The sequence below is a fragment of the Nansenia antarctica genome (genome assembly GCF_963989245.1).
Source record: "Nansenia antarctica genome assembly, chromosome: 10".
NCBI classification, from domain to species: domain Eukaryota; kingdom Metazoa; phylum Chordata; class Actinopteri; order Argentiniformes; family Microstomatidae; genus Nansenia; species Nansenia antarctica.
This window is the reverse complement of record NC_137680.1, coordinates 13,185,376-13,309,238: the sequence shown is the minus strand read 5'-3', so window position 1 is coordinate 13,309,238 and position 123,863 is coordinate 13,185,376. Positions and strand designations below refer to the sequence as shown.

At 43.5% G+C, this 123,863-nt stretch overlaps 6 protein-coding genes across 6 annotated transcripts; 3 read left to right on the top strand and 3 right to left on the bottom strand.

The window, feature by feature from the left end:
* Positions 1-2,479: 2,479 nt before the first annotated feature.
* gdf6a (growth differentiation factor 6a) lies at positions 2,480-8,155 on the bottom strand (the record flags this gene model as incomplete). Its single annotated transcript, XM_080540874.1, has 2 exons — positions 2,480-3,372; positions 7,810-8,155. 2 exons carry the CDS (start codon positions 8,153-8,155, stop codon positions 2,480-2,482), a joined length of 1,239 nt encoding a protein of 412 aa, XP_080397000.1.
* A 7,205-nt stretch (positions 8,156-15,360) lies between these two features.
* Positions 15,361-23,719, top strand: sybu (syntabulin (syntaxin-interacting); the record flags this gene model as incomplete). Its single annotated transcript, XM_080540994.1, has 8 exons — positions 15,361-15,384; positions 15,715-15,901; positions 16,926-17,117; positions 19,352-19,448; positions 19,755-19,907; positions 22,007-22,162; positions 22,359-22,527; positions 22,712-23,719. 8 exons carry the CDS (start codon positions 15,361-15,363, stop codon positions 23,717-23,719), a joined length of 1,986 nt encoding a protein of 661 aa, XP_080397120.1.
* Positions 23,720-32,056: 8,337 nt separating this feature from the next.
* ebag9 (estrogen receptor binding site associated antigen 9) lies at positions 32,057-37,583 on the bottom strand. Its single transcript, XM_080540878.1, has 7 exons — positions 37,301-37,583; positions 36,529-36,623; positions 36,316-36,394; positions 35,923-36,081; positions 35,570-35,683; positions 34,491-34,585; positions 32,057-34,221 (listed from the first exon to the last, which is right to left on the bottom strand). The coding sequence occupies exons 2-7, from the start codon at positions 36,609-36,611 to the stop codon at positions 34,104-34,106; spliced, it is 648 nt and encodes a 215-aa protein (XP_080397004.1). The 5' UTR covers positions 36,612-36,623; positions 37,301-37,583; the 3' UTR covers positions 32,057-34,103.
* A 3,001-nt stretch (positions 37,584-40,584) lies between these two features.
* On the bottom strand, positions 40,585-42,867 carry LOC308166668 (uncharacterized protein; the record flags this gene model as incomplete). The annotated part of the gene is made up of 5 exons (XM_080540993.1): positions 42,745-42,867; positions 42,154-42,301; positions 41,802-42,050; positions 41,284-41,554; positions 40,585-40,791 (listed from the first exon to the last, which is right to left on the bottom strand). Exons 1-5 carry the CDS (start codon positions 42,809-42,811, stop codon positions 40,585-40,587), a joined length of 942 nt encoding a protein of 313 aa, XP_080397119.1. The 5' UTR covers positions 42,812-42,867.
* Positions 42,868-45,319: 2,452 nt separating this feature from the next.
* Positions 45,320-61,855, top strand: ttk (ttk protein kinase; the record flags this gene model as incomplete). The annotated part of the gene is given in 22 exon segments (XM_080540992.1): positions 45,320-45,401; positions 45,723-45,815; positions 46,819-47,035; positions 47,190-47,296; positions 47,490-47,644; positions 47,804-47,828; positions 47,831-47,906; positions 54,684-54,875; positions 55,088-55,194; positions 55,287-55,430; positions 55,804-55,988; positions 56,201-56,334; positions 56,720-56,849; positions 56,993-57,085; positions 59,693-59,850; positions 60,184-60,335; positions 60,552-60,676; positions 60,777-60,842; positions 61,027-61,203; positions 61,325-61,421; positions 61,573-61,670; positions 61,769-61,855. Coding segments are annotated over 21 exon segments (2,616 nt in total). The 5' UTR covers positions 45,320-45,401; positions 45,723-45,724.
* Positions 61,856-63,244: 1,389 nt separating this feature from the next.
* bckdhb (branched chain keto acid dehydrogenase E1 subunit beta) lies at positions 63,245-108,947 on the top strand. The gene is made up of 11 exons (XM_080540876.1): positions 63,245-63,454; positions 64,044-64,121; positions 64,332-64,400; positions 67,615-67,748; positions 69,121-69,276; positions 69,977-70,085; positions 72,307-72,404; positions 73,778-73,888; positions 94,815-94,901; positions 107,100-107,248; positions 107,924-108,947. The coding sequence occupies exons 1-10, from the start codon at positions 63,253-63,255 to the stop codon at positions 107,238-107,240; spliced, it is 1,185 nt and encodes a 394-aa protein (XP_080397002.1). The 5' UTR covers positions 63,245-63,252; the 3' UTR covers positions 107,241-107,248; positions 107,924-108,947.
* Positions 108,948-123,863: the final 14,916 nt, after the last annotated feature.

The following is a 123,863-nucleotide window of genomic DNA, read 5'->3' as shown; positions in this document are numbered from 1 at the left end:
GCTTTTTGCAATAAAAATGCATTTAATGGTTAAGATTTGGAACTATATCATGAATTCATTGTGGTCTGTTAAGACTGGTATTACATATGCATAGATACTGTGAGACTGAGAAACAGAACAATATACAAACAGGATCTCTTATGTCAGTTATGTACAGGCTTTGAGAAAAATGGAAAACAACAAGTGATTGTTTTCCATATAATCCAAAGGTCAAAGGGAACATTCTTAACTTCTTATTTCACTGCATTATGAAAGACAATGCACAAAGACTGAATTGAATTGTGATTTTCCCCCAATAAATAATCTCTATGTAGCCAACTTGCTTGTTGTTTATCATGATGATACTTTTCATTACCATCAATTTGTATGTGGCCCATACTCTATCTGTACCTTCATTGAAAACGTGCACATGTTTAAATCACACAGTAATATGTTGCTCTTCAGTGACAGAGGCTTGAACTCACAAATATCTGGGGAATTATGGGTGGTTGAGTAATTGAAAGTACAAGAGAAGTGGATTTGTTTGCATTTTATTAGTACAGTAATGGAGTGGAATATTATCCATTAATATATATGTATATAAACGTATAATTTTATATATCATTGAAAAAGAACTTAACACTCTAGTTGAATGCACCTCAGAACTCGGAACCTATATGGAATTATGAGGTAGACATCAATAATGGTATTTCCACCCTCAGCAAAAAAAAAAAATTTGAATACAGCTTAAATTACTCTTATCAATGTAAGAAATATATGATTATCATGAAACTCTGTACATCACAAATAATAAAATAATTATAGAATAGAAATTATAACGATTTGAGTGCATTTAAGGTATGTACATTTACAAAGAAATGTTTTTTTTCTCATTTCTCCATTCTGTTGCACTTGTAAAGTTTTAACTATACAAATATTTACAGCTCAAAATAATGAACAGCAGTGCATTCAAAGCTAATGTGCATTTAAATATCATCTCGTTTGCGAGTCTTTCCTTGTCAGTCGTTTATTTATCGTGGAACAAAAACAACTGTCTCTTCCTGACTACATGACATTGGCGCAGTCAGCTGTGGAAGTGCATTTCGTAAAGATGTGTAGACGTTGAGCAAAAAGTGTCTCTTCGTTATTTAACGTGATGGCCTCCCCGTGTCCCCGCGTGCTCTGCGTGTGCAACAGTGTGCCTTCCTTCCGCACGTGCACCAAAGAGACAGTCAGCTTTCAAGGGCATGCAGGCACAACACGGCCTGTGTCCATAGATTCCATGTTTTAGTCGTCTGTGCATGGGCCTACAGTCCACCGCACGCGACACGTCTTGCGTTCGTTTCCCCCCGCTGTGGTGACGCGGGTGCGCATGCACTCGCCATCCCGAGGAAACAGGTCGCGCGGGGGAAATCTCTTGTAGGCATTTACCACACCACGCTATCTCTTTTCCTCAGACCCCATTGTGTGTTTGGTAGATTACATTCATCAGAGAGAGAGAGAGAGAGAGAGAGAGAGAGAGAGAGAGAGAGAGAGAGAGAGAGAGAGAGAGAGAGAGAGAGAGAGAGAGAGAGAGAGAGAGAGAGAGAGAGAGAGAGAGGGGGGAGAGAGGGAGAGGGGGAGAGAGGGAGAGAGAGAGAGAGAGGAGAGAGGGAGAGAGAGAGAGAGAGGGAGGGAGAGATAGAGAGGGAGAGAGGGAGAGAGGGAGAGAGGGAGGGAGAGAGGGAGAGAGAGAGAGAGAGAGAGAGAGAGAGAGAGAGGGAGAGAGAGAGAGGGAGAGAGAGGAGGGGGGCCTAGGGCCTATTGATAACGCATCAGAAGAACGCAATAGTCCAGCTGGACACTGGCAACTCGCCTGGATAAATGAGTCCTCGAGTTGGAACAATGCAGCAACCCCCCGTTTCCACGGCCTTCAACAGGTGCATCCCTGTTGCCCACTCTCTATATCTAATGGTGGATTAATAGGCTATAGCCATAATGTCCTCTTTACGAGCAGTCCTATCGACAAGAAGATGTAGGCCTGTATGTATGTATGTGCCATATAACATGTTGTTGGTATCAACTCCATGTGGACTGATGGTTTAAACTGTATGGCTATACCTCGGGGCCAGGCAAAATAATAGCCTGTTGATCAGTAACTTGTTAGGTGGTTGAAATTGACGTTTAATTTAACACCAATAAGTAGACAGTTTAATGTCAAGATTATGTGAGATTGTACTGAGTTTAAATCGCTAGAAAATAAATATGTTCGCATATATTGCAAATAATGCCTCTCGATCTCGATCCCTTTTGAGTGAAGAAATAGGCGCACCATGGATATGGCAAATACGCATGGGTTGTTGTGTTATGTTATGCTTCAGACGAGCTATACAGTTGTAGCCATACTTGTTATATTTCCTCCTGGACCGACTGACTGACTGTCTTTGTCTTTGATTTTACAGGGTTTTTATTTTTAAAAAAATACTTTCAAGTGTCGAAGTAGATGATTACAGCCAGGACGCTACCTGCAGCCACACTGTTCTACCACCATGTCCTCGTATTGTTTGTACACCACGTTATTGCCCGAGTCAATGTACAGTATGCTGATGGGACTGAGTTTGGTGGGCACACAGCAGCTAGGCGGTGTGCTGTTGGGGTCCATGGAATTCATGAGAGTCTGAATGATGGCGTGGTTCGTTGGCTCCAAGTGCGACCTCAGGGGGAAGTCACACACGCCCTCGCAGTGGTACGCCTCGTAATCCAACGGCGCGATGATCCAGTCGTCCCACCCTAGCTCCTTGAAATTAACGTGCAGGGCCTTTTTGCTGCATCTGGATTTGGACTTTTTGCCATGTCTCTTCCCGTGTCTGTTGGTCAGTGTTGTCCTCCGTCTGCGCCGGGCTTTGAACTGAAGCCCCCTCTCCTCCTCCGACCTCCCCGACCCCCTCGACTTGATCTTCTCTTTCATTTCGTTGAACAGGTTCTCCCTTCTCTTTGACCTCGTATAGACCACTAAGATGGCCTTCTCTTGCTGGGTTCGGCCGTTTCTGTCAAATCCCAACTGTTTCAGGTCGATTTCCGTTTCTGATTTACCAAGAGTGACCTTGAGCTGGAGACAAAGCTGGCTCCCCTCATGGGCAGAGTGATGCTGGGTTTTAAACATTTCCCACACGTCCATAACCTCCCATCCTGCCTTTCTGGAATCCACAGGATCAAGGGATCTGGAATCCAGTAGCCTGTCTGATCGACAGGAGAGTAATTGAATGTCATAGAGACCTGTCGGGGACGTTTGGAAATCCCCGGGCACTTTTCTAAATATCCTTAATTCAGCTCCGACCAGCTCCTCTTTGTCTGAAAGGGTTGAGACATCAAACAGATACTTTTGTCTTCGCAAAGGAGAGTGCAAGAGATCGTCTGCAAGATAAAAAGAAATAATTGCAGTCAGATTCACTTAGGGTGTACAGTGTTCAGGAGAGAGAGGGAGGAGGGGCGGTTCACATTCTCACACAGAGGCCAGAGCTGCTGGCCTTCTCTCTTGTTTTTCAGTGCCTACTCCAAACTTGAGCTGAGCCAAACTGCGACTGACACGTCGTCAAATTAGATGCAGAAATATCTCATGATTAACAACATGCTTGATGTCATATTAACAACATGGTTGATATCATGGGTGGGAATGTAATGACGGTGTTCTATGCATCTTCATGCTTAATGTTGATAATCCATTAATACAACCATTATCATAACAATTAAAAGCTTAAGGAATCTACTTCATGATTTATTAGATGTTCCCATTTGGTCTCAAATAAGTTGATGTGTCGTCTGTATTACTCCATCTAATTCATGACGTAGCATATAAGATAAGTATCTGAGATAAATGTTGATAGATATAGCCCGAAAACATGATCTTCGAGACAACCTTTGGCAGTCGGTTACAGCTCTCGCTTGGGATTTATCTTTGGTTCTTGTAAAGGATAAATAATTTTAATGGGCAAATATGTGTCTATTCCACAGCTCGTTTTGATTCCTTAACACTAAGTGATATTTTGTAACGTTTTATAGACTACTTACAACAGGCTCGCAATATCTAATAGGAAGAAAACGTTCAACAGTTGCCTAATGGCCGTGAGCCATATCTATCATATTCCCACAAAAGGATACTGACGTTTTGAATTGCCAGTTTAAGCACATTATTATTATCAACTTAACATTTGAATGTTTTAGTTTGGTTTCATAAGACCACATTTAAGCAATTTCCAGTCATGTTGCAACCTGGATATAATTAATTTGACTCGTTCAGCCAATTTTAGATTATGAGAAATCGATTATTAATGTCCATCTTTATGTCATTATACGCAATCATAGACAAAGAAACAGTTGCGTTCCTTGTTTTTTTCTCATAATCAACTGGGAAGTCGGCCTAGAGAAAACGAGAGGATATTTTACCTTCCAGAAATGACATGTGTTTTTTTTTGGTTTGAAAAAATATTTTCTGAAACCATGATCAAAGTTGTGAATCCCAGAAACAAGGGGCCTAGTGTGAAAACGGCTTGAATGATGCCAGACACAACGGACCGAAGGCGACTAGTGTACACTCAACTGAACAATGCACAATTAATGCATTATTCCCTGCTCGAGACCCAGGAGGCCGACAAATATTTCATCACTCCGAATCAATATACTCTCATATGAGTTGGAAGATTGAATATTTCTGATATGTAATGAATGGGTTATTAACTGTATACGAATGACATGTCTATTTTACCTCTAATACACGGTTTCATTAATATATATATTTTAGCCTTTTCGACGATTTATGTTTGATTTGATTTTCAGATATTCGTATGACATTCGTCTTCCCCTGATTGTCTCAATAGGCCTACATAATCGTGGAAAAAAGTGAGACGATTAAAAACGAAAAACGTTTGCAGTTATCAGATAGGCCTTCACATCCAGGAAAAACAAATGAGATTCGATTTTTTCTAATTGCGTCATTCCATTTCGGGTAATAGATTGTATCGCATGCCATTCACTAATATCCAAATATTGCTCTGTATTATATCCAACAAATGCAATTTGCCATTAGTCAGTCAAATTAGATTTACTCAACATATTTAATTACACAAATAATGACAGGTTTGTTGGAACCAACGATTGGCCAATTGAACCCCTACATCTATTATGATTTCTAATATCATTGGAAATAGATATTTGAATCTGGTTGCCAGTTATTTTCCCCCTCTGTGAACCCTGCAGAGTTTAATAGTAAAAGTAGATTGAAACCTTGTGTTTGTTTCAGTAACTTTGCACGTATGGTCTGCATTAGGGTTTTTTATAAGACCTCAAACAAATCGAATACAAGGTCACCAAATAATTAACAGTTCTGAATTCCCCTCTTCCTCATTAAAATACTCCCCCGCTTATATTTCATCCCTTCTTGCCAACGACAACATTCCCGGTTCAAAAGTGCTCGGTCTGATTACGCTGACTTGAAGTTATAGCGGGAATCTCTTTCATAAAACGTAAGCATTGCATGTTGGCTCGTTTTGAAATATATGATTAAACTAATAACATTAGAGAATAAAGGGTTTGATTCGCATATGTGCTTGCATGTGGATATCTGAAACATGTGCGTAATTGAAATGTTAATCTCTGACCACAATAACGCGCCATCCACTTTTATTGGGCCTCCTGGTAGTAGCCTACATCTAAAGTTATGGACAACTGCAAAACATTGGCCTTCCACTGTATTACAACTAGAAAGAAACAGAGGGAGAGAAAGAGATAGCGAGGGAGAGAGAGAGAGAGAGAGAGAGAGAGAGAGAGAGAGAGAGAGAGAGAGAGAGAGAGAGAGAGAGAGAGAGACTTCTGCTGTTGCTTCCGAGGCCAGCGAGCACCATCTGCGTTTTAATGAGTTACTTCAAGTGCCAAAAGTAATTTTCATACATTCGGTTTGTTCTTGTCTGATCTTGCGACCGGCCATAACGAACCTAGGAAGTTTCCTAATCTGTTTTGCATAACATGTTTTCATTTGACAAGCATGCGGGGAAAGCCTAGACATCATATCATATTCTGGGCAGATAACATTACATTTTAAAACGTAAGTGCCATGTAAGTGCATCCAAAGAGTGATGCGCGATTATACTGACTCCAATAAGAACCATGCGTAAAAGTAAAATAAAATAAAATAATACTTTCATACTTTGCGCATGGAAGCTGTCTCCTGATTCTTTCTTTTTGGACTTGCTAAGGTGAAAAAACCTATGTTGTATTAATATATTCTACCATGCAACTCAACACTGAGGGTCTTGCTATGGCACCTTAACAGAAAGGACCACTGAGCAGAGAGAAACGGAAGAAAAATAATTTTCCGCAATTAAAGCGGCAGTCGCACAGGGAGGTAAGCAGTAAAATAGTAACCACTTCTTAGCGAAGGAAGTGCTCTTTCATTTTTTTTCCTCGTCTTTTTTGGTGATGTGCCATTGGCTGAGCATGGGTCATTATGTGAGAATAGACAGTGTTTGATATGTTATGACACGAACACTCAATTAGATCACCGAGTTCAAATACTCCAATCAGCGGTTCGATGCTAAGCAACCCTCAGAGAGTCCAGCGAGGGGTCAGGGCCAGTGACACATCAAATCAAAATCAAAGCGGGGGAAAGTGAGGCGTTTTTACATCAAATCAGTTTACAAGCTATCCCTTAAAGCTGAAGCTCTTCGTTACAGACACAGGGGACAATGCCAACGAGGCCATGCATTTCTCCTTTCAGGAATAAACTCGACTCGCAAGCGCTTTTTTGTCTGGGTGTTCGGTTTGTTTGTGTTTATCATGCCTTTGTTTGTCCACTCAAATCACTTGGTTACACAGTTATAACTGATCCCAACAACCTGCAGATCACCCTAACACATTTATGTGCCTCCGTTTAGTAACTGCAGAGTTGCCCATGCATACATATTGCACTGATGGCATGATCCTCTCTATAAACAACACTACAACACAACAACCAACCATCTATCTATCTATGTTGTCAACTCATTTGTTATTAGATGTCTTTCACAGATAATCCTTCTGATTTCATTTGGAGCTAAATGCACAAATATTAAATATAAACTTTTGCCACTGAGCATCTAAACTGACAATGTATTGTGATCATCTGCAGACACGGCGAGGCTGGGAGCAGGATGGATGTGGTGGGAGACCCAGGGGAATGATTTACTACCTTCATTTAGAGAGCGCCTCAATTAGTGTTTTATTGTCGTGTTACCTGGGGGTCAATGCAAGTCTAATATAACTTTATACTTCGCAAAACTGACGCACTCCTATGGCTCTTTAAAATGTGTCCCAAGGGTTCAAAGGGATTTGAATGCGACAACAAAAGTTAATGCGTCCCTCATAAAGAACGATAAAGTTCCAGCGCAACTAAATATACACCATTTGGAGCCGACGAGATAATTACATATTTGCTTGTGACATGTGTAGCTTGTATTATGATATGCATTAATTATTCCATATTATCATAACGCATATTCCTTCCTATGAATTTAGGCTCAACTCAAAGCGTGCGCAATAGGCCACTACACTCTTTGATTCTTTATTTTTTTATTTTTTGGTCACTCAGATTTAGGATGATGGGATGCTACGAAAACAAAAAACATAATTTCCTCAAGTTCATTTTGGAACCTCAGTATTTACCTCATAAGTGACCCATAAATAATAATAGCCTCTACTTTTATGAAATGAGCTATTTTTATTTACAAAATGCATGTCATCCATGTGTGCAAATCTATTAGAAATGTACTATGATGATTATCATGTATTATTAGATAACTAATTTTTATTGCTGAAACCCACCTTTTCCTCTGTCCACAAAACTTGTGATGGTGTTGGCAGATTTGGAAGAGCGGAAAAAACTGGCGTTTAGTCCAAGCCTCTCGGCAGCAGAGTACGTCCTGTAAATAGACAGCATGTAATCGTGGGGCACCACAGCGTCCTTCACATCTTCTCGGTGGTGGTGGCTTGAGACGGGAGAAGATGCGAAGATCTCTTTGAGATATTTGGTTGACCTTTGTCCGTCATGAGAGACCCTGCCTCCCTTGTTCCTCCTGGGCACGGAGGGAGATATGATAGCAGCTGACTGAAAACATGGTATATTCCAAAGAAAGATGAGTAGAAAAGTTAGTGCCCGAAATGCGTCCATGGTGGTGGTAGTGTCCCAAAGATGTCTCGAAGCCCTCTCCACAATGAAGCCGATTTTTGGACCGCTAATAGCCAAAGATAGACTAGACAGCGCGTCAGAGATAGACTTCTGCGTTCCCCGTCCCACCAGAAAAGTGCGTTCGCGCTCTCGACTTCACACAAGGAGCGGAGACTGTTGAGTCAACGGGACGAACACGCCCACACTCCCAGACGCTCATGTAGCCTACTTACTTATTGGAGAACTTTTCCCCAGTGCTTTTCTATAGACGTTGGGACGGAGGAGGCATTACTGACGGGCGAAGGGGTCGTTTCTCAGCGCCATAAGTAACGCCACAGGATGCCAAGTTTAAAGGTACAATAACATGTTGACAAAGGTCAATAGGTCGACTTAAGATTTCAACAGAGTGCACAGCTCATGAAACCATTCCGATGAGAACGTTCCTAACAGGCCCGGATATTCATGAATGTAGCCCTATCAAATTATTTAGGAGGTCATACATTCGATAAACAGCCACATAAATTAAACACACACATATATAGGTGACCTTATTGGATGTGTCTATTTAATTCAAAATGTTACACATAAAAATGCTTATCACGTTTCACTTTATTGTATGGAAATTTAAGAAATCTATGATTCTGACCGCTAAAAAAATAATAAATAAACATATATGATAGTCAACAACTTTTCAGGCTAGATGTTTTTTTTGTTTTTGTTTTTATATATAATTTAAAGGCAGGTACTTTTAAGACTCATGCTACCTAAAGCATTATGAAGGACCTCAATATTATAGCTATTGCTTATTTGTTCATGTTTTATTAATTTGACCATAAATCAACATCAGAGCCATGTAAGAGTTTTGTTTCATCCAAGAAAATAAACGGTAAAGACACTTTTACGCATGGCGACTACAGACTTTCTTTATGCTGGACTCTACCGTCCTCCAGTGGTATTATCGTGAACTGCACGTCAGGCTTCTAATTATTGTTCCTACGCCTCTCAACTACTCCATAGGCTTACTAGTAGTAAGAGATAACCGTACATCAACCTAATATACAAAATACATAAAACTATTTTCTCCTTCGATTGTGTTATTAATTTAGCCATATCGCTTCAAAATATAACACAACATGAAAATATGCCTTATGAACATCTCTACTCTTGATAGATTTGGTCATAGATAAGATGTGTGCGTAGGCCATGGCTGTAACATATTAACTAACTGTTGTGTTTACAGGTCAAAACACCGACAAGGTTTTTCACAGTGATAAGAATGAACATTGTTTGAGACAGGAAACAGACTTAGCAGTGACGTGTGATGCATGCAGGTGTTGAACTGTCATAGATCTGTGGCTATACTGTAGTGTATGTAGCTCAGCGTGGGTGCCGTTTTTATATCTATCTGCACGGGTAGCAGAACGTTATATGTTTAAGACACTAGATAGATATTTCTATAATATGTATTTATTATTATTATTAGTAGTAGTAGTAGTATTATTATAAAAGTGGTATTCCGGTTAGAATTCTCAAACAGAATGTCTTAGACACTTTATTATAGGCCCCTACTGTTCCACTGAATCAAAAAAATATTTTGTTGATTATATCTATTAATATCTACTGTCGGTGTAACATGTAGGTGTTCGGCGGGTAACATCAGGTCGCAGTCCATAATTAGAATAGGCCTATATTATTTACAGTTCCCATTGTGTTTGTTTCCAGCAGAGGGCGGTAGTTAGCCATCAGTTTATTACCTCGGCAGTGGGGAGCATTAGATCTTGCTATTCTATAGGCCTCTACCCGGAAGGTTTCCCAAAGGCCAGCGCACTTTCAGAATCTCTACTAGAATTTACTGCACACTAAATATCTAACCTCGACTATACATAGAGCAGTATTTGATGCATGAGCTGCACGACAGGGGCCATTTCATCATTAAAACAGATTTATTTTACGGCTCCTCCAAGATAATAAGCTCCAGGTCATATAGGGTGACAGGTAGTGTAGTCTGTACCCCGGCCCTGTCTCTAGAGAACGTCAGAAGGGAACTCCGGGATGTTTATACCTGTGCGTAATGCGCTCCATAGGCCTGTCGGTCGACCTTTACGTCAATGGCTTCTAACACGATAGATGCAATGGCAAACATCATCTAATAACATAGTCGAATATGTGCTCAACAATAATAGGCCTATACGACTGGAATGTATATATTTATACTGACAATTAAATAAAGGAATGTATAGCCATGCGAATACGATTGCACCCTATTCCTGACCTCGCTAACTTCAGGACCATGGAGAGCCGACGCCCTCGTACCCTGCTGACATCGCCTGCGCGGTAGATTTCTTTTGACAGCCTGTCAGATCAGATGTCATTGCTTGCGTTTGTTGGCACACCTCCAGGACCGAGGTAGCCTATAGCCTATCGGTGCAATTGTGTGGAGCAAGTGATTTGTGCAATTCGGGGGACAAGTTAACACAGGTCTACTCCAAGTCTCATTTTATTTTACACTATGCACGGAGGTAACATACAGTACATTGCGCATTCTCAGGCCAAAATGACGTGCATTGGTTAACAGTAAATTGTATGAGTCAATTCCAAGAAGGGCCATTAACGGTTAAACATGGCTGCGTTACGTAACCCACTTGGAACATCAGTAATTTGGAGCCTAGTCATATTCTACGTCGGCCGCGCACCGTCATTGGTGTGGCAGCAGCATCCTTGTCCAATCGAGTGTGCATGACATGTCCTCATAAAAGCGACATCAACACACCGAGAGGGGTGGCTCGGGGATCACAATCGTCAGGAAGGAAGGAAGGTTGGAGACACGCGTGTGGAGCTATACCCTTTGTGTCTCTGTGATTTACACGCGCATCCTTATTTGCGATCGAAGGAATCAACACCGTACATCCAGGCAAAGGCAAGCATGTTTAGTTTTATGAAAATGACTTGATGATTACGAATTGCTGTACAAGGATGCGATTTATTAAGTCCGTTTTGTTGTGTTCTTGTATGTAATGTGTTTACTTTCGCAAAACGTCACGTCTAGTTTGTAGGCTATGTTTCAATATAAACCCACTTATTGTCACAATTTTGTTATATCCTGCATAGTATCATAAACATGTCGTGAGCTTAGAATGATAAGGTTCTATCTCCGTTTAGGGCAGTTCAGAGATATTGAGCGTCAAAGTTCTTACATTCCATTATGTTTTGTGAGATGGAACCTTTGTATTTTATGAATTACTAACTCAAAAATGTCAACATTTTAGAAATAACACCACACAGGCATTAATAAACACCTAATGGATCAGATTATGTAAAAAACTCAATTTGGACAAAAATGGAGATAGAACCTTATAATTCTAACGTCACGATGTGTGTTGTCAATGAATTCCTGTAAAGATATTTCGTTTGGTTGAGATGCTGCGCATGGTTGAGGTGGGGCTGGTTGAATAACGGGTCAGGTGAAGTTTAGACACGGTATCAGCACCAGGAGTCATTGGACAGCACCCTACTGATCTCAGCTGCGTAGCCAAAAACAACAACAACAATTCCCCCTCCACCATCCCCACTATGTCCTCTCATCTCTCACGGTTCCATTGTATTTGAGCCAGAGTTGTTGTTGTGGATTCTAACGTCTTTTCGAGTCTAACACATGCCAAAAAATATCATTAAAAAAAAAACACGTGTCGAGAAAATGGAAAGCTTTCATTCTGAAATGTTTATACAAATTATGTCAAAAGGAAGCTGAGCTGACCACAAAGCTCAATAATGATGATAGAGTCAATCCTAATGTATTTTACTGTATTTCAACAGATAACCTTTTCAGAATCAATGACAGAGGGAATTAAAGGGGAACATTTAGCCTTTATAGACAGTTTCCATATGGCTGATGTGAGCCTGCAACAGCATGTCTCTCACACATTGATTAGTCGACTTAGAGTGCACCGAAAGAGACACTTAACGACCTGCAACAATGCAGAGAGCATTTGCTTGTATCATCTTGCAACTGTATTAAGTCCTACACACTCCATACATTGCCTTCAGGTTCATAAATGTAGCTGACATGATGGATATGAGGAAAATGCAGTGTGTCATAAAAGCTTATGGCATTGAGATTGACTTGTGAACTGAAATGACTGTGAATAAAGAATTGTGTCACCTCAGTAGCTATACTTGTCGGTCTGTAATAGATGATGAACATCTGTTTCCATCACAAAAATAGCTAGAAAACACAACACAGTAAACACGCACATGCACACACACACACAAACACACACACACACACACACACACTTGTTCTCCATAAAAATACAGTATATGGCTTTCAATGAATTATGATGTGCCCACCATCCATCTTAGAGGAAGCATGGAGTTATGCAGCTAGCCATACCATTCAGTTCACTACCCTTAAGTCAAGCATGCAAACTAAAAACAGATTGAACAGACAACAGGATGCAATAGCATGAGGTAATGCCCTGCTTACAGCAATCAACAGCTTTAGGTGACTTGATAATCATCACAGAACAAAATCACATTAAAAACCACATACATACATACTCCATACTCTACTATATCCAGTAGACATGGCAGCTCATGTTACTGTCCAGCAATGGAGTTTAACCAGGAGTGTACCAGAAGTGTTAGTGGATTTGATTAAATACAGTATTTGTTCATAACTTCAAAACTGTTCTTTTTAGCTCCCAGCCTCAGAGTTGACACCTATGGCTTTAGTTTGGTGGGCTAACATAGTCTTGTGTGCGCAGATAAGACACGGGTTTGATACTCGGTGGATTGCGTAAGCTAACGTTGTAGGGCCTGTTCAGGCTAGAATAATGTGAACAATGCTCAAGCGATAGACAGCTCCCTCTGGAGTTTGTCATGTCGAGCATCTTATCTACTTAGAGCAGGCAGACACTATACTCAGGCTGGCTATAGATCACACGTGTTTGACTACTACAGGGGAGGCTGTTTGGAGGCAGAAATCAGAGAGAACGGCTCATTGTTTGATACCCATCCGTCATTCCTTTCCATGCATTACAAGGAGCCCATTCTTTGTTATATTGCAGGAAGCGTACCCCCCCTCTCCACAGCAGTGCACTCTTGCAGAATGCAAACCCTGCAATACAAACTGCCTGCAAAATTAATTGGTCCCATCTAGCCAATGTTGTTCATGCACTTCTCCTGCACTCTCCGTTGCTAAGTTTGTTGCTAGGGCATGGTTTGGATGCTCTGCTGTGTGTCTGCTGTGCCTACTGCTTAATCTGATTCCACTTTGAAGCTGTGTGCCAGTCTACCAGCTACTGTACCATGGGAGGCAGAAAGAGGCAAAATTGAGAGCTTATAATGCTGGAGTACTGATGTTTTATTGTGATGACAGACAAACAGACAGACAGACATGCAGACAGACAGGCAGGCAGGCAGGCAGACAGACAGACAGACAGACAGACAGACAGACAATCTTCTCAGGTGCTCTGATATCAGGTTAACTTTGGAGTATTGTCAAATATACCGTGTCATGGCTGGGTGTCATGGAATATAGGACATCCACAGATTACATTTTGGTTTAAAGCTTTAAATACACTGTTTTGTTATTTCAAGGGTGGTTTGACCTTACCCTTTCCGGCTGAAATATACTGGTTGTGAAAAACAAGATAGAGAATGTGGTAATACATGACGTGATTGCTTACAGCAGCCTGCTGGGGATGTTCTGAGCTGGGTCTATATTTACCAACATCAAGAGTGCCCGTCACAATTTGAGAAAAAAAATATCATCTGGGCCGAGGAGGGGGAAAAAAAAGAAATCCGGATTCACTGGAGCGATGACAAGACAGACCTTAGGGGTCAGTTACGTAATTCTGGAATAAAAAAAAGAGAAACCCAAACACGTACGCACTTACACAACCATAACCAGGGAGACTAAGAGGCTCAAACATTCAACAGGAGTCAGGGGAGAGGCGATGGGAACACGAGATGCAGTCAAGCATGATGTGAATCTGTGAATTATTCACACATCACACATAAATAAAACATACCACTTCTGCACATGTATGTACATGTCAACCTGGGGGGGGGGGGGGGGGGGTTGAACCAAGTAGAACTAAGTATGTGATCCACAATGTCCATTTATGCTTTGTCTACTCATATGTTTGCCATATGTCATCATAGTTATGTTAAGTATTTTGGATCTGAGAAAAGCGCATGCAATGCAACATCCTTACACTGTTATGATAGTGGACTAGTGGAGGCTGCTGGAGGTATGAAATCAGAGAACGCGCTCATTGTAATGCATGGAATGGAATGAGGAACAGTATCAAACAATGAGCTCGTTCTCTGATTTCTGCCTCCAAACAACCCCGCCTGTAGTGGACCACCAATTAGAAAACTATTTGCTGGGGTTCATTTTCTCTTCCATTGGCAGCAACATATAGGGCCCTTTGGCACAGTATGGCATATGGCATCTGTGGGGTATTTCTTGGCACAGTGACACATGGCCATGGCACAAACTCCTCTCTCTTCCCTTGACATGTTTTAGGAGATATGTCTGTTGTGGATAATCCTTCTAAAAAAAAAAAAGACAAGGGCCGACCCAGGGTCTGAATCTTGTCCATAACGCGATTCATATTGGATATTCACTACAATATGTTTCCACTCATCTCAAGCAAGTCGAAGTATCATTAGGGAATATATTTCATGATGCAATTATAAACGTGAAAGCTTTTGAGCTAAACGAATTGGTTGATATAGGTTAATAGGTATTTTCACTTTGTCAACACTTATTTTATTAGCCATTATTCTGTATCCTGTATTCTGTCATAATTCTACCCTTATTATTTCTGCTGTTATGATTGTGATATTATGTTAGGACCCTCTCTAAAACGAGATGATACATCTCAAGGGGTTTATCCATAATAAAGAAATGTACAACAACACAATACAATACACAAATATGTTTTTCACTATGGAGCCGAACATTCGGTGTGCACCCGATTAAAGCAAGGTTTCGTGACGACGGTCCGTTCCTGTGCCATCTGTGCCAGTCGGGTGCGGGGGCGGGCGGGTATCATCAGTGGCGTAACGGACTTAGGACAGAGTCGCCCTTGTTCCTGACGGGTTTGGGCGCCACGTCGTCAGGATGCTGCACACAGGAATCCGTCTCACCTAGTTTCTCTCTTCACAGATCCACAGAGGAGGACGCTACGTGCAACATCATGGGACCATTCCAAGAATATGAGGTGCGTATCATTTCAAGGATCATTTAAGATTATATTAGTCGTTTATTCTTGCCATGTATTGTTTTTAATCTCGGCAATTTGTGTCTAAATATTACATTTTAATTGTCTGTTGTACTTATTGTACCGTCGACTACAATGGCTTGGTTTGATTTCATCAGCACCTCTGTTATTATGGCTTTAGCAGTGACGCGCTGTTCACCACGCAGCCAGGAGAGCGCGCCAATTGCAATTGAGGAACAAAGTTTTTCGTACGCACTTACTACTCTACTCGTTTAAATGCGTTACCACGAACATTGATCATTTGGTGAGAATGGTTTTAATGGTTTTCAGGAAAAGAAGTCACCGGAGAAGGGGAGTCCCCGCAGCCGCATCCCACGCTTGGTACTCCATCCATTCCTCCCCAAGGAGAAGGGGTCCGCGCTGTCCGAATCCCCGTTCTCAGAAGAGGAGGGGAAAGACTGCGGCGAAAGCTCCGACCACTCCAAACGGACCATCAGCACTAACAGCTTTTGCTCAGGTAGGTAGTTTCCATTTGTTTCCAATAGAGTACATCCCAAAAGTCTAGAGTGGCTTCCTCTACTTGTTTAATTTCCTCGTCTCCTTTCTTTCAAATACTGATCTGAAAACCCAGATCAGGAATTTGCCAAAGCCTGTCACCATACGATCTATCTATAGGTATCTAATGCACATCTTCCCACATGGCATGAAACAGGCAGGCTGATTATATAATACAATAATAATACACTTGGGGGAGTTGCGAGTGGTCTAGCCAAGTAAACATTATGTAAACATAAGTCCTTATGTTGCAACAATTGGAAGCATTTAGATCATCTTTGTTTCATAAAACCCACCAGATGGCTACTTTTAGTGTGTGATGTCATACAATAATGGGTTAGGCAAGGTTGCTACCTCATGCAATTAACAAACACAGAAATGACATGTGACACAGTCTGGTCAATTGGGAATGTGTCATTGATTGTTGAAAATCAATGACACACTCGCTAATCAACAAACACAGCTTGTTTTGTGAGCCTGCTAACAATGTAAAGTAGTGTTATAGTTAACTAGGTAGCAGTGGGGATTACTCACAGAATCCATTGCATTTCAGTATTTTGGCTTGAGTAGTGAGTTTGTGTTGTGATTTTCAAAAACGTTGAAATGGTTGAAATCCGTGTTTCAAAATAAAAGTCAGAACATTTTGATTGGTTGCCAACTTGCGGGCCAAATAACCAGACCGTGTCACACATTAGCCTTTATTTCGATAAGAATAACCTTATTCTTACAGTAGATTGATGATCCAATATCAGATCAGACAAAAAGGTCACAAAATAACAGGGTATATTGAAGAACATTAAAATCATTACGATGGGTCAGCTCCAATAACAAACTGCTGCCGTGATTACAATGACAAAGCTGTTGGTTGGTTGACGTAGGATGGCAGATAAGAGCCCCCCTGAAGTGAACCTTGAGCTGTGATTGACTGCTGTGTCTCCCACCCGCCTGCATATTCTTGGCTACTGTCTGTGTACCTGTCTACATAGATGACACCGGCTGTCCCAGTAGTCAGTCTGTGTCCCCCTCCAAAACCCCGTCAGGCTCAGACAACACTCCTCACGGGTCCCCCGCACCCCCCGAGCGCAAGGCCAAGGTGAAGAGGGTGAGGGTGATGGCGGAATGGCATGCCCCCCCGCCAAGGCACAAGAGGGAGCAGCGCTCTACCACGCTGCCCAGAGGTAAGGACCTAGGAAATGGCGTCTTCATGGGGGGGGGGGGGGGCACATACCATATTTTTGCACATTTGTACATACAGTCATGGCTAAAAATATTGGCACACCCGCACTTCTGTCAGATAATGCACCACTTCTCTCAGAAAATTCAATTGTTGCAATTACAAATGCTTTGGTATTCACATGTTTATCTGTTTTGTTTGCATTGGAACAACACAAAAAAGCAGAGATTTAAAAAAAAATATATGTACCTCTTTTTTGATAGCCTTTAATGTATACATCTGTATACACCACACTGTACATAGCTTCCTTAACTGTACATAGCTTACTGCTGTCCATCTCCTGTATATGCCTCTAACTACCAACCTGTAACTACGTAGGCTACTTGCCATACTGTACCTTATCACTATCATGTTTTATGTCACTAATTGCACTTCTGGTTAGATGCTTAACTGCATTTCGTTGTACTTGTATTACAATGACAATAAAGTTGAATCTAATCTAATCTAATCTAAAACAACCAGGACAAATAAAATGTCCTTTTGTTTTATTATAATTAGATACATTTATTTGCCATTTAAGATTGTTCAATTTAAAAGCTTTTGTTATTAACATGCAGGCAGCATGGTTCCTTGTGTATTTGCATGCTCTGAGCTGGTATGTACACACACACACACACACACACACACACACACACACACACACACACATGCACACGCACGCGCACACACACACTGGTATATTACGCATGTCAATGTGTCCCAGTAGAGCAAAGTACAATAACCTTTGTATTTGTGAGATGTCAGCCACACAGATTCCCAGACAGACACTCCCAGTTAAAGAGCCTCTAGTTTGGTAAACAAGCAGCTAGTTGAATGAGAGAGTAATAACTTTGCTGAGATGAATTGCCTGTGCATCTGTTCTGTGTTAACAACATGGCAAAACCCTAATCTCTTCTGAAACAACTTCAGATGCACATTCATCTCCACATGGCTCTGTTATTGTCTCTTAACTGTGTACATTCAACTCAAATGGATTCTGTAAATGAGGGGAATGTTTGATCAAGATTCAAACACTGAGATGCTGTATCCTGATTGGTTGATGATGAAAGGGAGCCACTGGTTTACCAATTAGACTGATTGGCAGTACTTGACTTCCTTCATTGGTACAATGAACAGACCACCAGTTGACTCACTTGCCTAGTGTTAAAGGATCAGTTAGTTTCACACTACACTGTTGTGTATTGTTATCACATTCACAATAATAATCACAAAGTGAGCACGTTACGATGGTTTTATCTAATGGAAAGAGATGCTATTCAGGTATGCCTTTTCTCTGAAACATACAGCAGTAGAGTGCTCAATGTCTTCCCTCAAAGGTAATTAGACTGAAAGGTAATTAGATGTTATATCCTCATTGTAAGGACCATGCTGGCTTATTCTCAAAGACAAACATAGTCCTGTAGAATTAGATTCAATGTTGAGAGTGGTATTTGATCATTTGATAAATATTTTTAGGGGATTACAGGTAACAACATTTTGACCTGATTTAGTGCTAAATAATATTATAAAGAGTTCCATGAAGGTAAACTTGTTTGCTAGTTTTTCTGGAATTTCAGGGTTGGGTTTGGCAATTTGTGCAAATGATCAAATTATCTGTATCAGATCTTCCTGTATGCATGCTAGGAGTAGTAGCGTTTGAATGTTATGACTGTAGTAGTGTGTGTGTGGAGGGAGAACAGGAGACAGTGAAACAGACACCCCAGTGGCCCTGCTGCTGTCAAAGAGGTGTCGAGTGAGCGATGTCCCACTGTTGCCCTACCGGCTAAAGGTTCTGCATTCTCCAGGTTGTCTCCCACTAAGTGTGAGGCTGGAGAGGTCCTCCCTATGGAGACATCTGTCATCTGATAGCCTCCACTTTGATCTGGCTACTGTTGCTATGCTAACCACACTCACAGGCGCTGGAGTGTGACTTAACCAGATGGGGCTCGGCAGCAGGACCAAGCTTGTCACAGTTTGCTCACTCAAGTGGTTTGCGTAGTGTTGTGGAAGTTCGCTCAGGTTTTTGACTTGACAATGTGGAGAAGTTGGGATGATATGTGATGACTGGAGATGGAGACATGCATCACTACTGTCTGATGTGTAGTTATGGAGATCCAGCATGTGTGTGTGTGTGTGTGTGTGTGTGTGCGTGTGTGTGTGTTTTTCCTGTCCACTGATCAATCACTGGTGTATCTGCAGGTAGCGAGGCAGACTTCAGCTCCTCCAGTAGCACAGGCAGCCTGAAGACCAGAGAGAGCCTGGCTGCCATCTCCACAGGGAAGAAGACACCACGCAGGCAAGTCTGTAGCATCTGTGCTGTCTTCCTACTGCTGTGTACACACCGCTGGGGATCAAACTAGAGTCTCCTGCTCTCCAAACAAAGCATCTACCGATAGTATTTGCGTATGTTATTGTAATATGCCATTTAGCTGACGCTTTTATCCAAAGTGACTTACATTGCAATGAGTGCATACATTTCAGTATATATGGTCCCAGCAGGAATCAAACCCTCTAAGCGTTGTTAACGTCATGCTCTACCAACTGAGCCACAGAGGACCACTGCTGTGATGCTTTAACGATACAGTTCTCTGTCCCCTCATAGTCGAGGTGCCCCCCACATCAGGAGCCTGCCTGTGTTCAAGCCAGCGGGGAGCCCCACAACCCATGATGCGGACCTCTACGCCCCCTACAGAACACCACCCCTCAAAGCCCCCTCCTCCACCAACAGCAGCAGCAACTCCAGCCCCACCACCAGGTACAGAATGACACACACAGAGATACAGATGTATACACAGATACGCACACATTATGTTCTATGTTTAGTTGCACAGAACAGAAAGGCATAGTGGAAGGAAAAACAGAAAAATAGCCCCTCCTGTTTGAAGAGGTTTTATCCAGTTTCATATCTACTGAACACAGAGCAGACGAGGGGGGGGGGCGGGCACTGGAGGGCAGGGACATGAGACAAGGCCGCAGTGGCACCCAAGGGAATTACATCCGGTGTGGGTCGACGGATTAGGCTTGGAGCCTTGATCTGTTTTTATAATTTCCCCTACTTTTCTGAGAGACTGGGATTATGTTATGATTGGGCTATGCTGAGATTACGGAGAGAGGATTTGAAAAACAAATGTCTAGGTTTTGTTACCCAGAAAAGGTCCTTTGTTACTGCAACTCAGTCAAAATGTTTTCATATGCAGCGCCTGTGTGTGCCTTTCAGACCCTTGGTTTGAAGGAGAGGGATCATGAATATTTCATCATATCTCTGTCGATAGCCTGCCTAGCTCGCCTGCCTCAGCCTTTTTTCTTACCGTGTCGTATTTCTGTGGTGAGGCTGGGTCCTCGTGTTGCTATGTGGCAAGAGTGTTAGCCCTCTGGATGTTTGGCCCCTCTGGAGCAGTGGAGGCAGGTAATCTGAGGATGAGCTTGTGTGCTTGATACCATTCCTCATTGTGTTTATGCATTTACAATGAGCCCATCCTCCGATTTCTGCCTCCGCTGCTCCAGAGGGCTAACATGCAGCTAATGCAGTTCCGCATGAGCAAACACTCAAACTCAACCTTGGTTGTTTTATAGTCGGGAGCGAAAAGCAGACTAAACTCCTTAACACAGCCCACGGCTTATTATGAGTCATTCTCTATGCAGCACATGTATTCTTTATGCATTTAAAGCATAACAATGTCCTTAGTTGCATTCTATTATCATCATTTCTAAGGACATTGCTACAGGATGTTTCCCCTCTCTCCTTGTCTGCTCCGCCTGGCGGGGGTGTCATGTGATGCCCTTGTTCACTCGTCGCTACCTTCTGCCAGCCTGTTCTATTCCTGGCAGCCCTCACTTCAAAGTCCCTGGTTGCTAGGATTTTTTTGTGCTAGCTGACTGTGAAGCTGCCTTGATAGGAGCCTCTCTGCATCTGATTAGCTACAAATCTACCCTCCCATCCTCGGACGCAGAGAAACACGCGTTTTGTCAACCCTCTTAGAACATGATCATAAATGAGCTCACGGGGCTTTCTGGAGAAGCTAAAGAACAACCGAAGGTTAATGCAGTAGTTGTGATAATGTGTTAATGAACGTGGATGTCAATTAAAGGTGTCCCTGGGAATACTGAGCAGAGAACTCTGTTCCCTCTTTGGGGCCAACTAAATGTAATTTGGGCTTTCCCTCCAAGTGAATTGTTTTCCTATCCAACTCTGCCAGCGTTTGAACAACCTAGCATTTTAGCTTTTTTGCATTTAGTCTGCAAGCTGGTAATCCTCAGTCAGACAGTAATTCCAGGCTTCGCTGAGCCTCTGCCCAGACAGCACTATCCCAGTTAGACTGCATTGACAAAGCAATAACCTTACCCAGCGGTAGTTTTCCTCACTTAAAAAAAACTATTTTGAGGTTTGCATTGTTAACGAAACCTCGTTTTCATGGCCTAGTTCTTTCACTAAAGAAGAATCACACTGATGAGGGGGTGACATTGTGCAGCACAGGATATTGTATAGATGGGGGGTCCTCCTCAATATCCATGTTCAGGATGTGATGAATATCTCACTGCTGGAACCCTGGGGTGAAAATGGCTCCCCCGCCCCCCACCAGGATAACAGGAACTCATACTTAGAGAGGTGGAACGTTGCAGAACGTTCAGGAAGTAATGTATTGTGTAGAACAGGCGTTCTTCCTTGTCATGTTGTCGTGGAGGTGGTGGGTCATCCATGTGAGAATTGCCCTGTTGAAATCCCACCGGTTTCACATGGACAATATCCCTGTTGGCTCTATAGGCTACCTGCATTTTTACTAGCAGCAACAATCTGGTGCTTAGTCCATCTGACTCACACTCGTTAATATTTAATCGCCTGCTTCCACCTTCCAGAAGGGTGAGCTTAGGGCGATACCACTCCTGCACTGACAACCATGGCATCAGACCCCCCAACCCTGAGCAGTACCTCACCCCCCTGCAGCAGAAGGAGGTGTCCATCCGCCATCTGAGGAGCAAGCTGAGGGAGTCTGAGAACATCGTCCATGACAGGTGGGATCTGCTTTCACAATCTCATAGTTTCGTTTTTAAATGTTGTATTATGTTATACAAGGGATGTTCTACAAGTCAGTTAAATCAACATAGCCATCCACTTGTATCATATATTCATTTTTAAAATGTTCTCGTATGAAGTCTTCATTGTAACTATACATCCAGTTGTCTCTAACCCTGTGGTTTGGTTCCCCAGGGAGTCTGAGGTCGAGGAGCTGAAGTCCCAGCTGGGGAGGATGAGGGAGGACTGGATCGAGGAGGAGTGCCACCGTGTGGAGGCACAGCTGTCCCTGAAGGAGGCGCGCAAGGAGATCAAACAGCTGCGACAGGTGGTGGAGACCATGAAGAGCAGCCTGATGGAGAAGGTTAGCGTTTAGTTTCTTTGGTCTAGATGCAAGTTGTATGTTTTTTTTATTGTTTATTTTGTTAAAAAAAATATATGTAAAGTGTGTTTTTCCACTGTGATGTGAAGTGTGTTATGCACTGTTTAGATGCATTTCAAATATCTATAGATAGATGTATTTTATTTATTTATATTTTTACTTGAAGGACAAGGGAATCCAGAAGTACTTTATCGACATCAACATCCAGAACAGGAAGCTGGAGTCCCTCCTCCACAGCATGGAGCTGGCCCAGAGTGGCTCCACCCACCAGGATGAACCTACGCTGGACTTCCTCTGTGACGACTCCCCCAGCACCGAGGAGGCCTCCCTGGGGAAGATGGAGGGTGAGGAGGGCCAGGGGGCCGAGGAGATGGCGGACAGTGGGCTGCTGAGCAATGACGAGATGTCCACCCAGCTCCTGGAGCACGTTCTGATGTCCACGGTGGTTGACTCCAGCCAGGACTCCAGTGGGAATCTGAGGCTAGAGGCCTACCCTGGCCCTGGGGTGTCCACCCTGCTCCACAGTGAGTTGGAGGAGGACAAAACTACCACACTACCCAAGGCCCCGAACAACACCGCCTGCTCCTCCGTCACCTTCATCACACCCTCTCTTACCGAGCAGCTCATCCCAGAGGAGAAGGCAGTCCAGACAGACATGATGTCCTTCCCTCCTGACATCCAGGCTCTCCTGCTCCAGCTGCTCAAGCTCCATGGAGCTGGGTCTACAGTCGGAGACCCCCCCCTCCCATCCTCCAGCGGCCTCCTCCAACTCCCAGCCCTGTGCGGTCCTGATCCTGTTGCCCAGGTGGCTGACCCCAGCCTCAGCCTGTCCTCCCCTCTCCCAGTCCACACGTCCATTGATTCTGAGATGTGTTGCCTGGAGCCCACGGTGGTCCCTAGGTGCATGGAAGAGTTGGACTTCGATGTGAGCGCGGGGGAGCCGTGCGGGGCGCCACCCACGATGGCCGTGGTCGGTAAACGCTACTGGAGCAGCAGCTTCCTGGTTGATCTGGTTGCCGTGGCGGCGCCAGTTTTACCAACGGTGGCCTGGCTCTATTCCCGGCACGGTGTGGATGGCGGAGCACCGGTGTACAACATCGCATCGCTGATCCGCGGCTGTTGCGTCATGGGACTGCACTCTCTCCGCCACGTCAGTCACGGGCCAGATGTGTAAGGCCTCCATCCGCATGCTAAGCGTTCAACTAAAAGCACTTCAACATTGTTTTCAAGAAGTGCAATGTTTGTGAAATTTATTGGGTTTTTCTACACTTCCATTATACTTTTTTGTTCCCACACTGTTACTTTGCACTGTGTACAGTTGCCACGATGAGTTTAGGCAAAAAGAAAAGGTGAAATGAAAGGGATTTATTTATTAGTTTTCCTTGGTTTACTTATCACAATTGTGTGTATATACTGTCATCTGGGTAGGTGGCTATATCGTATCATTGTCCTGTGCTGGCATTAGTAACCCCTACTTAAAGAAAAAAAGCTATCATGTGTCTGAAAGTATTATGATGTTTGAGAGTTGGGAATGAGATTGAATGTTAGTTTGAACAAGAGTTTGTACTAGTTTGATAAGTTTGATATGTTCCAGGAAAAGAACCGTTATCCTTCAGCCAAAGCTTTAATGTCCGTTCACTGTTAACGTTTAGTGAAGATGTATTTTTCTCCCTGAGAATAGAGCTTTTTACATGTATACGTGCGTGTTGTTCATAAGAGTACAATAGTGATGCTTCAAAACAACTGACACTTGTTATGGTTATGTGCCTGAGCTATGTGCAATACTGTTTGTTTACATCAAATGTCCTAATATATTTATTATTAAAGCATGATAATCCCATCCATGTCTTTGACTCTCCTTGGTGCATTTTTGGTTGGGACTTGTTTTGAAATGCATAAACTGCAGCAATTCAGAGGAGACTGTTTAAATGTGTGAAATGGGCAGATTATAATTTTAGTACAGCTATCACAGTGATCGATTGTTTACATGTTGTTTACATGTTGTCTCCATGGATTCAAGGTTATTTCAGCCAGTTAAGTTTTTCTGAAGGATATTTGAGTGAACAAATCCAACTAAAAAGACGGTGTAATCAACGACAGCGTAATCTCAGAGTTTACATTAATCTCAGATAAGAGGTGATCCTGAGATCAGACTCTCACATGGGAAATACCAACAGGACACAACTGATGTTGAATTTCCAAATTGGTTAACATTTGGTCGAGTGTCCCCTTACCTTTCACATAGGGACCAGGGCCCTATTCCACGAAGCTCGATAAAGTTCTAAGCCTCGATAAAGTTCTAAGCCTCGAAAATGTTAGCTTGCGTTCGGTGCCATCAATGTGGCTCAAATAATTCGCTGCTTGGTTGAGCTCCTTCTGAGTCAGATATAATTAGCCTGCTCCCGACCAGGCAAAAACACAGGCTATAGTCATCCGTGCGTCAAAAAAGGCTCACAGGCGGAAACTAAACCCCGAACGACAGTTCCTCATGTGTCTTTTAGGAAATATTAGTTCCCACTTCACACGAGATAGATAGATTAGATAGTTTGACTGTGTGATAGATAGATAATTTGATATTTTGAAAGTGTGATCGATCGATAGATAACTTGATATTTTGAAAGTGTGATAGATAGATCGATAGATCAATAAAGAAAAGAGTGTAAAAAAAAAAGAAGTAATTGTCTCAACTTGCATTGCTGTCATCACAGGGGTCTGGTTGGCGTAGTGGTTAAGGCAGCCGACTTGAGTTCCAAAGGTTGCGAGTTCGAGACTTGACTAAGTCCTTTTTTTTTTTTACATTTAACCGAAGATTTCATGCAAAGGTTTCAAACACCATTGTAATCGTGTCAGTTCTTGTAAATTAGCCTGCACCATAATTTTATAGCCTACATACTTTTTTAGATGAGATTTTAGATTAGATTCAGACAACGAAATGCAGTAAAAAGTGTGTCTGAAGAGGGATTCGAACCACCGATATAAAATGACGAGTAAATCCTATGGCAGCGGTCGATACCACTAGGCCATTGTGGCGATATGACGGTTTGTAGCCTGCTGCGGATATCACCACAGTAGTAATATTCATTTATTAAAATATGAACATATAACAATAACTGGGGCTAGTATGACCTACGCATTTAATCGGTCAGCAATTTCTTGCCAAACCATTTCCCTCGCCTTGTTAATTGCGGCAGTATTGCACTATTTTACATCTTATTTTTCCGTCTTCATAAAAATCAATAATTCGGAATGCTGCGCAAATGTAGTACCCCTGCAGAGTGGAGTATCTTCATTTCGACAGATCGACTCTTCGGGGCTGCGTATGTCTGCGTGCACGCGCCCATATCGAAGATTTGTAAGCCTGTCTTCTGTGAACACTGATGACACAAGGCTGATCCTCGTTCGAGGAATCACCTGAGGCTTGAATTCCAATCTCGAGTTGCCTGAGCGCCGCATTTATTTATATCGCAGCTATACTGATCCACCTTTAGTGGAATGGCCCCCAGACCAGCTGCATCTGAAATGGTAGGGAACCTCTGGTTCACTGTTTACACACACAAACAAATGCAGTGTTGTCTTCGTCATATAACATAATTATTGAGTGTGAAGATTAGAGGCAATCTGTCAGAAGACTAGACATGCTAAAGATCACATACACGCACTGCTGCCATCTGGGGATTTGCTGTTGCATAACCATAACCATGATCTCTCTCTCTCTCCTTCATTCTCTTGTTCTCTATCTGTCTCTGTTCATTAAAGTGGAAGCAGAATGATGAATCACTACAGCTTCTGTAATCTCTACCATCTGGCCTGGTATCAAACCCGAGGTAACAGAAGAGGAGGGGGTTCTGATGAGCTTACAGTAGCTTAAGAGGAGCTTGGTTAGCTGATAGCACAGCAACATGACATACATACATACATACATGCATATACTGTATATATGTTACGGTACATGTGGGAATACGGTACATGTGGGAAAACTAGGGTTAGGTGCTAGGGTTAGGGTTAGGGTTAGACATGCCAGAATGTACCAAGTCAACGTTTTATGCTGCCATGTCCCCGGAAATGCCAACATAAACCGTTTTCCCATATGTACTTTGAGAGAGGCACAAGCAGTGGCCCCTGATTTGGGAGTGGAGTGGGTCAGTAGGTAAAAGTTCCTCTGTGTACACGTCACAGAGGACCTAACATGGACCCATCACATCAGCACTGTCATCAAGAAGGCGCACCAGCACCTGTTCTTCCTCGAGCGGTGGTTGTAGCACTACAGGAAATCTACACCAGGTGGTGTCTGAGTAAGACCTGGAAGATCACCAAGGACCTCAGCCACCCCAGTCACAGCCTGTTCTCTCTGCTACCCTCAGCATCCTGTCTCAGACCAACACGTTCAAAGACAGCTTCTACCTCCAGGCCATACAACTGTTGTTGTACAGCTCACCCTAGCTGACATATGCACAAACCTGCTGTTCACCTGTACCAATTTGCACTAATTCTCTACACCCACTCACATTACTCAGCTATTTCTTGTACTGCTTATTTGTCTCCACACCTTTGCCATATTACACTTCCTTATTGTGTTGTTATTTTATTGTATATTATTGTATTGTATTATAGTACTTTAAGTTTGCACTGTTGAGAGGTAGCTTGTAATTTCATTGCACTGTTTACAACCCACTGTAACCTGTGTATATGATGAATAAACTTAGATGTGTTTAGATTTTCAAGATTTTCTTTTGCCGTTTTGGTGACTGATATATCCATAAAGCTGTTCAAGTTGTTAAAGATTAAAGTGTAGATTTGGACATACTGTATGCATAAAATAACGTCAATACAATACCTTTATCTGTGTTTCTCTGTCGTTATTGAATAGTTACAGCATTAATGTTGTAACAGTACAGAAACTACACTGCTCAAAGAAATTAAGGGAACACTTCAAGGATATGCCTCCCCTGTCCATCACTGACACGCCAAACTGGTCATGCTGGATGATGTTGCAGGCAGCATAATGTTCGCCACGGCGTCTCCAGACTCTTTCACCTCTGTCACATGTGCTCAGTGTGGACCTGCTCTCATCTGTGAAGAGCACGGGGCGCCAATGGCGAACCTGCCAATTCTGGTGTTCTCTGGCAAATGCCAATCGAGCTGCACGATGCTGGGCTGTGAGCCCCACTAGAGGACGTCAGGCCCTCATGCCACCCTCATGGAGACTGTTTCTGACAGTTTGGTCAGAAACATGCACACGAGTAGCCCGCTGGAGGTCATTTTGTAGGGCTCTGGCAGTGCTCCTCCTGTTCCTCCTCACACTAATGGCGCTTTTCCACTGCCGTGCCGTACCGTGCCGGGCCGCGTCCTAACTATTCCCACCGTAGTTGGGTCAGACCACGCCAACTTCTTGAATATGTAGTTTTTTTCCCGTTTTTTTTCTTTCTCAAACACAAACACAATCACTGACACTAAGAATAGGCGCGCGTTCCAGGGCCCACAGGGCAATGAGAGCCGCGCCCGGCCGCTGGCGGCCGTGCCCGCGGCGAACATTGACCGTTGGCCCGCTGCACACTCAGCGCCGCCGAGTTGCATACATAGATGGGTAACCTATATCTAATCGTGCACCCCGTGTTACGTGAAGAACAAGATACAGAGAACACCCCTACATATTCCAGAAGTTGGCGTGGCGTGGGCGTGGTGTGGGCGTGGTCTGACCCAACTACGGTGGGAATCGTTAGGACGCTGCCGGGCGGTGTGATCCCGGTTTGCTTTGCGTTGTTTGGCCCTTGACTTTACAGATAGATATATACGTAGCACCTAACCCTAACCCTAGTTTTCCCACATGTACCGTATTCCCACATGTACCGTACCATACATGTACCATATATATAACAATTGTTTCCATACATTGTTCTGCTCGCCACCTAGTGGTTGATTGTCATTGATGGCTGACTGCATAGTTGGTTGATTCTGCTGTTTCGTAGTAGATAACTTCTTCCATTGAAACAAATCCTGAACATCCATCGAAATAGATTTTTGTGAAAGCTGACAAACATCACAAATATATGACATATAACAACACCACATCTGTAACATTTGATTAAAACTATTTTAATAATGAATTAAAAGATAGGGGAAGTGAAAAGTGGAAGTGTATGTGGAAGTGATTAGCTTATGTGTGTAGATCTGGATGACCTAGATGGATGTATGATCCACATGCATGGCTTAGCATAGCATTCTGCAGACTGATGACGCAATCTAATTTTGAATACAAATTTGAAAAGGGCACTGCCGCTGGATTTCTATTAGCTAAAGAGAGGCTAAATTATATATGCATATATTACATAATATATGTGTATGCTTTCATAGCTTGTATTCCTCACATAGAGTAGATAGAGAGATGAGACACATCTCATTTTGAAATACAAAAATACTGATTCTACAGGAAGAGAGCATTTTATCCCTTAGAGATATCTAGTCCTGCTCACTGTTCCCAAAACAACTGATGAGCGAGACAATTCCGCTCTGAAACTGGGTCAAACACTATCAGCCTCTGAGTGCTTCTGTAGAGTGTGGGTGGTTTTCAGACAGATGGGGATGATGATGGTGTGTTACATGTTCAGGCTGGAATTATAGAGACTATCAGGACAGTCTGACCTCGGGTTTGAATGACGTGACACACATGCATAGACCAAAAAGCAAACCGCATTATATTCTGTTCTCTCCCATACTGTACACACGTTTTTAGTATTATTACAATACGATTCAGAATAAGATTCAGGGACAGCCAGGTTGTCGGACTATGTATCAAATGTACCATATGTGAGTGTATATGAACTAATATGGCAGTCATTCTCAAAACCACTAGTCTAGCCGTACACTAATTCTTTGATGCTGTTTGTGTGCTTGTCCTCTTCAATTATTGGTTTTGAATCATGTGTTATATTAGTCAACATCACACTCATTCATATGTTATATTAGTCAACATCACACTCATTCATATGTCATATTAGTCAACATCACACTCATTCATATGTTATATTAGTCAACAACACACTCATTCATATGTTATATTAGTCAACATCACACTCATTCATATGTTATATTAGTCAACATCATCACACTCATTCACATGTCATATTAGTCAACATCACACTCGTTCATATGTTATATTAGTCAACATCATCACACTCATTCACATGTCATATTAGTCAACATCACACTCGTTCATATGTTATATTAGTCAACATCACACTCATTCACATGTTATATTAGTCAACAACATCACATTCATTCATATGTTATATTAGTCAACATCACACTCGTTCATATGTTATATTAGTCAACAACACACTCATTCATATGTTATATTAGTCAACAACACACTCATTCATATGTTATATTAGTCAACAACATCACACTCATTCATATGTTATATTAGTCAACATCACACTCATTCATATGTTATATTAGTCAACATCTCACTCATTCATGTGTTATATTAGTCAACATCACACTCATTCATATGTTATATTAGTCAACATCACTCATTCATATGTTATATTAGTCAACATCACACTCATTCATATGTTATATTAGTCAACATCACTCATTCATATGTTATATTAGTCAACATCACACTCATTCATATGTTATATTAGTCAACATCATCACACTCATTCACATGTCATATTAGTCAACATCACACTCGTTCATATGTTATATTAGTCAACATCATCACACTCATTCACATGTCATATTAGTCAACATCACACTCGTTCATATGTTATATTAGTCAACATCACACTCATTCACATGTTATATTAGTCAACAACATCACACTCATTCATATGTTATATTAGTCAACATCACACTCGTTCATATGTTATATTAGTCAACAACACACTCATTCATATGTTATATTAGTCAACAACACACTCATTCATATGTTATATTAGTCAACAACATCACACTCATTCATATGTTATATTAGTCAACATCACACTCATTCATATGTTATATTAGTCAACATCTCACTCATTCATGTGTTATATTAGTCAACATCACACTCATTCATATGTTATATTAGTCAACATCACTCATTCATATGTTATATTAGTCAACATCACACTCATTCATATGTTATATTAGTCAACATCACTCATTCATATGTTATATTAGTCAACAACATCACACTCATTCACATGTTATATTAGTCACCATCACACTCATTCATATGTTATATTAGTCAACATCACACTCATTCATATGTTATATTAGTCAACATCACTCATTCATATGTTATATTAGTCAACATCACACTCATTCATGTTATATTAGTCAACATCACTCATTCATATGTTATATTAGTCAACATCACACTCATTTATATGTTATATTAGTCAACATCACACTCATTCATCTGTTATATTAGTCAACATCACACTCATTCATATGTTATATTAGTCAACATCACTCATTCATATGTTATATTAGTCAACATCACACTCATTCATATGTTATATTAGTCAACATCTCACTCATTCATATGTTATATTAGTCCACATCACTCATTCATATGTTATATTAGTCAACATCACACTCATTCATATGTTATATTAGTCAACATCACTCATTCATGTGTTATATTAGTCAACATCACACTCATTCATATGTTATATCAGTCAACATCACACTCATTCATATGTTATATTAGTCAACATCACACTCATTCACATGTTATATTAGTCAACATCTCACTCATTCATATGTTATATTAGTCATCATCACACTCATTCATATGTTATATTAGTCAACATCACTCATTCATATGTTATATTAGTCAACATCACTCATTCATATGTTATATTAGTCAACATCACACTCATTCATGTTATATTAGTCAACATCACACTCATTCATGTGTTATATTAGTCAACATCACACTCATTCATATGTTATATTAGTCAACATCACACTCATTCATATGTTATATTAGTCAACATCACACTCATATGTTATATTAGTCAACATCACACTCATTCATATGTTATGTTAGTCAACATCACACTCATTCATATGTTATATTAGTCAACATCACACTCATTCATGTGTTATATTAGTCAACATCTCACTCATTCATATGTTATATTAGTCAACATCTCACTCATTCATGTGTTATATTAGTCAACATCACACTCATTCATGTGTTATATTAGTCAACATCACTCATTCATATGTTATATTAGTCAACATCACTCATTCATATGTTATATTAGTCAACATCACTCATTCATATGTTATATTAGTCAACATCACACTCATTCATGTGTTATATTAGTCAACATCTCACTCATTCATATGTTATATTAGTCAACATCTCACTCATTCATATGTTATATTAGTCAACATCACTCATTCATATGTTATATTAGTCAACATCACACTCATTCATCTGTTATATTAGTCAACATCACACTCATTCATATGTTATATTAGTCAACATCACACTCATTCAGACACATAAGAAAAAGGATCCATGGATTTATTATTGAAAATGAAGGAATGTGCAAAAATAAAACAGCCTTCAGTGACAAAACAAACAAAAATGATCATGCAATTTTCCTCATCATCATCATCCTCCTAACTGTGATAATAATTGCCCGTTGAGTATTTGCAAAGAAAAACAAATAGGACAGAAACTCGAGGGACATTAATTCTATAATTCCATGTAGCTAACAACCTCTTCCTTGGTGTAACAGTAAGTTCTTGTACCAATCATGCAATGGGCAAAAACAAAACCTTTGCCCCTGAAATCTCTGTAACCTGAAATTAATTCCTTATACTGTACCAAAAGGCCCTAATATCACCATGAAAACACCCCATTTCTCCAAAAGGCTTCCCCAGTTGTAACATTAAATAAAATATTTGCCCTCACCAGTATCCACATTACCGTACTATGTCTCAGTTATGGTACAAGGCCAATACCTAAAGGTGGTGGGAAGGACCATACAATGGTATCATTTCTATTCAAAAGGTTTGTTTAATTGCATATGCTTATACATGTCAGGGGTTACAACTCCTTTTCTGCACAAGCACAAAATGCTCAATGTTTCCATGACAACTGGACATTGCCGCTTGACAATCCAGACTCCTAATCATTCCCCTCCCTGTCTGGACACACTCCCTCATCCCTCCTCCCTTCACAAGATCCTCCATTTCATTCAATACTGTCCAACACAGTATAATCTCATTGATGCATAGTAGGCTGCTGGTCTAGGCCATTGTAATCCACTTAATGCAAAACAATATCTGTAATTGAATGTATTGACCATTTCAGTTAGAATTTCCACATAGGATGGAGGAGGCAAGCTTGATGCTTCAGTCTTCTAAATTTGCTATGTACACGTATCAAGACCATGGCCATCTAAATCTGATCGTCAAGCAGTCACTGAGATAGCCATTGAAAAAGCTCTTGGGAACACATAAGAATGTGTGTGTGAAGTATATGCTACATTGAATTGAGAAAAAAAAACAACAAAACAAAAAAATCCCCGCATTGGACAAAATAACAATGACATAAGACATGGGGAGGTGGCGCTAGCATTTTGGTGTATTAAAAAGCAGGGACAAGCTCAGGTAGGATCATTTGATTAAAGAGGGTGTCAAAGATGGAGCCAGGCAGCTCAGTAGCCATAGGATTACCATAGGAATCCATGGATAACTCTTAGCTCAGGCTCGGTTCAATTGTTCCAATCCCTTTCACTGTTCATCCACTATCATTTGGAAAATCTTCGTCAGCATTCCCCTCCATCCAGAATTCCAGTGTATAAAGGGCTTTACAGTCATGTATGTGCATGGACTATCAAGCAACATCAAGATGGACATTTGTTTTTAAACAATGAGGAACATTTATATTAAAAAGCACAATTATCAACCCATCAAAGAGATACGATGTCACTGATATACAGTGAGACTTACACTCCTTTGTCCATAATGTTATAAATAAGACAATGAGTAACACGATCTGAGCTCTTTTGAGATTCCACTTGTACCTATTTAGGCTCCAGTATATTAACACTGATTCCTGGGATAACAAAATGAAAGTATTTTGATATTGTAATATCTCCTTTATCTAATTACTGAAACTGGAACCATACCTAGCCAATGAGACGTATAGTATGATGCTATGTCTCTGACTTTCACATTCAACGTCCCCTGGGCACTGTAAGAATAGTATACTCGTCAGAGCCAAGATTGAACAAGGTATCGTCTAAAGGACAGCATGTACACACACAAGTTCAATCACAGAGCGGCTAGGTCAGCTGTGTAATGCTTGATATTGTTATGAGGTGAGCATCCTCCCCTCTGTATGCCAAAGTCAGAGATAAAGCACCAAACACTGGTCTGGCTGAGCATCCCCTAAAATGGTCGCTGGTGGAGAAAGACATTTTCAAAATGACCGTTGTGTGTGGAAAGATGATCCTGGGGTGATGGCTAGAGGAGGATGATGTGATGTTTGATTCAGTGTTTCTTTTTCTTCTCCTCTCGGGCTCAAAGTGAGCGCTCCTAAAATATTACGAGAGCTTGACGGCAATCTTCTGCTCCTTCTTCAACACCCTCTGAGCATCCTTCTCCATCTTCTTCCTCTGTTGCTCAATGGAGCGCTTTTCTCTCTCCACCATCTTCTGTTGTCTGTAAGAAAAATAGATACAACTAATTAGGCGGTACCGTTTTAAGTGGGGCTGAAATAAACATCATTTGTAGGTACTAAGCTCCTTGACAGAGGCTTGGCCAGAATTTTCAAATCCTTTGTTTTATATTTCGATGAAATGGGGAAAAATGGACTATTACTGCCACCTGCTGGACAAAAACTGAAAAAGCAAATCCATCACCCAGACAAATGCCGACTGCCATATTCGTAGGTGAAAACCATAGTTTGAGAGTAAGGGCCGGTTGAGTACCTGAGGACTGCATCAGCTGCCCAGGCAGCTTCAGACGATTCATCTTCCCAAGCGTTGGGATCCTCTTGCCAGGCATCCATGTCTCCAAGCTCAGACTGTGAGACACAAAGAGTAGGGGAGGGGACAGTGCTTAGCTGGGTTAGGACACTGAGACAGTAAAAGGTGGCAAAGCGATCTCGGTAATGCTTTATTTTACAGTACGTATTGAGTAATAATTAAACTTGTAAACTGGTATTTGTCCAAGACAATCTCAGTCTGTGGATCTTGTAACCTCTGATAATGATACCTTTATTTGGAAAGTTATTTCCATAGATAGTGTTCAAAGCTGGATGGACCAAGTACATAATGAAAGTAAGGCCCAGTCCCATTTCACCCCTTGCCCCTACCACTTAGCCCTACCCCTCCGTTTCGCACGTTCGCATGTAGGGGTAGGGTGAAGGGTTAGAGCTATATGGCCCTCCAAACAGAGATTTTTCAGAGGCACACTCTAAATGGAGCGTTATGCAAAATCTCCCGGAATGCTTTACGAATCATCGGCAAGATAGTGGCAAACGCACAAACAACAAAAGAAAACCACAAATGTAATTATTTTCTTTGTTAATAAAGACTTCTTTAGATTTGTTTTCTTTATAATAAACACAACAAAACAATCGCTAGTATGGTAATGTCTCTAGCTAGCTAGCTAACGTTACAAAACTGCTTTAAGGCTGATTTGTGCATGACAGTCACACATTTGAACATATTTCCGTTTAGCCTTTGATGGCATATGACCCCCAAAATGTTGCTTAAGTCTAGCAGCGAAGTTGTTGCACTTGTTACCACTTCTCTAGTATCAGTACAGACTGGCAGGATAGGAGCGTTCATGCTTTTCTATGACACTACTGATCGTATCAGGGTCTTGAAGGGTCGTCCCATTTCATAGAGGAAGATTTCAACCACTACCCCTTGTAACTCTGTTCCAAGGGTCCAGCCGAAAAGCGAGTGGCACTCGGAAATGAGGGGTAGGGGTAAAAATAAGAAATGGGATTGGGCCTAATCCTGGTTCACTGTCTGAGTCTGGGTGTTGCACAGTAACTCACAGATGGCTGGATAAAGGCCACATCCTGAGTGGCTGCTAGTCTGCTGGAGAACCCTGCCGAACCATCAGGAACCAGGTAGTTGAGTGGCTCCCGCTCCCTCTTCTTCAGCACAATCTAAGGGGGGGATAGAGGGAAAGGAAAAGGTAGAGGTAGTTGGTCACTGAAATTGGAGTTAAAAAAAAAGTTGGTCAAATTACTCAAGCTAATGAATGAATCAAGCCACGGGCGTTTGATCGAAAAGTTGACCAAACATGTTGGAAAGTAGAGCGCTTTACTTTGGATGTGGGGTTTTCTCACGCTTTAGCTAATTACTGTTGAAGTTGAGAGACGCGGTTAAGTGAAGGCAAACATACTTTCTGTGATTTCCTGATGGTGGGCGCCATGTCTTTGAAGTAGTCTGGCTCCTCCTCCTCTTCGTCGTCTGGCGGTGGTGGCACATTACCGTTACCGCCCTCGATCTTGATACTGGTGGGTCCGTCTTCGTCCCACGAGCTCCATTCTTCAATTTCCGGCTGCAGATTGAGACAACGTTGAATTACAATTCAGGACTCAAGTGTCTAACAAAATAAATATTAAGCATTGCATGTTTTTCTTTCAGTTTCCATGGATTTATTTATACATTGTTTGATAATGTCTTAGTAAATAATGGGTGAAGCAGGGTTGCAAGGGAAATAAAAAAACATGCCATTTAAAAAGTCGATATTGGACCAAAAGAGTTGACTGTTGTAAAGAGTCACGTCACTGACCTGTTTGGGCACTGACGAAAAGTCTACTGTTGTTGGAAGAGTTATCTGATCGCCGCTGAGCTTCCGCAACCTTCCGGATCTATAGCAAATGAATAAGCAAGCAAGAAAACAAGTAAATAAACAAAACACAATGATCAATATGGGAAAGAGTATGGACAAATATCAAGCATCATACAATCTGAGCCAGTATTAACTCTGGCAGCTGTCTCTTACCTGCATATCAACCTTTTGAAGAATGAAAGCAAGGTTGCCAGGCATGTGCAAATCTTGAAAAGGCGAAACTGGGAGATGGCCATGGTGGATTTGAGCTGATGAATAAAATGTTTAGTAAAATAGCATGACATGCATGCACATAATCATCATTTACAAGATTGTTACCTTCCATGCAGTACTGACCATCCATTAGCCAATATTAAATGGTGTAAAAAATAAAAAATAAAGTACCGTGACAATTGAGTATTGACTACCCTCCGTCAAGTGTTTCATCATGTTTCTTTCTGCATATTGTCCACGCATTATCTAGCCAGTCATGCTTCTATTAAAAGTCGTGCTTTCCCACAAGATAATCCACAAATTCACTAGTTACAAAATGAGGAAACTGATGATTGTGAGAATGACACCTATCCCGAATTCTGTAACTCAAGTAGCCTAAGTGCTTGCAACATGATGTAGGAAATAATCAGCGGTCTGCTATGCCTTTACAATCGCCCTACTCATTTATACAACAATAATAACCCAAGCGTTTACCAGATAACCTGCATTACCATTAGCAGCCCTACTAGTCTGTGCTTGGGCCATGTCTGTCTATGGGCCACGTCTGTCAGCGAGCAAGCAGGCCATGCCATGTTCTTCCTGGTTCAACATTAACACGTCTGGCGCTTCAAGTAACACACCATTGCAAAATCAATAAATGACAAAAGCGTCTTTTTAGTCCCAAATGTTATGGCAAGCTAGACTTCTCTGTGCTGATGTGACAGATACTCACCTCCAGATCGGTAACGCTGAACAGCTGTCTCCTCCAGCTAGCCGCCTAGCTAGAAGCTATGAGTCAGATGCGGTGGTCCAGAATTCATGTATGGATAGATCGCTGCGAGCTTAGTTGCAGGGCGCATATGAAACGTACATTCCCTTTTATATTTCACTATCAAACATCACTCTTGCAATAACTGTATAGATCATATCGCAAAGCGTTTCACTAACAACCGCTACCTAGTAAAGCGTATCATGATTAACCCGTAGAACTGTCGCTGCTTTTTTCATTGACTCAGGTTGCCATCTTTGCGTTGGGCGGATGTCGGGCCAAAGATCGTGCATAACCCCAACAAGATGGCCGGATGTTGAACCAAAGAATGTGCATAACCCCAACAAGATGGGCGGATGTTGAACCAAAGAGTGTGCATAACCCCAACAAGATGGCCGGATATATGGAGGGTGTATCATGCCGTATTTAAATACAATACAAACATCGGAATGCAATACACACATCGGAATGGAATACACGTGTAACACCAAATACAATGCAAAAATACGGAATGTTTGTGCCAAAATAAAAGCAATGTGTATTACATTTGAGCGCAGCGTATTCCATTCTAGCATGTGTATTGTATTTGGTCACGAGTGTATTGTATTTGGTCACGAGTGTATTCCATTCTGCATGTGTATTACATTTGAGCGCTGTAGGTATTATGGCACTCGCAAATACAATGCAAATTAGTATCCGCCCATATGCAAATTAGTATCCGCCCATAGGTTCTGCCCTTTCCGGCCATAGGATTCGCGATGCCAACGATGACGACAGTTTCTGTAATAGCTTATTAATAAAGATTCGAAAAATTATGCTGACCATCGTATTATCTTAGTTTAATGTCATTTCAATGAATCATATAACTTTTATTTACAACAAGCACAACACAAAAATCGCTATTATGCACCGTCTTTGTCCGCGAATAACACCGGCTGTGGAGGTGGTACACACTTTGCTAACTTCACCATCTGTCTACGGTCATTTTGAGCCCTTAACCACCGCGCTGACACCCCGAGAAGTTATGCTTTTAACCGTAAACTCGATGAACCGGGAGTTAGCCCCAGACAGCGCTGCACTCGTATCTATCAGCCTGTCTGTATAATGATGTCGTTGAATGCCGATGCTGTGGTACTGTGCTGAATGAACCATTCGCTGACTGTCTTAATAAATCAAGTACAGAGATTCCAACCCGTGTTGAACATTCTATTTCCTTGTCAAATCGTGTATGCTGTCATTGCTGTGCACCATGAGATGACAAAGCATTTAAGATCACAATCCTCAATAGATTGATTCCATATTTCCGTAGAAATACATCGCTCCCTGTATAACGATATATATCTAACGTTACATGTTTTAATAGTAAGGGCATTTTACCAGATATTTGACCAATCTGCGAAGTAAATCGTTACCAAGAAATGTCTTCACCAATGTGTTTCTAAAGGTGTGTAATAACATGTCCTAAAAGGTTGAAATTCAACTCCTGTGGGAAACCTCATAAAAAACTGCTCAAAGTTGGGGTACCGATAACCGATTTTCGAAAATTCGAAAATGCTTAAATTGGACTTGAGTAACTTTTGAGGGGTCAAACTAGGCATTTTTCATGATTCTGAGTTGATTGCAAGCATTTATTTGTCACCAAGAGCACTTCCTGGTGCAACCCCCAAACCCCCCCCACCCCCATTGGTGGTTGGCATTCAAAGTGAGGAAGTTTGGAGGTAACAGGTAACATTAGACAACATTAGACAGCACCAGCAGAGAGGCACTATCATGGGCATGGACTCTTAGTCATAGGCCTCACTACATGTGGAACAATAGAACCAGGCTGCTTGAGCTACTCACACAGCCCAGCAGAGAGGCACTATCATGGGCATGGAAACAGAGTCATAGGCCTCACTACATGTGGAACAATAGAACCAGGCTGCTTCATTTACTCACACAGCCCAGCAGAGAGACACTATCATGGGCATGGAAACAGAGTCATAGGCCTCACTACATGTGGAACAATAGAACCAGGCTGCTTCAGCTACTCACTCAGCCCAACAGAGAGACACTCTGCTGGGCAGTAACTTACCTGTTATGGAGGCCTAAAAAAAGGGAGATGAAAGTGAAGCTGAATAGCTTCACTCTCACCTCCCATTGTGGAAGAGATGTACCAACATGAGATGTACCAAGGACTACCAGAGGTGTTCAGCTAGACACACAGCCCAGAGACAACACACCTTCCATGGGTGCTGTGACTAGGCCTGTGGCCCTATGCTGGAGGTCACATGAGCTCCAGGGCCTAACTGCTACTCTGTCAGTCCGATTAGTCGGACTGACAGAGTAGCAGTTAGGCCCTGGAGGTCAGAGCTCCAGATGAGGGGTGAATGGTAGACAGCTAGGCCCAGTGAGAGCACTCCTAATCGGACTGACAGAGTAGCAGTTAGGCCCTGGAGCTCATGTGACCTCCAGCATAGGGCCACAGGCCTAGTCACAGGCCTAGTCAGTGAATGCTGACTAGTCTGTTTTTTTGTTGTACAGTTAAGTTGCCAAACCACACAATTATTCCATATCTGATTACACTTTCAACAATGGACTGATAGAAAATTCTCATGATCTGCTTTCTCACCCCATAAAGTCTGAGTCGCCTCAGGTGATAAAGCCTCTGCTGTAGTTTGTTACATAAGCTGTCTAAGTGTGTATTCCAGCAGAGATGGTTGACTAATTGAATACCTAAGTACTTATAAGAGGGCACCTGGATGATTGTTTGGTCTTTAACGACCACAGGCTCATGGTCAGTTACCTGCCTTGGGTCTAACACAACCTCCTGAGTTTTGGTGGGGTTTAAGATGAGATGGTTGCTGTCGCACCATTTGGAGGTCTGATATGGAGGTCTGATAGAGTTGATATGGAGGTCAGATCCTGGTGGACGTAACAGTTAGTCACTGGGTCAGATAGCTATAGCTAACACTATTACCTAGCAAGGTATTACCTAAGCTAATTAGCCAGCTTATCATTATGGAGGCTTTATGGTTGTTGTAACTAGTATTCTTTTAATGATACAAAAAAGTCTTGAATCAGAAACAGAATTTATTTTAATAACATGCTGTGCAAACACAAGTAAACAAGTAATGATAAGTAATAACGTTTTGCCAGTCGTAGCATTGAACAAGCACGGTGCCATTCTCCAGGCCTACAAGCTGGGGGATGTTGCCGTGTTTCACTGGAGAGCTGTCCCTCACGACTCTAGCAATGTCATCCAAAGTCTAGCTCAACAGGGTAGTCAAGACTTCCAGTGTTTGCAAATACAAGTGCACCCCATAATCTTTCACTGTGTTATCAGGATGAGGGAGCTGGTCTAGCTCTGCCTGAGAAAGTTGCCGTGACAGTTGAATCTCAGGCACTTGAATTCCAGCAGCGTCTTCTCCAGGGTCACTGGGTCCAATCCAGTCAATGCCGTAGTTAATGTCCACCTAAACATCAGGTTAAACAGAATGGATAGGGTTATTGGTTTTGAGAGGTATCTGTATGACAGATGACGTCACAATCTCATGCTACAACCGGACACACACAGACGGACACATGTCATGTATAGAAGTGGCTGCACCACTTAAAAAGACGGTTACATTTTTAACAGCAATGTAATATGAGAATGTCAGCCTATTTCAGCATGAGTTGAAGGATCTTCCATTAGTGATCTACTGTTTCCAATAAACTCCAATGACAACAACTGTCTATTTTGGTATGATTTTAAAGGTATATAAAAACAGTGTATCCGCTCACTGTTTCTGTTGCTTGTTGGTTGTTATTTTATGTTGTATGTTTTTATAGTATAAATAAATAATAACAACATCTTTTTTTAATTAAGTGCTGCTTTTCTTGGCCAGGGCTCATTTGAAAAAGAGGCTACTGTCTCGATATGACTACCCTGGTTAAATAAAGGATTAATAAAAAAGTATAGAAACCTGCTGTAGATCTGGAGCGCCTGGGCTGTTTCGGAACCTGTGCCATAGCTGCATGGGTGACTGATTTCGGGCAGTGCGGATTCCATGGTGGTTCCACCCCTGGACAAAGAAGTCCAGGTGCATCTGAATCCTGGGCAGGAACACCCATTGAAGAGCAAAGAGGTGTGTCTCATCGTCTGGACACAAGAGTCCTTCACACTCCAAGTGCCAAAAGAGTGAGTGGAAGAGCTCTGTCACACCGATGAAGACATCCCTCCAGAGTCTCTCTATTCTGTTGGGGGATAAAATATACACCATATGTATGGTGTAAACCACAAAGAGGGATGCATATATCAAAATATACTGCATGGGTAGGCTGCTCATTAACCCTACCCATGAAATATATACAAACGCCTCAGAGTGCTTCATACCATGGTCACCATTACAATAATATGGGTAATAGGTGTTGAACAATTGTAATTGGTGTAAGGTGTTACAGAGTATTGTTACAGAAATATGACTACTTGTGAAAGAAATACCTCTGGTTATGCACACTTCTCCCAGCAATGTGGGAGTGTCTGTCGATACCTCTGTTGGCCACCATGTAGCTTGCTACATCCCAGTTCTCGCCCCCTTTATCGCTGCGAACCCTGGATGGCAAGCCGTGTGCATGGACAGCCTCAAGAAAATGGGAACAGACTGTCTCGGCACGGTTGTTGTTGGATGCTTTCAGAAACACAACCATTCTGCTGAAACCATCTATCCCTCCATGGATAATGATGCGCCACCTTCAGAAAACATAAGAAATGAGACACATTTATGATGAATATGATTTTGTTTTTCTCAATTACTTGTTATTCATCACTTCTGACCAATATTATCTATGGATACCTGATAAGCTTATGATTCCCATCAATGTGCCACAAGCAGTTTGGTGCGGGGACACTGTACACCCTTCTTCTTATTGTGTTCAGACGTAATGTACGCTCCAATACTCCCTCTGGGTCAATGCGTCTCATTGCTTGTTGGACTCGGAGACCTATGATCATAATATCCAATAACAGTGATCATTAATACAATTTAAAAGGACTATATGGTTACAAAATACATCACATAACCTTGTTTTGTGGGATTTGGAGCTTTGTATACTGTTCTGCACTAACAACACAAGCTACTTTCCAAATCCCCCTCCCTCAATACACTGTATACAGTCATGCTTGAAAGTCGTCATCAGACTATGGGACTCATATGAAGATCAAATAAAAGCATAAAATGTGTGGAAATTCCAACAGGGTTCACAAGCGTTCAAGCATGATATACGGATCCTGCTGTGGACTCATTTTCACCATCGACCTTTTTCAATTATTGTCCATTGGATGTAAACATGATTTAAACTTTCTTGATGGCAAATGTATTCATGTGATAAAACCTTTGGTGCCAAGATAGCTGTAGGTTTGCCAAACTCTGAATCAGACTACATACTCTGAACCCTGATGCCTCTCCCTTGAAGATGTCCTCGCACCATCTTGTACCCACAGTTGGGAAACATATGCTGGATATCAGAAATAATGGTGTCCAGGTGCTCATCTTCCACATCAGAATAGAAATCTGATACCCTATTGTGAAAAAAAGATATATTGTAATATTTATGACATACTTATATGACGTTACATACAGTTTACAGTGATGTCTGTGTGTGTCCGTTCGTAGGATTGATTGGACAAGAGGCATTCCATGACTGCTGATCAGATTTCCAGAGCGAATTTACGAACGCAGCCGAGTACCCAAGTACCCACTCGATATAATAAACAGCAGTTTAACGATCACAAAATACTCATACTTTGTGGATACGTTCGTTTGGGGCTGTGTGATCATCTAATTATGTGTAGTTATGTGTTTCTAGCATGTCGATGTTCTATCAGAATGTTGTGATGTTATCAAAATTAAGAAGATGAATGGCTAAAATGGTGCAAAGCGGGGAAAAACAGATACGACATCTAAAGTCTGGATGGAACGATTATATTTCAAAACAAACTTTAACTCCCCGAGGGCTCCGACTACTGCCAAGTCTATCTGGGTTTATTTGCAAGGACCTTCGCCTGTAGGCCTACAGTGTTATGGAAAACGAAGGTTTCTGCCGAATGCTGCAACACTGGAACCACGATATTACATACCAGTTAACACAGATATCTGCAAAATCATGCAATGCCTACCAAATACTGACATGTCAATCCGGACGGTAATATAATTATCAGAGTTTGGTTTTAGTTTTAGTATTCAGTTCAATGTGTGACTGACCTCATGTCGTTTTGCTCCATTCTTCTTCTGATCGTCCTCAGCGAAACATTGAGTATACCGGCAACATCTGTCGCTGATATGCCCAAGCTGACGTAGAACTCAATTAAACTGAACGGGACGTCCAATTTTTGGCATCGTTAATGTCAACAAATGTTCCTGTTGAATGGTCATCAAGGCGGTTACCGTTACTTGAGGAAATTCTACACCCATAGCAGCAGAGATTTGCCCCATTCTATCCAACAGCCACTCTACGCGGTAGAACACAAAATCGTTAGACACTGTGTTTTGCTCCGTCTGAAGTTGGAGGCCACGGATTTCTCGTCGTACAATCTCAAATGCGTCGATGTTGTTAACCTTATGATATGATAAAGGCTAGGCTAATACTATAAGGCTATTATAAGGAAAAGGCTCGTGGAAAGGCTGGAGACACACAACAGGCAACACGTTTTATACTCTCTTGAAGCTCCCATAGCGAATCACAGCGCCACTTATGGCCGGAAAGGGCAGAACCTATGGCTGGAACCGGAAGGTTGTATTCCATTCCGATGTAGGTGCCATAATACCTACATCGGAATGGAATACAATGCAAATTAGATCGGATTTACATAGGATATCGAAAAGCAATGCAAATGAGTAACCGGATATCGAAAAGCAATGCAAATGAGTACCCAGAACCTATGGGCGGATACTAATTTGCATATGGGCGGATACTAATTTGCATTGTATTTGCAAGTGCCTATTTGCAAGTGCCATAATACCTACAGCGCTCAAATGTAATACACATGCAGAATGGAATACACTCGTGACCAAATACAATACACATGCTAGAATGGAATACGCTGCGCTCAAATGTAATACACATTGCTTTTATTTTGGCACAAACATTCCGTATTTTTGCATTGTATTTGGTGTTACACGTGTATTCCATTCCGATGTGTGTATTGCATTCCGATGTTTGTATTGTATTTAAATCAGGCATGATACACCCTCCATACGGATAATGAACCAAAGAGTGTGCAGAACAGAATAATAAGGCCGCCACCAACCCTCCCCCCAATGTTCACAGTTGTGTTTTAGTATTGCACTTGATTACAATCTAGTAGCTGCCATCTGCAACTGTCAGAAAGCCCAGTAACCTATACATATTCATGCTCCTGGAACAAACTCCCAGAATAAATCGAACAGGCCCAAACCCTACAAATATTTAAATCTAAGCTAAAAAAAAAAAAACGTCATGTTTTGCAGCAGTTATGATTAAATACAAAAACTTCTATCAATGTATTTTATCCATTAACTATTGTCTTATTGAATGTTTGATCTATTTACTTATTGTATTTGCTTTTATTAATTGTAATTTGAATTTTCTTACTATGCACTTTGAATTGCCCCTGTTGTATGAAATATGCTATACAAATGAACTTGCCTTGCCTGGCCTTATAATAACTGTGAATGCTTTGTTGTATGATTTTCATCCATGAATGCATCATCGTCTTGTCTGGAGTGCTTAGAATCACTGCATTGTACGGTGAAAGAATGGAAATGTTTTTGGTCTTTGCAGTGCGTTTGCCCTTGTCGGCCACCGTAGCATTGTACCACCCGCACAGTGGACTCTGACCAATGAGCGTAGTTAACAATGGACTCTGACCAATGAGCGTAGGTAACAGTGGATTCTGACCAATGAGCGTAGGTAAAAGTGGATTCTGACCAATGAGCTCACGAAGTACATGGAGGTGGTATTTTTGAAATTGCGATCAACAGACAGACGGTCGGTAATAGTTTCGCTTCTGCTAAGCAACAATACTTTAGTATGTTGGCAAGCGATTATACTTTACTACGAAACGGTATGAAACCTCGTACACTATATTAACATCAACGAGCACTATGGATTGTACATTTGACAGCTCCGACCCAAGTATACTTGATCGTCTTGTCTTCTAGTTTGTCCAGGCTATAGCTAGCTGTTGATGGCTAGCTAGCTATCTGACCATCCTAGTACATGATGTAGCTAGTCCAGCCAGATATATAATCATGTTTGTCTCATGTCTAATAATGACAGTAAATGGCGAACACGTATCTAATGTTAGTGCTAGATGATTCTGTCCGAGTATTTGCTCTGTCTAACTGCAAGCTAAATGGAGCTAAATGAACTGTTTTCATTGTAGAGATGGAGGAGGAGGAGGAGCATACTGCTCGGAAGCAGCAGCTTGCCATGCTATGTCAGAGGCTCAACAAGATCACAAGAGATCTCAACGAAGGTAATGGCATCATTAGCTTAATTTTGTCCAGGGGCCTGTTCCTCGGAACTAGTCCAAATTTCGTTGTTTGGTACCTGTACTATATCAATGACAATAAAAACCATTCATTCATTCATTCATTCATTCAAACACAATTGTAGCCTAATTGTGTTAGTTCTCGTAAATTAGCCCACACCATCATTTTAAACATACATTTTTAGATTAGATTCAACTTTATTGTTATTGCAGAGTAAGCATCAGACAGCGAAATGCAGTAAAAAAGTGTATGTCAAAAGCGGGATTTGAACCCCGGTTTTAAAACGCTTGATATCAAAACGCTTTGATATCATGGCAGCAGGTAATACCACTATGCCATCCTGATGATCTGACAGTGTGTAGCCTGCTGCTAATATCACCACAGTAGTGAATATGTATTTATTAAAATCTGAATAATAAGTAGGGGCTAGTATGACCTACGCATTTAATCAGTCAGCAATTTGTTGCCCAAACATTTCCCTCGCCTTATTAATTGCGGCAGTATTGCACTTTTTTACATCTTATTTTTCGTCTTCATAAAGATCAATAAGTAGGAGCGCTGCGCTGTCACTTTCCAGTCTAGTATCTTCTTTTCGACAATTGGCTCTTCTGGGCTCCTCACTGCAGGCATGCGCCCAAATCGAGAATTTCCAAACCGGACCTGTGTGAACATTGATAAGACAAGCCTGATTCTCATTCGAGGAGTCACTTGAGGCTTGAATCCCAATCGAGAGTTGCCTGAACGAGGCTTTCCTTTTAATCGCGAATATACTAATCAACGTACGTGGTACAGCCCCCAGGGCAAGATACAAATCGCTATCGATACGCTATTCTTTGAAATCGCTAATCACAAATTCTATGCATAACATAAGATATCTACATTACAATATTAAATAAACTGCCTCCAAACTTAACTGTGATTAATTTGACTACTGTCTCATTTGTAACATAATGTCAGTTCTGACTTTTCCATACCATTTTCACACAGATGAACATATCAACCAGATCATTGGTTCAAAATGCCCTGAAACATGTCTCACATATCTGATGGACTTGGAGAAGAAAGGTGACCCTCACTTGGATCATATTCATCTCACAAAGCTCATGGACTCCTACACCAGAGTGTTCTCTAATATGCCACTGGAGAAACAATGTAAAAATGAGAGCTACGCTAGGATGATGGTCAGATTTGCAGAGCTGAGAGGGTGAGTGAAAATAACCATGATTGGCCTTGGTTGTCTGTCCAGTTCTCTCTTACTTCCCATTATCTGTAGGTTGGGTTAAATTGGATGAAAATGTACAAGAAATTTTTAAGACATGGTAGACTCAGTGGAGTAAATCCTCCCTTTCTGTCCTCAGAATCCAAGATCCCAATAAAGCAGAGGGTGACTTCAACGCGGCAAGATCTCTCTACGTGGATTTCGCTTTTGTCCACATCGCACATGCTCAGTTTGAACTGTCTCAAGGTAGAGAGGCGCAATCATCTTCTGGTTGCAAGAATTAGCTATTTCTACAATATTGATACACATGCCCTCATATTGTGCAGTCTTATTGTATGTTCCACATTGTGCAGTCTTATTGTATGTTCCACATTGTGCAGTCTTGTTGTATGTTCCACATTGGGGTTGTTGAGTTCTCTCTGCTATCCTGTCTTCACAGGCAACACCAAGAAAAGCACTTCCATCCTGCAGAGGGCTATTGAGCTGAATGCTAAGCCCAAGGAGTTACTTGAGGCTGCCATGCAGAAGCTTCAGTCTGGCAAGGTACGGCTCCTCTCCCCTGAGGAGGATAAGGAAAATATCCAAGGTCAGTTTGTATATATTTCATACTTTGGGAACAACAAACATTATTGCTCTGGATTTTCCCTCTCTGTAATGGTTTGAATGAGATTAAGAAACTGCTATTCTGTTTATGGGCTTGTTTTTGTAAAATGTTTACTTTTAACATATTTATATATTTGTTTTGCGTTGTCTGAAAATACGGAATATTCTGCGAAAAATGTACAGTCTTTCGCAAAGGCTCTCAAGATTCAGACGGGACAGGCGACTTGCCGCTCTCCAGTGTTTTTCGTTCAGGGTAAGAGACAAGTTATCTTTCATAGTAGTGCTCTGACTGATTCTATATCAATTCCAATTCAGCTTTCCTATTTGCTTTTTGTTCTCCCAGAGATTGTTGCTAACTCTGCCATATCGCTCTCAGGACAGACCCACGGAATGCACCAGCAGAGGACCATGTCCCAGCCAGGAGGACATGGCCTCAGCGAGTTAGAGCCGTTGGCATGATGGTATTTGATATGATCCTTAATGAGAAACACTTTTCCTTTTCTGTCTTTGTTTCACAGTGCTCTGCGCTTAAAGTGCATTTGGTTAAAGTGAACAATTAATGTGGTGAAAACTGACCATTTCCCTGTTATTCTTTCTCCTGCCCTCTAGCCAGGTAGAGTGCCCCTAGTCCCCATCTCTATCTCAGAGATGGAGGATGATGATGATGGGAGGAGCATGCAGCATACATATAGCAGCATGTCGAGGTAAGCATTGTTTACCTTTCAGAGGCACACTCACACATTGAATGCATTTATGATTCTAATCATGAAAGTTGCAATTGTATCTTTGCTAATACTGTTTGTACAAGGATGACCTCAATTAGGCCTGTAACAATTATGTAATAATCGTCTAATCGAGATTATTTTACGTAATCGCGGTTGTTTCTCTTAATCGTGCATGTAGCGAGATAGAACAGTAGCTATCCTATCAGAGGACACCTAGTCAATGCCTCTAGCCTACACTAGGGAGAGAGATGGAGCTTGTTGAAAAAAGGAACATGACTGAAGCAACACCTAAAAAGTCACCATCCCACCCAATTTGCAGTCATCAACAAATCGCTCAGTGGCTCGTCCCTCCCGACAACTGGGTCTTGCTGAGTCGTTAAGCAGACGCACAAAGTATAAGCGGGACAGTTCCAAATGGTGCGCGTGTGACGCGTTACATCGCGAAAGAGATGCGGCCATTCAATAATAATAATAATAACTTTTATTTGTATAGCAAACTTTTCAGCTCAAAGTGCTTAATACATTATTATTAAATTATTTTTCAATACACTTGAGAAGCCAGCATTTAATGGCATGCTGTACTCTTTTGATGGCCAATACGAGTTGCCTAGTAGACTTACATCTCCAAAGCTGCCATTCCAAATTTGTATGAGAAAGTGAAGGGTGACAAAATACGTTTTATGATAATAAAGAGGCATGGTTTGCTTCATAGGTTGCTGTGTTATTACATTATCTGGGTCACATAACAGTGAAACGGTGAATAGATTACACTCTATAGCGCCTTATTCCAAAGAGCTTTACAATGGCTTCTCATTCACCCATTCACACACACACATTCACACACCAATGGCAGCAAGCTACCATGCATTGGCCTGCTCATTGGAAGCAATTTGGGGGGTCAGTGACAATTATAATTGTCAATGACAATTATTTCTGAGACAATTAATTGTCCAGACAAATTTGGAATTGTTACAGGCCTAACCTCAATATGAAAATGGATTTTGTTTTAGGCAAACATCTGGTGCCTTGTTTTCCTTATACTCTGCCAAGAAAACGTTCGGCGATGGAGACGTCTTCAATCTAAAGGTGAGTGTGATAACCAGTGATGCCGGTAACGCGATACTAAGTATCGCGATACTCTAATCTGATTACTTTTCCCAGTAACGAGTATTCTATCGCGATACTATTTCCAAATCAGTAATCTGATTAAAGTTACTTATTCGAGTGACTGTGCGTTACTATTGCGTTACTACCTCATAACTTAGGCTAAATGCAGTATTTCTTTGTAATGTTCGATAGTAAACAAACATTTATTGCTTTTCTCGCGTCTTGGGGAGTGACGTCAGTGATCACGTTTTCAACACGAGGTGCAGCAGAATCGCTCACGTGTATCACCACGCTGATTGCACAGTGTAAACAGAAGCGTATAATGGAGCGAGAACAGAGATATGCGTTAAATAGCTGGAAATATAGGGATTATTTTGAGTTTGTGTCAGCAAAGGATGACAAGAACATAAATGTTCGTTGTACACTCTGTGCTGGAAAGAAAATATTGTCCTGTGGTAAAACCACAACATCAAATTTAAAGAAACATTTGGAATCTCTGCACAGCACAGTCAAGCTCGCGGAGAAAGTCCCAGAGACCGCGGCCTCGACTTCTGCGGGAGGTCCCACACCGCTCAAGCAACAAAAGCTGGACTTCAGTAGGCCTACAAAATCACAACCTGTAAGTGTGGGAGAGTTGAATAAATTGGTCGGGCGGTATGTTGTAGAGGAAATGCTGCCCATAAACACAGTTGACTCGCCCTCTTTCCGTGCCATCATTAACAAGATCCCCACTACTACCAATGCCGAGCTACCTCACAGAACATCTTTTTCTTCGTACTTGGAGAAGGAGTATGCAGAGATGGAAAAACATCTGAAGGCTGCGCTGAACGAGGTCGACTATGTGTCAACTACAGCGGACATTTGGACAGCTAACAATAGGAGCTATATGGGAGTAACGCTCCACTGGATTAGTAGATCCACATTAGACCGCAACAAGGCTGCATTGGCGTGTAGGAGAATCCGCGGTAGACACACGTATGATGTTATTGGTGCAGAAATCGAAAACATTCACTCTTCATATGGACTAATCAACAAAGTAGTAGCAACAGTGACAGATAATGGATCTAACTTTGTCAAGGCATTTCAAGTCTATCAGCCTGCTGTCACAGAGTCCGATGATGAGACGGTGGAGGAGGCCACGGATGATGTCACTTTTTTAGATGTGTCAGAAATCCTATCAGCTGAGGATGATAGTGATGGCCAGCTGATTCTTCCCCCGCACCAAAGGTGTGCTTCACATACCCTCAACCTTATTTCTACAAGTGATGTGGAGAAGTACATCACTTCCAAACCAGAGAGCAAGGCTGTGTATAGGAGCAGCACAGCAAAATGCACAGCTCTCTGGACGAAAGCAAGCCGATCTACCGTTGCGTCAGAAACGGTGGAGGAGGTTAACAAAAGAAAGCTCCTGGTACCGACATCCACAAGGTGGAATTCCTTTTACGAAGCCATAAAGAGAATCGCAGAAATCCCCATGAATGAGCTGACTACTCTGTGCAACAAGCTGGGAGTGAAGTGCTTCAAAGACCAGGAGTACCAGTACCTGCATGAGTACTGTACCGTCATGAAGCCTCTAACTATAGCACTGGATATCCTACAAGGTGACTGTCCGTATGGGACTTTACTGCCCACACTTGAAGTCCTGATGCAGAAGACCCTTGCTGTGAAAGACACCCTATCCAAGATGACTGCAGGCCTTCCAGATGCCATAGTGCAGGTATGCTATGTTGTTCCATCTTAAAGATAAATAAATACATTTTCATTGCACTATTCATGAACATGGAGCAGAGTCACACCATACTGCAGTATGTAGGTTGTCAGTTGCACAAACTAATTGCATACATAATTAGTAAATAAAGGTATAAATAATAGACCTTATAGGCTACAACTAGATAATAATAAACATATCAAATTATATCTTTCAGGCTATCCAGACTCGTTTTGCCAGTGTGCTGGACAACAAAGATGCCCTTCTCGCAGCTGCTAGTTGTCCAAAATTCAAACTCCGATGGCTGAGAGATGAAGGTAGGAGGGAGCAAGTAAAGGAGCTTCTCACAGCAGAATGTCGCAAAACTGCTCCTGCAGCACAGAGCCCTGCCAGTGTACCCACCACGACTGCCAACCAAGGCGAGATGGACTTTTTTGCTTTTGAGGCGGAGCCAGAGGAGACCTACTCGGCAGAAAAGGAAGTCATGGACTACTTGAGGTCAGGGCATGAGCTTCAGATTCTGAATCAGTATCCAAACATTAAGAACATTTTCTTGAAGTATAACACTCCAACCCCATCTAGCGCTCCTGTAGAGCGGCTCTTTAGTCTGGGAGGTTTGGTGCTCACGCCTAGAAGGAACAGACTTTCTGACAAGAGGTTTGAGAAGCTTCTGTTAATGAGATACAACCACTGGTTTACTCGCCCCTTTCCACTGTTTCACTCATAGTGTGTTCATGGCCTCCATAGCGTGTTCATGGCCTCCATAGCGTGTTCATGGCCTCCATAGCGTGTTCATGGCCTCCTTCCAGTCTTGACAGCTGAGTTCACTCTTCATTGATAAACTCAGACTCACCCAGTTTAGGATTAGGATTATATTAGGATCATATCTGAATGGTCAGGGTAGGTTTTAGGTTTTGTGAAACCACTCCTTGCTAGTTACTGTGTTAAATAAAGATTATATTTATTTTATTGTTTAAAAACAAGTATTTATGTTGGGTGAGGCAAAGAAAGACTCTTTATTTTGTTGTTTTAAGTTATTGTTTAAAGTTTAATTATGTAATTTAAGTTACTGTTAAAATAAAGTGAGTTTTGGCAAAACCAGTTTTCATTTTTATGTTGCGGGGGGGGGGGGGGGGTCGGGTGCCTAGGCAGCTGCCAATAGTAACTAAAAAAGTAACTAGTAATCTAACTTAGTTACTTTTTAAATCAAGTAATCAGTAAAGTAACTAGATTACTTTTTAAAGGAGTAATCAGTAATCAGTAATCAGAATACTTTTTCAAAGTAACTGTGGCAACACTGGTGATAACCAAATTGCAGTTTACATATAAAAAATTAAATAGATTTAGATCCTAGGGAATAATATTTATTACAATGGGATTTCTGAAGTAATTTAATTGCAAAGATCGGAGAATGATCTGATCATTGTCAAAAAGGTTAGTTAACTCCACTGATCTGATAATTGTCATATAGGTTAGTTAACTCCACTGATCTGATCATTGTCTAGTTTAGTTTATTAGTTTATTATATCGAGGACAATCCAAATACATGAACCATATAAAATACAGTAAAAAAGGCAGCGTTAGCCTAGTCGGCTAATTTTCAGCTGAAGTCCCCGGCCAGTTGCAACATGGCATCCTGAAAAGTAACGTCATTAGTTAAAATAAAACATTTCAATATTCTAAGGCTGAGACAAGGTACCCCAACATCACACTTGACAAAAAAAAAAGTAAGCAAGCTGAGGTGATTGCAAGCGGCTACAACAAACACCACACACACACTTATGGGGGCAGCGACATTTCAAGCACATAGAAGCCACAGGACAATTACAGGCCACACAACATTAAGCACTTACAAACAGCAATACATTAAATAAAACAAAACATACAAAAAAGGCATTATGGAGAGGCAGCACAGAGAGGGATTAATGAGGACAAGTATAGTTCTGTGTCAGCCAGGCTTTCATGTGTGTTGTGAAGGTGGAGTAAGTATGTATGTCTTTGAGTTGGTTGGGTAGTGAGTTCCAGTTTTCTATTGCTATCACTGAGAAGGATTGTTTACTGAAGGTGCTTTTCCTGAATGGAACTATAAGGTCGCCACGAGAGGTGCTTCTGGTGGGCCGTAAACTGTGGTCACGCTGGTTTATGAAAGAGTTAAGCGGGGGAGGAGCTTTGTGAGCTTTGTCATATAGGTTAGTTAACTCCACTGATCTGATCATTGTCAAAAAAGGTTAGTTAACTCCACTGATCTGATCATTGTCAAATAGGTTAGTTAACTCCACTACTAGAAGTTAGGGGACTTTCTCTGCTGGTAGTCATGCCGTTGGTTGATGTCCTTGGTCATTGATTTGCTCTCTCAGCCGCCCGTCATCAGTCCTGAACCCCGCCCATGGGAAAACTCGATGGCAACAGTGGATTCCACCACTACTCTCCTGCACAGCCAAGACAAGAGGGACCCCATTAGGAGGGAAGGTACTGTCTCCCTCACACACACAGGCAGTGGTTGGCACCAATAATGTTGCCAGTAACATAGCAGGTTGGAGTGATTCCATGTTGCCTGTAGGGGTGTAAATCACCAGCTTCATCACGATACGATATTATATCGATTTGTTTGTATGACGATACAATGTTTGACGATATCACAATGTCAGTCACGATACGATTTCGATTCGATTCGATTCAAGATCGATATGACGATATGATCGATATAACGCGATATCATATGCCAATCTAACACAATTATCAATTGTAATAAGTGGTAATTAACATACAGCTCATTAACACACACACACACACACACACACACACACACACAGGTTCAGAGAGACATCCAGTCACACACGCACACACACACACACACAAACACACACGTCCACACACGTGTCACACACGTCCAGCAGGTCTGATATTGGTCTGACTGGATTCGCCTCGAAGAGTAGATGTTAAAAAATATCTTTGGTGTCCAAAACGGTCAATGTATTCGCCCATTAGACTCCCGTTAGACGCACTCTCATTAGACGCACTCACACAAGCCGAACATTTCCGAAGATCACCGGAGATTGCCGAACGCGAGAGGAGGAGGAGCCGAGAAGTGGAGCCGAGCCAGTCGACAGTCACACACGGTGAATGCGAGTCACACATTGCGAACGCGAGTATGTTAACGTCCCTGGTTCAGAGAGATGTTCCAAAATATATATTAAAAGGGATAGACTTACTGTCTCTCATCAAAAATGAAAAACATTCGTATCTTTTTCAAGTCTCTCTCTCTCTCTGCGCGCATAAGATGACGATATAGATCGATATTTTTACATTGCATCGATGTAATCAGATCGTTAGTCAATGAATCGATGCATCGATGTGAATCGATGTATCGTTACACCCCTAGTTGCCTGTAGTCTAGTCAGTGTTCGTGATGGGTTGCAAAGAGCTTGTTCATGGATATGTCATTGTCTTCCTTCCTAGACATCACTGACACCCTCAACAAGATTATCAGTTGGAACTCGGCTGAGAAGTGCCGTGCATATCTGATGGACCTAGAGAAGAGGGGGGACCCTCACACAAGCCCCAACCTCCTCATTAGTCTGAAGAACTGCTACACCAAAGTCTTCACCGGACTCCCACTGGGTCAGCACGGCAAACACGAGAGCTACGCCCGGATGCTGGTCCGATTTGCTGAACTAATGGGGTGAGTGTGTAAGACGATGGAAACCAAAACATTCCCTAGATTAAACGTCCCTGGTATCCTGTCTGATCCAAATGGGGATGTGTGTGTTATTTAGAATGTTTCTCTTTTTACCGGTGTGCCAAAGAAAATGTTACATTTGTAACAGTTTTCTTTATCTTATACTATCCTATGTTCTATTATTTTATACATAGTTATTTTTTTCTATTCTAAAGGATTGAGGACCCGGAAGAAGGTCGGGACCAATTCATCACTGCCAGATCCTACAGCAGAGCCTTTGCCTTTGTCCATATAGCATTTGCTCAGTTTGAGGTTTCTCAAGGTAGGATTCCCAATATATAAAATCAAATATTAAATTAATTGGAGGTTTCATTCAGAGTACTAACAGATGGTGTCTCCCTATTCTCCCGCCAGGTAATGTGAAGAAAGCCTCTTCTATCCTCCAGAAAGCCTTTGGCTTAGGCGCCAGGCCCACGGAGCACCTGGAAGCCGCCATGAGGAACCTGAAGGCTGGGAGAAGACAGCTCCTCCCCACAGAGGACAGAGAGACTCTACCAGGTGGCTGTTAGTTTACTAGTGCCTGATCAGGGTCATGTTCTATTAGTTTACTAGTGCCTGATCAGGGTCATGTTCTATTAGTTTACTAGTGCCTGATCAGGGTCTATTAGTTTACTAGTGCCTGATCAGGGTCATGTTCAGTAGGCACAACACTGGAAAGAAAACAAGTTTTTAGTCTGAGGGAAACAGGTAGGATATGACCTTGAATTGTCCAGATTTGTTCATTCATTTATTTAACATTTCCGTGGGCAAAGATTCCTCTATGTTGTTGTGTGGAAGACGATCCTGTATATCCTGTCTTAAGTGGCGATAACCTCAAAACTGGTGGAAGTTTAGTTGTTTGAATACAAACAATTTATTTGTCTATTTTTAGAGCCCCAGTCCCATGGCCCAGTGAGTTGTTCCAGCCACAGAGGAGAGAGAGAGCAGGAACCTCCGTTTCGGTTGTCTGTGACCCTGAGCCAGGCGCAACCTAAACCCCCCAGCCGGGAGCCAAATTTATCTTTGAAGTTGCCTGGCCGCATCAACCGACTTGCTACAACCTCTACACCTCCAGAGGTGTGTTGTTATGATGATTATTTGGGTTAATAATGCAATATTATATTGGTTTACATTTTACCAAATTGTTAATTATTGAAGTAATTGGTAGTTATTGAATTATTCCTAATAATTTATTTGATCTTATGGCTGTTTCTAATGGTCTATATGGAGTCTGGATCTCTTTCCCTTTCAACCTGGAGTTTTAATCATCCATGTTTGGTCCTCACCAGGAGAGGTTCACCCCTCCTGACCCCAGGCCCACTCCTCGTCTGCTGGACTCGCTGCCCACCCCGTCCCTCCCTTTCCCGTCCAGATTCAACCCCCCCATCCAGACACCCAACTACAAAGACCCCTGCGCTAATAGGTGAGGCCTGGGGTGGGCTTGTACTAATACGGCTGACAAGTTGCTCAGACTGTATGTTTCATATTTGGATTGTATTGGTTTGTGTGTGCTGTGACTCTGGTGCACTTTAGATGAAGCCTGACTTGACTACTTCACCTGGGGGGTATTCCAAAAACTTGCTAAAGAAAAATCCAGGCTTAATTTTGATAAGTCCTGAGAGATTTATCAAAAATAAACCTGGATTTATTTAATTGTTTAAGTCTCGCGAGACTTATCAGAATAAGCCTGGATTTTCCTTTAGCGATGTTGATGGAATCCCCCCCATGTATGTGATGACTCTTTCAGTTGTTGAGATGCAGTCAGGTCCATATTGACATCTCCCTGTTTCTCCTCCTCCTCCTCCCAGTTTCATCACCCCCGTGGAGAAGAGGAACCCCATATTGGCAGCTCCTCCATCGGCAGGTCACAAGCCTGTCCCTGCCCAGCAGCCCTGTACCCCCCGCAGCCAGGCGTCCCATGTCCAGCAGACGCACCAGGTACACAGACACCAACACACGCTCATGTGTGCTGCTCATCACATTATTATGCTCTATATGTAGATTTGCTGTCAAAGTTGTGTCAGATGAAATGCAGACATTTAAGATGGTTAAATGTATATGTCTCCACTGTCTTTCCTCAGAGCTCCATGACTGCTCTCTCAAATGACTCCATCACCATCAACGGGAAACAGTTCTTCGTCTTGAAGATGATTGGCCGAGGAGGATCGAGCAAGGTAGGAACCTTGTCATGTCATGTGACTTCATGTTATGTTATGTGTGTTTTTTAATCGGTGGGCACTGGGCACACTGGGCTCAACGTCATAAAGGGACCAAGTAATTTGATTGGACAAGAGGCATTCTATGACTGTTGATCAGATTTCCAGAGCAAATTTACGAACGCAGCCTAGGGCTAAACCACTCGCAGACTCATTATTTTTCATAACACGAAACTTGAAGTTTTAAAGTACCCACTCGATATAATAAACAACAGTTTAGCGATCACTAAGTACTTATAATTTGTGGATTGGATTCACTATTCTCGTTTGCCATAGGCTACTGATAAGGGACACTTTTGTAAATACTTTCGTTTTGGGACGTGTTCATGTTTGGGGCTGTGTGATCATCTAATTATGCGTAGTTATTAGTAGGGGTGTAACGGATCACCTAACTCACGGATCGGATCGTGTCACGGATTTTGAGTCACGGATCGGATCATTTTTCGGATCAACACAAAACATATATTTTTTTTAATAAAAACAACATTTTCCTTGAATTCTGTAAAAACAACACTTTTAATGTGTGAAACAAAAAAACAACATTCAAGATGTCAAAACTGATATATATATCACATATATATATATAACATCTATATATAACAACATATATATGCCTACACACCGTAACTTTCTTATCGACCTCCCTCCTTCCATCATTATTATAAGTGACAGGGAAGCCAAAGTGCTCCCATACATGTGATTTCAATGACGAGGGAGGCCTTTCCAGTTCGCCAACGTAGCACTCGCCATGATACGTGTTGCTGTGGATTCCCAGCTTCACGTGGAGTGAGTACGTAACAGAGTACTTTTTTTGTGTGTTTACACAATCACCCAGGCTGCTTAGCGGGTGATATGACGTGATATAAGTGGGACAGAGATGAGTGAATGAATGTTGTTGTCAACTCAGTATGCATGCAGAGAGTGAGAATAAAGCGCACATGATTGTTTTTCTACCGGTTACATTTGAATGAATGAATGGTCTTTATTGTCATTGCTACAGTACAGGTACCAAACAACGACATTTAGGAGGGGTGGCTCCCCTGGTGTTAGAAAAAAAAAAAAAAAAAAAAAAAAAAAAAAACGATTTTGCTATTGATCCGCGGTACACATGCGTTCCGAACCGTGGAGGGCGATCCGAACGGATCACGTCACATTATCCGTGATCCGTTACACCCCTAGTTATTAGGGGTGTAACGATACATCGATTCACATCGATGCATCGATTCATTGACTAACGATCTGATTACATCGATGCAATGTAAAAATATCGATCTATATCGTCATCTTAAAGATACACCTTTATTTTGAAATGGCACATTCTGCGTGACTGTCACCATTTCCGTGCAGCGCGCGACTAGCAGCGGCAAATTACAAAGTCAAAGAGCGCTGCACACTGTGTGTTCTGCATTTTGTGACTGCGGCAGAGAACAGCGAAGCGGTTTAAGCTGCGACTGCCAAGCCCGCCCACGGCCGACTGTGATTGGTCAATGCTCTAGTCTAGCCGACTGTGATTGGTCAATGCTCTGGTCTGTAACAAAGCATCTGTCTTATGAATGGGCAAAGGCTGCAGGTTGGACCTTACTTACTTTACTCCGGTTTGCTTGTCCAATTTCATTGGATAAACCTGAACAAAATTTCTATTGATAAAATCTACAGGTAAATCATTACTCCCGTAATCAGTGATCTAACATGACTGTCCAAGCATAGCCTTACCTTTCACCAATCAACACATCATATCAGATCAGTGCTTCCTAGAGGAAGTGTGATGGATGGCCCTATATTAAAAATTATCCTGACCTGCGTTCAGAGCGTAGTGTTTGTCCTGAACATGTTGATCAGTTAGTTTTTTTGCAGAAAAACCTCCCAAAGAAGAACACTGGAGGATATACCGTACTTATTATATAACACTGGAGGATATACTTAACTTATTTTGGTTAAGAAGAATGTATATAAGATGTACTGCACTGTACTGCATTTGCACTTATTATTTATTATTATTTTATTATTATTTATTATTATTGCACAAATATACTGTAGGTTTGTGAGACTAGTGAATGGGTCTATTTTTCTTTTTGTAACAGAAGAATACTGTATAATACAATATGATTTAAATGCTGGATACCTGGAAGAGCTCACAAATAAAATGGTCAAATAATATTCTAGTTGTTTTTGTGAGTGGATAATTGTGTTAGATTGGCATATGATATCGCGTCATATCGATCATATCGTCATATCGATCTTGAATCGAATCGAATCGAAATCGTATCGTGACTGACATTGTGATATCGTCAAACATTGTATCGTCATATAAACAAATCGATATAATATCGTATCGTGATGAAGCTGGTGATTTACACCCCTAGTAGTTATGTGTTAGGAGTTTTATTTTAATTCATTTTAATTTGAGTGTATATTTAACTGTAATATATATTGTCCCTCGGCAATAAAAAAATATTGATTTTGGTACCGGTACCGTTTTAAAAGTATCGGTTTGGCACCGGTATCGGATAAAACCCAAACCTAGTCATGGGACCACAATTCTGGTTCCTTCTGTTGTTTTATCAGGTGTACCAGGTCCTGGACCACCGGAAGCAGCTGTTTGCCGTGAAGCACGTTAACCTGGAGGAGGCCGACACCCAGACGGTGGAGAGCTACAAGAACGAGATTGAGCACCTGAACCGTCTGCAGCTGTGTAGCGACCAGATCATCAAGCTGTTTGACTAGTAAGGGTTCACTTCTGTTTCCCCGCCGTAGGCTTATTCAGCTGCTAGGGGGATAACTGTTACCATATCCTGTCCCATTCCCTTAAAATAAGACATTTGGAAAATGTAAATATAAAAATATGGAGATTTTAAAAATATATATGTATATTTAACTTTATTCGAAAATAAGTAGTTATGTTACATGAGCAGACATCGAAGAATCACGAGACATAGACCCAAGGCATATGAAGACGTTCCTTTTCTGGCGTGGCATCATTTTTTGAAAGGGAGGACGTCATTTAATGAAGTAAGTGTGTACTACTCAAGTGTCATGTTTTTTTTGGTGGGTTCCAGTGAGATCACCCACAGCTCCATCTTCATGCTGATGGAATGTGGGAGCCTGGACCTTAATACCTGGCTGAGGAACCGCAAGTCGGTCAACCCACTGGAGAGGAAGTTCTACTGGAAGAACATGCTGGAAGCAGTCCACACCATCCACAAACATGGTTAGAGTCTCTGTGTGTCTGTGTGTGTGCGTGTGTGTGTGTGTGTGTGTGTGTGTGTGTGTGTCTGTGTCTGTGTCTGTGTCTATCTCTCTCTCTCTCTCTTTATCTGTCTGTTTGTCTCAACCACTGATCTGTATTATTTATCCAGGTGATGACAAACCAGTGCAGCATCTAACCCCATAGCATGTCTTTCCTCTGTTATTGTTGTGTGTGCAGGAATCGTCCACAGCGACTTGAAGCCTGCCAATTTTGTGATAGTGAACGCCTCCCTGAAACTGATCGACTTCGGCATCGCTAACCACATCCAGCCGGATGTGACGAGCGTCATGAAAGATTCCCAGGTACAGCAAGAACCCAGCCATCTTCCCCCAATTCTGCCTAAATGCCTTTAAATATAGACAGAGACTTGCAAATGTAAATACTTCTGTTCCCTTAACACAGGTGGGGACCTTGAACTACATGCCCCCCGAAGCCATCAAAAACACAGCAGGGAAAGCCAGCTCCAAGGTCCATCTTTATCCAACAACATTCTAATTTATTCATGACACCCCTGCTTTTGATGTCCAATTGACTTGTAGTACATTACAGTCATAGTCCTTATTGATGGTGACACACTCAATGTGTCAGTGTGATAGAAAGTCTGAGCACGCTGATGTTTGATTGGTGTGGTTTGTGTTTGTTTCGTCCCTAGATCAGTCCCAAAGGAGATGTATGGTCCCTGGGGTGTATTCTCTACTGCATGACTTACGGCAAGACCCCGTTCCAGACCATCACCAACCAGATCGCGAAGCTGCACGCTATCACCGACACGTCCCACGCCATTGAGTTCCCTGACATCACAGAGAAGGATCTGATGGATGTGTTGAAGGTGAGCAAGCGAGCGGGTTCATTTCTGCTTTCCATTGGCTCACTGTGGCTGAGTGTTGATTTTAGTGGGAATGACAGATGGGGAGCTATCTGATCGGTTGTTCTACTCTCTCTACCCACAGAGATGCCTAGTACGAGACCCCAAAGACCGCATCTCCATCGCCGAGCTTCTGGAGCATTCATACCTCCAAATGCAGCATCAACCAACACCTGAGCCAGGTACACACACAAACACACACACACACACACACACACACACTTGCAAGAGATGCACATTTGGTATCTCTCCCACATGCCATGTTTAACAACAGTTTGAAAAGAATTGTTTAGTAACCGTTTAGTTTGTCCTGCTCTATTCTCAGAACCTTAGTTTGTCCTGCTCTATTCTCAGAAAATAATGATCTGAGGAGAATCCTCAACGAGCTCGTTGCCCTGCAGTCTCCCAACAGCATCGTCAGAGCTGCCAATGTGAGCATAAATGTGATATTATTTTCCACTTCTGTCAAACATTAGGAATTGTGTTTATCCTAAGTTTCATCTGTTTTCACCCTCTCTCTGCTTTACAGAACTTGGCAAAAATGGCCAACAGTGGTAGGAAACTGGATGCCGTAGATTGTGTGAAGTCATCCAGCAAGCCCTCCTGGAAGATGTGAGGAGATTGTCTGGTTAAAGCAGATGCTCTGCTAATACCCTGAAGCCCCATGACAGTCAGCTAAATAGGCACAAACCAAGCACCAAGAGGAGACTCTCTGCCCAGGTTTTGCACACCGCTCAAACCCATAATGGCACAAAGTGTGTCATTCCACTGACTACCCCATAGCTCTACAGTCTTCCGCCATGTCATCGTGATATTTGTAGTTTAACTCCTGGAGTATAAGACACTTTTTATTTTATTTTTTTAAGAAACTATTTTTGTTACTAACCACTTGGCAGCAGTAACTGTACCTCAGGTGATTTCTTCCTGCCTAACAGCATTTTTGTATACTATTTTCCTGTTACCTTATTGTGTCACCTTCTATACTCTTGTTTACTTTTCTGTCAACAAAAAATAAATAAATATATAATTTCTCTCAACTTTTACATGTTCATCTCTTCCACTCTCCAGAACAGTTAGGGGGTTCGTTATCTATACAGTTAGTATAGATATATACACTCACCTAACATGAGTATAGGAATGCTATACTGGTACTGGGTAGGATTTTTCAGGTGCACTTTCAAGCTGTGAATTTCCCGTTCTACCACATCACACCACACCATCACACCACACATTCTATTGGATTCAGATCCGGTGACTGGGAAGGCCAGTGAAGAGCACTGAACTCATGTTCATGAAACCAGTTTGAGATGACTTTTGCTTAGTAACATGGTGCATTATCATGCTGTTAGAAGATGGGTACATTGTGGCCATGAGAGGATGCACATGGTCAGCAATAATACTCAAATTGAACACTGACCTAATTTTTTGTTATTTTAGCTGTTTACCAAAACATTCAAGTTAAAGTTATATAATTAATAGGGGTTTAAAGTGCACTCCGCTTTAATTTGAGGGTATTCACTTCCAAATTGGAGGAAGGGTTTATGAATTACAAGTAGCCCCCTCTTTTCCAAGCGACCAAAAGTAATTGACTCAAAAGCTGTTTCATGGTCAGGTATGGGCTATTCCTTTGTTATTTCTTTATCAATTAAGCAGGTAAAAGTTCTGAGTCCAAATGTGGCATTTGCATTTGTATTCTTGAGGAATAACGTTAAAGTCAACTTCATAGTAATAGGATATGAGGTTGATTTGAGTTGGTAGAGGGCGGTTGAACACGCTGACACCACCCACTGTTTCAGCCAATACAAACCCAGCACAGTAGTATCGACATGGGATATTGGGGCTGCGTTCGTAAACTTGCTGTGGACATTTGATCAACACTCGTGGAATGCCTCTCGTCCAATCGAATTACTTGATCCTTAATGACGTTGAACCCAGTGTGCGCTCCGGCGCTCTCAGAGCGAATTTACGAACGCACCCATTGTCTTTCTGCTTCCTGTCGGAATCACAACAGCAATGGCGGCCGCTGCACGGTTCCTGCTCCGGGGTTCAGGCTCTAAAGTCGCGGGGGTCACCCATGTCAACAGCGGGGCTCAGAGCTCTCTGGGGGGGGTCGGTCTGCTGAAACTGTCCCCGGGGTGCACCTCCCTGGTCAAAACACAACGAAGGCATGCGGCACACTTCACCTTCCAGCCTGACCCTGTCCCAACACAGTATGGTAAGCTACTAGGCTAGGCTAGCGGTGAGATCAATGCCCTTGCTTTTGTGCGCTGGAAAAGTTCATTTTTTTTAACGTCAGCTTCTTGCAAGATCTCAAGCCTTAACTTTCCTATCGATTATTCCTTAGATAATGTATTGTGGTGGCAAGTGTGTGTGTGAACTTTCCGAATGAGCAACCCAATGGCTAGCATTAGTTTTCTTAGTAACCATTCATTGGAGTTTCAGCATCTGACAGACGTACTAGTGTCGTTAGTAAGATTGTTTTGATGCCCTGACCGTTGTTTTGCGGTGTTTGACAGCTGTGACATGTTGTTGTTATAAGGGAAAGATTTGATGTCTGCCGGTGAAACTTTTAATCCTAGAATGCATAATGCCACAATAACCGGTTTGGACAGTACCTACCAAACCATCTGAAGTAGTTTCGCAACCAGTTACTTTTCACCACTAGAGTGTATGCTTTCACCGCTGTTTTAAATGACCCAGCATATCTGATGTAACCAAATATCATGATATTATTGTCCCTTATTTGATATAGACCGATTGAAACCATTCTCTCCAAGTGTCAAAATTCTCCAAACTTCTTGTAGGGCCGACTCAGAAGATGAACCTATTCCAGTCTGTGACCAGTGCCTTGGACAACACCCTTGCTAATGACCCCACAGCAGGTAATGGACATTATTTAGCTTGCTTTTCTATGTTTATATTTATTAAAGATAAAATCTTGTCCAACCATACATGTAATAAGAATGAAGAAATGGCTGTAGTGACACGTCATACCATGTGTGTGTGTGTGTGTGTGTGTGTGTGTGTGTGTGTGTGTGAGTGTGAGTGTGTGAGAGAGAGAGAGAGATCACTGACTTGTGTGTTTCCCTCAGTCATCTTCGGAGAGGACGTAGCCTTTGGTGGAGTGTTTCGCTGCACAGTGGGCCTGAGAGACAAGTATGGTAAGAGTTTGATTCCTCTGCACAAATGACTTTTCAGATGAAAACTACAGAAGTTGTCAACGTAGTCCCGGGACCGTTACAGTATACACTTTGTTGTAATGAGAATAGAGTAGGGCTGTAAAAAAAAAAAGCCCTGCTGCTGTAGATCATTTGGACCAACCTGTCTGATTGATGTCCTGACTGCTGACACCTTAGTACCTCTAGGTGGCAGCAGAGCAGAGAGAGAGATGATTTTAGCAATGGGTTTGGAGTTCATGCTCTCCACAAAGTCCGGCAGGGTCCTGTTTGTTCTATAGACCTTAGATTATGGTAACTCATGAAATGGTAATGTGCAACATGTGCATTTAAAGGGGCAATCTGGTATTCAAACAATAACAAAGCAGTCACCCAATCACATTTGATGGTAAACATCTGAAGGGTGGGACTGGAGAAAGGTAACCACTCTCAAATTCATAGATAGAGGTATGGAAGCAAGGACTGACCTTCAATGAGATCGAAATGATAATTGTAGTCATGTTTGAAGCTAAGCAGTGTTTGTGTTTACAATTACATTGTTTACAAACAATGTAGTAAACCAAGGATATATATTGGGTTCTAATGGGTTATTTTCTTCAAGAATTATATTATATTTATAGTATATCTTAGTTATATTGTTCAAGAATCAATACTGTATCTTTAATTTTAAAAGTAAAACAGTGGGCGTACCAATCCCAGATTGCGCCTTTCACCCAATTGGCACCAATTGACAATGTTGTTTGAATTCAGTGTTGACCTGTTTGCTGTAGTTTGACAGTTCAATATTGGCCTACTAACTTTCTGTCTTTGTGCTCATCAATTAAACATTTCAAGTTTCCACATCAATGTAAATGACCCAGTCAGCTAGATAATAGCTAATAGCTGTGTGCTGATACTTCTTGCATGCAAGGTTTAAGGGGGGAGTTGCATCTGTATTCAGATATCTGATAATTGGACACAGATCTTTTTTAAAGAGCTGTTAACCTAATTGCGATCTTGTGAATGTTTATAGGCTACATGTAGTTGATTATGGCAGGCATGTTAGGCTTATATCTTTTGATATCGCTCTGCTTGTAAGGTCATTTTAAGAGGTTATTTAAATTGTTTATAATGTGATTCATCAAAGGTCTAGTATGTAACATTCAAGCTGTCTAAATGCTTCCTAATGGTGGTAATAGCTATGTTTAATCGGCAGAGATCAGGCAATGAGATCCCTTGATAATATTACTTAATTTATGAATTGCCTTTCTGTCTCTGGTGGCTGCCTCTTGGAATCGTGCTTGCACATAGAAACACAACAGCTAAACAAAACTGCAGGTCTATTTAGGGGCTTTATATTATTAGAAGGGAGGATGATGGAGGATGATTTGGAAGAGGTGTCAAATTTCCACCAAACTTACTCACTGTTCTTTTAACGTTATCCAGTCTTTGGCATTTATTTTAAATGGATGCCAGTAGTGTCTATTGTGTGCTCCGGCCGAGGCTACTCATCCCCTCCGTGTTCGTCACCGTCGACAGAGCTCAGCCCCGGTCATGATTCATTCACCCCCACCCAGCCCCAGCCTGCTGGAGGAGATATGTGATTAGGTTTTTGAGAAGGCCATACAAATCTCCCCCTTTTTGGTGCTGCCTTTTGTTTTCATTGACGTCAGAGGTGTTGACCTTCTGGAAGGCATCATTATTTTCCATGTCAGATGCAGACGCGCGAGAGGGGGGGCCGTACGTTTTTTTTTTTTTTTTTTTAATCTCTCGCTTTCTCTCTCGGTTCGTTAAAAGGAGCGATGTAACCCTCTGTCACCAGGCGCTATTATACGACACGCAGGTTAGGCTTAATGTTGTTGGACTGCATGCAAATCAAAAAATTCTGTGGCTGGCTGACGCATTCACTCTGAGGATATTCTCTCCATAGAGCAATAGACTCTCTAATCTCTACCGTTGAGAGTTGGTTCACCTGAAGGTGGGGCTCCCTGCTCTCACTCCTTCTCCCATCCCATCCATTTAAGGAGAGTGGGCCATCATTCCACCACACTGCCACCGTCCCATAATTTATCTGGGATTAAATGGAATTCCAAAGTCAGTGACAACCAACGCATTGTCCTACATATAGTTTACTGAAGGTCACAACATAAAAGGAGAAAAGCTCTCCTCTGTGTTTGTGAAATCCACAGGAATTTCAAAATAGCCCTTAAATGGCATGGAAATACCTTCAGTGGCCACTCCAGAGAAGCAGTAAAGATGTACAAACTGTCCCCACAAATTGCTAATTGACCACTCGCCTACATTTTGCTTAGTTATTTTTTATTTAAATTTTTAAAAAGTGCTGATTTAGGGCCGAGGCCTAATTGGCAACTGTCCATTTCTCGGAAGGCCTGTGGTGATTCTACAGTCAGGTCTTTGTGGTCAGAGAGAAAGAGAGGGCACTTGAGGCCAGGGCTCGTTGGACAGAAACAAGGTTGAGATCAAAGCCGGGAAAAGACTTGCTTGGCAATTACACAAAGCAACACAGAGAGAAAGAGAGAGCGAGAACCAAAATAACATTCCCCACCAAATTTAGAGCCGTCGTCCTGCGGCCTCGTTGTCAGATTATAGGGTTGGAGGACGGAAAAATAGTTTTTCTGTTATTATTCCGAGGGGTTTTTGGTGCGTCACAGGCAGCTTAAAGCTTGGTAGTTTGAGGAGGAGGAGGACTTGCTTTTTTGTCACTTCACTGATTCGGGAGTGTGGTATTTTAAGACTAGCCATCAAGCAAGTTGTTTTGAATGTCCTGTCATTCCTCATGTGCCCTGCCTCTGACATTTTATATCAGATGAGTGGAAGTGTTTCAATTCCGGCCCTGGTAAATGTGGGTCTTATCTGCTATGTTCAGCTCCCTGGTTATGGAACAATTGAGTGACTGGCCTATCACTGTTATTTTTTTCTCCCCCCTCTTCTTCTCTCCTCTCCTTGCCGGTCCTCTTCTCTCCTGTCTTATTCTGTCCTTCTTTCCTTTCCTCTCCTCTTTTCTTCTTCTCCTCTTGTCTCCTCTCCTTGCATGTCCTCTTCTCTTCTTTCCTCTATTCCTCTCCTTCTCCCTTCTTCTCTTCTCTCCTCTCTTCTTCTCGTCTCTCCTCTCCTGTTCTCTACAAAAAAAAAAATCTCTCTCTCTCTCTGTCTCTGTCTCTCTCTCTCTCTCTCTTTTTCTCTCTCTCTCTCTCTCCAGGTAAAGACCGGGTCTTCAACACTCCTCTGTGTGAACAAGGCATCGTGGGCTTTGGGATCGGCGCCGCTGTTGCTGGTGCCACCGCCATTGCTGAGATCCAATTCGCTGACTACATCTACCCTGCCTTCGACCAGGTGAGCAAGTTTGTCCTATCCCACTCGTCCCATTTGTTTTTATTTTGTTTTCTTTAATAGACATACTTTTTTAAAGCACTGGTTTGCCTGATTGGTTGATTATACAGGTAGCTTGTTTTGGTGTTATAGCTCATCCTGCTGTGAGACGGACATTTGATCATGGATTATGTGTCTGTCTGTGGTATTTCAAAATGTTCTAATCTAGGTCCGAATGATACAGAATATTTGTTTGCAATCTAGGATTCAGATCTACATTATCTGCCAGATTTTGAGGGGTTAAAAATATCAGCCAGCTCGATGTGATCCCAGACCGTTCTTATCTAGAAAATACTGGGTCCCTGCTAACAAGACTCTGTCTGTATACTTCCCATGTCTGTATACTTCCAATGTCTGTATACTTCCAATGTCGGCTTCAGTCACGCACACTGCGGACATATTCACCCACCAATACCTGCCTCATTTGCATCCCTTGTCAATCTTTAGTAATGAGTAGAAAACATAATCATGCCTCATCCCTTCGAGTTCACTGTTTATGAGTGATTGGGCTCCCACACAATGGCGGTGTAATTAAACATCGTCAAATCCCCCCCCCACCTCCCTCAAAACAACAAACCCAATTGAGATGCATCCTGGACAGGTGCCAACCAACCAAACGACCAACCAGGCGCTACTGTTAACAATATCCCCTGATGTGTTTCTCTCCCATACTCTCCTAGTCATAGCACAGGTGTTCGAGTTTAGGAAGACCTGAAATTGCCTCAGTCAAAAAAATAGGCCCCAAGAAACCAAGCCTACGCCTTGGAAAGTTCTGCTCAGCATAAAACACTGGCTCCTTCATGTGTATATTCCCTGGACTTCCCTTTGCACCGATATTCACCTCCAAGAAGATTAATGGGGCATGCATATTCTGACCTGGAACACAGGGCACATTTGCTCCGACGACTTGTCGCCGGCGCGCCGCTCACGTCACGTCACGTCGGCTTGTCCTTGCCCTGCTCAAGATGAATGACTTTCCCCTCCCTCGTCAAGGCAACAAAAAACAGCACATAGGCCTAATGATAATGGTGCTAACTGCTTCCCTCTCTCTCTCTCTCTGCCAATACCAAGAATAGCCTAGACCAAAACCAAATTCCTTAGAGTTCTTATTCGCCTAGAGCCTTTTCATATGAAAATGGTTATCTTCAAATGTAATTTTTTCAGTATGAGACTTTTTCTTTTAAGTTATAGTCTTTAATTTGCTGCTGAGTGATGAACGTCTGAATGCAGAAGCCTTGGGACTGTTGTGCATAATGATTTATTGTCTTTTTTTTCTTTCTCCCTTCCTCCCCCCTTTTTGTCTGTGTGGTTTCCCTATCTGTGTGTCTGTCATCAGATTGTAAATGAGGCAGCCAAGTACCGGTATCGCTCTGGCAACCTGTTTGACTGTGGGAACCTGACCATTCGTGCACCGTGGGGCTGTGTGGGGCATGGCTCCCTCTACCACTCCCAGAGCCCAGAGGCCTTCTTTGCCCACTGCCCGGGCATTAAGGTTAGACGCTCAAGCCTCTCTCTCTCTCTTTCGTCCTTCCCTCTACTGAGTGTAGGAGGGATGCGACATTCAGACATTGTTGCTATTGTTCTTGACCTGGCACACATGCTGCTCTCCATAGCCTTTGTCTCTGTATTCAGTGTAATGAAGCACACCCACCAATCAATATGTGACTCACTGTGTGATTCAGCTGGGTATCAGATGCGATGCTGTGTGTGCGTTGTGTGTGTGCGTTGTGTGTGTGTCTCTGTGTGTGTGTGTTTGTGTCATTGAGCTGGCATTTATTACACACGCTCCAAGGAAAACAACCATGTGTCAAAAATGTCAAATATCCGCCCGATCATGAAAGGGAGGAACGGGAGTCCAATGTGACTCCTACGCCAAACCCTGCAGAGCGGATCCAGTTAGCAGGTTTATGAGCTGTGGCTCATCAGCGTCCACAGTCAATACAGGAAACATCCTCTGTTCCATCCTCTTTGTGAAAGGTCAAGCTAATAAATGTTATCTTCCTATGCTCTGACTGATAGCTCTAGAGCCAGGGGTCTGAGGGCTGGAGAGAAGGCTCTTCTGAACAACACTGCCATATACACATGTAGAGAAAACATGCCCCTCACCCACTTAGAACTAAAACTACTTTGATTATTGCTCAGGTATACGGTTTTTCATCGTGTGTGTGTTTTTGTCTCTTTTCCTTCCACAGGTTGTGATCCCCAGGAGTCCGGTCCAGGCTAAGGGACTGCTGCTGGCATGCATCGCTGATCAGAACCCTTGCATATTCTTTGAGCCCAAAATCTTGTACAGAGCAGCAGGTGAGACAGAGAGAGAGAGAGTGTGTGTGTGTGTGCATGTCATGTGCACTTGCCTCAAGCATCCTCATTCCCGGACCCCCCCATCTGTTTCCTTGGTGACAGTTTGAAAACAAAAGATTCAACTTGCGTGCATGAGCAGTGGTTTTATGAACACCTTTACAAACACCTGGCCATCTGGTGATTTTGATGAATTCCCAGCGGTCCGGCCCGATCTTAGGCCAGAGTGGGCCGCTCAAAATGAGTACGGTAGTAATGCGGGCCATAGGCCTAGTTCTATAATGACTTTCTTTGGTTCAAAAGGAGCTTTATCTCTCAGTTTCAGTGAGAAATGCTGCACCATTTCAAAATAAGTTTACATATTCTTGCCAGTAGAGGGGGTAAGCACACATATTGCCTGACCTGGGGGAATAGTTGAAAGATGTATATGTATTATGGAATAGATTTGTGTGTACATTTTCGCTATGCACTGGGCTCAGAGCAGGTTGGCACTTTGGCAGGGGACACTTGAGCTGACTAAAATTATCTGTTATATCTCTTAGTAAATTAAATCTGTCTCTTTTTTTTGTCACATGTTGCAGCCTTTTAATACCAGTTAAAATGCTTGCTTCTAGTTAAATGCCAACTTTGAGGGTGGTTGTCATCACATTGTGGATACAGTGCTCTTATTCACAAGACACTGGCGACAACCGAGTGAGAGATGGTGTGTTTGTTATTTTGTCCTGCTAAAATAGTAGGTATGGTACGCCACCTTTATTACTGGATATTTCTCTCCCCGCCTCAAGTCTAGTTTTTCCCGTAATTCCCATAAGTAGGTATTTGTCTTTCTATTCTGTCAACAACCACTCTTCTGTTTTGGTCTTTAGTTTCCTACTGGGAACTCCAAAACGACATTTAGGGAATTACTTCAATTTCCCAAGAGCAGCACACAGCGCCTCTACCTCTCGTGCAGAGTCTTCATGGCTCTGACGGGTTCTTATTTGGACGATGAGATCATTCTTTTTATTTAAGTAATTTTCTTCTTTAGCAAGAGAGGATGAAACCACAACAAGTTGGCTTCGAGGGGACTGTCGTTAAAATAGAAGTCATGAGCAGAGATTCCCCTTATTAAAAAGGCACATTTCTTAAAAGTCTATATAATACATTACAACTGTCAGGTGACTTTTCACTGATGGCTAGTGGACTTGCAACACTCACTGAAATAGGCAGTTTTAAGTCCACTGCATCCAAAGCGTGCGATTTTTGAAGTGCTGAACCATGCAGTTGGCAGCCTTTCTTCCTCACCTCCAGAGGAGGGGAGAGTATGGAAGTCATCCAGACTGTTCCGGGAAGCCAAGAGTGGGGTTGCTAACCCAAGGTCCTCCCCCGAGTAACAATACTGCGCCCAATTACAGTTGGGAGTTCATGCGTTACAATGCAGGAATGTTTTCAACAGCAACAAATCACCCTAGTCGCGCGCACACCTTCTAAAGACGTTGCTGCTATCAGGGTCAAAAGCTTGACGGCACTTAAGAAAGCACCAAACACCTGTGGAATGTCACTACCCCATGATCATTTAACTAAGCGCTCATTTTTTTGTTTTTAAGTGTTTGAAAGGTAAAAACCTTATAGTTTGACCGTTATTAAGAAGTCCATGACCACATAATGAGTTCCAAAAGATTACAACCATGCTTAAGTCCCGGTATTAATAATAAGCACTTTCTGGATTTTGGATCCGTTTTCAAAGAGATGGACCCCTCAGCATCACCCTATTAAGAATAATGTCCCTGCACAGGCCTATTTCCCATCCCACAAATGGTTTGTAGTCAGCATTTATCAGGGTGAGCGGTTCCCAGTTGGCGCTGCATGCTGTTACCTCATAGATGTATGATGGTACACACAAGGCCTTAAGTGATTGATGAAGACTGAAGTAAGCCTCTGAAATAAGCCAGATACTGTACTTTTTGAGTGTTTGTTCTCGCGGTAATTCCCTCAATCATGTACTCCTTCACAGAGAGGAGGTTTGGAACCTTATTGTTTGGCAAACCACAGTCGCCGTAACCAAGTGATTAACGAATGTTTGGAATCTTATCATTTGACAAACCGCAGTCACCATAACCAAGTGATTGATGAAGGTGTTCGGGAATGACTCACACATTACCGTGTGTGTGTGTGTGTCTGTGTGCCTGTGTGTGTGTTGATGGAAACTTGGTCAGCGTTGACGTTGTTGTCTCTGTGTTGACAGTGGAACAGGTCCCCGTGGAGCCCTACACCATCCCTCTCTCGCAGGCCGAGATCCTACAGGAAGGAAGTGACGTCACACTGGTCGCCTGGGGAACGCAGGTAAGACACGTGGAGGGAGTCGTCATTGGTTGATTCTACAAGCCCGATCGTAGCAGTCATAAGTTGTTGTCATAGCTTCTATGGACGGTGGGTTGCTGGGGGGCAAATAAGACCAATTTTCGATCTCCGCCTTCGTTCTTTGACATTTTAAGCCGGTAAAGCTAGCAGAGTGTTGGATTATCCTTCTTCCTTCCCCCCCCCCCCCCCCCCCCCCCCCACCACCCCCTCCTGGTTGGATTATCCATCCCTCCATTACGAACGCCCATTTACTCGGTAGGGGGTTTCCCAGCAGGCGGGCTGGTGGTCGTACCCGTACCTCCCCTTACTTGGCCTGAATCCCCTCCTCAGTGTTAATAATAGTTCCATACGTCTGCTCCGTAGGGCCATGCCTTCTATTGTCTCCCCCTCTCATCCCCTGGATGTGATGTTCTCTGGCCAGGATTATGGCCTGTTGTAGCTCTCCATGGGAGTCGCCTTCCACAAAGATTCTGCCTGGCCACTTAAACAGGCTTATGCTACCCAGGGAGAGGAGCTCTAATGTACCTGGAGTGGAGGGGGGGGGGGCTGGAGGGTTCGTCGGGGCTGGGGGTGGAAATGGGGGAATCGGCTCCATCAAAGCAGTCGTTTTTTTTTTCCTGTCAAAAGAATCCAGTCGAGGAGTGGAAATCAAGGCTGTTTTTGAAACGCCACTCGTCTTTTCCGCACTTCATTACTTCCTCCGACCATCAGCCCCTGCACGGACGAGAGCAAAGAAAACAGCTTCTTCCTCTACGGAGTGGAGCGGTGCAGTAGGACCCGGGCCCCAGCTCAAAGCCCTGCAGTAAAGACTCTGCTAATGAGGGAAACAGAGAGGCTGCTTCTCTAGCACTGGAGACCGTGTGTGATGCACCAGTGAGAGCCCAGTGTAGTTCTGCTCACATCTAGGCTTAATCCTTAATCACTGGATCATTGTGTAATGTACACTGCATAATTGAATGAATTGGCTTTTTTGGGGGGGGCTTTTTTTACTGATACAGCCCTTTTTTTAAAAGAGGAATTGAGATGTTTCTGTATCCTTTAAGCATTTTTTTTTTTAATGCATTTCACAGTGGGTTTAGAATTGCACAGTTAGCGGACACGGTAATTATGACTGAGGTTTTCCAGCTGTTAGATTGGCTAAGATGTATATCTGGAAACAGCCAACATTGTTTGCCAATAAACATTTACTCAACACATCAAAACAATTCGGTCTATTAGTTAAAGATGACTTGAATAAGAAACAATAACCTAATAAGCAATGTTTTTTTTTTTAATATTGATATTGCATGTCAGTTTTGATCTAATAAGAGTTCTTCCAAAGGCCCCAGGCTTCACTACTGACCCCTGCCTTCCAGGTCCATGTGATGAGGGAGGTGGCCAACATGGCCCAGGAGAAACTGGGTGTGTCCTGTGAGCTCATCGATCTACAGACCATCTTGCCTTGGGACTCAGACACAATCTGCAAGGTAATAAACGGATACACACACACACACACACACACACACAGACACATTATGTGCACAAACACAAATACGTTGGAGTTACAATTGGGCTCGTTTGATTTGGCAAAGCATTTTAGGAACGAAGTTTAGTCATTAATGCTTTGTTATGAATTAATGTTCGAAGCCCACCTGTTGGAATGTTTTTGATTTGGAAAATCACTTTTCATTTGCCCATTGTGAATGTTCTTTACAAGTACCTCTGGCCCAGTGTTTGAACCTTCGGCAGAGGAAAATGCCACTGGCAGAGAAAGTAGTTGTTTCACCCAAAAGCCTACGGTATGTTGACGTTAGTATGCTGTCCAATTAGTGGTCCTCTGTGGCTCAGTTGTTAGAGCATGTCGCTAGCAATGCTACGGTTGTGCATTCGATTCCTGCTGGGACCATACATACTGAAATGTATGCACTCATTGCCAACTAAGTCGCTTTGGAGAAAAGCGTCAGCTAAATGGCATAGGGTTAGGGTTATATGCTTTAATGTGGCGCAGAACCAATGTTGTTTTCCTTTACTGTGTGGTTTCCTGATGCGGGTGATTGATTGAATTCTTTCTCCAGTTTTCCACAGCTGGTATGACTTAACTACCACTGCATGCTAGATCACTTTAACACTGTCTCATTTATGGGGTGTTATGGTATACAAGAGGTAAAGCTGCTGGTGGGTGTTTTGAAGTGCTGTGTATGTCTGTGAAGATCTCTAATCTGTGAATCGCAATGTTTAGACAGAGAAACGTTTGTCTTATCAAATTGATGATAATAGGATATTCTGGGCAGACCTGCGCAAAAACTGTGACACACACACACACACACACACACACACACACACATCTGTAGACTTGTTTTTAGATAACAGTCATGGTCTGTTTTCAGTCAAGCCCTGAGGTGTTGACAATGGGAAGTGAACCCTGCACATCTTGTCCACACATGACTGGTGAGATGTTCCATGGCATCGTAAACGGCCCTAAACTGTGCCACACACTGTTGTGCTGTGAACATGGCAAGCCATTGGGGACGCTGTCTGGCAAAACATTGCTGGATGAATTTTTATATTGCTGTTTTATCGTGCAATTTTAAATTCCCTCTGGTGAAACGCATGACACAGTCGGTAAACACTGCGGGGCGTCTTGCTGCCAAGTAAATCTTAAAAACCGACAGTTAAGGCACAAGATGAAATTGCGGTCGCAAGGTAGTAATTTAATAGTGGGCCCAATTGGAATCGATGGCATACATTATTGTCATCTTGGCTCGGAGGGGCCATTTTGAAAGAGGGAGGGAGCGACACAGTGTGATACCGGGCTGTTTGTTCAGAGATGACATCTCAAATGAAACATGGTGATTTTGGGAGAGAGTGTCAGCCCCATTAAAGCGGCTCCATGAAATTGAATTGTGAGTTTATGCACCACTCAGTGCTCCCAGGGGGAAAGGCCATCTTTACCGTGTCAACAACTCTTGCTTCTCTATCTGTCATTTTCCTTCAACTAAATGTCTTCTCCAGAGCATCTATCAATCCTGTTCCTCACACACAGGCGTATTCCTTCACTCCTGTGGTGTTACGGCTTCTCTATCTCCCTCCAAAGAGCTTTGGCTCTCGGCAATGGTCTCACTACAGAATTCAATAGGAATATAATATATCCATTGTCACACACATCCTAATCGTATATATATATATACCCCTGGTTCTGCCAACTCATAGCTCCCTATTCCCTACTGTTGTTATTGTCTTTGCACTCGTGAAAGTTTCACAGCAGAAGGATATGGCCTAGGATATGAACACGTTGTATATCATTCTGTGTGCCTCGCTTGTTCTCTCCTGTTTATTGTATGTATTAAAGCTGACGCCAGCCTGCCAGGGAATGTGCTGTGGTACAGCCATCCCTCAGTCTCTGTGTGGTGTGTGTGCCCCCGAAGACCCATGTGGCATCAGGGTATTTGGTGGCTGAGAGTGGAAAAAGACTCTAATCAAGCTATTAGCTGTACAGGAGGATGAATGAATGACACACTATATAGAAATCATACTTGTTTGTGCCAGACCAGGCCTAGGTCGCTCCGTATGAATGCACCAGTTAAGAGCTCTCTCGTTTTAATCTTTTTAATATCTGATATAAAAGCATTCTATGGTCCAGATGTGAATTTAGGGTCAAACTGGAAACAAATGTCTCTGCCGCACTACAAAATACATGGTCCTGATGGTTGAAAGCTTGTGTAAGACTGCCAAGTGAAAGCAGAGGGACTCGTAGTTTCATGTTTTGAGCAAATGAAAACAACCCTGAGAAGAACAAAGGACAGACGACGTATGAAGAAGTGCGTGTTCCTTTGATGCAGTAAAGGTGTGGTAGAGAATGTGGACATGTTTTTACTTTTTTTAGTTCCAGAAATGATTACAGAGATGTTCTATGCTTTGTACGGGTCTGAGCATTGCCTTTTTTGGCCCCACAATACACAGAAAATCAAACCCACATGCAGCGTCATAGCAAATGTGACACGGTCTGATAAAAAGGGCCGCATGTTGGCAATTCTCAAGTCGCGCGCAAAAAAAATGTGGCTTTCTGTTTTTTTGCATATTACGTACAGTAAAAACAACAGTTTTAGGATCACTAAGTACTTGTATGTGAATTGGATTCACTGTCTCGTCTGCCATAGGCTACTGGGTAAGTGATACATGACTTGTAAACAAACATACATTTTAGGACGTGTTCAAAAGCAAGGAATGTGTGATCATGTAATTATGTGTAGCTAGGAGGGGTAGATCTGAGGTTCCTCCCCATGGACCATCTCCTCCTAAATGCATTTTGAGAAGGAGGGGAGATGGATGTGAGGAATCAAGGAGAGACTTTTGAGATTGACCCCTTTAGTGCACCTCTGGGTCCTGGGCTTTGTGGCTGCAGATGCTGTGGGTTCAGACAAAGTAGGTATAGCCTCAATGCAGAACAACTATGGCAGGAATGTCCACAAGTCAACACACTATGCTATTTAACATTTTATGGACCTTTACATTGTACGTTTACATTCTATTTACATTTTATGGGATTGTTGTTAGTTCTTTTTTTTTTTTTTTTTTTTTTTATGTGTTTGTCCTTTCCTCTAGTCTACTGGGTCACAAATCTCTCCCACCCGACCCCTCCCTCTCTCAGAACCTTCTAAGTACTCTTGCAGTTGTTTCTCATTCAACAGGAAGACTGTGGGCAGGGTTCCTCAAGTCCCAGCCTCACAGCCCTGCCCTCCCTTCGACCCAGCTTCTCAGAGGCTTCACTCCCATGGAGCTGATGTGAAACATCCTCCTCATCAAAGGATAGCTCGTGGCGTTGGGAAGCGTGGGTTCATTCAGTTACAGTCATTACCGTCTGTGGATTCGGCCGACAGACGACAGCTAGGAGCCTGTCTGTGTCTGCTGTGCCGCTGCTTTGTCAGACGCCGTTGTGTAAGCGAGGTGTCAGTGTGTCCCAGTTCTTACAGTACATGCTGAAAAAAGCGCCCCATTGTGACTGCCTTTTCTGGCACCCATGCTAGGTCTTACCTTATTTATTTCTTTATTTTTAAATAAATTAATAGATTATGCTCATTAAGCTTTTCTTAGCCCTGAAGTGTACGTCAGAGACTCCAAAGCTGCTTTTTAATTCAAAGGTTGTCCAGCGCATTTCCAGCGTGCCTACGTTGTCCTTCACTGAATAGGTTGGTTAGTACATTGTGTGCGTGTGCATGTTCATTCACTCGCATGTTCGGCTAGATGGGCCACATACGCACATCGGGACTGTGGCCAATTAAAATCTGTAGAGGGGTATGAGTCATAGTTTGCTCCTGTATCTCTCTCTCCCATCTACCTACGTCTTTGAACACGAGCCATGCCCACGTTAGCAGATAAGCGATTGTTTTATCTCTTGTTGTCAGTTTGAGAGTGGTGTGACGTGTGTGTGTGTGTGTGTGTGTGTGTGTGTGTGCGAGCGTCCGCGTGGCTCTCTCAGTGCGTGGGATCATTAACACAGTACTTTGCTGCAACATGGCGTCTCTCCATTTCCTGTGTCCCTCCCGCTTCTGAATGATCCACTCCGGTGGTAACCGGCGGCAGGGTTCTAAATATACGCCAGCCTCTTGTTGACAAAAGGGATCGGGCAGAAATTGCTGTGAAACAGAGAAAAAGTGTATTTAGTCCCGCTGTCTGGAACAGGCGGGTAAAATGTAATAGTCGTTCATTTAAAGGGATTTAAATCAAATGGCTGGTTTGCCCTTGCCAGACCAGTGGCTCAGATGATATCATGTGGAAAGTCTGCCTGGCTGTGCTACTCAGTCAAAGACAGGGACAGGATGAGTCCGAGCATAAATCCTTCTCCTTTTATATATCGAGTACAGGAGACCTCCACAACTTTTGATTCTTTTACGACCTGACTGACACTGACTGACACCACCCTCCACCCCCCCCGTGCCCTATTGTTCTGACTACGCCGACATTTCTTACTGCGACAGCGTGTCGTATTTCAGATTGATCCGATATTTCCACCGTCCTCCGTTAACAGGCTCCTCGTGTGTACGGGTTTGCGTTGGCTGCTCTGTCGTCCATTGCTCGGGGGCCAGGGTTTCGTGTTATTATTAGCGCGCGCTCTTGTGATTCAGACTGGTTTCCAGCCTAAGTTTTCCAGTTCCCCAGATCCGGCCAGTGTTGAAACCGCCGAGCGTCTACTGTAAACCCAGCTATGGAGCCGTCGCTGCGCCAGCCCCTGATTGGAGATGGCATTTCCCATGATGCCACACACAGGGCCTGTCAACCAGCAGGCGTTCAGAACTCTCCACAATGGGCCGCTTGTTTTACTCCCTATTCTCTACCAACGTGTGCGTGCCTGTGTGCGCGTGTGTGTGTGTGTGTGTGCGTGCGTGTGTGCGCGCCTGTGTGTGTGTGTGTGCACGCCTGCGTGTGCGCGCCCGTGTGTGCCCGTGTGCGCCTGTGTGTGCCCGTGTGTGAGCCTGTGAGAGCCTGTGTGTGCCCGTGTGTGCGTGCTCTACTCAAAAGCTCTTTTGACTGCTTCATCCTCAATCAGACAAAACACTGCCAGAGGTTAGCCAGGCCAAAGCAAACGTCCTGGCCCCTAACTGGCTAACATGATCAAGATGTGGCTCCGGTCTTTGGAGGCTCCAAGCGCGTGTCCCTAATAAAATGCACTGGAGAGAGAAAATTCACGGTAAATTATGTATTTGTTGGATTTTTACAAGAGACTCGCGGAGGGACCTCGGTCAATGAGTTTAAAGACGTTTTTTATTTTTTTCCATTGAATTAACTTTAAACCCAGGTTGGTGTCACTGAGATTAAATCTCTTTTTCACGAGAGGCCAGGTGTGCTATAGATGCAATGAACCAATTCGCAAACTACAAACATTTGTATACATACAAACATACATTGTATATATCTGTCAACATTGTGCTTATTTTACCTCATTGTGATCTCAGATGGAGCTGCCTCAGGGGCCCAAGGAGCTGACACTGCAATAGCCAGTGGTACCCTCTGGGTCTTGGCTGGAAAACCCTGTTTTAGAATTCCTTTATTGGATGGTTTACACCAGATGCCTATCTCTCTCTCCCCAGATGTCTGTCTGTCTCTCTCTCTGTCTCTCTCTACCCCCTGTTATACCTCTCTTTACCTTGCTCTTTTTCACCCATTCACCATCTCTGGCGATCAGAGAGGGTTATTCCAGTTCACTGGGAGTGGAGGATCGTACTCAAAGACCCATGGCATTTTTGGGGGGATATGTAGCCCAAGTGAGGACATATTGAAGGTGTTGAAAGAGTTGTTATGGTTGTAATCTAGCCAGCCTAATGAATGATGCTATGCTTTTGTTTGGCCAGTCTCGACCTTCTCTCTTTAAATTGGAGGTGTGTGTGTGCGTGCGTGCGCCCCCTCAGAGGTGATGAGTGAGCTGCCGGACCCTCCACCCCAACTCCTGTTGTTATTGTTTAAGAGTGTGTACACTGGGTCGAAGACACTCCCTGTAAATAGAATAGTCTCTGTGTCTTGGGGGTGGTTACCCCTGGCGTCAGAGATGGACTGCTGGGCCTCGTCCCTCCTGGTGACGCACTAACGCTTGGCTGAACCTGCTCAACCCCACAGAGGCGGGATCATATCAGGACGAAGTGCGAGTGCGCCAGAGACCGACAGAGGTGGATAGATAAATGGAGGGAGGAGGAGGAGAGAGAAAAAGCAGAGATGGGATACGGCGGGGGGTTAGGCGGGGGGGGGGGGGAAGAGAAAGAGAGGTAGGAAGGGGGCACAGGTGCACTTTCGTTAACCTTGTCTTTACTGTACGGCTGTGCTGTGATTCTTGGAAGTGATGCTGCTCGATGCTTACTGTACTGAGAGCACCGGAGCAGGTAGACTCGCTTGGAGATAAGACCCACTCATCCACCTGCCCGCCTTTCCCCCACTAAGTGCTCCTGAGCCATAATGTGTGTCTTAGTCAAAGAGAGCTGGTAAATACTGTAGGACCAGGACAGAGAGTGTTTGTTTCTCATGAAACGAGACGGAAACAATGTGGAAGGCAAACATTTTGTTCAAGTTTAACATACTGTGCTCAGCCGTTGGCTACAGTTGTTGTTTGTGTTGTTGTTTGCGATACTGTAATTATATGGGTATATGGGGAAAGCAGGAGGAGTTTGGACGCTTTTTTTTTTTTTTTTTGATTCCTGTGCAGTGTTTGTCTTTACACTACAATGAGAAACACTTTATATATATATATATATATATATTTTTTTTACATTTTATCTTTTAAAAACATGTTGATTCGGAAGCCGTTTTTGCCGCAGTACGCTAGACGGAACATATTTCCTGCAGCTCGCCGCTGACCACCATGAAACGGAAACTGAGCATTAAAAGATGAAATGTTTTTTTTAAGTCTCATAGTCATCTGATTATTATTTTTGTTATTGTTTATGCAACAGTAATCTTGGGCAGATTAGATGGAAACCCTGTTATGATAGTGAGGTAAACAAACAGACACACTGCTTAGTTTCAGACCTCCTCTAGACCGTAACCACATCATCTGATTAATAACCTCAGCGTTCAGCAGAGAGACCCACACTCAAACCAACCGAGCAGAACTGGCACCGTCTTTCTCCCTCTTCTTTTTGACTCTCTCCCTTCTATTCTGACGCATCAGAACGTTAATGGGCTGATTTCTTTTCCCCCTCTTGCTTATAAATGATCACATTTGGGGCCCTGCTTGACCTCGTTTGCCTAAATGTTGTTTGTGTGTGTAGTTTGATATGGGTGCTTTTCTTTTTTTTTCCGACTAGGATGTTTTGAGTAAAATGTTTGATTAAAAGGGATCTGCCCCTGTACAGCTTAGCACTGAGGCTACTTGTATTTTAAGTGGCTGACTGACGTCAGCTTCTTAACTGCCCAAAGACTTTCAACATGTAGCCTCGAGTTGGAGAAGTAAAGCCAAAATCGTTGGATTTGGAACCGAAGCACCACTTATGTTAAGCAGGCAACCGTGGAGCCTTGCCTTGGCCCCTTTCTTCCACCATGCCAGTCATGCCTCAATCAACAGCCGTGTTTCGGCAGAGAAAGTCCAATTCCAAATGCTCCTCATCGATATGCATGGAAAACGTTTAGAAGTTGGACTTTCACTTCCTCAATTAAAATGGAGTTGACCCCAAACCCTGGAACGCAGTTGTGGTCCAATATTCTGTGAACACAGCGAGCGTGGACCCGGTCCAAACATCAGGTCTTTGGAAGACCACATGGAAATGTGTTAAAGCGAGTCATCTGGCAAACACAGCCGCAGAACACGGTCACTTCATTAATTAAATAAAGCTGGAGAGTTGCAAACTAGATGGTTAGGGGTAGGGTTACCCTAAGCCTAACCCATGTGTGTGTGTGTGTGTGTGTGTGTGTGTGTGTGCGTGTGTGTGAGTGCACGTTCGCGCCAGACACAAAGCGTAGAACAGGGATCCTCGAACACAGCAGGTTTGAGTTAGACGGTTGGCCTCGTGTGTGTGTGTGTGTGTGTGCTGATGCAGCCTAGCTGTCGACGTGTCTCAGCATCTGTCCCATTCGCTGGCCACTCTCCATCTCTCGTTAGCAATGTGGACAGATTACTACTTCAAACAAACGTACACCATCAAAAGAACCTGGCCCCAGCTGTTGTGTCCCAGGCATCACTTTTCAATTAAAATTATTTACGGCGAGTCTACTTTGTCGACAGGACAACCATGTGCCTTCCAGAGCACGGTGGGAGTTCAAGTATCAACTGCAGCATCCATAAAAAAAAATACAGGCCAAAGATATAGGCTACTGCACCTTTGTTTTTGTTACACTATTCTTCCACTGGAATAATAAACTCTGAACGTGTCTTCGTATTTATGGTATACTAAAGCAGACCAGCCAGGTGGTGTCCAGATGATTTGCGTACAGGTTTCTCAGGATGGCTTCAGTACACGCTGTGGCCAAATGAGTTGGTAATCGAATAAGGCGTTCCCCTGTAGTGGGTGAAGTCTTCCCCAAGTGCTGACCTTGGGTCAGATCACCAGATCTTTTTTTCATGGTTCCTGGCTGACAATGGATTTGGGGGAGGATCAGCTTGTAGGGTCAACTCCACGCCTAGAGCTATGTGGGTGTGGGTGAGGGTGAGGGTGCGTGTGCGTGTGCGTGTGCGTGTGCGTGTGTGTGTGGGTGGGTGGGTGTGGTGGTTGGATGCGCATTTCGTTCCACTCCAGTCGTGTGATATGTTGCCCCTCAGAGCAGCAGCAGCAGCAGCAGCAGCAGCAGGCTGTGTGTATCCGTGGAGCGGGGCCAGAGATGAGGCTGGGGCTGGCTGCTAATGATTAGCAGACGTGTTTCCCTGGCAGCCTCAAGGTCAGAGCCTGTGTCTGCTGACGGGGCCTGGGACTGAGGCTCACTGCTCCTAATATCTTTGGCCCGTTGTCACTCCAGAGTCACTGGAAACCACCGGGCAGTTGATACATGGCACATGAATAAAGGCCAGAGGTTTGGGCCTGCTCCTACATATTTATTGCTGAGGTCTGTCTGTAATTACAATATTAACACACAGAGGGGTCGCGTGTGCGTGCGTGCGTGCGTGCGTGTGTGTGTGTGTGCGCGTGTGTGCGCGTGCGTGTGTGTGTGTGTGCGTGTATGTTATTATATATCATATCATATCATGCGTGCCTATAGGCCGGTGATGCCATAACTCTGTCATGTGGCTGTGTTTCTGCAATAATACCGGTGGAAAATGACTCATGGTTGTTTTCTGCCGGTGGATCCAGCTTCTCTCCTTAGTGTCGCTGGTGAAAGTTTGGACGTAACCTGAGGCTACAAAAAAGGCCTGCCTACACTCGAGCCTTTTTTGACTACAGCACTTAAGCATGTGGGATAAAGTTAGGTAATAACACACACACACACACACACACACTCACGCACGCACACACTGACTGTAGTTTAACGACGAGCCTGTTATTTTTTTTTTCCTTCAATATTCTTCTAGCCATCCGTTGTCACTCTGCTCTCCCTCATATTTCTTTCCCTTTACCTTTTCCTCACTCTCTCGTTCTTTCCCCTTCTATCCCTCTTCCTCCCCTCTCTCTCTCTCTCTCTGACTGCTTTTCCATTCACTCTCTCCAGGCAGCAGCCAGTGTAGACATTCCTAAGCTCGGCAAAGGAGATTTCTAGGATTCCTCTGTGTGTCACTGGCCCGGAGGAGAGGAGAGGCCGGAGCCACACAGAGGCATAACAGAGAGGGGGAGTAACAAGGGGCTCTTTATCCCAGCTTTGGAGGCTGCTCTCTTTCCTGGAGCGTTCTGGGGGATGTGTGCTCTGCGACTCCCATTGGTCTGCTGGCCACAGTGATCTACTCGCCGGAGAAGCGACCGCACACTTGAGAGCTAGCTACTGTAGTCCCCCACACACACACACACACACACACACACACACATTATCATGGTTACTCAAATCAAGAGAATACAGTCTTGCCCCCTTTAGCTGTTACCACAGTGAGGAGAGGGATGGAGACCAGAGGCAGGAAACACCCCCCCCCACCACTCCTTCCGCTGTGTTTTGCTTTTAGTTCTTTTCATCTGTGTTGTTTAGGGTTAGGTCTTACAGCAGGGGATGGTGGTGTTCCTCTGGCTCCACTAGGGGGATGGTGGTGTTCCTTTGGCTCCACTAGGGGGATGGTGGTGTTCCTCTGTCTCCACTAGGGGGATGGTGGTGTTCCTCTGGCTCCACTAGAGGGATGGTGGTGTTCTTTTGGCTCCACTAGAGGGATGGTGGTGTTCTTTTGGCTCCACTAGAGGGATGGTGGTGTTCCTTTGGCTCCACTAGAGGGATGGTGGTGTTCCTTTGGCTCCACTAGAGGGATGGTGGTGTTCTTTTGGCTCCACTAGGGGGATGGTGGTGTTCTTTTGGCTCCACTAGAGGGATGGTGGTGTTCCTTTGGCTCCACTAGGGGGATGGTGGTGTTCCTTTGGCTCCACTAGAGGGATGGTGGTGTTCTTTTGGCTCCACTAGGGGGATGGTGGTGTTCTTTTGGCTCCACTAGAGGGATGGTGGTGTTCCTCTGTCTCCACTAGGTCTTACAGCAGGGGATGGTGGTGTTCCTGAGGTCTGTCCCACTTAGCAAAACCCACTTAGATTTGATAGACGGCCTGGGCCGGCGGTTTTCCATTCTCTCCATCTCCTCTCCGTTCAGCAGTGCAGGCTCAGAGTCTTGGCCTGGGGTCTGGGCAGATTGAGATCATCGAGGTCAGCAGGCACGCCGATAGGCGAGGGGATGTGGATGGGGATGTGGATGATGTTTCAGGGCCAATTCTGATCTAACAGGCGAGGTGAGATCCAGACGAAAACCAAAACTGGCTTTGTGTTCGAATTATTATTATTATTGTTTAGTTTTTTTTAATTGATCTGAACTTCGTGTACTTTTAGTTTTTTTTAGACCGTCTCCTGTTAACTTTTGGCATCTCCAGGTCATTAGGGTGAGGTGATTCATGCCGATGGTATGGAGGTCCAGGACGGCTTCACAGAACCTTCTCAGTGCCGTTTTGAGAGCCGACCGGCTGGCCCGGTGCCGTCATGTCATCCGAGGTGAGAGCCCTGCTTAGGCTGTACCTCGGGTACAGGGGGGCGGGGGAGAGAGAATAGGCTAAAGAGGCTTTTTCTGACCAGCATGCCAGTTTGTGGGTGGTGACACTGTTGACACATGTATTGATGTAATCTAGAACAGAAGAAGCATATAAACCAATGGCTGTGTGGATGTCCAGGGTGGCCTGAGTGATGAACGTGCTCCAGTCAGTGTGTTGAAACTGGTGCTGTAGTGTCGAGTCTGCTACCTCTGGCCAGACTTTTGGCTGTCCTCACTGTTGGTTTCACACATTTGATGAGTGGTGTGTACTTGGGAAGTAGGAACAATGTGAGGTGATCAGATTGTCCGAGGAGGGGAATGATTTTGTAAGCCTCAGCAATGTTTGTATATACGTTATCTAGACTCTAGAGCAGCCATTCTCAACCGGGGTGACGTCAGGCTGGGGTGCTGTACGAAAAATATTCTGACGTTGCTGACATAATAACATTTCTTAAAATTCCCAAAAACTGTTTATGCAACTTATCATGAAAATGCAGATCATTAGCCACCTCGTATATCAGATTTGTCTCACATGTCCCTTTCCCCTTGTCAGAACATCAACGCCGGGGAAATAGCTAGAGAGTGTTGCGTGAAGCAGGCTCTGCGAAGGCTCTGCGAAGGCTCCAGACTCTGGATCTGAGCCATCAACTTCATCATCCAGTGGTAGCTCAGGAGCAACGGTAGTAGAGGCCAGTAACAACACAAAGAAAAGACGATGACAGCTACTTGTCCCATCTTTACCAGGGATCCATCATGCCATCCATCAGTGGTATGAAATTGTCAAACCGAGTGATGGTTCCGGGCAAACTTAAGACGCCTGACAACAAATCATCCGTCACTAGCTGGCGAGGGTGCAGAGTATTTTATTCGCTTTATTCGCGAAAAGTCAACACAACCGACAAGAGAAAGTGATGATGAAGTGCAAAAGAAAGCCCTGGAGGCTAGCTATCTAGTCGCCAAGATAGTAGCTAAGGCTAAGATGCCACACACAAGCAGTTGTCAACAAAATGCTGTGCCCACAAGCAGCAAAAGAAATGGCAAAGGTTCCGCTGTCAGACTGACTGTGTAATTGGCTATGGACCAGGAGCTCTGTATCTGCCTCTCATCCATCCCTGCCTGAATAGGATGGTTGTGTGCATCGTCCCAGATGCAGGTTCCCCATTGATAGGAAGTCACATTTACCCCCCCCCCCCACCATCGCTCTCTCTGTGTGTGTGTGTGTGTGTGTGTGTGTGTGTGTGTTAGGGCTGTCCCAAACGCTAAATTGATGCTAACGTAGCATGCGAGCTACGAGCTAGATAACGTACAGTAGGTGCGAGCACCACAATGACAATAGGCTACCGTAGCTAGCCAGCTACATAGCTAACGTTACTAACACCAGAAGACAAGACATACAAACTGTGGTGAGCTACATTGCTTGTGTAACATTAGCTAGTAGCTATCCATTTTTCACTCATACACGGCCGGAAAAGTGAACAGAAATACAACGATGACTTAAGGTGGTGCTATCTTGCGGCTGTCTTCACAAATAGCTCCAGGATGCTTTCGCTTGAGGTGCTCGTTCATTGCAGACATACTGCTGTGATAGGCCATTCCATTTTTGCTTTTTTTTGTGCTTATTTTTTAGCTTTAAAAAAAATAAACGTTAATTATTATATATTTTTTTTAATTTACGACGCACATTACGCAAGTCGACGTATTGACGTAGTCGATTACGTCGACGACGTCGACGAATCGTAACAGCCCTAGTGTGTGTGTGTGTGTGTGTGTGTGTTTTATACATTTTACACTGGTGTGACTCAAGATTTCGCATACTTTTAAAGAGTGCCGTGACTGAAAAAAGGTTGAGAAACGCTGGTCTAGAGTGTTGTTTCCTCTAGTGGGGCAGGAGACATGTTGTGGAATTCTACGAACTAGTTCTTAGGTTGGTACTGCAAATAAGCTTAGCTTTTGTGTTTGCTAGAGAAATAGCTGTGCACGTAAACACAGGGAACCAGCCGACCAGCCAGCAACATGTTGCGTGTTCCCTGGCCTTGCGCACTCGTCGCTTTGTCAACTGTCAGAATAGTCTTTTAGGTTGAAATGTTATTTCATATAAAAAATCCTGGAAGTCACATTAGTTGGCTTGCTGTTTCATTATCCATAATGACAAGTTGAGCCTATACTAGCGTTATTCAGTGCTACTTTTAACGTATTATTTGCAAAATTATCAGTTTGGAAAATGATCAGGGTTTTCGCTGAAAAGTTCTATTGATCAGACAGTCAACAATAGGTTCTGGACTGACATGGTACTACTGTCATTAAGGACTAACAAACTTTCTCTGTCATAACACCACATTTTTTGCCAGGAAAAACCCTGAGTAGATGTTTTTTGATGACGAGATCAAACAGTGCAATACTGTTCTTATTAATTTATTTATTTATTTTCAGTTATTGTGCTTTGTTGGTATATAGCCTAATGTCTGCTGGAATGTTCAATAAAAGTGAATACAAGTTTTCACCATTTCTTTCTTTGAAAAGCATGAATAAAAAGCCAAATTGATTTAATTTATGCAATGGTACAAAAATAAATAAAAAAACTGCCGGTACGCATTCGGTATTCGGCCTAATGTTTCCTTCAATTCAGCTTCGGCTTCGGCCAAGAGTTTTGGAAATTAGTAGGCAAATCATCATTAAATTGCATAATCTGGTGAGGCACGGGGCTCGTGTTGTACACACGTCGCCATCTTGGATCAGGGAAACAGGAATCGAGAAGCCGATTCTGAGGCGTTTGGGATGACTGGCTGTGTGATTGACAGCTGGCTGTAAACCGGTGAGCGATGGTGTTTTGATTTTTTTTTTGCAGACTGTGACCTGTCTCTGACTGTGACTCTTGGAATCAGAATAGATGAAATGCTTAATCCGTCCCAGGCATGGGCTACTTGGCAGCAGAGGAGGGGGAACTCTAACCCCCGCCCCCCCTAAAAAAAAAAGTTTTAAAAGAACTCCTTCACCATGTCATGGGAGAGTTGCAAAAAAGGATTCCGAGCCACCAGGTTGCTCACACTTGGCTCTGCTCATATTAAACGTATGTTATTGTCTCTTATTGTCTGTTATATGCCTTGTTGTTGCTTACAGAGCACTTCTACCATTTTATGAGACATCCCTGACATAGACCGTTACAAGCCCTTGCCAAACATAATCCCTTCATCTCATAGACAGGCTGAGGTAACAGGGAAACTCCCCTTGTGTATTTCTTCTCTGTTATAGGCCCTTTAAGGGGAACATTGATTGTTTTGACTGGCTCTCTGTGCCAAGAGCAGTCCCTGCGATGCACCAACAGAGCTCTTGTCAGGTTCTGTGGTTTTTCCTCAATTCGTTGATGGTGGTATGGTTTCAGGGCAGTGTGTGTGTGTCTATGTCTGTGTGTGTGTGTGTGTGTGTGTTGAATTGACTTTAATGGGACTTTATGGGATGTTTGGAGTTATTTCTGTCTGAGGTCTCCCCTGGCGTCCTGGCTCCAGTATAGGCAGGCTTGGCCACGGGCCCAGTGCTGAGGCGGTGTGTGGGTGAGAAAGAGACTGTGCGTGCGTGTGTGCGTTTCCTCTCTCTCTCTTTCTCTCTCTCTCTCTCTCTCTCTCTCTCTCTCTCTCTCTCTCTCTCTCTCTCTCTCTCTTCTCTGAGACCATACTTTAATGGGCCCTCCCGTTCACCGCCCTCTCACCCCTCTCGCTTAATCGCACCGCGTCACTTTAAAGGACTGAGTAAGAAGTCAGGCTGCGTCGCAACTCTCATTTGTCACGGAGATCACATGGTGGTGCATGAGTTAGAACCCTGCGGTGACCGCGCGATTACAGGGTCGGGAGAGCGCTTGCGAGCCAGCAGGGCCGCGGCGAGGACAGCTCTGCACCGACGGCAGGGTTCTAAACTTTCACTTCCTGTCACACTCAGATTTGATGGACTACCCGTTGGAACGGGACGGTTAGGAAAACGCTGGGAGCCACTTTTATATTTGTGTGTGCGTGCCGTGCGCGTGTGCATGTGCGTGCGTGTGCCATTTTGTTTTTGTCATCACTGCTATTTTATGTTCTATTCTCTAGAAATAGTTGTTTTCCGCTGCTTTGTTGGAAGAAATCTCAATATAGATACCCTTTTGAAGCTGCGTACATGAAATGTTGCTTATGAAAACAATGACAAACATTGCATATAGGCAACCACAGCCTTTTACAGCGATATGAATGAATCCTGTATTTGTTTGCTGCATCTCTGAGACTACAAACGCTTTCCTGTACGAATAAGCAACCGTGAAGTGGTTGTGGCTGTCTGTATTTGTGTGTGGGTGTACAGTCTCTCATACCTTTCTCATATACTCTACAATCACTCCTTCTGAGGTGCCTCTGCTAGGGGGTTTTCTCTCTGAAATGCATCACAACAGCATTTTTTTCAAAGCTGCAATAAAACGACCTCTGAAACTGCTACTTTTCGGAGGGTGGCCGCCGTCTACGAAACCATACATATTCCATGGATTTGGATGATGTATGGTGCCGCGTCTGCTGTTTTATATATATATTTTTAAAAGCGACGATGCATTCATCCATCCATGCCTGCATGTAAATGTCCTCTGTGACCCTGAGGTCTGATCCCGAGCCAGGCTAAGTCCGTCTTTCTGAAGGCTGTGGTGGTGTCTGTCTGTCAGTCACTGGTGGTGGGGACCGTAGAGCGTAGGCTGGGACTCTGGGAGGCAGAGGCTGAGTGCTGCTCATTATGTTGGGTGTGTATGGGAATGGCAGTAAACATTTCATGGTTCCCCTCCAACTTCCCGATTCAGTGGGCAGCCGGGGACAGGCACAGAAAGAGAGACGGGAAAGACAGAGAGGGAGAGGGGGGGGGAGGGAGGGAGGAAGAGAGAGAGAGAGAGAGAGCGGCGCATGGTAATGACAGCCCTGCAGTACAATGAGCAGTAAAAGTCTGCCACCACTGTCTCCACCGCCAACCAGGCACAACCTTTCTACTACCAGCCTCCGATGACCGCTCTCCCAGGCCCAAGACCATCCGCCCAGGCCCAAGACCTGCCGCCCAGGCCCAAGATCGGCCTCCCAGGCCCAAGACCATCCGCCCAGGCCCAAGACCGGCCACCCAGGCCTATGACTTACTACTACACAATATCATGATCCATCTTCCTCACTACTCTGACTTTCTCTGTCCTTCAGTTCTTTCTGCCCTAGAGGGCTCGGGTCAGTTTGAACTTCAACTCATTCAATCCATGCAGTGAATTGAACTTCAATTAATGAATTGAAAATTGCCCATTGTATTCCCCAGGGAATTTGTAAATTCAAGGAGTGAATAAAAATGTTAATCGGATCACAAATCCCTTCTTCCAGCTCTCCTTTTTCTCCTAGTTTCATCACTCCCCTTTGATCTCCCTCTTCCCCCTTCAGGTTTCCTCTGGCCTTTTTACATTGTTGACCACTATCATGGAGGAGGAGGAGGAGGAGGAGGAGGAGGAGGAGGAGAAGAAGGAGAAGAAGAAGAACAAGTGATCTCCGTTTCTCGTACTCGTTGACTCGGCTCCATCGCTCTCCCTGAGGTTCCACTACTAGGAGTCTCCTAGACACGCGACTCACACAGCGATGCATCCATCAGGCCAGACTCCAAGTAGTAAAACGGCAACAGTGTGGGAGCCCAAACGTGCCTTTTAGCCTCGGCCTGGCTGGGCTCCTTCTGTAAGATTCATGGCTTCGTGTCTGTTTGCTCGCTCTCTGTCTTCGTTTTCGGAGTGTATAATTTCCTAGTGAATATAGGTGCTGCTCATCTTCATATGTGGGCTGCCCACCACTGTTTATATAGCATATTCACATTATGAACCCCGGGTTTCTGAGTTTCCAGACATGAAACGAGTAGCGCTGAAGGGCAAATAAAAGAGGGACTGTGGACAGAAAGGGTCAAACCACACCAGTCAAGAGTGGAAGCCTCGGGGACGCTTCTAAGAACGCTGAAGTCTCCTTCAGCTCCGGAAGGAGCGGGGTTAAAGGGCCAGCCACAATCACTATGTACGAATACACCACTACTGCCAGTCTACTGTCAGAGATGGAAAAGAAACGACTAGACCCTGTTCCCAGCGAGGGAGAGGGTGTGGAGGGGGGGGGGGGGGAGTGTGTGTGACAGTGTGTGAGACTGTGTGTGTACGTGCCTATACGCTGTCCAAGAAAAGTCACTGGTCCTTGCCTTCCCTTGGGTGAGGCAGTAAGTTGGACTGAGCGAGTTGGACAGTGGTAGTGTCTGAGGGCAGCGGTGAATAGGCTGTGGTCCGACAGCAGCAGGCATCAGTGTTGCCCTTTCTAAAGGCAGTAAATGCCAGACAGACACTGAAATAGACCGAAAAAGCGGACAGACAGTCAGACAGACAGACAGACCCAAAATACGAGCGCGGACGAATAGAGACAGTGGGAAAGATGTGGAAATCAGACTGCACTTTTTAAAAGGCTGTTTGATTCCATCCCGTCTGCATTGTTTCTTTGTCTTGGAGTCGGTCCCGCGACGCACAACAGATACCAGCAATAAAATCACTGTCCAAAGCATAAGCACTGGTTATAAGTCGTAAACAGAGGAGCTCGCCTAAATTATGATTATCGGCCTCGTAACTGAAGATTACTGGGTATGATCTCGTCGTGTTCAAAGGCAGAGAGGTTAAAAGGAACCGTTTGAATTTCACAATGTGTTTATTTTATTTTATTCTATAGTTTTTTGTGTGACCGAAATGGAAGTGACTCCATGTTACCATAAAAGGACCTCGACTAGCATTCTCGGTCGGCTTACCCCTGTGGTCCTTACGGTACCACGTTGCGGCTGTGGCGCAGGGGGTATAGCCGGTGTCTAATGATCGCAAGGTCGGCAGACAGCGGTTCGAACAGAGGCTAGCCACACGTCGAAGTGTCCTTGGGCAAGACACTGAACCCCAAATTGCTCCCAGTGAGCAGGCCGGCGCCTTGCGTGGTAGCTTGCCGCCATGTGTGTGAATGGGTGAATGAGAGGCCATTGTAAAGTGCTTTGGTATAAGGCGCTATATAAGCCAGTCCATTTAGTTTAACTGTTTACCTGCTGCCGTTGTCCACGGTTGGGACGCTCGATTGGACATTCACCTATCCCATTGAGTGAATTGAAATTCCAATTGACCCCTAACCCTGGTATTGCCATTGTCACTGTAACCACACACCACAGGGAAATGGAACACCCTTTCGTGAGGTGGAAAAGGCTTTCACCAATGGCTGCCCCACCTCCTAGTGTTTAGACCCTGATCAGGCATGTCGAGTGTGATCCCAAACTGGGTCGTTAGCCTCCCGAGGCCCCCAGGGTCTAACATTCTATCCCACGATATTGTAATAACAGCGCTGGATCCTTTGTGTCCGAAGCATCTGAAGAATGCGCTGGTGTTGCATTCTAATGTGTCCCCCCCTCTCTCCTGGCCTGTATGGAGGTAGGGTGCTAGTGTCGTCGTGGGTTAGGTGGAAGGCTTATGTAAAACACTTTCTGGTTGTTTGTCGGGGATGAGGAATGGGGTCAATGTTAGGGTGGGGCCGTTGGGCCGGGTGGTATGCTGATTTATTATCTTTACCTGTGCGTCATGAGCCGTAAGCTGGAACATGTCAAGCCATGATATTTCCCCTCTTTATCCCAACTCTGTTACCTGTCAGCCAGGTACTGTTTATTGTCTTCCATTTTCTCCTAACATTCCTCACCTGGATACCTGATGGATACAGCCAGGTGATCCTTCCACCTGGTACCGTACCTCCTTATTCAGACCCAGTTTGCTGTCATAAACATCCAAGTCTGGTAGATTTGTAAATTGGTTTTGGTTTAGTTTTTCCCCCCAAACCTGGTCGAATGAGAAGAATCTGTTTTATGCCAATTTCTCCATCACCCACTAGAACTGAGAAAACCGCTCCGACTCCAGGAATATGCCACCAGTGTCAAATGTCGACGTACGCTAGACCCTCATGCCAGGTCATGCCAGACCACTGCCAGTTGTGGTGAGGTTCCAAGTCCCCTCATAAGTGTGGGGAACTTTAGTCTCCAACCTCACCAGTGTATCACAGCCAAACTGGGGACCTCAGCAATGTAAATATTTACCTCTCCAGCATCAGAGACGCCCAGAGCCTGTATGTGTTGTAAAATCTGTGGCGTCGTGGTTTTGGAAAATTCATACTCTATATGACTGTGTTGGCATATGTCCGGTTTGCTTAAATTCCTTGGTCATGGGTTGACTTGCCTTGTGATTTTGTGGGACTAGGGGTAGGCAGGTGGTGACTTGGGTGTGTGCGTGCGTGCGTGTTTGTGTGCGCGTGTGCGTGTGAGTGTGTGCATGCATGCAATGTGGGTGTGCATGCGTGTGTGTGTCGTGTGCAGTAGTAGGCCTCTGTGTGCTAATGGAAGAGGGACTCTCTGCTGGTCTGTTCTGTCCATTATCTCAGTGGAAACTGTATTCCCATTCCAACCTGCAGCAGGAATGTCACTCTATTCCACTCTCAGCAAAGCGACGGCACATTCCAGTAGAATCCTTTTTCTGCAGCTGTAACCAACGCAAGCCACACAAACACAGCCGTGAAAGCAGGTATTTACAGCTGGCTCAGAGTAGCTTATTGTACTTTTGTCACATAGAAATGGCATAGGTCGCCTAACCTCGGCCAGGGCCAAGAGTCATGAAGGGGCAACAATGTGAAGAGAGGACACGGAGGAGCAGGAGGAGCAGGAGCAGGAGGAGGAGGAGGAGGAGGAGGAGGAGGAGGAGGAGTTGAGGACAGACAGCCAGCAGGGATGCTTATGAGATCAGAATATACTATACTTGTGGTTTTACACTGTGGTATGGGCCTGTTGCAGCCAGGAGGAGGAACCTTCTCCCCCTCTTCTTCCTCCTCTTCATTTTCCCCTCCTCCTCTCCCTCCTGTAATGCACGGTGACACTAAAGCCAGAAGAAAAGCCTGATCTTTTTGGGGGGTGGTTTCTGATCTCCATGGTCATCACCCTTGCCGTCCCGACATTCACTCCGTTAGCCCCACATCACGGGTCCTGTCCAGGAAAAAGAGAGTATTGGGTTTTTACAGAGGAGTAAGGCTAATCCTATTTTCAAAACCATGACAGGTGACGGGGCCTATCCCGAAGGTTTTCATGTAAAGGTCTGCATTTAGTTATGTATGTAATCCCATTCCTCAACACCCTTAGGCCCACTTGTCTGAAGTCTATTTCACTTTTCACCCACTTTTCACGAGTTCCTGTCATGTTAAATGACAGGTGACAGGGCCTATCCTGAAGGTTTTCATGTAAAGGTCTGCATTTAGTTATGTAATCCCATTCCTCAACACCCTTAGACCCACTTGTCTGAAGTCTAGTTCACTTTCACCCACTTTTCACCGACGTGTGTACTCGTATATATTCCGCTTCACAGACTCGACATGAACAGACAGAGACATGGTGTAATCATCAATCCAATGATTGGAGATCCACACTTTGATGCACACATAGATAGCATGTGCCATTCCTGATGACTTTCTGTTGGAACATGCTGGAAAATGTACTCGCATATCAGTTTCATCCTCCTCATCCTCCTCATCCTCTTACCTTTCTGTGGCATCTGTCACAGTGCTACTGTAATACAGGGTAATGTTCTCATGTCCTGCCACATGTCTCTCCTGGACACCTCAGGCTACCCAGTCCCAGCAGGAGAGCTAAATGATGTACAGTACAGTAAGCACTGAGCACTGAGATTGTGTGCTGAGTGGCCTGTATTGATCAGAGAGTGTGTGTGTGTGTGTGTTCTTCTTTTTCAGTCGGTGGCGAAAACAGGACGTCTACTTATCAGTCACGAGGCTCCAATTACTGGAGGTTTTGCTTCTGAAATCAGCTCAACGGTGCAGGTAAGAGTGTGTGTGTGTGTGTGTGTGTGTGTGTGTGTGTGCGTGTGTGTGCGTGTGTGTGTGTGTGTGTGTGTGTGTGTCTGTCCGTGTCCATCTCCATAGGGGTGTGTATGTTGGTAACCCAGGGGCCCCTCAGAGGTTTGGGAATGTGGATGGACTGTGTTAGGAGAGGAGGGGTGTGTGTGGTGGCTTAGGCTTTCTCACTATCTAATGTAACTGATACATGTCCAGGTAAGAGGCAATAAATGAGAGCTTAACAGGCACTCACAGATGTGTCAGTCATACTCATATGAGACTCGGTTAGAATGTCTCATAGGATTAACAGGAGCAAGAGTTACAATTAAAGCGACCTTTCACCATGTATTAACCTCATATTCATATTATCCAGTATCATACCAGTGTCTACATAATGTGAAAACAGCAATGGTAAAGTGTCCCTTTAATGAAAGTACAGTACATTCATTTGGGGTCTGAGGCACGCAGGGTTAAAGCGGAGGTCTAGTCTGGTCTAGCAGCTTCCCAGACTCGATGGCTCGATGCTGTGAAGAGACTCAGCTGGAGATCATGAGATCATGACCAAGACAGCCAAATAAGTTCATTTAGTGGAAAAGTATTTGAAATTATGGTGACTAAGATTAAAACCCACTGGGATGCAAATGATCGCCTGAAATGATCTAAAATGATCTCCTGGTGGTCATCAACAAGAACTGCAGCGTAACCAAGGACATACGTTACCGCCGGAGGTGATATACAGTGCTGCTTGAAAGTTTGTGAACCCTACAGGGATGGTCATTATTTTTGTCTAAAATATGTATCCAAACCCCAATTGGTAATAAAGACATTCTATATAAAGGACAGAAACAAACAAAAAAGATATATATTTTCATTGTTTATTTAATGAAAGTGGTTTATTTAACAAAAACTTCGATTTCATGTACAAAAATATGTGAACCTCTTCAGTCAGTAGCTTGTGGCACCTCCATTAGCAGCAATAACTTGGAGTAAATGTCTCGCATATCCACTAATCAGTCTCTGACATCTGTTTTGATGGATGTTTGTCCACTGCTCCTTACAGAACGTAGCCAATTGAGTGAGGTTTGAGGTGTGTCTGCCATGAACTGCTTCAGGTCCTGCCACAGCATCCTGGTAGGATTTATGTCAGAACTTTGACATGGCCAATCCAAAACACACATTTTCTTTCTCCTGAGCCATTCTTTAGTTTTGCTTGAATGCTTTGGGTCGTTGTCTTGTTGGAAGATCCATTTTCAGCCCAGCTTTAGCTCCTTAACTGATGGTTTGACGTTTTGTTCAAGAATCTCCTGGTATACCTCAGAATTCATGGTTCCCGTCCAGGTCCAGAAGAGGAAAAGCAGTCCCAGATCTTGACAGTCCCACGCTTGACTGTTGGGATAAGATTATTTTGGTGGTAGGCAGTGTTGGGTTTTTGCCAAACATGGTGGTTTTGATTATGACCAAAAAGGTACATTTTGGACTCATCTGTCCAGAGAACGTCTCTTCACTACACTAGCTCCCGGCTGGTGGAATGAGCTTCCCACGGCTGTCAGAACTGCAGACTCACTCCCCAACTTCCGCCGGAGACTGAAGACCCATCTCTTCAGGCTACACCTTAACTGCTCATCCTGAGACATCTACTACCCCCCAGCACTGAGTCTCCTGAGACACCTGCTTCCCCCTATACTGTGTCTCCTAAGATTTCTACCCCCCCCCCCCCTTTTAAAACATTAAAAAAAAATCTCTGTTCTTCTATGACGACGACTGCCAATGGCCCCTGACCTAAGCTAGATTACTCTTCCTGCTACGACTGGTGAATTGATGATTCACTTGCTTAGTCAAATGTATTGATTGTAAGTCGCTTTGGAATAAAGCGTCTGCTAAATTCCAAAAATGTAAATGTAGAACGGACTTCCAGAAACCTTCAAGATTGTCCAGATCTTCAAGAATCTTCTTATTGTTGAAACATGCACAGTTACCTGAGATGCAGCAAGGGAGATCTGCAAATCTCTAGATATTATGTTCGGCTTGGCTTTTGCCTGATTCTTTTTTTGGGGGTGTCCACTTCTAGGCCGAGTTGCTGTCATGTTAATGCTCCCCATTTGTAAATGATTTCCCTCACAGTGGACTGATGGTGCTTGAATCTTGTTGAGGTGATTTCTTAGCCTTCCCCAGACTGATGTGCTCTCACTAACCTCTTCCTGATGTCCTCTGAGATCTCCTTTCCTCTCGGCATGGTGTGTTTTGCATTCACCTGTATGGATAACACAAAACTGACCACTATCTCTATTTATCAGAGTCCCGCCCAAACTCTTTCCTAAAGATCTCTCCTTTGATTGGTTCATTTGGTACCCAATTATTTACTCACCTAATTCTACTTACCTACTTGATTTAACCAATGCAATTTAGGGTTCACTTAGTTTTACACCTGCACTAATTTCTTTATAATTGAGTTTTTCTACTACACGCACGATTTCCTCTAAACCAATGTATGGAATTGGTCAATATAAACCTGTTATGTCAGATAAAAAAGACGGCTTCTGATTAAATAAAGATTTCATGGTAAAAACAAAAAAAATCTATAATTGCACAAGGTGTTCACATACTTTCAAGCAGCTCTGTAAGACAGTGGCATGAGTTGGCATGAGTCACACAACATGATTTCCCTCTGAGGACCTCTTCATCCCCTCTATCCCCCTGCAGAGTTTCTCTACTGTAAATAATTAAAACAACAACAAAACATATTCTAGCATTATGACTATGAATGGCCCCTGACCCTAGCACAGATTACTTTTTCTTGCTATGACTGACGGTTAGATCATCCACCTACTTAGACAAATATATTTGTTGTAAGTCGCTTTGGATAAAGTGTCTGCTAAATGGCAAACATTTTTATGTAAAATGATTTGTGTGTTACATGTCCCCTTGTGTGATACACTTGTGAAACATGTCCCCTTTCTCCTTCCCCCTGCTTCTGTCCTAACGAGGTGAGATGGTGAGATGATGAACAGTATGTGCTGCCGGTATTCTCCCTTGTTAGGGAGTGAGGGAGGCGTGAGCCGTCGACCACAGTCAATCTCTCGTCTCTCTGGCCTATTCATGTGTGGTTACTGTATAACCTTTGACCTCATGGGAGGTGTCACCCGTGGCTCTCCTACCTCCCTTCCCCTAGTTGGCTGGAGAAAGCCAAAGACATCCAGCTATGAGGAAATGTGCTGTTTGCGTTACCTCAAGTGGAGGCCTGTCCGTCTGTGTCAACAGTGGAGCGCTGAGATGAGGTTCGAGGATGACTCATCCCCCCTCCCCCCCCCACCCTGTCATTCATCCGCTGTTGTCTTTCCAGCCCAGATGTGTGCTGAAAGGTTTAATGGTCATGTATGAGTCATGTGCCTTTTCACATGTTTTATGTGTGTTTTGACGGGGCATGTCATTTGGTGAATACACATGTTGAGAGCAGTACTGTCGATTTATCATCTAGATTGTATCGTGTGTAATAGTCTTTGACATTTGGACAGTGTGATTTAAAATGTTTTGTTCAAGCCAGTATTGGATGATATTCATGGCTTGGCAGGCGACAGTGTTCCGGAACATGGTGATATTGGGACTGTAAAACACTGTTGACTAGAAAGGCTTTCCTCTTGGTAAACATGCAATTTCGATAATGCATACAACAGTCCCACGGCTCAAGTCTTTCCAGGTATACAAACCTGTCTGCGTCACATTGTCGTGCCCCCCCGCCCAACTCTCCCCCACTCAAGATCACGACTCACGCTCTCATGGCCAGGTTCCCGTGGAAACGTGATAATGCCGCTGACTCTGGAGGCCACCTGTTGCCCTCCGGTCCAGATGGCAGAGGGGTGGCGAGGTCGAGGCCGCCATGGTCACCATGGTGACTCACACGGAAAATAACGGGGATGTGGTGTCGGGTTCCGTGCTGATAACGGCAACGGAACAGGAAAAAAGGGGTCTAAAAATAGAGCTTTTAGAAGGAAGGTGTTGAACTGTTGAACCACTGTGGGTCGACACTGGAACACTAGGAACTACAGTAACAATAACAACAACACCGGGAACAACACGATGTAGATCAGAGAGTCAGACCCGGGTCAGCACCAACCCAGAGTCCAGTAAAGGGCTCGGCCAGGGCGACGTTCCAATTTTCTCCCCAGGGTGAATAAGTGTTAACCCCCCCCCCCTGCATTTTATAGCTGGTTTATTTATCAGCCGAAGGGAGTTTTGATCCTATTTCTTAGAAAATCACAAAGGGGAGAGGTGTAGAGGGAATGAGAACAAGTGCACTCTTTGGGTAATGGTAGAGGATCACACCACCCCCCTGGAATATGTGTCTCAGGGGCCCAGGCTAGGGCGGGGCCGCGGGAGAAGGGAGACCTCTGATTAGAGCGGTCTGATAGCATAGTCTGATAGCCACTGTGTGTTTAGTCTATTAGACAGCCTATTATTACTGCAGACGAAGGCCACTACTAAGGGACTACCAGGTCAGGTCCAGCTACCTCAGGGCTGTGAGAGAGTATCAGCTTCCACTGACGTATTAGCTTTACTGTTTTGCTCTGTTTGGATAGGGTTGGATATAAGTTTCCGCTTTCTGGATTGACTGCGTAGGCGCTGCGTCACCGTTTGCCCTGGAACAAGGTGACGTGCCATTGGCTGACCTCTCCTCAGATCTCCGGCGCTGACTTCGAAATAGGGGAGACTGATGGGACGTCCGTCAGTCCCCTGTCTGTCTGAATGGTCCTCAGGGACACAGAGGGTTGAGCCGCTTCCTCCCTCCCATACTGCGATGTGATTATTTACACAGTGCAGGCAGTTATCACTACCACACACCAGCAGGCTGTTTGTGTACCCCCAGAGCCTGGAAAACAACACCAATCCCGAAACCCATTATCGACAACGTGTTTTTAAACGTTTTAACATGGTTCCATTCGACACAGCAGTGATGTGTGATGTCATGTACAGTTCATACTGCGTAACGCGTCCTTCCCACTGTGTACAACCAGACCCAGATTATACAGTGCTTCTGGTCTCATAAGCTTCGCTGGAGACCTACCACAGTTGCCAGCCACGTTGGAATGCTTGATCCTCGTTCACCCTCCTTGCTCCTCCTCCTACCCTGAGTAGTGCTTGACTTTATTAGTGTGTCATTTGAATCAAGCGAATCGTCCAGAATCTAAGTACAACCCAGTTCTTACCACTGAGCTGTGGTACTGCTCTGCTCCGGGCCCAACATCAAAGCCCCATTGGCTCCATTCAGGCCCAGTTGGTGTTGGTCGAGGATGAAGGCTCGTGTTTCTCCGCCATAAATGCCTTCCAAGTCAGAACCAGAACTCTGGTTGCCTGGCAGGCTGTTTTGAAGAAGTGTGTGTGTGTGTGTGTGTGTGTGTGTGTGTGTTTGTTTCCTCGCTGGCTGTTTCTCTTGAGTGCTCTTCCACTGTTAAACCATGGCTGCCCCCCCTGTTTCCCTCCATCAGAGGCTCCACAAAGCCCTCTTCAAAGCCCTGTTTATGCAGACTGGTGGAGTTAGCCTAGAGTGAGTATTAGTCGTGCAGGCTTGGCTGGAACCAAGAGAGGGTATTCCTCTGAGCTTATGTCATCTTCCTGCTGGTTGATTGGTCGAGTGGCCCTGGCCTCGAAAAGAAAAAACTGACTTTGTCAAGTCAATGGCTTATTAATTATTTGTAAATCCAGTCAAATAAGAGTTCTGATATGATAGATCTATAGCCCACTGCTGACACAACTTCAGAGCAGAAAGTCGAGTGTTGTGTGTTGCTGGAGAGACGAAAGTTAGGCGGAGAAGATTCCGATTAAACTGTGACGAGAGATCAAAACGGCGGCTTTGGTTTCTTTTTTTCCATTGCTTTTCCATGTCGTGCTAGCGACATCTTGCCAAGCAACTGATATCTTTGTGTTGCATATGAAACCCAGTAAGACCATTATGCGGCTTGTCCTTGCTACACAACACACGAGAGGGTGTGCTATATCGTTGTTTGAGCACGGCTGTGCTGCGGTCAAAGGCACAAAAGGCGCAGCTGGGAAATGGGTCCTCTGCGCTGGTGCAGTTCACAAATCATGCAGCTGATGGATCAAGCCAAGTCAAATAATTTCGCTATTGCATTTTCCATGGAGAATGTTTAATATTTTTGGGGAGATAAGCCTAGGAAGGGAGAAATTGTTCTCGTCACATTGTGCGCAAGTGATCATTCAGAAAAGAACAGTAAAGAGGTTTTTCTGTTGTCTGTCGTCATTTGAGTATGGCTGGATTGCACCTTTTTGCAAATCAGGTTGTGCTAGTCAGAGTTGCCGGATCTAGGTTAACCGTTGTATAATTGACAGTGACATTTAGACTAGTCATATTAGACTAGTCCTCTTAGACTCATCCTCTAAGACTAGTCCTTTTAGACTACTCCTGTTAGACTACTCCTGTTAGACTCATCCTCTAAGACTAGTCCTTTTAGACTACTCCTGTTAGACTCATCCTCTAAGACTAGTCCTTTTAGACTACTCCTGTTAGACTCATCCTCTAAGACTAGTCCTTTTAGACTACTCCTGTTAGACTCATCCTCTAAGACTAGTCCTTGTAGACTAGTCCTCCCTGGCTTGTCCTCGTTTAGCATCAGTCCTTCAAGGTTAGAGGGATTGGCCCTTCTAGGCCACAATAAGATTTTTTCATTTTTGGCCGGCATGGCCTGTGATATTGGCATTTCCTTGTCACTAGTCTGTAGTGACTACACTCCCCAATCAGTGGCTGTCGCTTGACAAAGTGTCTCTGTGTGACAGGAGGCAAAATACGCACAACTGCAAATCTTAAGCCCCGTCGGACCATATTTTTACATCGTGCCTCGTTCCAAGACGCAGTCCAGTCCCCGCAGTTGTCCTGCCATGTCGCCATATTGTTATTCTGGCATTTAACTACATTGCATATAATGATGCACTTGCAGAAAGATAAACAGCGATTTCAGTGAAATTTGAGCTGTGTGGCCGCTCTCTGTCTCTGTCCAGCTGTGCTGGTGAGAAACTGCACTGTACTTTCCTCCCGTACCTCTCCCTCCTACACACTCACTTTTTTATCTCTGTCTTTCGGTCTCTGTCTATCTCTCCCTCTGTTTCTCCCTCTGTCTCTCTGTCTCTCTGTCTCTCTGTCTCTCTCTCTCTCTCTCTCTCTCTCTCTCTCTCTCTCTCTCTCTCTCTCTCCCTCTGTCTCTCTCTCTCTCTCTCTCTCTCTCTCTCTCTCTCTCTCTCTCTCTGTGTTCTCTCTCCTTTTCCAGTAAGTGTGTTAGAGGAGATGACAGTTGGGATTCAGGCCTGTAGCCTGTAGAGAGAGAGTTTGGGACTCTCTTTTGTGCTTGTGTCCTGGACACTGATGGACCTCCATCAGGAGGATGAAATGACAGTAAATATGGACCTGGGAACTGGACTCTGTGTTCTGGTAACTGGTGAGCTGAGTGTAGGGTTCTTTGTTGCTAAAAAGCTTGTTACTTGTTCTACTTGTTACTTTGGTATATTGAGCTATTTCAATAGGAACTCCAGTAGCAGCTAATTAACACGTTTATTAATTCATAAAACCCCATGTACAGCTCTGGGGAAAATTAAGACCACTGCAAAATTATCAGTTTTTACTATTTATAGGTACAGTATGTGTTTGAGTAAAATATTTAACATTATAACATTTTTCTTTTATTCTATAAATTACTGACAATATTTCTTTCAAATTCCAAATAGAAATATTGTCATTTAGAGCATTTATTTGCAGAAAGTGACAACTGGTCAAAATAACAAAAAAGACGCAGTGTTTTTAGACCTCAAATAATGCAAAGAAAACAAGTTCAACTGTATATCGGCACTCATGGAATGCCTCATGTCCAATCAAATTACTTGGTCGGAACTAACTGTTGTATAATAATGTTTTAACTCAGGAAGAGCTCAGAAAGCATTCTTTGGTGGGAAAAACCCTGATTTTCAATCATAGCTTTTCAGCTCTCCACCAGTCTTTCTTATTGCTGTTGGGTGACTTTATGCCACTCCTGGCAAAAAAAAGTTAAGCAGCTTGGGCCACACCGCCGACCTGTACCTCTGTTAACGGGTTAGAGCAGCCACACAGCCTCTCCATGTCTAAACAAGTCTCTCTCTTAACAAGAGGGGAAAAAAACAGTAATTATCTCGGAACGCTCATCAAGGATGGATAACTGCAAACTCATTGTGGAGGTTGAGTGTAAGAGAGTAAAACGTCTTAGGCTTTGGTTCCTGACATTGTAGCACCACAGATTAAGCATCATAAAGAGATAAGAAAAAAAGAGACGGCATGGAAAGAAGTTGCTTCAGCTGTTGATGCAGAAGGTTGTATATATTTATGATGCTTGACAATGTAGTTTTTCACCCCAGATAAGTAACCTACACAGTGAGAGATTACATTACAAGTATTTATTTAAAGGCTTCACAACCAATTTTAAATTAAACAAAAAGCAGACATGTAAGCTCGGCTCCTTTCAGGAAACATGTGAAATGAAATTCGGGTGATCATCTAATCAATACCTCTATCTATCTTGAGTGTCATCTGCATGACAGTGCAAAATGTACACCATGGTTACAGATAATATTGCCGAGGGGTAGAATATACAGAGAGAACAGTAAAGGGCCATCTGTATGATTTATATTCCACGTTGTACGTCTTTCTACAAAAATGCAGACCTGAATGGACAGATCCATCCTGACGTGTCCATAAAAGGCTTCTTACTCTCAGTCAGGTCCAAGAAGCAGCTAGGCAGCTTTGCGTCCGGCTTGGCTTCAGGCCCTCTCTACACAAGTGTGTGCCTGTTGTCTTCTATTATCATGCCAGTAGGAGAAGTGTTTTATTGGCTACTCGCTAGAATTTGCATCCCTCCATACGGGCACCCCGAGTTGTGGTATAACGGATGCTGTATACATGAACTCAAATACACCCTGCACGCGGCAGGTTGCTCTCCCATGGCCTGTTGGAGCAGAGGAGTTCGCCAGGAAAAGTTTTTGTTTGGGGTGTTGAGGGAGGCAGGGGAGGCAGGTTTTTTCTTTTTTTTGCTGACACTAAACGACATGCAGCCATTAAGCCTAATCAGTTCTAATTAACCAAGCGGAGCAGGCTGCCAGTGGTGGGGTGAGTGGGGAATGGCCCCCAGCTGCCAAGAGGATGGCTGCCTACATAGGGGAAGCCCAGCATGGGCCAGGGCACGCAGCTGTCTGGATCCTCCTCAGGTTCCTGTCTCTCCCCTGGTTGGTTCTCAATCGCTCCCACGGATAGACATAGGGAGGTAGACACACAGCCCTAAACACACACACACACACACACAACCCTAAACTCATACAGACCTCTACATCCCATGATATCCGTGCCTCTACTTACTTGTAAATCTGTAAAAACGCTGGTAAAACGATTTCAAGAACCATTTTACGACCACCATTTTACAGGAGTAGTAATCACGTAAATGTATGTCTGTATCCTGGTACTGTAAACTCTTTTATGACCTGGAGTGGGTTACCTCCGCCTGTGTAATCCCTTATGTAAACCAGCGCATCCTGAGACCTATAGCTGGAGAGGCCCGGCGGCCCTGGCACAGTCCCGGGAGGCGGAACAGAGCATGACTCGCATCTGTAGCCTTTTTCTCTCTCTCTATCCCTCTATCCATCTATCAATTTGTAGAACAATTATAATAATTTTCCACTGGAATGTTTGGCAGAGACAAGGCATGACTAATATTGAAATCTGACTCCAATGTAATTATGAATGGTCTTTATTGTCATTGATATAGTACAGGTACCAAACAACGAAATTTGGGAGGGGTGGCTCCCCTGGTGCTAGGAAAGAAAAAAATAAAAAAAAGAAGGGAAAGGAGCTGGTTTACATAAATAAAGGCTATGTACACTATCCACTATACTATACTGTACAGATAAAACGACTAGGGTTGTCATATTGCACATAGTGTTATTGCACATTCATTTAAAGTGTCGCAGTTTGCAGGCTTGAAATGTACACATTTGTGCCTCAGCACTACACCTGATTTTTTCAATCCAGCAGCTACCATCAATCCGTCCAGACTGTCCAGGGCCCAGAACCTAGGTCTTTGCTGTGTTCAGGGCCTGGATGGCCCTGGGGTAGAAGCTGAGCTTCAGTCTGTTATCTGTTATCACTATGTGCAAAGAATTGTTGAGTCTGTGCTTAATGAGTGCAGGAAAGGTAAAATAGAATGAATCAAATGAGGCTTTAATAATACTGTATACTTATACATCTATTACAAGGCAAATAATTGTCCCACTTCACATCCATCCATCTATCTCTGCCCTCTCTCTCTCTCTCTCTCTCTCTCTGTCTCTCTCTCTCTGCCCTCTCTCTCTGCTCTCTCTCTCTCTATCTCTCTCTCTCTCTGCTCTCTCTCTCTCTCTATCTCTGCTCTCTCTCTCCCTCTCTCTCTCTCTCTCTCTATCTCTGCTCTCTCCCTCTCTCTCTCTCTCTCTCTCTATCTCTGCTCTCTCCCTCTCTCTCTCTCTCTCTCTCCCTCTCTCTCTCTATCTCTCTCTATCTCTCTTTCTCTCTCTCTCTCTCTCTCTCTCTCTCTCTCTCTCTACCTCTCTCTCTCCCTCTCTCTCTCCCTCTCTCTCTCTCTCCCTCTCTCTCTCTCTCTCTCTCTCTCTCCCCCCCACCCCTCCTGTTGTGTTTTTACAGCCCATGACAGACATTCTCAGACAGATTCTCATCAAGCATGATGTACTCAAACAACCTCCGCCAGATGTTTTGTAGGACATTAAAAACACACTAGGCAACATGCAAATGCGCTGAACTAGTTTGTAATCTGGGAGGGTCTACTTCCAGAGGGTCTTCAGAGGTCTATCCGTCCTGTTTGCTGCTGCTGCTGTACTCAGAGGAGAGGAGAGGTCAAAAGGTCAAAAGACCCTATTGTGCGATAAGCCAAATGACTGACGCTTCTGTGTTTGGAGTTCTCAAGTTCAATGACTAGCGGCTAAATACAGATGCAGTAATAATGACCTGTCATTGACCATAGTCATTAAGATATCAAGGTCGGGGCTGACGTCTTGAGGTATTCATAATGTGCAGCCACTACCTGTGATAATCTACTTATACAAGGTGCAGATTTTTTTTTTTTTTTTTGATGAACAGGGGGAAAAGTGAGTTTATTCATTTTCAGAGAAAAAGGGGAGACACACACCCTACCACTCTGCTTCTCTGTGTGAAATCTTATCTCTCTGAAAGACATAACACTTTTATCTATGTCTTTTTATTTATTATCTATTATCTTATTAAATGTTTATCTATTTTTTTTTCTTCTATCTATTCTTCTATCTATTCTTGTCACCTTAACTTACTGTTCTCCACTTGTATTTGTTTATGCTGTAAGTAAAGCACTTTGAATTGCCCCTGTTGTATGTGCTATACAAATAAACCTGCCTTGCCGTGACTTGTTTTTTCGTTCGAGCTTGTTTTTGATGGGAGGGCTACGAGAAGATCACATTTAATCTGTACTGTCAATTGTGCGTGCATGCGTGATAGAGAGAGAGAGAGAGTGTGAGAGAGAGAGTATGAGTGTGTGCGTGATAGAGAGAGAGAGAGTGTGAGAGAGAGAGTATGAGTGTGTGTGTGTGCGTGTGTGGCTCAGTGACAGCCCCCCCCCTCCTGTGAAGTGTATTGGCCAACTCTATTCAATCTGTTCCCCCATGCCCTGCTCACACACAGTGGGAGGCGGTCAAAAGCTAACGGAGACATGACTGATGGCTTGTTTTACATTTCAGCCAAATGCTCAGGGCATCGGCCAGCTGTCCCGTGGTTGCATTGGCCAGCCACAAACAGATTGAATAAGCCAGGTTGGCCTCGATCTCAATCAGTCTCTGCCTCAAATCCATTGCCTAGCTTTTTAGCTTGATCCAATAATTTTTTATTTAGCTATCGTTCATTTCAAGTGTTACGGTGGCTTACTACAGCAATGCTATTATATACTGTCTGAATCCCCCTCTCCCAGTCAGGCATATAACACAAAGTACAGTAAATGTTCAGGGTTAAGCAATGTGAGTGACTGAACGTCTGCTGAGTGCCTGAGGCAGGGCTGTCATGTCGAGGAGGATGACCCCTGAACACCCCTGAATTTATTCTCTCTGTCCCGCCCCTCTCCGTCCCGCCCCCCCCTCCCCCTTTAGGAGGAGTGTTTCCTGAACTTGGAGGCTCCCATCTCCAGGGTGTGTGGCTATGACACGCCCTTCCCTCATATCTTTGAACCCTTCTACATCCCCGACAAGTGGAAGTGCTTCGAGGCCATCAAGAAGTTGATCAACTTTTGATCCAACAGGTGAGACGGCCGTCTGCCCCACACAGACTCATATAGGACAGTACAATGACCTCAGTCTCCAGCTGCTTGTATCAGATGTTTATTCGCTCTTTGTAGCTTGATTGAACACATTGTAAATCTTACGGTCAGAACCATTATCTTATACGATGCTGTTTGTGTTTATCCTCAACCTCAAACAACCCCATTCAGAAGTTATGGATGTGCTTTCTTGAATTCAAATATGTTTCTCTAACCTCATGCTGTAATTGTTTTATAGTTTCGTATTGCCATGATTAGATTTTATGTGCTGCAGATTTGACGAGTAATTCACTGTGAAATGAGATTTGTCTCAGTCCACTGTGTTTATTCCGGGGTTAATTGCCTGTGTCGGTTTGAGCACTAGTTGTCAAAAAGGGACTGAAAAGGAGGCGGGAATGCTGCGGACATTCCTCCCCTCTACTTCCTCTGCTCTCTCCCTCTCCTCTCTCCTCTTGCTCACTCCTTCTACACCCCCCCCCCCCTCTTTCCTTGCATCCAACTTTTGCTCAAGCAAGATCTGGACTGACATACTGAACTTTCCCTTCTCCTCCTCTCCCCTCCTCCCCTTCCCTCCACCCAGCTTGTGCCCCTCCATCCAGCTTGTGCCCCCCCCCACACCCCTCTGCTGAACTGACATACTAAACTCCTCCTTTTCAGAGAGCCATATCTCTTATAGTGGACCTGAACCTTCTCTGGCTCTCCATCTCATCATTGGGCAGCATCCAGGAAAAGACACAGTCCACCAGCCAGTCAGGCACCGCTATCCCACCAGTGTCTCCTGTCCTCTCCGTGCGGCAAGCACAGGCTGTTACTCCTGGTTTAGTGAGCCTATTGTATACATGGAGGGATCAATGCCCCTGTTCGAATACTTCATACTAAAAAATATGCATCCTTCCATGATGTAATCACTGACCAAACATGATTGGATTGGACAGAGCAAGCTTTTCCACTGCAGTGCTTGCACCAATCCAGTCATGTCTGATTAGTGATATTGAAGGAAGGGAGGAATGAAGAATACATGTTAAGAGTATTCAAACAGGGCCAAGGTGACCTGTGACAGTCCTTTTTCAATCTATTCTACATGCTCCCCAGTGGGGTATTCCATCAAAGTCGCTAAAGGAAAATCCAGGCTAATTTTGATGTCTCGCAAGACGTATGGCTGCCCTTTATGCATCTATGCTTTTTCTAAAATGTGTTTCTTTTTCCTTTCCTAAACACCAGGGGAGCCTCCCCTCCTAAATTTCGTTGTTTGGTACCTGTACTGTAGCAATGACAAATAAAGTCTATCTATCTAACCCGTTAACAGGGGCGCCGAAATGAAACACACACGTGCTGCTGAGATTGACGCTTGCGGTATAAACTGGCCCTTAGCGACGTTGATGGAATTACCTCCCTGCACTTCCGTTGTCAACACAGTTCCACTTTCACACTAATATTAGTCTAGATTCTATTGGTATTGTATGGGTGCTCTGTTAGAATGATAGGATGAGAATTCTATTTGTATGGTTAGAATGCTGTTGCAAATTAAATGTCTCTCTGCCGCTCCCTGTTTGCTACGACTCAGATTGAAACGTGTGTCCTTGCCTTTCTAATCTGTATTTTATTTGATATATGAACTTAACTGTACTAAAAATAATGGACCTGTTTGTAAGGAAATTATACAATAAACATTGCTGTGGTACACTGGCCTTGTTTCTTTGTTCCATGTATTAATGGGCATGTGTGATGATTGATGGTAAAGATAAACGATCGCTGATGAACAATGTGGACCACACACAGATTATTCTAGTCTCTTCCACTTCCACTTCTACCTGACCTGTTCATGAATCTGCCATCTGATATAGGAGAGTACACATGACCCCAGACTGGGGTTGAACACTCCGCAACTGAGTGATGAAGACTGGATGTTTCAGGAGGACCGCCGTGTTGCTGGGAACAAAGTGTGCGTCTCTCTCCACATGTCCTCCAAGGCCTGAGAGAGCTCTATCACACACACTCACACACACACACACACAACAAGGCCTGGCCAAACCAGATGCACTCACACATGAAAAGATGGTTGGGAATAGAACCGTACTACAGGCCATAGACAGCCTGCTCTGACCCTCCCTGATCAAAGATCTCCAACCACGTCTCTGGCCGTAGACTAGAGATGAACCTTAGTGGGGGGTGCGCTTTAGCAGTTGGCTAGCGCTCACACAGATCCGGAGCCAGGCTAGGGATGAACAAGGTTCAGCAAACCCTTTCTGTGTTCAGTTGTGGTGTATGTGATTTTGCAGTTGAGTTGACCCTCAAGTTATCTCATAGTTTGATTTAGGCATCTTCCGTCGGGTGTAGCTCCATGGGAGAGTGTAAGTTATACTTAAAGGTTTCCCTGGAAAGAGTCTGGAAAACGTAACCACGGCACATACTTGTTGAAGCACTTCTCCATACACACACACACACACGCTCCCACACACACCACTGACTTCTGCAGTCAACTCCCTCAGCTTCAGTTGGTATTCGACCTTTCTCTCTCATTAGAGCAGCGTGCTGAAACAGCACCTTACCGTGCTGCCGCATTTCTCAGTATGACGAGATTTGATGAGAAAGAGATAAGCTGGTGGAAGGGATATGGTGAATGCTCCCAAGTGTAGGCTGGGTGTGTTTCATTAACTTTCTTAAGTTGGCCTATCATGTGTTAGTGTGTGATTGACAGTACAGACTAGGGTGGGGTTCACCCCGTGGTCTCATACGCATATCCCTGTCTCAGGAGAGGCTGGTCGAGGCAAGTGTTGGATACCATTAGTCCTTCAATTCCATGCATTACATTGATCCTTCTACCTCCACCAGCCTCCCCTGCCTGGTCTATCCAGTGTAATGTCCAGTGCAGTATGATGTGTGTAGCTCCTATACAGGGATATGCTACCCCTATGTGTATAGGATAAGTCTATGAATGGATCAGGACAGGAAGGCAGTCTGCAGATCCAAAGCACATCTACCGTATAGACTTTCAGTCACATGCTTGTTTAGTGTAAGTTCACAGTATGTAACATCCTGCCATGATGAGAGAACAATATAGCCCTTTTTAGAGGTTAGAATGGTGTGTGCATGAAAGTGAAAGCAACAGCCTGGACCACATACATATTATGGCCTCTTGCCTTTGGGTCTGTCTAAGTTTTATTATGTGTAGGTGTAAAAACCTAAAACCATCAGAACATTTCTGAAAATGCATTTCAAAGCAGCATTTACCAGCACCGAACATAATGTATCCCTCATGGCATGACCAGCACCATATGAGATCAAATAGAAGACATGGAGCGATCGACCAATGGAAAGATATACATTTTGGCCAATATGTTTCAAACTATTTCAATATGTTGTGTGCCATGCAGCCATCAGTCAGTGAGGGCAAATACAGTTGAAACAGCATGTGCCATGCAGGGTGAAACATGTCTGTGTTTGCCTTGAGTATTTCACATATGTTCATTCTTCTCTATACAGTATAGTCGGATCTGGTCAACAGATGTGTTGTGGGAACTGAAGTACAGATTACAGTAAATCAATACAGTAGAGCTGGTTTTAGACTGGAGAACAATAGCTTGTGCTGCTTTCGTCTTCATGGCAAAACCCTCACTGCCCTCACTATTACTAAGAACTAACATACATAGTACCGCAAGCCTCATACTGTTTAACACGACCTATCATGAAGTTCTTGCGGTCCACAGTGAGAGGAAGCTGTGGCTTGGGGCATCAAAAGGGAACCAAATAAACAGACACAGCGACACGAACGCTAAACCATTTACAACAATGCCACTAATCAACAAGTATCAGCCAACCCCATGTTAAGCTTCGGCGAAGATTCTCAGAGCTCACCGACCTCAAACCACCGGACAAAATTAAAGATAAAGTAATGTCTGTCATTTTGGTCAGGGCCAAAGCAGGGCCCTCTAACCACGGTGGGGAAGCGGCCGCTCCCTGGGGCGTGGCAGCAGAGATGACCTCTGGTTGGGTTGAGAGGGGATAATAGCATCTATGCACTGACTGAGCATCTATGCTATGTCATTAGGCTCTATATTTACATGGAGCACTAACCCCAGTAGGTCACAATTCAAGCTGCAGGGGGTAAGGATTCTCTTTTCTCTCTGTTCAACTCTAATTGGTGGTTATTGAGGGGGGGGGAAAGAACATCAAGCGTTTTATGTGATGTAGTTTATAGTGTGTGTGTGTCAGAAGACACTGTGCTATAAAAGTAGAAGGACTGCTGGTTCACCGAAACATTGCATATAGAAATTGCACATCTTTTTCTTTACAAATAGAATGCTAGGTCACCCTCGAAAAAGAGGTTTCTAACCTCAAGGGTCTTACCTGGTTAGATAGATGTTAAATAACATTTAAAAACACAACCTCTGGATTTGCTTAAGATTTAATTGCATTAGCCCAAAGACATTGTGATTGTGCCTCAAGAAGAACAGTGTGGATATCAGTGTTCCCAGTGTTGCTAGTCTAGCGTTAACATGGTAATTAACTGGGGCGCTTAGGTGGCGTAGTGGATTAAGCCCTGACCATGTACCGCATGTCATCCCTTCTCTCTCTCACCCATCCTTCCTGTCATAATCTCTACTGTGTCTGTCATTAAAAGGAAAAATATGAGTGGGACTGCCCCACTCAGAAAAAAATAACTTAAAAAAAAGAAAACATGGTAATTAATTAAACTTGGTGAACTCATCCCCAGGAAACATGCTCTTTTCCTTAGATACAAAAAAACATGTCAAAGCTCTTTTTATGTTATCTTGTGTATGTAGCTGTAGACCATTCCAATTCCAAAGCTAATTTGTCAGAACTGATAATAAAGGATGTAATGTCCAACACTCGCCCAGACCACATTGCTTCCAATATTTGTCTTAGCAGTATCCTCAAATGACTTACTTAAAGGGCCACTCCACTGAAAATAGTTGAACGGTGTCATGACTGACACCGATATATTTATGACACCGATGATATTTTTATATGGTGTGTGAGCCTTTTCTGGATAGGAAACAAGTAAGAAGGAACCAGTCTTTTTTTTATTTGGACCTTTTGTTGTGGTCAAATGCATTCTTTAAACATGATTTTTTGGTAAAAGACGGTCTTACTTTTTAAGACCCAGGGCCCTTAGATGTGAGACCACTAAAATTATATTCGCAACCCAGATCCCAAATCTGTCTTATTGATGTAAATCTTACCCTTAGAGGAGGCCAAGTGTGGTACAAATTCAACGCAGAAACCACTTTGAGTGTCAATGTTTTTGCAAATTCACATAATTCAGTCAACATTGAATTGACAGGAGCCAACCAGCAACATCTGATCTCACTCTCAGCACACCGAAACACATACAGGCTGTCTGTCTGTTTGTTGAATGGAGTCTCAGGGGACTGCTGGGGTATACTCTGTCCTAACCCATCCCGTTTATTTAAACTTCCATTACTCTATCAAACATTTACCTGAGATCACACACACACACACACACACACACTTTCCGCCCATTAGGGCACTGATGGTAAAGCTTACAGATCAGTGGAGAGGGTTTGGTGGGTACACTGGTTTCCTAGCAGCAGCATATTGCTACCTTCAAACTCCAACTGAATACACTCACACACACACTGACCAGGACCACTCTCTCTCTCACACACACACAAACACACAACTGAGTGAAAACAGTTGACCACAGGTCGTGTGTATTAGGAGTAGAGTGAGGCTGAGGCTCATACTGTGTGTTTCCGTCTCTTCTTGAATCATGTCTGTTTGCGTGTCGCCGGCCCATGTTAGCCTGGCGATGGATGCTAACCAACGGTTGCTATGGGGAGGCTCAAAAACACTCTGGCCGGCAGAGGTAATTTGGCTTGGCTGGCATTCTGACGGGGTGATTGTTTATATACCAATGACATCCTGTTTGAGACAGAGGGTAGGCTCAGTCTTGTGTGTGACGTAAGTGACACTAATTTGTGGGGCAACGGAATAATTTCCATTTCCAATTGACGGACCCTTGCATGTAATGCGCCACACTTAAGCCCCATGGCAAACAAGGAAGGCATGGTTTTGAGTCGTGCTTTGGTAGTGGCGAGTGTGTGTGTTGCTTGGAGCAAGTATGGTATTGTCTATGAAAACTGATATGACCTAAATGCCTACCATCTGCGCACAATGGGAACATAGTGTGTGTACAGACATAGCCATAAGCTTTGCCATTGAGTTCAGTCTAAACACTTCATGTGTTTAGTGCATTAACAAATTTAGCGGGAAGGTGACTTCATGACATTGAGAAATTGGTCAAGATAAAAACAGCAACAGCTCCTTTTTGACAGTGGTGCCAGTGTGAGCCAAGGCTTACTAGCAGCCAACGAGTTCTCCGGTTTCCCAACAGGTTCTGGCAACTTAAGCACTTTATGACAATTGCTTGACAATATGACAAGCCAACCACCGAGTTCTCTAGCTAACTAAAGCTTTGGATGATAACCCACTCTCACTCTAAACCGCACCCCTAGCCCTGTTTGGTCTCAAAAGGACCAGGGGGGTAGAGGAGTTTGAAGCATTGAATAGGCCTGGAGTAAGCACCACTGAAGGCCAGCACTGACTGTGGAAAAGCAATTTGACTGGCACACAAAGCATAAGCCCCGCTGTGGAAAGCTGGCTATTGGTCGCTTTTTGCCATATGTGTTTCTGTGTGTGTGTGTGTGTGTGTGTGTGTGTGTGTGTGTGTGTGTGTGTGTGTGTGCTTGCATGCATGCATGTGTGCGTGGTCAATGTTGCTTCTCTCCAACAGCTGGGAGAGTTTTTCCGGGTGGCCGAGTGCTCATAGGTCAGAGGTCGCGAGTGATCATCAGTGTGTGTGTGTGTGTGTGGTGAGTTCTATGTAATCTCTCTCCAAGCTTTGATGTTCATCTGTGGCCAAACACACGCTGAGCAGAGGACTGTAAACTGGTCTCACCACCTCTCGTGACTGCTGTTTTGATTTAGGGAGATTTATAATCGCAGATGAAACTCCACACACTTCTAAAAGGACATCCAAGAGATTAAGAGCTTCCTACAGGAAACCGGCTGATTTTGAAATATGTCACCAATATATTATATCTATCTATCATCTCCAGAAGGAACAACATGAGTGGGAAGAATGAGTGGGGAAATTTCTGATCCGTTTCAAATGATGCTCATACTATATCGGTTTGTTACATTCAGTTAATCTGTGTCCTTATACTCTACAAAGTTGTTCCCAGGGCAGCATATTGATTGATTGATTGATTGATTGATTATACTTTATTGTCCCCGAGGGGAAATTTGTCTTGGGCATGGTACTTTCATGCTTCACACATATATAGATATAGATATAGATATAGATATCTACAATTGTAAATTGTACAAATGTAAATGTAAACGTAAAATGTAAATGTACAATTTACTGGAAAATGATCCGCTCCTTTTTAATCTTCAACTTGATACACTTTAATGTCAATATGACACCACTTATCGACTTAAACAAACCGTGTTCCGTTCTCAACCCAGCTTCCAGGCAAATATCACTTGTACTGTACACTTTTGTTTGCCTGATCACTGGCATTACTTCCAGTGGACATAACATGCCAGCCCAGACTTGTGAACCACCTTCTATCCTCTTGGCACGCTGACTGTATTGTTCACTCTCACTTTTCAAACACACACGTGTAGACACAGATGAATCTGATTGCGCGGGTGGTGGTGGTGGTTCTGAAGGATCCTAAGGAGAGCTGTTTCTGCGAGGAGGGAAGAGGAGTGATTTGAGGTCAGTGAGGGAAATGTGTGAACAGTAAAAACATTCCACATTCCTGGAGACTGAATCATACAGCCACTCGTATCAACCCCTGGCAGAGAGAAGAGAGAGACCTGGCGAATACTGTGCAGCTGGGGACGTTGGGAACTGATTGACCCAAGACAAGAGTTGAGATTGTTGCTGGAGAGGAGGATTTGATGATATTAGAAGCTGTAGAACCACCTAGTTCGAAAAACCTCCAGGGAATTTCTAGTGAACCAGTAGGTGATAATGTTGCCAGCAATTTACTTTGGTCCCTTGTGGTAGGTCAAGGTCAAGTTCTAGTTAGTTCATGTCTAATGGATATCCACATGGCAGTTTACAGGTTCAAACCAACAAACATGGATATTAATCGTCCAACAATTACAAAGCATCACTTTAAAAACACCTTTCAGACAATTAAAAGAAGAGGGTCAATTTAGGGGCAGTGATATTTACACTTTTGGTGCTGTTTTAGATGAAAAAAATACTTCACACAAGTCTATCAATGTGTTTCCTAGACACAGATTTGAGAGATCAATGTTTGAGTCAACCTTTTATAAAATAACTGTAGACTGAAATGTGTCATACTTCTGCAGTAGGGCATGGTCATTTTTCAGTTTTCAATTTTTTGCTGATTGTAAGCTTTCAAATGATGTGTCATACATTGAAATCTGAAAGAAGATATGCTTATTTGAATGTTGGTAAACCTCAAACCAATAATCAGAAAATATCGCATTGAATCAAAACAGAACCATTTGCTACCAATTATGTATCTGAATTTCAATGTAGAGAAACCAACTCATTTTCTGTTCAGTAAGATGTAATAAAAGCGATGCCAATGACAGCCCACCCAGTGTAAGGAACACAGCTTGAACATTGCCTTACACAGACACACACACACACACACACACACACACACATACACACACACATACACGCACACACGCACACATACAGGCACACACATGCGCACACACACACACACACATACACACACACACACGCACACATACAGGCACACACACACACACACACACACACATACACACATACACACACACACACACACACACACACACACACACACACACACACACATTAAGACGTAAACGTGAAATGTTTTCTAAACCTACAATCTCAAAATAATTCTGATCATGTTTTATTTGAGCTTTTCGTCTGTGATTTCAAGTCAGAGTGTTTATAATTTTCATTTGTAGAAGTTTTTGTTTTCCTTCTGGAATATTTATCCCATCCTGAAGCTGGGCTCTTTGCCCGGCCCAGGAAGAGAGAGAGACAGCCTCTAATTAGAACAGGAGGACGACATATTTAGAGCAGTGTGGCTTTTTTAGAAACTCTTTATTTAAGTCAGATGGGAGAACAATGAGGGAAACTCACAATGCCAGGCAGCAGAGGATAGTTCTACTTTAAACAAAGTCGATCCAGGCGTTGACTGTGTGAACAGTACAGGTAAAACTGATTGTCTAATACAGATGAGCATGGATCAATAATGAACCCACTGCAGGCCTACAGGACAGTACAAAGCTACTTCTTCTTGTTTGAAATGGATTACAGTCATTATAGTTATTTGTCTCTCAACATATATATTATCACATGCATATCTAAACCCATCAGGGGATCAGTCAACAACTCCCTTCAATATGCAATCCAACATGAATATGGCCTCTCTGTAATTACTTCAATACTCATGTAACAAGTAATCCCCCCCACCTCTCTCATCAGTAATGAGGGGGTGATTTATGGTCTAATAACGAAATATTGTAGAAGAGAACAGAGGCTGTAGTAATCACTCTGTGGTGTTGACTAGAGGAAACTGTGTCTTAATTCTGAGAAGTGTTTGGGGTTTGTATCTTCTGGAGGCAGGCTTGTACAGGAAGTGTGGGTGAGCCCTACAGACATTTCCCTTGGCTCACCTCTTCGCAGACTCCCTTTATGCTCATGGAGGTAGATGGATGTCTCCTTATACACACACACACACACACACACACACACACACACACACACACACACACACACGCACGCACACACACACACACACACACACACACACACACACACACACACACACACGCACGCACACACACACACACACACACACACACACACACACACACACACACACACACGCACACACACACACACACAAACGCATGCACACACTCCACAGACTGCGGTCCTAGTGCCAAATTAGAAAGCAGAGGAGAACTTGACTGCACTGTAATTGAGGGGAATTATTCGGTTTAATTTACATCGCTTTAATTTCCGATGAGCCAGGAGGCAGTCAAAATGATAGCCCTCGACTCAGACAAGTTCCTAGATTTCACTTTTTAATGCAGCGACTATGCAATTAGGATGTCGCTGACTCCCTGATCGCATTCACACACCAGTAGTTTAGATGAGTCCTCCTCGCCTCTCAGCTCTGCATGGCGGTGTGCAATTCCCTCGACGACATGATGCGGTGCTTCGCTGTACTCAGCGGCGGTGATGACAGTCTGTTCCCATGATCAAGTCTCAACGTAAGCCTTCGCTCAGCGCCTGGCACCGCTGCCCAGATGTTTAGGCATAAACATGCTTGTAATTAGTGCCGCCGTGGCCTCTGATCTCGGCTCAGTATTTATTTACACAAGGGCCAGACACTGAGCGGTCACGCCCTCCTCCTCCGTGACGCAGCCCCCACCCAGCCTCCTCAACGCCCTGGCCCAACACCCCAGCCTTGGCCATGGCACTGGGCCCTGACTGGTCCTTCTCTCAGGGTAAATATTTAGGGGGGTGGCTTGTTTCCCCGTGGCTCTGTAGGGAGTTATTCGTGGAATGCAGTGTTCTAAGAGGCAGTGTGGGGTTTGTGGAGCATGTAGCTGTGTGGAGGGACAGTGTTAACCACTTAGACACTAACACACCTTTACCCTCCCTCAGGGGGAGACCAAAAGACAAAAAGAATGAGAGGATTGACTGAACCCTTTCAACACCTCTGTCATCTCCTCTCGCTCACTACGGTTCTCATACTGTACACATTCACCTTCCTCTATCTGTGGGTGTACTGTATCTAAATTGTACACTTTGACAAAGATCTTTTGACCAAGTGCGTTGAGTTCCATTTCATGTACGAAAGGCGCTATATAAATAAAGCTTTACTTACTTACTTACTTACCAAAACCTCAGCAATTATTACGTAAACACAATGGTGCAAGTAAGCAGTGTTGCATGGAGTTCTTTTTCAAATGTTGATATGTTCTCTACTCTGTTTGCACCTGCTGTGACATGCATCTCCATTGGCTTCCTCTCCTTGTCTTTGTTTTCTTACTTCTTTTCTTTTTTTTCTTTTCCTTCAGTTTTTCACTAATGTGAAATAACTAGACAGGTCAAAGCAAATGACACAATAGACATCCACCATATTGCTTATAACTATTGCCCCAGACCCTGTTTGACATATCACCAAATACAGCTGGGACATGTTTTCTACTGTTTTCTCTCAATTTCCAGATACGAAATATTATACACAATATGATACTGTACATACTAATATTTACATAACACATTCATTTACTCAATCTCTCTTTCTGAAACACACACACACACACACACACAAATACAAAGTCCACACACACTTTTACATAAAGTAAATACCCATACGGAGTGATTGACCGCTCCACGTCAGGGATCTAGGCAGAATTTCAGAGACTTCCAATGTATTCCCAGTAATAAACGACTCTCTTTATAGAACCTGATATGCCAGGGAACTCTTTTGGTAAGAAGAGAGAAAGACAAATACCACTTTCTGGCCTTGGACGGTACCAACAACCGTGATGACAATTTATGAATGTAATTTAGCATATGATTTATTTTTATAGGATTTGCCCTGGATACATTGGCCATAGCTGTTTGTTTTCACTTCATGTGTATTAGTGGACACGGTTAAGGCGGTTTATCCTGTCTGTTCTTATAGAATGAAGCCTGCCTTTTTACTGGACCCACAGGCTAACAGTTCTCACTGAGTTACTATGACCGGGGAAGGGAAAAACCTTTCACTGGACTCTGAACAGCGGCCCACAACATCCTACATCCCACACAGCATTCGGCCAATCAGATATGGAGCACAGGGGATTCCTGGGATAGGATTCTTTCCAGTTTGGGGTCTGCGATTGGAGGATAGATACTCTCGGCTAAGGAAATAGGAGGATTCAGGGATTAATGCGACTCACAGCGATAGTCAGACAGACAGACACGCAGACAGACAGACTGACTGGCTGACACACACACACACACACACACACACACACACACACACACACAGATAGTGTACTGAAAACAGATGCTACAATCTGACAGCCATTCAATCAGTACATACACAGTATTAATGATTCATCTTTCCTTGATCTTCATGTCATTAATGAATTGGCAATGTACTCTACTGTACCACAGCCAGCTCTGTTCCCCAGGCCCACACTACACAATGTGTGGGCAGCGTTTTGAGAGCTGATCACATCTGGATCCACCAGAGAGTTTTTGATTGATTAAACAGTGGGGGATTACCGCAGAAGATATTATGACTGATTTTCCCATGATTCCTATAATGGATTACTCACCAGATTTCCTCTCATGGGCTATTCTTAGAAGTGAGTGTTCTTGCCTTCTGTCTCTCAACTATAGCCCAATCCCAATTCACCCCTACGGTTCCGTTTTGCACGTTCACATGTAGGGTAGGGTTGTCCCAATTCATGTAGGGGTAGGGCGAAGGGGTAGGGCATTTCACAGCTCCTTTTTAAGATTTCTCACGTCCAGACTCCGTATGCCATGGGCCTACATTCCAGAATGCCTTACGAATCATCTACAGAAAGCTATTGCTCTAGTCTAGGGCAATGCGGAAGACAACCACAAATGTAATTACCTTTGCTTTGTTAATAAAGATTTGAAAAATGATGATAACCATTGTATTATCTTATTATAATACATTATTTTTTCTGAGTAGGGCTGTCCCACTCATATTTTTCATTTTTATTGACAGTTACAGTGAAGATTTAGACAGGAAAGCTGGGTGAGAGAGAGAGGAGGGATGACATGCAGGATATGTCCCCGGCTGGAATCGAACCGGGGACCCTGCGGTTACATGGTCAGCGCTTAACCCGCTACGCCACCTAAGCGCCTCAACTGTATATTATCTTAGTTTAATGTCATTTCAATGTATTATAGAACTTTTCTTTATAACAAGCATAACAACAAAATCGCTCTTATGCTGATTCACATTTCCGCTCCAGAACAAGGTGTACAATCCTGTTTATTTAGCTTTACATGTTTTCCATCTAATCTGAGCAGTTGTTATTATGTAATATTATTGATGGGTGTGGAGAGCAGTGAGCAGGAGAATGGATGTGAGTAGTGAGCGACACCAGACTCAGTGCAGCATAGCAGTAATGGGTTTAATCATGTTGATGACTAATGCCAAGGACAGCGGCTGTTTTTCCAACGTCCCTGTCACATCGGATTTCGGAACGCCATAAAAAGAAATCTGTGTTCCGTGTCCAATGTTATCTATCTAACATTACATGTTTTAAGGCTGATTTGTGAATGATAGTCCCGCATTTTGACATCAAATGACTATGATTTATTTGTGAAAACAAATCGCGGCCGCCCTTTCTGCAGTAGGTAAACTATGGCTGTTCTATTGATCTTAAGCGGTAGCATTTGCATTGGGTATAATAGTCTAGGAAGCACATTCAACTTAATCAGGCTAATTCTTCCCATCCATGATAGAGGGAAATCAAACCACCTGTCAAGGTCATTTTTGACAAATCGTCAATGTTTGCTGATACTCTAATGCCCAGGTAAGTAAAGCCTGAAGTTGACGACCTGAAAGGGAAATCGACAAGAGCTGTCCGGTCCCCAAAGTCACCCAATGGCAGGGCCTCAGATTTGTCATAATAAATGTTGTACCCTGAAAATTGACCGAATTGATTAATTATTGATAATAAAACAGGTATTGAGTTCTCTGGGTCGGTAATAAACAGTAATACGTCATCAGCATAGAGCGAAATTCGGTATTCAGTGTCTCCTAATACGACACCTGACAGTCCTTGATGGTTCCTAATAGCCTTGGCAAGGGGTTCGGGTGCTAACGCAAATAATAGCGGCGAGACAGGACAGCCCTGACGTGTACCCCTCCTCAAAGGGAAAATGTCAGACGTTGAACCATTTACCAGGACCCTCGCAGCTGGTGACTTGTATAGAAGTTTAACCCACTCAGTAAAACCAGAGCCCAACCCAAATCCACTCGATCAAACGGGTAGGAAAGGGAAATGGTATTGGGCCTGTCATGTCTCCTTTCAAGTCTTTTTTAGCCATTATAATATATCCTATGATGAGGTAGAGCAGCTGAGCAAGCATATCCTATGATGAGGTAGAGCAGCTGAGCAAGCTGTGCAAGGTTAACAACCTGCTGCTGAACCAGTCAAAGACCCAGGAAATCATCGTGGACTTCAGGAGGAAAAAATCTGAGGTCCAGCCCCTGCTCATCGACGGAGGGAGCGTGGAGAGAGTCTCAACCCTCCGATTCCTGGGGGTGCACATACAGGATGACCTGTCCTGGAAGGACAACACAAAAGGCACCATCAAGAGGGCACAACAGCGGCTATACACCCTGAGAGTCCTCAGGAAGGAACACAGCAAGCAGGAGATACTGGTGACCTTCTACCGCGGCGCAGTGGAGAGCATCCTCACCTACGGCATCTGCAACTGGTTCTCCAGCTGCACAACAGCGGAGAGAAATGCGCTACAGAGAGTCGTGAGAACAGCACAGAAGATCACCGGCGCCCCCCTCCCCTCTCTGGAAGAGCTGTACAACACACGCTGCCTCAGGAAGGCCTCCAAGATCTCCAGAGACCCATCCCACCCTGGGTACGAACACTTTGCTGAACACAGCAAAGAACTAAGTTCTGGGCCCTGGACAGTCTGGATGGATTGTATGGCAGCTGCTGGACTGAAAAAATCAGGTGTAGTGCTGAGGCACAAACATGTACATTTCAAGCCTGCAAACTGTGACACTTTAAATAAATGTGAAACAATACTATTGTGCAATATGACAACCCTAGTCGTCCATCTGTACAGTATAGTACAGTGGATAGTGTACATAGCCTTTATTTATGTAAACCAGCTCCTTCCCTTCTTGTGATTTTTTTTTTTTTTTTTCCTTTCCTAACACCAGGGGAGCCACCCCTCCTAAATTTCGTTGTTTGGTACCTGCACTGTAGCAATGACAATAAAGTCCATTCATTCATTCATTCATTCATTCATTCACAACACAGCAGCCATCATCAAGAAGGCACAACAAGATCACCGGCGCCCCCCTCCCCTCTCTGGAAGAGCTGTACAACACACGCTGCCTCAGGAAGGCCTCCAAGATCTCCAGAGACCCATCCCACCCTGGGTACGAACACTTTGCTCGGCTGCCCTCGAACAGGCGGTTCAGGACCATGTTCGCAAGGACAAACAGACTGAAGCTCAGCTTCTACCCCAGGGCCATTCAGGCCCTGAACACAGCAAAGACCTAGGTTCTGGGCCCTGGACAGTCTGGACGGATTGATGACAGCTGCTGGATTGAAATCAGGTGTAGTGCTGAGGCACAAATGTGTACATTTCAAGCCTGCAAACTGCGACACTTTAAATGAATGTGCAATAACACTATGTGCAATATGACAACCCTAGGGTACATAAGGTTCAGAGAATAGGAAATGTTAGAATAGGTATAGCATAGCATAGAGTACAGCACAGTGTTTTATTTGTATAGTATAGTGGATAGTGTACATAGCCTTTATTTATGTAAACCAGCTCCTTTCCCTTCTTGTTTTTTAGTTTTTTTCTTTCCTAGCACCAGGGGAGCCCCCCCTCCCAAATTTCGTTGTTTGGTACCAATAAAGACCATTCATTCATTCATTCATTCATTCATTCCACAAGGACAGTGTACAATAATCCACATTCCGGAGAGCACCAAGATAATAGACAGTAATAGTCTATTAATGACCCAGGCAGGCTTCCTGTATTGATGCCCCCCCCACACACACACACATTGTGAGTGCCATTATGGGAATGGGGTTGGATTCAAGCATTAACGGTTGGGTTGTCGAAACACCCCAAAACATTAAATGGCATCAACATTTTTGAGAAAACAACTGTTTTCACACCATCTATCAACTCGTCAGACACAAACCCCTCTCAAATGAGCCTTATCCAAGCCAAAGATGTGAAATAGAGCCAGATTTATCTCTATACATCTCTGATGGAGGAAAAACAGCTGTTTTCATCGTAATCCAGCGGCTTTTCCTTGGAACTGCAAGCCCCGCACCCACTTTCCCAACCCCCCCCCCCCATTAATTTAGCAAATGAATAAGACATTTCATTAATTTCACAATTTCATGAGGAACATTTTGGTTTAGTTTGGAGGAATTTGTCTCTCATCTTGTTTTAGAAAAACACAGGCATTATGTGCGCAAAACAACTTACCAGATTCAGATTCAGATTCAGATAACGTTTATTGCCATTATGCTTGACACATGTAGGAATTTGCTTTGGCATTTACAGAAGGTGCATTTATGCTTTTTTCACATATACATGAACAAAACAAGTACAAATACAAATGCAAAAACAGGCAAAAACAGGACAACACAGGACAGACAGTGCATGGATAGTGCTGTATATAAAGTGCAGTGCAGAGTTATTCAAGGTCCAGTGCATGTTCAGTCCTGGGCAGACTTGGAGGCGGGGGGGAGGGGGAAGCCAGAGTCATTTAGCAGCCTGGCGGCTGAGGGGAAG

Bases quoted from the DNA above. Each gene is read 5' to 3' on its own strand.
- ebag9 (XM_080540878.1), bottom strand. From the start codon at position 36,611: ATGGCCATCTCCCAGTTTCGCCTTTTCAAGATTTGCACATGCCTGGCA. The intron at 36,082-36,315 runs GTCAGTGACGTG...CTCAATCTGCAG, and splicing joins TTTCGTCAGTGCCCAAACAG to CCGGAAATTGAAGAATGGAG. The intron at 35,684-35,922 runs GTATGTTTGCCT...TCCCCCCCTTAG, and splicing joins CCATCAGGAAATCACAGAAA to ATTGTGCTGAAGAAGAGGGA.
- bckdhb (XM_080540876.1), top strand. From the start codon at position 63,253: ATGGCGGCCGCTGCACGGTTCCTGCTCCGGGGTTCAGGCTCTAAAGTC. The intron at 64,122-64,331 runs GTAATGGACATT...TGTTTCCCTCAG, and splicing joins TGCTAATGACCCCACAGCAG to TCATCTTCGGAGAGGACGTA. The intron at 94,902-107,099 runs GTAAGAGTGTGT...CTCCCCCTTTAG, and splicing joins AAATCAGCTCAACGGTGCAG to GAGGAGTGTTTCCTGAACTT.